Genomic DNA, 144,179 nt, shown 5'->3' on the forward strand with positions numbered 1-144,179 from the left:
AATATCCTTTGTTCAAATAAGAGAAACAAATTGTCCAGAAGGGGCTGTCTTCCAAAAACTGACCTGGTGTTTGCGCTACAAAAATGTATCTCAGAGGTAGAGAGGCCACAATGTGGAGATATGGACAAGGCTCCAAAAAGGGGTCTTTGAAACATGGACACAGCCAGGTGATAATAGCCACAAGTGATTTATTCTCAGTAACATAGTAAAATTTATACCAGTTATATCACAATGACAATATGTGGACATTGATTACAAAGATAGAAATGGGAGGATCCTCCATTCTGGAAGTTTTTCACCTTTCCAGGAAAAATCATAATTTAGCCCCATACCATTAACATAATCAGCATAAGTGGAAAACATCTTACTAAACCCAGGGTCATCTCCACTTGAAGAAGTAGATGTGTTCCTTTTCTAGCATGTACTGTCCTTTAATAAACTTTGTCCTTTTGCATAGTTGGATCTACTTGGTCTGCTCATGTGTTCCACTGTCTTGGTACCAGTAACCATTCTTTGTCACCTGGAACAATAACCATGGAACACATTCCTTGGGTGCTAAAATCTGGAAGGAAAATATACATCTACAGCAAGAAAAGCTAATGGAACAGGAGACTTTCTGAATTCAGTCAGCCTGGTGCGTTCTACGTATTACTACTACTTGTCTCTCACTGTCTTTGCTTTCCAGGTAATATATCTCTTTACGTGTACCTTATCCATCTCCTTTTTCCTTTCTGATCTCCATAATGCACTTCATCCCTCACTTAGCCCTGATATTCAAATGCTTAAAAAGAAACTCAGTCTCCAAAAGCAGGATGTTAAAGCAGATTTTTAAGATCTTGATAACAAGGATGGGGATGAGTAGACTGTGTGAGAAAGCCAGTCCAGAAGCAGACCCCATGAAACAAAACCAGCTTTTGAAAAGTTTCATAGCATTATGTAAAATGATTGTCAGAGATGAAGTTACTCTAAAGGCTCAGGCAAGAAGACACCAGGCCTCAGCCCTTCCCTCAGTAGGACTGTAATGTTCCTAGAGTAAGAAATGGCTCAGGAAGTACCATCTGCTAGGACCATGCCCTCAGTAGTTTATTTAGGGGTTTGATTTTGCATCTTTGTAGTCACATACACACTTAACCTATTATCTGTTAGTTTCACCATTACCTCATTTTACCTATCTGAAATCAACTTGAAAGGAAATATCCTGTTACCACATCAACACAATCACTTTTGCAGTAAACATCTTCTAAACACTGACTAATCTCTGGGCAGGTGTCTAAACAAAATCATAAAGAAGAAAGTAGCCACAGGGGAACAGACTTAATGGAAGACTATCTTCAAGTATTGACTCAGTTTACTCAATATGAACTCTCAGTTTACTCAGTATGAACTAACAACTGTGTCTTTTCCTCAGGGCAGAGCACCTATACACCTCTGACAATATGTTGTTAACATACGTCAACCCTCTGGTCCATATCTCTGAGGAAGGGTGGCATGCCCTTTGATCTCAGGCTTCACGGGGTGCACAGCTTCAGAGAATGGGGTTGTGGAATTTTTAACTCCAGGCAAGCCAACTCTGTGTGTGTCCCAGGGGGGCCCAGGTCCCTTAAGCCTCTGGAAGAATAGCAAGTCATTTTTAACTCACACTGAGTTCACTTTGTGTGCTTGATGTAGGATATATTTATTTCTAAATATTATCCTACATTTCTCTTTTCTGTTTTTTGACGAATATTATTCATATCTGTCATTAAAGCAAACACCTCCACGTAACGTTCATTTTCACTTTGGGCATGCTTCATTTTCTTACAAATTAAATATAAAATGAATCCAATAATTAAAAATAATGCTAATGATCCTACTGAACTTCCTATAAGTCCCTGTATTTTTGGAATAGGATTCAATTCCATCAGCTATGCCTTGTAAAATCTGATATCCATCTATTTTTTGTAACTTATTTTCAAAAGTGGAATATACCTCATGCTGTAAATTTACAATTTCCTTAGTCAAATTATCATGGTTTAACAAATACTTTTTAGCATTCTCCCAAGGAAATTTACTGTCATTATATTAACAGGGGTTATACAAAAAGTAGTTACATTCCAATCACATTTTAACTTCATTTGTTTCTTTAAGCTAACTAACTCATCCCCCAACATAAAAACAGCTTGTTCTAAATCAGCAACTTTATTATATAATTCAGTGTCAATTTGTTTTTGAGCAAATTCAGAGTCTTTATGCCCATCAGCCAAAAATTATGTGTTCTGATTCCTTGAGTTAAAGTCACCCCAGAGGTGGCAGCAGAAGCTGTCACTGCAATAATTCCTAGAATGGCAGCAATCAAAAGTCCAATAAATCTCTTGGTTCTTTTCAGGACTCAATCAGCCAGAAGTTGAAGGACTGTCAGGGCAGGAGATTCTTGCCATGGTCTGGTTAAATTCACTGGCATCCATACACCTGTCTTGGCTCTCAACAAATACAGCTGTTCCTTTTGAGGATCAAAACTTAGAGAACTATTAGTACAAGTAAACAGTTCACACTCAGGACAAAACAATTCTCATGTCTTTTCCTTCCATTTTATGTTGCCCTTAACCCACATCATGGACAGTAGATTCCATACCATAAGTATGGGGTGTGGTGGTTTGATGATAAAACAATCCACCAGTCCAACACTTCATAGGTTTTAGGGCTGCTGCTACTTTCCACAAATGATTTTGTTTAGGAAAGCCATAAATTCCAGGTGTGGGGGGTGCAAACACAACATCTGTTCAACTCATAGGTGTTATATTAATATTAATTTTATGTTTATTTATAGGATAGGTAGTCTCATCCCTTGGCAACTCAATGTTAATAGGTCTTTTATTATTGTCATGTAAAGGTGAAATGGGACTCCAGTCCATTATAGGATCTTTAGAAGTATTAGTTAAGAAAAATGTTTATCTCCCTTACATCAAGTCCAATGAACCCATTCCTTTTGTAAAGTAAAACTGTGCTCTTTACAAGAAGGAGCTTCCACATCTATAGGAGTAAAACCTGGAATAAAATGAGAGATGGAATTAGCACTTAGCATAAACATCTCACATTTGACATCATTCCCAGAAGCTGGCCGGTCATAATAACTTAGCCAGTACTGTACAGTCATATTTATACACTGATATTGTTGACCAAAACAAATAGGAGGGCCGTTGACCCCAGAAGTATAATTAACAAGCTTCATTCCCTCTTCTTCAGGTTTAAATAGTCCTTGGGTATCATAGGGTCCTGGGAGCCAGACCAATTCATTTGTAAATATGGGGACTGTGGGTTCTGTCCAACTAACTCCTCGCAGCAGCGGTGGATTAGGGACATAAGTCCAATAATGAAATTCCTTTCCTTGTACAGTTGACATAAGGAAAGCAAACATTGCTAAACAAAAATTCACAGGTGTTAACTTACGCTTTTGTTTGCGTAGGCTTGTCACAGTGGCTTTCCCCAGTTTCTGCCTTTGTTGCATTGTCACCATTTCTGGGTGCGCTGATGTCATCGTCTTGCACTTCCCATTCTTGTGGGTCAAGGTTAGGCTCTGGAATCTCATGGCTAATTTGTTCACTCAAAATTCCATCAGGTTTCTCTGCCATTGTTTCTTCATGGGTAACACTTCTGAGTTTAATATTTTTATCTGGAACCCAAAAGTTACGGTCTCTTGTGGAAATATAGCAAATCCCCTTCCCCATTTTACCACAGTGGCAGGGATCCACTGATTATTTATATTGTCCTTGTAATATACTGGTTGGTCAGTAAATGGTGGTGTGACCACACTTCAGTTCTTAGATGCTGGTGTTTCATTTTCATCATTCAAAATTAAGAAATTTAAAGTAAATAGAGCTAAAAATAATCTGTTTCTTGGGGAGGTATACTGTCCCTCCCCTTTCTGTCTTGTCAGCATATCTTTTAATGTTCTATTTTGTCTTTCGTTTATAGCCTGACCCTGGCTATTCTGAGGAATACCTGTTAGATGATTTATTTGATGGAGATTAAAAAATTCTTTGCATTTATTTGAAATATATGCTGATCCATTATCTGTTTTTATAGTTTCAGGTTTACCCATAATAGCAAATCATTCTAACACATGCATAATGATAGCATCTGCTTTTTCAGATGATAATGCTGTTGCCCATGAAAAATGAGAATAAGTATCCACAGTATGATGTATATATTTTGTTTTTCCAAATTCTGGAAATTGAGTCACATCCATTTGCCATAGTTGATTAGATTTCAATTCTCTACAATTAACTCCCTTGGGTAAAGGAGGTGTTACTAAAGGTTGGCAAGTGGGGCAAGAGTGGACTATGGCTCTGGCAGAGTGCCAAGTGATGCCATGTCTCTGTTTTAATGACCTTGCATTAGAATGATGAATATTATGTTCTTGTTGGGCAGTAAGTACTGACCCTATTAATTGATCTACCATATGATTACCTTCTGATAAAGGTCCGGGTAATCTTGTGTGGGCTCTAATATGTGTAATATAAATACCTTTCACTCGGGCTCTTACTAAATTTTGTAGTTTTTGAAACAACAAATTTAATTCTGAATTATTTTCAGTTAAAGTAACAATCTCAATATGTTGTACTACAATTGTACTAAATATTGAATCAGTAATTTATCCCTTTACCTGGATAATTACTTAATAGCATTACTATAGCAAATAACTCAGCTTTCTGGACAAATTGATAAGGAGACTGACCGTTTGTATTTCTTCTACATATTCTGCAATTCTTATCTTGTTAGCATCTGTATAAAAAGTGAGAGCATTATCTAAAATATGTTCTTTAATAATTTTTGGTAATATCCAGTTAGTTCTTTTATCTTTAGTATAATGGTTGTCTATAAGTCCTAAGTAATCAGAAAGAGCAATTGCCATTCAGTGTTGAAGATAAATAAATTATTAATTTGAGAATTAGTAAGAGGCACAAGTATTTTTTCAGGGTCTTTACCAATTAATTGTCTAAATCTTTGACGTCCTTTTAAAATTATTGCGGCCATTATATATATATATATAATGCTCTAAATATATATATATATATTTCCATTTTCTTAACTGTCTTATTAGGTAGAAAACACCATTCTATGAAATTATTTTCCTGTGTTAAAAGTCCAGTTGGGGAATGACTGGAAGGAAACACATATAAATAAAAATGACCAAATTCATCAATTCTATCTATTTGAGATTGCTGGATATGTTGTTCTATCCACTGTAATTCTTTTTCTGCCTCAGCAGTTAATACTCTAGGGCTTTTTAAATCAGTTGGCCCTTATAAAGTGGCAAACAAATTTTTTAGAGCATACGTGGGAATTCCCAAACTAGGTCTAATCCAATTTATATCTCCTGATAGTTTTTGAAAATCATTCAGAGTTTTTAAAGTATCTCTTTTAATAGTTACTTTTTGTGGAATTATTTTTTGCCTAGTTATTTTATATCCTAAATACTCCCAAGAATCTGTCTACTGTGTTTTGTCCTCAGAAATTACAAGCCCAAACTGCTAGCAATTTTCTTTTATAGCTTTAAACATCTGTTGTAGCTTTTCCTTATCAGGGTGTGCTATTAAGATGTCATCCATATAATGTAAGCATGTACCCTCTGGGAAAAGTGTTCTTACTATTTCTAAAATCTGATTTACAAAAAGTTGACCCAAGGTGGGGCTTATTCAACATGCCTTGAGGAAGGATCCCCCAATGGAAGCATCTTGCAGGTTTTTCTGAGTTCAAAGCAGGAATAGTAAAAGCAAATTTCTCAGCATCCTCAGGATGAAGAGGAATGGTAAAGAAACAGTCCTTTAAATCAATTATGATTATAAAATAAGTTTTAGGAATTAGAGATGGGTTAGGTATACCTGATTGTAAGGTTCCCATCGGAGAAATAACTGCATTACTTCGTCTTAAATCAGTCACCATTCTCCATTTTCCAGATTTCTTTTTTATTAAGAATACTGGTTTGTTCCAGCAGCTGTTACTGTGTGTAATATGGCCTGCTTTTAACTGTTTCTGAACAATATTATTAAGCACTTCTAATTTTTCATAAGGGAGCAGCCACTGTTCAACCCATATCAGTTTATCTGTTAACCATTTTAATGGCAGAGCCAAGAGCTGAACAGGAGCCTCTATATAAAACCCTCATGAAGAGCAGGCAAGCCTAGTCCAGTTTTGTCATTTCCTATTCTTACAATTTCAGGTTTTAAAGTAGGAGTGGGGTCAATGAGATTATACCCCATATTCATCATTATAGTCTTGGCTGGTTTGGAAATAGTTGGAATAGTAATCATGGCTACCCACTGTTGTAAAAGATCTCTGCCCCATATAATGCAATAGGAGCCACATAGGGGCGTAGTTGAGCTTTCTGACCCTCGGGGCCAGAGCAGTCTAAAGTATTAACACTTTGTTCAATATCAGTTAAGGTTCCCATACCAACAAATATAGCCTCAATTTTCTTTTTTGGCCAGCCCCTAGGGCACATGAAAGTAGCAATTATCAAAACATCAGCTCCTAAATCTGCTAGTCCAGTAATTGCCATTTTATCAGCAAAAGTTACTGTACATTGAGGTCTGGAGTCATTAAGGAAAGTATGCCAGAAAACCTGTTTTCCAGTGAGCCAAAGCCACCCTTCTGCTTTACGAGAGTGGCCTGTCCTTTATGATAAGGCATTATTAAAATTTTTGCGATTCTTTGACCAGATTTTAATTTTATATTCTGGGTAGAAGAAGCCATAAGCATAATTTCCCCTTGAAAATCAGAATTAATAACTCCAGGATGTATGTTTAAACCTTCCATTGTTAAACTGCTTCTAACTAAAATAAGCCCCACATAGTCTGGTGGAATATGGCCATAAATTTTAGTCTGAAGTTTCCTAGGCTTTTGTGCAGCAAAGATTTCTTCCTCAGATAGTATTGGTATGTCAAAAGCTGAACTTCCTTGAGTTGCATGAAAGAGATCCTGAACATGTAATTTCACAGGCTCTATTTCAATTAGTTGCTCTGATTCGCCTGTGCATGTGTTACCCCATTGTCCACTGGAAGCTTACCTTGAGTGCTCGTATTGTTCATTATCCAGCCCCAAGCTGGGCCCTGCACCCCGTTTTTTGGATCCTGTGATAGAAGAAATTCTACCTTGGGTGGCAAGAGTTTGCCATCTTTATCCTTAACAGATCTACACTCATTAGTCCAATGTTTGCCTTTTCCGCAGCCGTGGCATAGGCCAGGTGCTTGTAGCTTAATATCGTGAATTACAGTAGCTGGACCACTTTCATTTTTAGCTTTGTGACATTCAGAACTCAGATGCCCCATTTTTCCACAATTAAAACATTTTGCCTTCATTTGAGTCCCATTAAGTGTGTCCGCCAGGGCTGCAGCATTAAGCTTTGCCTGAAATGTTCCAGAGTCAATATCCCTACAAGTGCGGAGATATTGTTCATTGGAAACATTGTCCTGATTTCTGACAGGTGTCAGGGCCAACTTACAATCTGAATTGGCGTTCTCCAACGCTAATTGTAATAAAAGCATCTGTCTGGCCTGTTTTCCAGGAACAGACCTTTCAATAGCTGTCTGAAGTCTAGCTACAAATTCAGAATATGGTTCATTGTTTGCTTGCATGATTCTTGTAAAAAACTGTTTAACCCCATCTTTTTCCTCTAGTCTTTGCCAAGCTCTAATACAGACATCTTTAACCTGCATTAATAAGTCTTGTGTTAATTGCAGCTGTTGGTGAATGTCAGCCGCAGGGCCAGTACCCATTAAAGAGTTAACTGAAGTTCCCTGAGCTCGGTTTTGCAAAGTTGCCTCTTCCAGCCACCAACCCTTGAATTGTAAAACTTGACCAGGGCTCAAGATAGTACGAGCTAAAGTTTCCCAGTCAGCAGTAATAAAAATATGATTTGTGCAATGTGAATTTAAAATGCCAATCACAAAAGGAGAAGTAGGTCCGTAAGCATAAACGGCAATTTTCATTGTTCTTAAAAATTTTACTTCTGGGCAGTGCCTGTGGCTCAGTCAGTAAGGCACCGGCCCCATATACCGAGAGTGGCGGGTTCAAACCCGGCCCCGGCTGAACTGCAACCAAAAAATAGCTGGGCATTGTGGCAGGTGCCTGTAGTCTGAGCTACTTGGGAGGCTGAGGCAAGAGAATCACTTAAGCCCAGGAGTTGGAGGTTGCTGTGAGCTGTGTGATGCCATGGCACTCTACCGAGGGCCATAAAAGTGAGACTCTGTCTCTACAAAAAAAAAAAAATTTACTTCTATAGGAGCATGTTGAGCAGCTCCTGATTCACCATTCTCTCAAATTTCTCTGAAAACAGGATATGCTTGTATAACAGGCTCTTTGTTATTACCCAATTCTGAAATTTGAATTGAGTTCTCATTAGATATAGCCAATTCAGAAACATCTAAAGGAAAGTGATACTGTGTAGTGAAGCGAGTATCTGAGGGATTAGGCCACACAGGATAGATTCCTGGTGGAGCATTATGATGTAAGGGGCCTTCCCTCCAGACCATAGGACCTGCTGGTGCAGAAGGAGTTAGAGGCTTGTAAGGTGGAAGCACATCTTTACAAGAACCTGATTTAGAGCTTGCTCTAGAGGAGAGTATGTCAGCTCCCTTCTTTTCTAAGAAGGCAATTCTTTGATTTATTGTTTGAAAATGTTCAGCCATAACTTTTTTTTTTTTTAAATATGGAACGCTTCACAAATTTGTGTGTCATCCTTGCACAGGGGCCATGCTAATCTTCTCTGTGTCATTTCAATTTTAGTATATGTGCTGCCAAAGCGAGCACCCTAACTTTTTTAAGATTTCAAATTCAGACTCTTTTGAGCTGATTTATCAGCCATTTCCACTAATTCCGGACAGCTCTTCGCATCACTCTATAGACTAATTAAGTTACCCACATATTTCTTTGTAGGCTTATTAAGCTTGGGTTCAGAATGGGAATGTGGCATATCATATTCATGTTCTGATTCTCTGAGACTTTCTGCAGCCTGCTCTGGCTGATCTAACTGACCCAGCTTGGGCAAAGGAGGTGGGGTGGCAACTTGTCAGTGCCAATATCCTCAGTCTCAGAGGTTTGCTCAGAACATGTCTGAAGCAGTTCCAACGCGATATGAACAAGTTGATATGTTGCCTATATTTCCCTACTTATAAAATTGCCTTTTTGGTGGGCAGGATGCAGAGCCCAACCCACTTTCTTCCAGACTTTCAAATTAAGCTGGACTTTCCAGTCAGGTGTAAACCAGCAGCAATGCTTAACAACCACACGAAAAAGTTCCTTCGGGTTACTGGTTTTTATTGGAATTTTAGTGGTAGAAATCAGAGTTTTTAAAATGGCAATATACTGGTCCTCCAAAGAGGAAGAGAGCTGAAGACTCATTATTTCCTTCCATGTTTCTTGCTATGCTACAGACGTCCCATGTACTCTGCGTGGCAATTGCACTGTCCCAGTTACAGGGTTCTCCAGCTTACCTCAAATGGTTTCAGTGAAGATCTCTCCAAGGCATCCTGGCAGAGGTGGCCATCTTCCAGCCCGGCGTCCAGAAAGTCTTTCTGCTCCTTTGTGATCCCCTGATTCTGCCGACTATGCCAATATGTTGTGTGACTGGAGACGCAAATGAACAGCAGCTTTGCCGTGGGTGTAAACTCGCTCCTGTAATTATTAAGTCAAGAAACAGACTACACGGGATGAGATGGCTTATAGAGAAGTTCTTTAGGGGTTTGATTTTATACATGTAAAGTCTAAAGTTCTTTAGGGGTTTGATTTTATACATATATATGTGTATAGTCACATATACACTTAATCTATTATCTGTTAGTTTCACCATTACCTCATTTTACTTATCTGAATTCAACTTGAAAGGAAATATTCTGTTACCACATCAACACAATCACTTTTGCAGTAAACATCTTCTTCTAGACACTGACTAATCTCTGGGCAGGTGTCTAAACAAATTCATAAAGAAGAAAGTAGCCACAGGGGAACAGAGTTAATGGAAGAATATCTTCAAGCGTTCACTCAGTTTACTCAGTATGAAGTAATGACTGTGTCTTTTCCTCAGGGCAGAGCACCTATAGACCTCTGACAATATGTTGTTAACATATGTCAACTCTCGGGCCCGTATCTCTGAGGAAGGACAGCATGCCCTTTGATCTCAGGCTTCACGGGGTGCACAGCTTCAGAGAATGGGTTTATGGAATTTTTAACTCTAGGCAAGCCAACCCTGTGGGTGTCCCAGGGGGCCCAGGTCCCTTAAGCCTCTGGAAGATAGCAAGTCATTTTAAACTCACACTGAGTTCATTTTGTGTGCTTGATGTAGGATATGTTTATTTCCAAATATTATCCTACACATCTGCCACTGTGGACTTAAAATGAACCTGCCACTTTGTTTTTTTCTGCCTGCCTTATGCTGTGTTTCATTAGTTATGGGTGTTGAGATCAAGATTGTTGAGTTCTTATCACTACTCAATGTCATCAATTACTCCTCTGAATCTAAAGTGAAGAAAAAAAGTAGCCAACTTTATCCTTTAAAACACCAGCCTCTCTTTGTCAACTGCTTGACATTTTTCACTCCTTCCTCAGTGCTTTTAATTTACTCCTCACACCTCTTGAATTTTTGTTCCTAAGATAATATGACAAAACATGTATGCGTAACTACTGCCACACTTGACGAACAACATTTTTTTTCTTTCACAAATGTGAACTCTGGCTCAGCACTAGTAGTTGAGTGGTTAGGGCTTTGGCCACATGTACTGGGGCTGATGGGTTCGCATCCAGCCTGGGCCTGCTAAACAACAGTGACAACAACACTCATACCATGAAAATTTTCAGTTACATATATACATACATACATATCCTTCCAAGTGCTAGGAGGAGAAAATTCATGAGAAAATCTTCCTTTTCCTCCAATGTCACTTGATTCTTAGAAGAAACTATTAACAGTTTTTATTCTTCTGGATACTTCCTATGAATTTATTAATATACATATATGTTTTTTTTTTTTGTTCTTTGAGACAGAGTGCCATTTTTTTGCCCTTGGTAGAGTGCCGTGGTGTCATAGCTCATAGTAACCTCTAACCCTTGGGCTCAATCTATTCTCTTGTCTCATCCTCCTGAGTAACTGGGACAACAGGCACACACCACAACCCCTGGCTATTTTTAGAGATGGAGCCTTCTTGCTCAGGCTGGTCTTGAACCTGTGAGCTCAGGCAATCCACCCACCTTGGCCTCCCAGAGTGCTGCAATTACAGGCATGATCCACTGCTCTTGGCCTATAAATATACACATTTTTGTAAGAATAAATTATATCATTCTCTATTGTTCTTTTGTTGACTTTTCCAAGCTATAGTTAATTGATATCTATTTATATCCATTTCCAATCTGTACTGAGGCCTATTTCATCAATTCTCAGGCCTGTTCTCTATTGTAGCTCAACGATTCTTTTTTTTTTTTTTTTTTTTTGTAGAGACAGTCTCACTTTATGGCCCTTGGTAGAGTGCCGTGGCCTCACACAGCTCACAGCATCCTCCAAGCTCAATAATTCTTACTTTTAACTTAATGTCCCAACACAACTGTAATATATAAATTAAAAATTTTAGCTCACATGTAGGCACTTGTATTTGGGGACATGTTCTGATTTTAAACTGACTTCTACTTTGTCATCATTAAATTTTTCTCATTTACTGAGAAATTAGTAAATCAGTAAAATTTTAATGTTAAAATACTATCTTACAACTACATTGAGAGCTGTGGGTTTGGGAAGAGAAATCAAACCTGTAAACCACACATGCAGTTACAACAAATTTTATTGTATAAAATGCACAATTACCTAAAATTTAAAATACTCAAAACCACAAATGTTTATCTCATGCTCTGTAATGTAGAAATTATTTGGCAAAATACAAAAGAAAGTCAGGTACTATTACTTTTCCTACATAAATTTAAGTACACTTATAAATATTGGATGATCCCAGTGTAAAATGCCAATAAAAATAAGTAAAATACAACAAATGTGGCCAGGCATGGAGGCTCTCACTTGTAATTGTAGTACTCTGGGAGGCAGAGGCAGGAGAATTGCTTGAGCTCAGGAGTTTCAGACCAGCCAGATGAAGAATGAGACCCTGGCTTGGTGCCTACAGCTCATTGGTTAGGGTGCTGGCCACATATACCGAGCTGGCAGGTTCAAAGCCAGCCCAGGCCTGCCAAAAAACAACAACTACAACAAAGAAATAGTTGGGTGTTGTGGTGGGCACCTGTAGTTCCACCTACTCTGGGAGCTGAGGTAAAAGAATCATTTAAGCCCAAGAAGTTGAGGTTGCTGTGAGCTGTGACAGCATGGTACTCTACTGAGGGTGACACAGTGAGACTCTCAAAAAAAAAAAGAAGACCATGTTTCTATTAAAATAGAAAAACTACCCAAGGCTGGTGGTGCACCCCTGTAGTCTCTCAGCTGCTCAGGAGGCTGAGGCAAGAGGATTGCTCTAGCTCAACTGAGATTGCTATGTGGTATGATGGTGCTATGGCACTCTAGCCATGGTGACAGTGTGACATTTTATCTCAAAAGTATATATGCAACAAATGTCACACTAATGGCAAAACCTACATTAGATTTAATGTCCTACAATAAAATAAGATCAATCAAAATAAATGTAAGAAAGTTTAAAATTGGCAAAATAATAATTACCAGAATAATTTTTTCTGTTTTTTTTTTTTTTTTCTTTTTGGCCGGGGCTGGGTTTGAACCCACCATCTCTGGCATATGGGACCAGTGCCCTACCCCTTTGAGCCACAGACACTGCCCGAGAATAATTTTTTCTTTGTCTTAGTGACCAATATTAAAAGTATAGTGGGAATACATATTATCAAGAATCTCATACCTTGTATAAGATTTTATACAAAGAAAATGTAAAGTAAATGACAATAATTACATGATTTCATCATGGTTTCTTTTTTATTTTTATTTTTAGAGACAGGGTCTCACTTTGTTGCTCTCTGTAGAGTGCTATGGCATCACAGCTCACAGCAACTTCCAGCTCTTAGGTGATTCTCTTGCCTAAGCCTCTGGAGTAGCTGGAACTACAGGTGCCCACCAGACTGCCTGGCTATTTTTTGATTGTAGTTGTCCCAGGGTGGATTCAAACTCGCCACATCGGGCATATGGGGCCGGCACCCTACTCCTTTGAGCCTCAGGTGCCACCCTACGCCCGGCTATTTTTTTTTTTTTTTGTAGAGACAGAGTCTCACTTTATGGCCCTCAGTAGAGTGCCGTGGCTTCACACAGCTCACAGCAACCTCCAACTCCTGGGCTTAAGCGATTCTCTTGCCTCAGCCTCCCGAGTAGCTGGGACTACAGGTGCCCGCCACAACGCCCGGCTATTTTTTGGTTGCAGTTTGGCCGGGGCCGGGTTTGAACCCGCCACCCTCGGTATATGGGGCCGGCGCCTTACCGACTGAGCCACAGGCACCGCCCGCCCGGCTATTTTTTGGTTATAGTTATCGTTGTTTGGGAGGCCTGGGCTGGATTCGAACCCTCCAGCCCTGGTGTATGTGGCTGATGCCTTAGCAACTTGAGCTACAGGTGCCTAGCCTGTCATGGTTCCTTAAGACAGAAGAAATGTAAACATTTCTCCCTAGAAAGTGTTATCAAATATTAGTGGATAACAGTCCTCCATGTACTTATACTGGAAGACTGAAGAGCTCCATTTTTCTGAATTAAAGAATGAGGATAACAACATATATTCACTTTGCTGCTTCTTAGAATATCCAGAAGCAAATGAATAATGAAACCCTTAATTTTATGACTATCATAAAACATCAACTGTGTCACAGGAATATAAAATTTGTCAGTTATAGCCCTCAAGAAAACTCAGTTCAACTTTCTGATTATTTTGTTCAATTATTTTTTAAGATCTTTACCTGTCATTTTTTAAGTGTGTGTCCAAAATTGTGAAGTTTGTCATCTGAAATAGTATGAGAAATGTCAGGTCTTTGTCCTTACACCCAGAGCTCCATCCTCTGCTGAATAAGGTCAGGGATCCTTCAGCTCAAGTCTCATCTGATTTACTAATAGGCTGTGACTTCCCATCCAGGGATGGGGTGCCCATGTCCTTCCTAGGAGGAGTTGTGTGTTTCTCCACACAGGGCTGGATCCCTAGGATTAAGCAGTATAGGGGAACAGCTCTCAGCATAGAAGACAGAGGCCAGCTAGGTGGCCATGGCATAGGTCTGCTCTGCTGTCTTCACAGGCTCCTGCAGCCAAGTGAGCTCAGAGCACTGCTCCCAGATTAGGAGAAAATGTGTCTGCTGTGACCACAACAAGGCTATGTTTTGATTAATGGCCTCAGACATAGCATTGAGGGAGGTCACCATCTTTTTTGACAGCACAGCAGGTAATCTTTTGGGAACTGCAGTCTGGGTCATTTGGAACTAAAATCTGAGTTGTTTGGAACTACAATCTGGACCATGTGCTGTACCCAGTGTGGGCCATAGGGGACCTGTACCACAGGCAGCACAGGTCTTCTCCATGTCACCTCTGTGTACAATATCAGAGACTTTTGGTTTCTTTTCCAAAGTCAAGCTGTGCTCATCTTGTGGACAGTACTCTTCTGTGCAGAATCGTGTGAGTGAGGGCTCACCAGAACTGTTTCCAAGGTTGCTCAGTTGCTCATTCTGGAAACTTCTGATGCACCTTTAGGTGAATCTCAGTTGTATCTTCTACTTTCTGATGCCGACATTCTCTGCAAGGCTGATCCCCTCCTCGCCACCCCGTCTTTTCCCCCCACCATGTTCTCTGAGTGCAGGATGCTAAAATCCTCTCACCACTGGGAAACGCATTCTCTGCCAAAGCCCTGTATATGTTATATGTTTGTCTCTTTGGAGGGCAAAAAATCAAAATTCTACCTGCTGCTTTATCTTGGAAGCTGCCCATGGAAATAATTTTCCTTTTTCTGGAATTCTGCCATCTGAGCTGAAAATGGATTCTGTATATAAAATGAGTGAGTGAGTGCCTCTAAGTGAACACCATAGAAACCCTAGTCTACTCTGGATAATCAGGAGCTGCAATTGTCAAATGTCAATTCTTCTTTTTTTAGAGTCTACAACCTGAAAAGTCCTGGCTGCCAAAAATCTACAGTGTCCTTGCCAAGGAAAATCCTTCCCCTGCCCCCTGTCCCCTCTCACCTGGAAGAATCAAACCTTATCGATCTAGCGGTGCTATTTTTGGTTCTGACCTTATTTTTTTTTCTATTTAATTTCATTTTTCATGTGCATTGAGCCCTGATCCTCAAAAGCAAGATTAGAAGACTCCCCAGTCATGAATCGCAGAGCCCATGGTCTTATTTTGGGGGCATATTTGTGGGTTATTTTCTCAATTGAAACTGTTCAGCTATATCAAAATAAACAGGAAGAATACTCATGCAGGGGATTACTGCTCCATTTCTCAAAGCCCCTTGATGAATGAAACTCTACCAAAGACACATTGAATGTCCCTGACTCCCACCCTTCTTGTATCCTCCATGAAGAGTCCAAGGCTTCACCTTGCCTTTGGATGATTCTTACTGGAATAATAATAGTGTCTTACCGTTTCCTTCATATGATCGATTGTGTTTATCTGGGCCTTTTTCTGTAAAGCAGGTCTGTTGAAAAGGGTGCAGGTCATTGCAGCATTGCATACAGGGACAGAAGATATCTGGGTCTTCACCTCCCAATTTCTTGTAGAAGCTCAAGTGAAAAGTCCCCTGTCTTACACATCCAGATTCAGAGTGTGTGTGGTTCTGCTGGGTTTGTCTTTTGTAAGTACATGTGGTGATGTTTCCTTTCTACTACTCATCTAACCTAAATAAAAACTGTTTCTGGCTTGTCACCTGTAGCTCAAGCAGGAGTTTGAAACCAGCCTGAGAAAGAGTGAAACCTCATCTTTACTAAAAGTAAATTAGCTGGGTGTTCTGGTGGGTACCTGTACTCCACGCTACTCTGGAGGCTCAGGCATGAGGCTTGCTGGAAGCCAAGAGTTTGTAGTTGCTTGAGCTCTGATGGCACAGAAGTCTACCCAGGATGACAGAGTGAGACTGTTTCAAAATACACACACAGGAAGACCGGAAAGATTGCTCACATACATGTACATGTATCTTCTTCTCTCCTCTTCATAATCATTGTTGTCCTCCTCCACCTCCTCCCCTCCACCTCCTCCTCCTCCTTATCCTCCATTTCCTCTCCCTCCTCCTCCTTCACGAGTATTCACATCTGCACCAAACTATAACAGTGTGGACATTTTGTTTTAAGTGTTCTTATACTATTCCTTTTAGGAGGTAGAATTTTACATACAAGAACAAGCAACTTTCAAGTCTTGATATATATTCTTTAATTTTTCTTCAAGAGTTCATTGGGGGCGATGCTTGTGCCTCCGTGAGTAGGGCGTCCGCTCCATATACCAAGGATGGCGGGTTCAAACCCAGCTCCGGCCAAATTGCAACAAAAAAATAGCCGGGTGTTGTGGCTGGTGCCTGTACTCCCAGCTACTTGGGAGGCTGAGGCAAGAGAATCGCCTAAGCCCAGGAGTTGAAGGTTGCTGTGAGCTGTGTGACACCATGGCACTCTACCGAGGGCGATAAAAGTGTGACTCTTTCTATAAAAGAAAAAGAGTTCATTGGCCATTTATCCTCTGTATGAGCATGATCAAACTACTGACCATGAAAAGAGACAGAATTAGGGAGCATTCAATCCTTCAATCTGATGGCCTCAGAAAACACATCTAGTTTCTAATTTCTTTCTTCTAAACACCATTAAGATTGTATGCTTCTTTATGTGAGAAATGATAATTTGTACTTTTTTTACTCTAAAGTGATTTCAGAGGTCTTGCATGATGTTTTAAAATCTGTTTGTGTTTCTGCTATTCATCATCAGGGGTTCCTAACATATTTTATTTGAAAGTTATCTCCCTCACATCATACTAGCAAGCTCATGCCTGTCCACATATTCAAGAAGAGATCTGCCTTCGGTCTGATCTCACAAATTAGCCAACTATAAAGAAACCTGAGATGGGATTTAGGCACCTGGCAGAATCTCCCATCTTGATAAGGACTGGTCTCTCTCCCAACTTATGGACAGATAAAATACTGGAGGTAGATTTTCCCAAGGGCCCCATGCTGCTTCTAAGCTGGTTGGTCAGAAATGGACACTCATTGCCAGAAAAACAGTAAATAGGCCTGATGTTTGCTCTGTTGATGTTCTCTGGGTGCCACCACAACACTTGTCCTAACCACTTCCTTAACCTCTGGAAAATGTTGTTCTGATATGAATGCAATTTCATCTTTCTGCCAAATATGTATGTGGTCAGGCCTACAAATTGAGCATTCTGACACAAGGAAAAGTTTCTTAGGTCCCTAATCGAACTTTTGATAATATTCCAAAGATGTTGAGATAGAGCCATTTAAGACAATACCCTTTGAAGAGAATAAGTTATGAAATATGGGAGGCATCCAGACTCTTCAGCCTCCACACTAATGAATATGGACTTGGACCTAACCAGGCAACTCAAGTGACCACAAAAACACTAGACCCAATTCTGAGCATTGACTTGCTGCCTCTCATGACAAGCTTTTACCTGAATCCCACCGAAGCTTGGGTTGTCACCTAACCTCCTACATCCATACAACTTCCAGAATAGCCACTAAGAATAGTCTTGAGGAGATGGGTCAGGGGCATTGAATCTCCAGATTCAGAACAGCTGCACAATCTCTCCCTCCTGTGAAATATTTATCTGCTGCTCAGAGTCCTCACACATTAGGGGGCTCAGCCCATGTCCCAGTAAGTGAACTTTCTGGTCTCCTTCTCCTCTGAGGAGAGTGCTCAGAATTGAGACTGCCTATGCTGGAAAGTACACAGCCTTCACTCTCATATGACTTGGTTGACTGATGAACTGATGCTCTAAGGAGGACGGGAAACAGGGAACAGTCTGTGTCCAGTGACTCTCTGTTTGCCCAGCTGTGATGCCTGTGCAAGTATCGGTATGAGACAGTGAGAAAAACATAAGTCTCCATCCATTCAGAGTGGAAAACATGGTTATTAATACATAATCATGTACAGGCACAGTGAGATAGGGGAGAGAAGACTCCAAGCACCTCAAGATTGTGGGCCTTGCCCAGAAACAAACCTTTGGGCCACAGGAAAGCAGCAGGAGACTTTGGGACCACAGGAGGAGGACAAAAGCGGTGGAGAAGGGGCAAATGTTTGCGTTTGGTCTAAGGCCACAGCCATGATGCCTGTGAGCAGCAGCTACAGCAGTAGTGAGAGTGTGCAGACAGTGAAGGCTTCCTTGCCAGGTTTTTTAGACTTGGGCACTCAGTTGAGTTACCTTGGGAGACCTTGGGTGAGCAAGCCAGTGACTTTGAACAGAGTCCAAAGATTGGGACTGAGCTGCTGAGGCAGAGTGGAGGTTTCATTGTTCAGCTGCAGGCCATGTGCAACCACTGTAGGAAAGTTGCCTTGCAGGCTCAGCCCTCAGGGTCCTCTAGCAAGGCATTTCTGGTGCACCTGACAAATGGGCAGCTACTTCTGGAGCCATCCAAGCAACACACCCTTTGCTGGGATAGCCACTGTTTAGCCAAGGGACATGTTTTTTGTTGTTGTTTTTTAATATACATCTCTTCTGGTCAAGGTTTATTAAGCAGGCTGAGGAGAGATCTAGGCTCACAATTCTGCAGGGTTTGAGGACAAAGAAGTAATCAGAGGCTGTCAGTCTCCATCATATACAGCTATATTGTGATTAGCATATCATATCCCAGAAGATCACCTGTTGCTCAGGCAATATTCAGCAAGATATATATATATATACACATAGTTTTTCTTTCTTTCATTCATTTCTTTTTTTTTAGAGACAGAGTCTCACTTTGTCCCCCTCAGTAGAGAGCTGTGATGGAAGAAGATCCTTTAACCCAGGAGTTTAAGGTTGCTGTGAGCTATGACACCATGGCAAACCATCCAGGAACAACAGAGTGAGACTCTGTTAAATAAATGAAAACAAAAATAAAACCAAAATAAAATACCACTAGAATAACTTAAGTTGGTTCTTATAAGTAAAGACAAAAGCAGTGCAGGAAGTGTGTGTCTACAGGTAGATACGTTTTGCAAGCAGCACCCTGGTCTCTCTTGGGGCACCGTCTCACCCACCCTTGGACCTGAGGAGAGATAATGAATGCTCCACCTTGGCGCCTGTAGCTCAGTGGCTGGGGCTCCAGCCACATACACTGGAGCTGGCGGGTTCAACCCCAGCCCGGCCCTGCCAAACAACAATGACCATTGCAACAAAAAAATATCTGGGCATTGTGGTCGGTGCCTGTAGTCCCAGCTACTTGGAAGGTTGAGGCAGGAAAATTGCTGAGCCCAAGAGTTTCAGGTTGCCGTGAGCTGTGATGCCACAGCACTCTACAGAGGGTGAAAGAGAGGGACTCTGTCTCAAAAAAAAAAAAAAATACGAGAGTAGAATGTTTCCTTACTTTTGACAAAAAAAAAAAAGAAGTGTGATTCTGGCCAGTCACAGCTCTGAGGTTAGTAAACTCAGAGTCCTCATAGCTGCACTTCAGTGTGGCAGCAACCGGCCACTTACTGTTCTGAATAGAACTGTGCTCTATACTTAACACATAGAATAAATTTTATAGATACATAACCAAAGTAATTCACTAAGATCTTTTTATTGATCAATTATGAGAACAATAATATTTTTGGATATATTAGGTGAAATAAACAATAATAATCAATTTAGCCTATATCTTTATCTTTTCTTTTATGTGTCTAACTAGAAAATTTGAAAGGATAGCAAGAGCTCACATTTTATTTCTACTGACAGCTTGCCTTTGAAGACTGCCTGCATTTTCCAACCTCAGGCTGCCACCTCAAAATACCAGAGTCCATGAAATTCAAAAAAAAAGAAAAAAGTAAAACTTTAAAATAATTGTTGCTTGTCACAAGATGGTGCTGAAGAGCTCCTGCCCCTCCCAAAGCCAAAGCCAAAGCCAAAGCCAAAGTAAAGGCAATGAAGGCCAAAAAGCAGTGCCAAAAGGCAACTATAGACACACAAAAAAAATATTCGTACATCACCTACATTTTGGTGGCTGAAGACACTGTGGCTCCTCTGGAGGCAGCGCAAATATCCTAGGAAGAGCTCCCCCAGGAGAAACAAGCTTGACCACTGTGCCATCATCAAGTTCTCCCTCACCACTGAGTTCACCAGGAAGAAGAGAGAAGAAAACACCACATTTGTGTTCACTGTGGATGTCAAAGCCAACAAGCACCAGTTCAAACCAGTTCTGTGACATTGCTGTGGTCAAGGTCAACACCCTTACCAGGTCTGAAGGAGAGAAGAAGGCGTATGTGTCACTGGCTCCTGATTATGATGCTTTGGATGCTGCCCACAGAATTCAGATCATCTATATCAGGTGCAGCTGGATAGTTCTAAATATAGGGTAGACCTAAAGTTCATGTACAATTTATATAATAAACTATTTTAAATTAAAATTAAAAGTAAAATAGTAAATTTAAATAGTAAAGTTTTAAGTTTAAATAGGAAAATATTTTAAATTGCACACAAACTTTATGTCCACCCTGTATATAACTTTTCACCATAAAAAATACATATATAATTGTTAATATGTTGTTTCTATGAGTGGAAACCCTGTATTTACTGTGTGTGTATATATAAACACATACATATATGTAAATAATTACAATTGATAAATGGAGATAATTTATTTTCAGGATTAAATACAAAGACCCCTCAGGCAAAGCTGTAACTCAGAGAAAACACAAAGCTCTGTGTAAAAAGAGCTACACAGTTTGTTAGGTAAAGTCCACGTTGTAGCTGAGCCCTCCATCTGGGAGATGCACCATATACCCCTATGTTGTGCCAAAAAACAGTTAGTTGAGAGCTTGAATTCCTCCTGCATGAAGCCTCCTGCAATGCCAACCCCCTCACAGGAAACTAGAGGTAATTTCATCCTGCTCTAAACTGTCATGGCCTTTGCTTGTGACTCCCAATGTGGTTAATCTATTAGGTTACAAAGTTACTTATGTGCATAATGTATATTGAAAATCCCTTCAAAACAAACTCTAGGCCCGATGCCAGTGGCACAGTGGTTAGGGCCCTGGCCACATGCACTGAGGCTGGCAGGTTCAAACCTGGCCAGGGCCTGCTACACAACCACAACAATGACAACTGCAACAACAACTACAAGAAAAACAAACTCTAACTCCTATTGAAATAATAAGTGCCCAAGTCTAGCACAGAGTAAACACTCAGTAAATAGTTTTAGTCGAAATTTGTTAAACAGCTACTCTATAGCGAGCACAGTGTCCCTGGAATATAAAGATAAATAAAGACATGGTTCTTGCTCTTAATAAAAAAAAAAAAAAAAAAAAGAGGGCGGCGCCTGTGGCTCAGTGAGTAGGGCGCGGGTTCGAACCTGGCGCCGGCCAAACTGCAACAAAAAAATAGCTGGGCGTTGTGACTGGCGCCTGTTATCCCAGCTACCCGGGAGACTGAGGCAAGGGAATGGCTTAAGCCCAAGAGCTGAAAGTTGCTGTGAGCTATGATGCCATAGCACTCTACCGAGGGTGACAAAGTCACACTCTCTCAAAAAAAGAAGAAAGAAAGAAAAGGTAGGAAGAAAGGGGGGGAGGGGAGGAAGAGAGCGAGGGAGGGATAAAAAAAAAGAACTGCAGTCAAAAAACTGTTAGCATTCTGGCTCGGCACCTGTGGCTCAAGCGGCTAGGGCGCCATCCACATACACCTGAGCTGGCAGGTTTGAATCCAGCCCGGCCCACCAAACAAAGATGGCTGCAACAAAAAATAGCTGATGTTGTGGCGGGCGCCAGTAGACCCAGTGACTTGGGAGGCAGAGGCAGGAGAATCACTTGAGCCTAGGAGTTGGAGATTGCTGTGAGCTGTGATGTCACAGCACTCTACCCAGGGCTACAGCTTGAGGCTCTGTCTCAAAAGAAAAGAAAAAAACGGTTAGCATTCTGGCCACCTTCAGCCTCCGGTCTGACCGCATTCCTGTCACTCAAGGTAAGAGAGGTGGGGCCTGAGGTAACTCCAGGTATCCAATCAGCGATGCTCCAATATGAACTGTCCAATTAGATGCACAACCAGAAAAAAAGGAGGCGGCTCTGGGAATCCTGAGCAGCTCTCCTCGCTTAGGCTGGGAACTGATCTGGGGTCCCCTCTTCACTGTTGCATCTTCAGGACGATCCAGGTGTCTCTGCAGACGCCTCTGTCACTTATGACCTGCAGGTACTGGGAGATCAGTAGGGACGACACTGGGACATCCCTGAAGCTAGGAAATGGTTAGTATATGAGACTGGATGTTCTGAGAGGGGGAGGGGCGTGGTTGGAGCCAAAAGTGGATGTGGCGGGTTGAGCGATTTCACTTCAGTTTTAGAATCTTCATAAGGAGGTTTGCCATTGGCACCCTTTTGCCCTCAGACTCCTGTGGGCAAAAGGTGACATGGGGCGGGTAACTGGAACTCTATTCCTCTGGCCCCTTCCTGGCGCGTTTTCTTGGGCCATGTCCCAGAACTCTCTTTGAGCTTCTGTGTGCCTGCAGCACCCGGTGACAATGGAAGGTCTTTAGGGAAGAAATCCAACTTGCTGTGTGGGGCTTGTTCCTGGGAAGGGTTGTAGTCCGTGGGACCCCTAGTCCCTGCATTCTCCTGTGAAGTGTAAACTTAAGGCCGGGTGCGGTAGCGGTACAGAAAGTGGCTGGGTTGCCTGTCTTTGTAGTTAAATATGGAGATTAGGAACTTGATTTGTGAAAAGACTTTATTATCGGAAAGGCCAGTAATTCTGGAGAACTGCGAGAGTAATCTTTTAAATGTTGTTTTATCTGTATAACAAATTTTAATAATTTATACAGGGGATAATTTCAAAAGTATACTAAAAATGTATTACACTCATTTGATTAACAACATATGATAAATATAACAATTAAAAAACTAACCAGGAGAAATTGTTATAAAAAATCATTAAACATTAACTATTAACTTGTTTAAAAATCATTAAACATTAACATTAACTAGTAACTTGCCCTATAGTGACTCATTACTTCCTCAGTGTTTTTCAAGATCATCTTTATTTCCTATTTCTGGTTTGACCTGTTTGACTGACTTATTATGTTTTAAAGTGCATTATCAGTTCACAAATAGCTCAGAAAGGCTGTGTGAGGGTGTATATGTCTACCACATTCTCTACTTTTATTTATTTTATTTTCATGTCTATGAAATTGATTTCAAATGGAAATAATTGTTATGGTTAGTTAAACTGACATGGGAGCTGAATGTGGGTGTGCTGTTAATTTTTTTTTTTAATTTGTGAGACCGCGGGTACATATGAATGGTATACATTCTATTTTTTAACATATTAAGAAGCTTATAAGATATAAGAATAACTATTATGGTTCAGACTACGTAATGTTGGGCAATTATGACAATACCTTAGATAGGAAGTAGTAGATATTCTGAAAAATATTGTTCGTTGTTGTATTCATTGGACTATGTCTTTTATGCATTTATCTTGTTTTTTAATGCATTAGATAATATGAAGCAGTATATATTTTTTTAACATTTTTACATCTATTGATACCGAAATTTTGTCTTCAGTAGGTTCTTGGTCTCGGTGATTTAAAGAATCAGTGGTAAGACAGGATTTATTTATAGAAAAGAATAGGCTCAGCACCAAGGCAGGTTCGAATCCAGCCCAGGCCTGCCAAAAAACAATGAGGGCTGTAACCAAAAAATAGCCTGGCATTGTGGCGGGTGCCTGTAGTCCTAGTTATGTGGGAGGCAGAGGCAGGAGAATTGCTTGAGCCCAGGAGTTGGAGGTTGCTGTGAGCTGTGATGCCAGGGCACTATACCCAAGGCGACAGCTTGAGCCTCTGTCTCAAAAAAAAAAAAAAAAAAAAAGAAAGTGTTACACCAGAGAATTGAATCCCCAGTGACCATACGAGAGAGCCAGACACCGATGCAAATCACACCAGGGCGTTTATTCAAGCTCCAGGCAGGGCTGCCAATGTTCCCAGATGCAACTGGGGCCAAGAGCCCTGTGCTCGCTGCCAGACGGGGGGTTTTTATGCAGTGGTTAAGGGGTGAGGGGCGTGGGAAACAAAACGTGGCCTTTGGGTTGTTTATCTCTTATGCTGACACTAGAATTTAAGGCTGATAGGGTCCCGCCAATCTCAATGGCGGGGGTTGGGGCAGGTTCTGATGCACTCTGGGAGATAGGGATGGGTGTGGTTTACTAAGAAAGGAAACAAAGGATTTTCAGGTTGCTTTTAAAATGGAGGACAAAAGCCTGAAATGATAAAAAGCCCAGAAAGAAACAAAAAAGAATACAAAAACAGAGGCAGCACCTGTGGCTCAGTGAATAGGGTGCCAGTCCCATATATGGAGGATGGTGGGTTCGAGCCCTGCACCAGCCAAACTGCAAGAAAAAAATCACCTGGCATTCTGGTGGGCACCTGTAGTCCCACCTACTCAGGAGGCTGAGGCAAGAGAATCGCCTAAGCCCAAGAGCTGGAGGTTGCTGTGAGCTGTGACAGCCGAGAACTCTACCAAGGGTGACAAAATGAGACTTTATCTCTTAAAAAAAAAAAAGAATACAAAAATACCAGAAGGAAAAGTGCTCTCTCTCCCTAACTGTCTCTCTGTCTGTCTCTCTCAGGGCTTTTTGTCTAGGAGTATATATAGTCGCATGGGGCCCTCAGTAATTACATTTAGTGGGGGTTGGTAGTTACATTTAGCGTGTCTGGGACATCATATCTGGGACATGTCTGGGTCCTGTCTGGGTTGCAAATGAATGGCTACAATCCCCCGTTTCATTACCAGGCCTAGGAAACTTACGTGAAATTGACCAGGCCTTGAAAATGGGGGTTCCCTGTTCAGCCTAAGGGCTGGTGTCTCCCCAGCAGTCGTCTGGCCCCTCTGGCTACTGGAGTCTCCTGCAGGGCCCCCCTGCCTACCCTCCAGCCTGCTGGTTCCTCTGCGGCTGCCATCACATCAACACCGCCAAGGCGGAGGCAGCTGGTCCGCGCCCCCCAGCTCCACAAGCTGACTGGGACTCCACTTGTCCTGTATCACTATGATTGTGATTTAATAACAAACAATTAACGGCTGCTTGATTTTTTAGTATAGCTTCTTGTACTTGTTTTAATTCAATGCTCAGAACATTTATGGCTTTAGAAATTGTATTAAGGGAGGCCGAGTGCAGTGGCTCATGCCTGTAATCCTAGCACTTTGTGAGGCTGAGGTGGGTGGATTGCCTTGAGCTCACAGGTTCCAGACCAGCCTGAGCCAGAGTGAGACCCCCACCCCTACCCCCACCCTGCCTCTTAAAAAAAAAAAAATAGCCAGGCATTTTGGCAGGTGCCTGTAGTCCCACCTGTTTGGGAGGCTGAGGCAAGAGAATCACCTGAGCCCAAGAGTTTGAGGTTGCTGTGAGCTGTGACACCACGACACTCTACCAAGGGTGACACAGTGAGACTCTGTCAAAAAAAAAAAAAAAAAAAAAAAAGGAAAAAGAAATTATATTAAGGGCCTTGATGATGATACAGGCCAATCGGCTATTGTTGGTGTGACAAAAATGGCTAAAGTGATGTATTTAGCAGGGCTAAAAAGGTATAGTTGGCTATTATGGTTTTCTAGGAGATATTAAATATCTTAAGTTACTTTAGACCAGTGGGACTTAAAGCCTTGTACCTGCGGTAGAAAAGGGGTTTATCTTAGCAAACGAGATTTCCTTGTGTTTTAGCAGGGATATATGAAAAGATCTGGGTGCCATGTAATAAAAACTATTTTGGGGGTACCTATTGGCACAAGGTACAAAAGTGGTTACGTTACACTTAAATAAGGAATTACTAAGGTTAGTGTATCAGAATGGGCACCTTTGATACTTAATATATTTATGACTAGTAGTTACTGAGAGGTTTAAGACCGAAAGAAAGAAAGTTATTCTGAGGCATGAAAAGAAAGGAAAACAGAGTCCCAGTTCTGTGGGGAATGTGGTCTTTATTTCCATCTGGGTGCAGGTGGGGTGAAATTCCTAACCAGAAAAGAATTCCACTCCTGGGTTATAGCAGATCGGGATTTAAAGGGTTACTGGGGCGTGGATTGGCAAATTCATTATTTCCTGGGTGGGACATGCAATCCTTCCTGGATGGGTCAGTACATCCGATTCTATCAGTTACAATTTTCAATTGTATAGCAAATACATCTTTTTTCTTGACAGTAGTGGTTGTTTTTTAACTAAAAATATGTGAGTATGTGATAATCTATAATCTTGTGGATATGTGAGAAAAGTGTGACATTTCTGATAAGTTCTAGCAGGTGCACATCTCCATTAGTCATGAAGTAAATAACTGTTCTACATAAGTACTTCTAGTAAGACAGAAATCAGACATATGACATTTGGGGCTAAATTTTTATTTCATGGAATGGGACAGGGTTCTGGGGTGAGTACACAGCCGTGTATATAGTCTCAAGAGGAAGATGACTAAGGATTGTATTTACTCAATCATATCTTGGTGCTTCCTCCAGAGAGGCCATCTAGTTTTTATGGGCCTCAGCTACTTCTGGAGTGAGATATGGCTTGAGTGGATTGTAGTGGGGCTGGGCTTCTAGTCCTGCAAGTTTCATTGCTGTGGTGTCATCAGCAGAACATCTTCTGGACTAGTCTACTTTTCTTTCTCAGGCCCATCTTTCCAGGTTTTAGCTGTACTTGATTACCAGTATAAAAGGGATGTAAATTTTTTGTAGGGGTTTATAGGGGTCTGAGAAGAGAGAACTTGCTGCATTTATTGTACATACTTTTGTACTTTATGATTATATTCGGCTTGCCTTGAAACTATGATTATATTGGCTTGCCTTGAGACTGCCTGGAAGGGTTTCTTACAAACAATTTTTTTTTTTTTTGCAGTTTTTGGCGGGGGGCTGGGTTTGAACCCACCACCTCCAGCATGTGGGACCAGCACCCTACTCCTTTGAGCCACAGGCATTGCCCTCTTATAAACAATATTTTAAAGATTTAATTTGACCCTGCTTTATTCACAGTAATTGGAGGGGCAGTACCTGGTTTTAATGTGAATGGATCTCTTGGCTTAATTTGTCAATTTTTTTTAGCATACGATTTTTCTTTTTCTTTCTCTGATGATTGAGGTTTCCAGGCTATCTGCAATTTCTAGTGAATTTTCAAAAATGTTCTTACCTGCTATGTAACTTCTGACATAAAAGATGGACCATTATCACTTTGAAGGCTTTTGGGGAGCTCATACTGGGGGGTAATATTTTTCAGAAGGAGCTTTATTATTTCCGTAGTTTTCTTTGTTTGCATGGGAAAGGATTTTACTTATCTTGAAAAAGTATCCATTAAAACTAGCAAATATTTCAGACTTTTAGATGAGGGTATTTGAGTGAAATCTATCAGGTAGTTTTCAAATGGTATTACCTTCTGGTATTGTTCGAGTGGTATTTTAAATCTGTTGTCTGTTTTGGGATTGTTTCTTCTACAAAGCAAACTTACAACTTATGGTGGAAGGAACTCAGTTATGGTCCTTCTGCAGGAATGTATCATGTCATGAAGGCTTGATTACCTGAGGTGTTAGACTTCTGGGTAGCATGACCCATCCTTGGCTGCTGCTGAATCAACTATTTTTTTTATCATGGAGTTTTTCTGTTTTGTTTTTTATTTCTTTTCTTCCTAGGCGGGATTGAAATCAGATAGGCAGCATTAAGCTGGCCGTTACTGTCAGTCTTGCAGCTTGCCTTGCTACAGTGTCGCCCTCTGGTTTTCTGTTGGCACAGGATTAAGTCTTTTCTGGTGTCCTGGGCAGTGCATGACTGCCACCTTGTGGACAGCTTCTAATAGTTGTAAAACTTCTGAACTTTCATTTAATTTAATTTAATTAATTAATTTATTTATTTATTGCAGTTTTTGGCCGGAGCCAGATTTGAACCCACCACCCCCAGTATATGGGGCCAGTGCCCTACTCCTTGAGCCACAGGTGGCGCCCCTGAACTGTTTTGGTTTTTTTTTCTGTAGAGACAGAGTCTCACTTTATTACCCTCGGTAGAGTGCCGTGGCATCACACAGCTCACAGCAATCTCCATCTCCTGGGCTTAGGTGATTCTCTTGCCTCAGCCTCCCGAATAGCTGGGACTACAGATGCCCACCACAATGCCTGGCTATTTTTTTGTTGCAGTTTGGCCTGGGTCAGGTTTGAACCCACCACCCTCGATATATGGGACCGGTGCCCCACCCACTGAGCCACAGGTGCCGCCCCCTTGAATTGTTTTCAATATCTTTTTTTTCCTGTTGATTTTAATCTCCTTTTTTTTTAATATGGCATTTTGAGTATGAAGAATTAGAAAAGAAAATATGGAGTTCACATAAATGTTTAGTGTTTTCTTTTTGACAGTTCTAAAGTCCTGGGTAGAGCAATTAGTCCAGCTTTTGGGCATTTCTACTATCCTCTCTGCAGTCACTACTGTATAACTTGCCCTTCGTGTTTCTTTTTGAATATAACTGCTTCTGTCTATACACAAAGTCCAGTCTACCTCTTCAGAAGGATTGTCTGATGGGTCTTCTTGGCTAGAAAAAATTTGTGTCAATTAACTCTAGATAGTGATGCTCTTTTGGTTCTTGACTAAGTTCAGGAAGTAGAGTGGCTGGGTTCAGTCCAGCTATCACCTCTTACCGTTTTTAGTAATATAGCTTGGTATCTTCTCATCCTACCTGCAGTTAACTAGAAGTTCCTTTTTTGCTGAAGTAGGGACAAGAGACATGATAAGAGACATAAACTGGATGTGGTTGTCCCAATGTTGCAGGAAGATGAGGCCCAGTGAAGAGAAAGAGCACCCAAACACCATATTTAAGAGGAAAAAGGCTTTTACTCAGCTGGCAGAGAAAATGGCATAGAAGAATTCAAAATGGCCACACTCCCCACAGGCTTGGTCTTTCCCTTTTTATCTCCAGTCAAAAAGTTCCAACCCACTTTCAGATAAATGGTTCAGTGTTAATGTTGTGTTATTTAAGCATGCCTTTCTCATTGGTCAGTTTGAATCAAGCAGGAGAAGCTGTTCCAGCCCCTACAGAACTATAAGATTTCACAGAAGCAGAAATTTCCAGGTCTCAGGAAGTTAAGTTTACAAATTCCTAAGAGCTGAGTCACCATGGGAAGGACCCTGCAGTTGCATCCTAGGGGTCTCCTTGAGAAGACCTCTGTTCTCCTAGAACTCACCCTTCCCAGGTATCCTCTCTCACCAAGGTCAATTTTTCAGTTGTTTTTTTTTTTAAAGATCACAAGTTGCCACCTGATAGCTCTAAAGTCTAATTGTTTAGACAAATATGCAACTGGTCTGGGAATAGTGCCAATTTTTTCTATTATTACTCTGATGGTCAACCCCTGTCTTTCATGCACATATAGACAGAAAGGTTTTGTTAACTTAGGTAGGCTAAGAGCTGTGGCTTAAAGCAACTTTAAGTTTGTACAGGGCTTTGTCATACTCCTTAGTCTAATCCAGGGGTACATTTTCCTGTCTTTTCAAGACTTAATTTTAACAATTAAACCATAGTTAGAAATTCATGCCTGGCAGAATCTTGCCAAATCCAGAAATCCCCAAAGCTCTTTTCTAGTTTCAGGGATTAGAAAATGTAATAGTAACTTGTCTGTATTTTTGAATAGGCTGCATTGTCTGGGTTCTATCCGAAAACCAAGAAATTTCACTTTCTACAGACAGATGAGATTTTTGCTTTGATACTCAATAGCTTCATTCAGATAAATGGTTCAGTGTTAATGTTGTGTTGTTTAAGCATTCTGGAAAGTACTGAGCAGTGATAAATTAACAAATCATTTACCTGTTTTAAAGTGCTTTCTAAGTTCACCAATAGATAAGAAAGATTGTGTGGATATCTGTCTTTACCACAATGCCTGTAATCCTAGCACTCTGGAAAACCTAGCTTGTGGATTGCTTGAGTTCAGGAGTTCAAGACCAGCCTAAGCAAGAGCAAGACCCCATATGTAAATAATTGCCAGACATTGTTTGGAGCACCTGTAGTCCCAGCAACTTGGGAGGTTGAGGTAAGAGGATTGCTTGAACCCAAGAGTTTGAGATAACTGTAAGCTATGCTGCCAGGACACTCTACCCATGGTGACAAAGTGAGACTCTGTCTCAACAAAAAGGAAAAAGCAAACCAAATTCAAGAACCAATTGTATACAGATATACATTGACCTTATTTGGACTATCCAAGTGAAACTTTCCTGGTTTCATAATCAGAGAAGAACAGGCGGTTTGTTTGTTTTGGTTTTTATTTTTGGGGACAGAGTCTCACTTATTAACCCTCAGTAGAGTGTCATGGCATCATAGCTCACAGCAACCTTCAGCTCCTTGGGCTTAGGTGATTCTCTTACCTCAACCTCCCGAGTAGGTGGGACTACAGGCACCCAACACAACACATGGCTATTTTTTTGTTGTTGTTGCAGTTTGGCCAGGGCTGGGTTTGAACCCACCACTCTCAGTAGGTATATGGGGCTGGCACCTTACCCACTGAGCCACAGGTGCCTCCTAGAACTGGCAGTTTGTGATTGGTTAAGCCTAACTTGGTTCCTGCTAAGTTAATGTTAGGGTACACAAAATCTTCAAAAAATTGTAGCATGGGGGCAGTGCCTGTAGCTCAGTGGGCAGGGCACTGGCCACATACACCAAGGCTGGTGGGTATGAACTTGGCCCAGGCCAGCTAAACAACAATGACAACTGCAACCAAAAAATAGCCTGGCATTGTGGCTGGCGCCAGTAGTTCCAGCTACTTGGGGGGCTGAGGCAAGAGAATTGCTTGAGCCCAGGAGTTTGAGATTGCTGTGGGCTATGACGCCATGGCACTCTACCAAGTGTGACATAATAAGACTCTGACTCAAAAACAAAAAAAATCATTTATTGAGGAAGCGCCCCTTTCTTCTTAGATTCTCTTTCATATACCTTGCTTTGGAAAGTAAAAGTTGTCATCTTTGTTTACTGGTTCAGAAATCAGCTGGGATAAATCCAGTGTCTACAGTTCACTGCATGTTGACAAAATATTATCATGAAAGAGAAGTATTGGCATTCCTTTTCAACTTGTTAGAAACTCAGAAACTGAATCTTCATCCCATAACTTCTGAATAAAAATCTGCATTTTATCAAGACCTCCAGTTCTTTTGTGTACACGTTAAAACTTTAGGTGTACCACATAATTCACCATGACATTTTCATATAAAAAACATACACAACTTATACTGTAGGAAGTAAATAAGGCACAAAAATATACATGCTGGTAGCTTTTTATTTCTACTGTGTCAGCCAAAAAAATGTAATGTCTACACTGGTTTGTGGATGTTATACCATCCCCTTTCTTCAGTGTTCAGTAACACATGAGGGAATATATTTCTTCTATACTTATTAGGTAATTGCAGTCACTCATATAAGTCAGCAACAATTCTCTTCATTCATTTAACTAAAAGTGAAATTCAATCTCCCCTTGGTAAATATGATTGTTTTTCAGGAAATGTTGACATTTAAAGATGTGTCTATAGAATTCTCTGTAGATGAGTGGGCCTGCCTGGACCTGCTCAGCAGAATTTGTATCAGGATGTCATGCTAGAAACCTACAGCAACCTGGTCTTCCTGCGTGAGGATAACTTAAATACAGAGGTCCTGGTCTATACTAAGCAATTGATATTCTCTCTTTCTAGAATGTTTTTATTCAGTTTTTTTGTTGACTGTGTGAGTTTCAGGTTCTTGTTTCTAAGGAAAACTTAAGGATATCTTGGTATAGAAAAGAAAATATTGGAGATGTTTTATTTTGGCATTAATCTTACCCTTTTTGAGCTGATTTGTATCCTTCACTAGATTAATGATAATTTCAGAAATTTAGTAACATAGATTGCTACTCATACCTTTAAGTCTGATTTCTAGCACCAAATTTTATTTCAGTAGTATTTTTTTTTTTTTTTTTTTTTTTTGTAGAGACAGAGTCTCACTGTACCACCCTTGGGTAGAGTGCCGTGGCGTCACACGGCTCACAGCAACCTCTTAACTCTTGGGCTTACGCGATTCTCTTGCCTCAGCCTCCCGAGCAGCTGGGACTACAGGCGCCCGCCACAACGCCCGGCTATTTTTTGGTTGCAGTTTGGCCGGGGCTGGGTTTGAACCCGCCACCCTCGGCATATGGGGCTGGCGCCCTACTCACTGAGCCACAGGCGCCGCCCTATTTCAGTAGTATTATATAATGAAGTTAAGAACTCTCCAACTTTAAATACTTTTTTAAGATTCTGAAGCAGAGGTTTTCAACCTGTGGGTCGTGACCCACAGGAACTGTATTAAAGAGTCACAACATTAGGAAAGTTGAGCCACTGCTAAAGTTTCTGTAAGAAAGCTCTATTTGTGGATTATTATTTCAGGATCTTCTAAAATGTTCTTTTCTTTACTTTAGCCAGGTACTAGATTACCAATTGAAGAATACCACTTCCTTTTCTCCAATAAAACAGGGCTTGCTGTCTCTAAGCCAGACCTCATCACCTGTCTGGAGCAAAGCAAAGAACCCTGGAAGGTGAAGACACACCAGATAGTAGTCAAGCACATAGGTAGGTTGTACTGAATGAGGCAGATAACACTTGTCAGAGGTCTAAACTTAAAAAAGAAAACTACAGGGCAGCGCCTGTTGCTCTGTGAGTAGGGTGCCTGTGAGGGTGGCGGGTTCAAACCTGGCCCTGGCCAAACTGCAACAAAAAAATAGCTGGGCATTATGGTGGGTACCTATAGTCCCAGCTACTCGTAAGACTGAGGCAAGAGAATCGTCTAAGCCCAAGAGCTGGAGGTTGCTGTGAGATGGGATGCCACAGCACTCTACTGAGGACCACAAAGTGAGAATCTGTCTCTAAAAAAATAATAATAAAATAAAGAAAGAAAACTACACAATAGGGCAGCGCCTACACAATAGGGTGGGGTGCCGGCCCCATATACTGAGGGTGGCAGGTTCAAGCCTGGCCCTGGCCAGGCTGCAACAGAAAATGGCTGGGCCTTGTGGCAGGCACCTGTGGTCCCAGCTGCTCAGGAGGCTGAGGCAGGGGAGTCGCCTGGGCCTGGGAGCTGGAGGTTGCTGTGAGCTGTGATGCTACAGCCCTCTACCGAGGGCAACAAAGTGAGACTCTGTCTCAAAAAATAAATAAATAAATAAATAATTAAAGAAAAAGAAAGAAAACTACATAATAAAACATGGTTAAGGAAGCTCAGCTTAATTGGATTTCTGAGAAGCCTGGGTTTCATTCTCTTGTTCTTATGTAAGGGCATCTCTCTTCTTGTTTTCATTATTATTTTATTTTTATTTCCTTATTGACACAGAGTCTCACTTTCTTGCTTCACACTATAGTGCCATGGCATCAGCCTTGCACAGAGCAACCTCAAGCTACTGAGTTCAAGTGATTTTTCTGTCTCAGCCTCCCAAATATCCAGGACTACAGGTTTCTCCATATTGACAGGCTAATGGTTTTTCTATTTTTTAGTAGAGAGGGGGGAGTCTCACACTTTGTCAGGCTGGTCTCAAACTTGTGAACTGAAGCAGTCCTTCCACAGTGGCTTCCCAGAGTGCTAGGTTTACAGTTGTGAGTCACTATGCCTGTTCTTGGTTTTAATTTTCAGAAGGATTTTACTTTTCAATGATATTACTTCTAGGTTATAGTGAGAATAAAAGAACTTTCTTTGGCTTACACGTGACTGCAGAAGTCACTGCTCTTCCATTGCCTTTTTTTTTTTTTTTTGAGACAGAGCCTCAAGCTGTTACCTCCAAGCTGTTACCTCCAACTCCTGATCTCAAGCGATTCTCCTGCCTCTGCCTCCCAAGTAGCTGAAACTACAGGTGCCCACCACAATGTCCGGCTATTTTTTGGTTGCAGCTGTTATTGTTGTTTGGTGGGCCAGGCTGGATGTGGCTGGCATTTTAGCCGCTTAAGCCACAGGCGCCAAGCCTCTTCCATTGCTTTTAAGGGCATAAAATATCTTTGTATTTTTGAGTATCTCTGTGAAATTTTTTTTAATATTCTTTAGGCTGGGTGTGGTAGCTCACACCTGTAATCCTTGCACTCTGGGACCAATTGCTTGAACTCAGGAGTGTGAGACCAGGGTAAACAAGAGTGAGACCCAGTCTACTAAAAATAGAAAAATTAGCTAGACATTGTAATGGTTCCCTGTTGTCTCACCTACTTGGGGTTTGGGGGTGAGGCTGGAGAATGGCTTGAACCTAGGAGTTTGTGGTTGCTGTGAGTTAGGCTGATCCTATGACATTCTAGCCCAGGCAACAGAAAGAAACAGGAACTGAATAAAAGTTTGTTTTTCTTTAGCATAATATTCAAAATATGTGAGTGAAGGTGTGATATTAGTATTTGGTTCCGAGATCCCATGAACACCACAAATAGTTGTTGTATGTTTTCTGTTTTATACCTTTTTATTGCTATGAAGGTTTCAAATAAGATTCTGCAGAAATTATAGTCAGTAATTTTATCAGAACACTAAGAATCTCCCCAAATGTAAACAAATCTAATGTTATTTAACTTCAAATTTTTGTTTTATATGTACTGTGATAAATAATTTAATTTGTATGTGCTCTAATTTGTCAGCTTTAACATAGTTAAAAGTATCTAATCCCTACAATTTTTTTTTGTTTGTTTTTCTGAGACAAAATCATGTGCCATGGAATTAAAGCTCACAGCAACTATTGGGCTCAAGCAATCCTCTTGTCTCAGCCTCCTGAGTAGCTGAGAATATAGGCCCACTCAACTACATTTGGCTTGTTTTGCAATTTTTAGTAGAATTGGTGTCTCCCTTTTGCTTAGGCTTGTCTTGACCTCCTGAGCTCAAGCAGTCTACCTAGTTTGGCCTCCCTGAGTGTTAGGATTAGAGGTATAAGCCCATGCATCCGGCAGCTACATTTCGTAAATATACTATGTCATTCAGGGGTTTAGAGTATTCCTGGGGATATATTAATGTCTCTGTTATTACAAAATAAATCTTATTTCATAATTATCTCTGGCTTATGCTATGCTTATTCATACACGCATGTAGCATATCCTCTGTAAGTTGACCACTCAAGGGATTGTAATAAACTTGTCAATATACAGGAGTGAGTAGCATTGGGAACTAGGCCTACTGTACCAATACACACATCTGGTGCATGTCTGGTCTATGAAAATCAGGTCAGCATGAGGAGGTGGTCAATGTAGAGAGACTGCCAACTATGGAAGTTCTTGTGTGTGTGTGTGTACATATATATATGTATGTATATAAAAACACACACATACAAAGTGTAAGATCTGCAGACCTGTCTCCATGGTCATTAGTGTACATCTCCTTTCAGGTCTCTGGATGGGTAGAACCACTCCCAGATAATGGCTGGGACAAGGTGGAGATGCTCACATAGTCACTTCACAATTCTCAGTGGGACAAAGTTGACCAAGCCATTCTCCAGTCGGTAACCAAGACCAGGGTCCTCAAGCTTGCCAAGTGAATGAGTGTTTGCCTTCTCTAAATGAGCCTCCTTAAGGGCATTAGGAGAATTTCACAATCTCCTCCCTGGATTCTAAAACTCTCATAAAATCACTTTTTGCAAGATGGCATCTCACTGTATTACATGGGATGGTGTCAAACTGCTGGACTGAAGTGATCCTCTCACCTCAGCCTCTAAGTAGGTGAGATGACAGATGTAAGTCACTATGCTGGGATGTCATTAAAGCATTTTTCACCATAGATGGCTGTTAAATTTTTATTATCATGGGGGAATTCATGAACATGGCACTTCTATTCTACGTCTTGCTGATTTTTCTCTATATATGTTTTCATATTCGATCTTATTCTGTATTAAATTTTCTGTAATTTTAGATCTAAATATTAGGAACTATGTGTGTAACAAGTAATTTAGATAATGAGTAGGCATTCCACATTTATTAAAGGCTGACTTGAAACTTCCAATTTACTGAAGGCAAAAAGAAATCAGCAGAATTGTCATTACTTTCCTCAAGATATATATAAATTATATTTTAATATTTCAAAATGATTATTTTATATAGTATGACTTACTGTATTTTATAAAGTTCATATTTTTATTTTACTTACTTTTTTAATTGCTTCTAAATGGTGAATTAAACCTTTTTACTTTTTTGAAAATAGCAATATAATAATGACTTAATAAAACTTATCTTTACTGTTTTTAAATGTTTATTAACATTTTCTGACAAGTCCTTCATATTAATAAATAGTACATTTTCCATGAAATTTTATCGCCATATGCTGCATAAAATATCCGGTACACCTTCTCTCATTCAACAAAATGTTCACTAATATTAAGAAAAAAATACTTGCTTTGGATCCATCCACATTCACAGTGGAACATTGTAGTTATCTAGAAAAGAGAACTTTTGTTTGAGATGGAGCCTCACTCTGTTGCCTGGGCAAGAAGGCTGTAGCATCATCCCAGCTTAAAACAACTTCCAACCCCTGGGTTCAAGACATCCTCCTGCCTCAGCCTCCCGAATAGCTGGAATTACAGGGTCCCACTACAACTCCTGGCTATACTTTTCTTCTTTTAGTAAAGACAAGGTCCCATTGTTGCTTAGCCTGGGTCTCATTGTTGCTTAGCCTGGTCTCAAAGTTCTGTTGTCCAGCTATCCTCCTCTCAGCCTCCCAAAGGAGTAGGATTGCAGGTGTGAGCCACTTCACCCATCCATGTCTTGCCTTTTATGAATAATGCTGTGCTGGAAGTGAGAACATGAATCTTCCCTGTCCTGCAGTGCATATTTTGGATATATACCCAGATGTGAGATTGCTAGATCAAATAATAACTGTTCACTTTAGTTTTCTAAGAAAGCTTAATGCATTTTATTTTATTTTATTTAGTGAGATAGAATCTCACTTGTCACCCTCAGTAGAGTGCTGTAGCGTCACAGCTCACAGCAACCTTAAACTCTTGGGCTTAAGTGATTCTCTTGCCTCAGCCTCCCAAGTAGCTGGAACTACAGGCGTCTGCCACAATGCCCCACTATTTTTTTCTTGTAGTTGTCATTGTTGTTTTGGTAGGCCTGGGCTGGGTTCGAACCCACCAGCTCCAGTGTATATGGCTGGCGCTCTAGCCACTGAGCTACAGGCTCCAAGCCCCTTAATGCATTTTAATACTGCCTGCAACATTTTTACTCACCAACATTTCAAAAAGTTTCTAATTTGTCTATATCTTTGACAAACTTTTTTTTAGTTTCATTGCGAGTATGATGTAATATTTCATTCTGATTTTGCTTTGCATTTCTCCAACAATTAGTACTTTAGGCATCCTTTGAAATGCTTGTTGGCCATTTATATTTCTTTGAAAAGTGTCAGTGAGCTCTTGCAATCCACCTGGTTCTACCCCAAAGAGTGTTAGAATTAACAGACATTAGCCATGCTCCCCACCTCTTTTTAATTTTTTAAAGTAGGTCACCTTGTCTCAGTCTCCCAAATAGTTGGGTCTACAAGGGCCTGCCACAACACCTGGCTATTTTTATTTTTATTTTTTTATGAACATGTATATTTCAGGTGTACATGGCAGACACCCAGGGAAAGAGTATTTCTCAAAGAGGTGGCTTTGAATTCCAGCTTATATAGAATCTTCAACAGAGAACAGCAAATTTTCAGAGAAGTGACAAGACAAAAGAAAAACACTTTAAGTCTCCAGGGGTGGCAACTTGGGGGAAGGCAAATAACAGGCAGAAAGGTCCATAGAACCTCAGACAAAGCTCCAAGGGAGGACCAGTGCTGCCACTGTGATGCAAAGTCTGTCCTTTTGACTCTGTCCTCCTGTCAGATCACAGGTGCTCAAGAGCAGTCTTGTCATCATGTGATTCTACCTATACATGGTAGCTGGTTATGGGCACTGTCAACCTCTAACCAACAAAGACAAACTTCTAGCCTCCTTGGAATCTCAAGGGGGTCTTCTCTTGTGCTTTTCTATCTTATTCGACATGTTCACAAGTCTTTGCCTAATCTGACACGAGGATTAGAAAGAAAGTTAGTTCAATCAGTGTAACCTGGCTTATTGTACCCTCAATGAATCCCCAACAATAAAAATAAATAAATAAATAAAAAGAAATAAAAAAAAAAGAAAGTTAGTTCAAAGCCCATGACAACAATAGCAATTTTCTTTTAGGAAAGAATGATTACAACCACCCTAAGAACTTCAGAAAAAAAAAAAAAATCAAACTTTCAAACAAAAGGTGGGAATGTTTTCCCCTTTGGAAGAAATTTCAGCTCAGACAGACAGGCTCTGTCACAACCAGCTCCCTCAAGCCAGTAGGTTACAGCACTGGGGCAGCATCTTCTTGCCTATCAGTCTTTTAGAAGTAAAGCCTCTATTAAATCATAAATAGTTCACACAAGCCTGTGATTTAAGAGAACGTCTGATCTCAATAATTCAACCAGAACTCTCAAGATTCCGGGGAGAGATATTTTTTATTTTTTCTTATTAAATCATAGCTGTGCACATTAATGCAATCATGGGGTACAATGTTCTAGCTTTATATACCATTTGAAATATTTTCCTCAAACTAGTTAACATAGCCTTCACTGCATTTTCTTAATTATTGTATTCAGACATTTATACTCTACACTTAGTAAATTTAAAGTGTACCCTTGTAAAATGCACCGAAGGTGTGGTCTCACCAATTACCCTGCCTCTACACAGCTTCCCTCCTCCTCTCCCTTCCCTCTCTTCTTTCCCCTTTTTCTTGGGCTATAGTTGGGTTATAACTTTCATATGAAAGCTATAAATTGGTTTCATAGTAGGGCTGAGTACATTGGATACTTCCTTCCATTCTTTTTTTTTTTTTCTTTTCTTTTATAGAGACAGAGTCTCACTTTATTACCCTTGGTAGAGTGCTGTCGTGTCACAGCTCACAGCAACCTCCAACTCCTGGGCTTAGGTGATTCTCTTGCCTCAGCCTCCCAAGTAGTTGGGACTACAGATGCCTACCAGAAGTCCCAGCTATTTTTTTATCGCAGTTTGGCCAAGGCTGGGTTTGAACCCGCCACCCTCAGTATATGGGGTTGGTGCCATACCCACTGAGCCACAGGTGCTGCCCTTTTCTTCTATTCTTGAAATACTTTGCTAAGAAGAGTATGTTCCAGCTTCATCCATGCAAACATGAAAGAAGTAAAGTCTCCATCTTTTTTAAGGCTGCATAATATTCCATGGTGTACATATACCACAATTTATTACTCCATTCAGTGGACACTTGGGATTCTTCCATTACTTAGCAATGATGAATTGGGCTGCAATAAACATTCTGGTGCAAATATCTTTGTTACAAAATGATTTTGGTCTTCTGGATGTATACCTAGTAGAGGAATTAAAGAAGCGAATGGCAGGTCTATTTTTAGATCCCTAAGTGATCTCCAAACATCTTTCCCAAAGGAATATATTAGTTTGCATTCCCACCAGAAGTGCAGAAATGTTCCCTTTTATCCACATCACGCCAACATCTTTGGTTTTGGGATTTTGTGATGTGGGCTAATCTTACTGGGGTTAGATGATATCTCAAAGTGGTTTTGATTTGCATTTCTCTGATGATTAAGAATGATGAGAGGAGGCGGAGCATGATGGCGGACAGGACGGACATGTAGCCCACCTCTCCCAAGCCACCAGCTGAGAGGAAAGGTGGTCTGGACCTTCCCTGTGTGTGGATTATTGGAGTGGACAGACAGCTGGAGATGCACAGCGAACTGGCGGTTTGCCATATATGAGGAGTCATTTAAAATCACAGACTCTGTTGTAGAGATTCTTCCCTGCTCAGCCAGTGCCGGCCAGCGGGCCCCTCCCCTACAGAAGTCAGCAGCTTGTAAATGCTGACAAAATCCAATTGACAAATAATTAATCCTGAACTGAGGGAGGCTTCTGAAAGGAGAGCCACTCAAAACCACAGGGAGCTGGGCAAACTGTTGGACAATTGAAGGGAAGGGATCCTGCCCAGGAAACAGATATTTTGAACTACCAAAAACGGCAGGCACCTTTCCCCCAGGCGTTGGAGGGGGCTGGCAGTTCAGGCTGCGCAGCGAGCTGGCGGGCGCCCATCCAAATGAGAAACTCTGATCCATAAAACTCAGAATAAGTCCCCCAAGTGTTCCAACCACAGAAACTGGCTTGAAGCCTAGGACCCGGCTTTGGCTTCTGGAGCTGTGAAGCTACTGAAGCCACGGACCAGCTTTGGCTGCTGAAACTGCGGGAACCAGCTACAGGAGATAGAGCCAGGAGCCCACCAACGAAAGCGCTAACTCGGCACCGCTCCCCTTATGCCCAGTTGTAGTCGCCAGTTTGCAGGGGAAACTGGGAACAGAGTGGAGGGACTTAGGAAGCGTGGACACTGCACTGAATGGGAAAGTCGGTCGCAAGTGCTGTCTGGAAAAGAACAGCCGAGGTTGCACAATTCTTAGGTGACAATCTTTTCCGGAAACGCCAAAATGGCGATTGGCCATGGAAGGTGGTTACCATGGTAACGGTATAAACTGTAAATCAGGTATAAGTCTCGGAACCACTCACAGCGCCATCTGGTGTCCAGAAAGTATATTGCAGTATGAATATATTCCTATGAAAGTTGATGCCTACAGCAGACATATAGATATTTATAGGTATATTTCTACACACAAGAATATTTTTGTAGTTGGTGCCCTTTTTTTGTTTTTTTTTGTTTTGTTTTGTTTTTTTGGTTTTCGTGGGGGTTTTTTTTGTTTGTTTTGTTTTGTTTTTGTCTGTTTTCTCCTCACCATTTTCTTACAGAAGATTTCAATAATTTTTTATTATTACTTTTTATATAGATATGTTTTATTTCTATGTCTTCTAATTTTAATTTCTTCTTTCTTTCAATTTCACATTCGTTCTAACACCACTTTTTTCTCTCTTTTTTTCCTTTCTTTCAATTATTTTACGATTACACTATTTTTATTGCAGTTGTTCTTATATTGCTGTTGTCGTGGCTATTGCCTGTATGTCTATGTGTCTCCGTCTGTCTCTATATCTATGGGCCCATGTGCCTGGTAACCTTTGTATCTGTTTATTTGTTCATTTGGTCTCAATGAGCTTGGTGTTACAACCTACAACTCTGAGCTCCTAACACTCCCTTCCACTCTCACTCCATGATCTGGAGACCTGCCCCCCCAAGAGTCCAGATCCTTGGGTGAAATCTCGAGACGCGTAGACAGGAACTGGACTGCAGCTGGCCAGTGCTGACTCTGTAGCAAAGGAGCGAGAAGACGATGGTCGGCTGAGAGGGAATTACACTGGAGCAGTGGTGCCCCGAGGTGCAGAGCAACAGCCGTCTTCAGCAATAACAAGGCCCACCCCCAGATAACCCATAGCCTCTTCTCCTGTCTTCCTGGGCAACCAGATGAGGCTGAGCATCTTCTCAGATGGCAAGCACCATGGAACAGACCTGGGACTGAAACATAGGCCCCGTGAGTAAAGGGTTTTCCTGAGACAGTACCGACCTGGGTGGAACACGGGGACTAGAAAACACACCCGCAGAGCCGGGAAATTCCCAGGGTGGGGCTGATCCAGAGGACCGCTCTACTGAGCCTAAGACGCACCTGGCCCTTAGGGGATCACCAGGCTATAGACAAAGGAGACCAAGAGGCTACAGCCAACAACTGATTGTGCTGTGAATACAAACCCACAGGACTAAAGACAGGGCCTGAGGCACAGGATCTGGGAACTCAAATCAGCCTCTCCTCTGCAGAGGAATCTGGCAAGGTCAGAAACAAACTCCCACAGGGTTGTTCCCTTCACCCAGTAACATAAACTAAGGGTGGGGCTGGAACTGAGTGAACACCTCCAGCCTCCATCAAGTGCCCAAGGTTGACAGGCCACACCACCCCCTGCTGGATAAAGACAGAGAATAGCGGCCTAGTCGAGCAGACACAGACTATCCTGTGACTTAGGCAGGTGCAAACCCCTGGAGTATCTGCTTACTGCAGACAACTGACTGGATCACAGCCCTGTGGGGCTAGCAGTGACTGGGTATGACAGAGTTGCAAGGTGGGGAAGGAGGCATCAATCTTCCCAGACAAATCTACTTACTGATGGCTCTTCCTGACTCCATGCAGCACTGGAACAAGCCATTTTAGAGCAGTCACCAGACCCCTCTGATCTAGTTCCCAGGGACCACTTCAACTCTCCCACCAGAGGCAGCTGCTGACTGAGACAATTGACTTGGACCTTTTGAAATGAGTCACTCACCTAGGGACTATCCACGTGGTGCCCTGGGTGTGTGGTTGTAGGAAGGTTTGATTTTCCTTTTCCATTTGTTGCCTGTGGTGGGTGGGGTGACTTAATTGCTGGTATTTCTCCACAGCTGAGACTTCAACCCAGAGTAACTGTTTCACTAGGGTCACATAGAAACCAGCTGAAAACAAGACAGAACCACTTAGCCCCTCTACACCAAACAGGGCCCCAGTTTCTCAGGCCACAGCACTGTACGGGTCCTCAACAAAACACCAGAGGAAAATCAAAGGGAGTAAAACAATCATGGGGCAGAATCAGCGGAAAAACTCTGGTAACATGAATAACCAGAATAGATCAACCCCCCCAAGGAAAGATACAGCAGATGTAATTGAAGATCCCATTCACAAACAACTGGCTGAGATGTCAGAAATCGAATTCAGAATTTGGATGGCAAACAAGATTAACAAAATGGAATTAGGAATTCGTGGAGAAATTCAAAAGCTGTCTCAAGAATTTAATGAATTTAAAGACAAAACCACCAAAGACTTAGACACACTGAAACAAGAATTTGCAGCTCTCAAAGACATACAGTAGAATTCCTTAGCAACAGAATGGACTAAGCAGAAGAAAGGATCTCCAACATCGAAGATAAAGCCTTTGAATGCTCCCAAACTCTCAAAGAGGAAGAGAAATGGAGAGCAAAAATGAATCACTCACTCAGAGAGCTCTGGGATAACTCGAAGAAGGCAAATATCCGTCTCATAGGAATTCCTGAAACAGATGAAGTGGCCTCACTGAGTGCAGAGGCCCTTCTGCATGAAATTATGAAAGTCAACTTTCCAGACATGCCTAGAGAACTTGAAATTCAGATAGCAGATAGCTTCAGAACCCCAGCACGACTCAACCCCAATAAGACATCCCCCAAGCATATCATAATTAACTTCACTAAAGTTAATATGAAGGAGAAAATTCTCAAAGCGGCCAGGCGAAAGAAATCTATTACCTTCAAAGGGAAGAACATTAGAATGACTGCAGATCTCTCTGCTGAAATTTTTCAAGCCAGAAGAGGGTGGTCATCAACGTTTAATCTCCTCAAGCAAAATAACTTTCCACCCCGGATCTTGTACCCAGCTAAACTGAGTTTCATTTACGATGGAGAAATTAAATACTTTAATGACATACATATGCTAAAGAAATTTGCCATAACTGAACCAGCTCTTCAGGATATTCTCAGACCTATCCTCCATAATAACCAACCCAATCCTCTACTACAAAAGTAAACTCACTCAGAAACTTCTGATCAAACTCTAACTTCCACAATGGCAAAAGGATTAAAAATGCCCACTGGACTTTCAAAAAACTCAATACCCCAAATTTCACCAAACTTATCAATGCTCTCCATTAATGTGAATGGCTTAAACTGCCCTCTAAAGAGACATAGGTTAGCTGACTGGATACAAAAACTCAGGCCAGACATTTGTTGCATACAAGAGTCACATCTTAACTTAAAAGACAAATACAGACTCAGGGTGAAAGGATGGTCATCCATATTTCAGGCAAATGGTATCCAGAAAAAAGCAGGAGTTGCAATTTTATTTGTGGATACAATAGGCTTTAAACCAACAAAAGTAAGGAAGGACAAAAATGGTCACTTCATATTTGTTAAGGGTAAGATTCAATATGATGAGATTTCAATTATTAATATCTATGCACCCAACCAGAATGCACCTCAATTTATAAGAGAAACTCTAACAGACATGAGCAACTTGATTTCCTCCAACTCTATAATAGTCGGAGATTTTCACACTCCTTTGGCAGTGATGGATTGATCCTCCAACAAAAAGCTGAGTAAAGAAATTCTAGATTTAAATCTAACCATCCAGCATTTAGATTTAGCAGACATCTACAGAACACTTCATCCCAACAAAACTGAATACACATACTTCTCATCAGCCCATGGAACTTACTCCAGAATCAATCACATCTTAGGTCACAAGTCTAACCTCAGTAAATTTAAAGGAATAGAAATTATTCCATGCATCTTCTAGGACCATCATGGAATAAAACTTGAGATGAGTAACAACAGGAATCTGCATACACATACAAAAACATGGAAGTTAAATAACCTTATGTTGAATGATAGCTGGGTCAGAGATGAGATGAAGAAGGAAATTGCCAAATTTCTGGAACAAAACGACAATGAAGACACGAACTATCAGAACCTCTGGGACACCGCAAAGGCAGTTCTAACAGGGAAATTTATAGCACTGCAAGCCTTCCTCAGGAGAACGGAAAGACAGGAAGTAAGCAACCTAATGGGACATCTCAAGAGACTGGAAATGGAAGAACACTCTAACCCCAAGCCCAGTAGAAGAAAAGAAATAACCAAAATCAGAGCAGAACTAAATGAAACTGAAAATAAAAGAATAATACAACAGATCAATAAATCAAAAAGCTGGTTTATTGAAAAGGTCAACAAAATAGATAAACCTTTGGCCAACCTAATCAGGAAAAAAAAGAGTAAAATCTTTAATCTCATCAATCAGAAATAACAAAGATGAAATAACAACAGACTCCTCAGAAATCAAAAAAATCCTTAATGAATATTACAAGAAACTTTACTCTCAGAAATACGAAAATCTGAAGGAAATTGACCGTTAATTGGAAGCATGTCACCTTCCAAGACTTAACCAAAATCAAGTGGAAATGTTGAACAGGCCCATATCAAGTTCGGAAATAACATCAACCCTACAAAATTTCCCCAAAAAGAAAAGCCCGGGACCAGATGGTTTTATGTCAGAATTCTACCAAACCTTTAAAGAGGAATTAGTACCTATATTACTCAACCTGTTCCAAAAGGTAGAAAAAGAAGGAAGACTACCCAACACGTTCTATGAAGCAAACATCACCCTGATCCCCAAACCAGGAAAAGACCCAACAAGAAAAGAAAATTATAGACCAATATTACTAATGAATATAGATGCAAAAATATTCAATAAGATTCTAACAAACAGAATCCAGCAACATATCAAACAAATCATACATCATGACCAATTCGGTTTTATCCCAGGATCTCAAGGCTGGTTCAATATACGTAAATCTATAAATGTAATTCAGCACATAAACAAATTGAAAAACAAAGACCATATGATTCTCTCAATTGATGCAGAAAAAGCTTTTGAGAACATCCAACATTCCTTCATGATCAGAACACTTAAGAAAATCGGTATAGAAGGGACATTTCTTAAACTGATAGAGACCATCTACAGCAAACCCACAGCCAATATCATATTGAATGGAGTTAAATTGGAATCATTTCCACTCAGATCAGGAACCAGACAAGGCTGCCCATTGTCTCCATTGCTCTTCAACATTGTAATGGAAGTTTTAGCCACCGCAATTAGGGAAGAAAAGGCGATCAAGGGTATCCACATAGGGTCAGAAGAGATCAAACTTTTGCTCTTCGCAGATGATATGATTGTACATCTGGAAAATACTAGGGACTCTACTACAAAACTCTTAGAAGTGATCAAGGAATACAGCAGTGTCTCAGGTTACAAAATCAACATTCATAAATCGGTAGCCTTTATATATACCAAAAATAGTCAAGTTGAAAAAACAATTAAGGACTCTATCCCATTCACAGTAGTGCCAAAGAAGATGAAATACTTGGGAGTTTATCTAACAAAGGACGTGAAAGATCTATATAAAGAGAACTATGAAACTCTAAGACAAGAGATAGCTGAGAATGTTAACAAATGGAAAAATATACCATTCTCATGGTTGGGAAGAATCAACATTGTTAAAATGTCCATACTACCCAAAGCCATATATAATTTCAACGCAATCCCCATTAAAGCTCCACTGTCATACTTTAAAGATCTTGAAAAAACAATACTTCGTTTTATATGGAATCAGAAAAAACCTCGAATAGCCAAGACATTACTCAAAAGTAAAAACAAAGCAGGAGGAATCACGCTACCTGACCTCAGACTATACTACAAATCAATAGTGATCAAAACAGCATGGTACTGGCACAAAAATAGAGAAGTAGATGTCTGGAACAGAATAGAGAACCAAGAGATGAATCCAGCTAATTACCGTTACTTAATCTTTGACAAGCCAATTAAAAACATTCAGTGGGGAAAAGATTCCCTATTTAACAAATGGTGCTGGGTGAACTGGCTGGCAACCTGTAGAAGACTGAAACTGGACCCACACCTCTCACCATTAACTAAGATAGACTCTCACTGGATTAAAGATTTAAACCTAAGACATGAAACTATAAAAATACTAGAAGAGAGTGCAGGGAAAACCCTTGAAGAAATTGGGTTGGGCGAGTTTTTATGAGAAGGACCCCCCGGGCAATTGAAGCTGCTTCAAAAATACACTATTGGGACTTGATCAAACTAAAAAGCCTCTGCGCAGACAAGAACACAGTAAGTAAAGCAAGCAAACAGCCCTCAGAATGGGAAAAGATATTTGCAGGTTATGTCTCCGACAAAGGTTTAATAACCAGAATCCACAGAGAACTCAAATGCATTAGCAAGAATAGAACAAGGGATCCCATCGCAGGCTGGGCAAGGGACTTGAAGAGAAACTGCTATGAAGAAGACAGGCGCATGGCCTTCAGACATATGAAAAAATGCTCATCATCTTTAACCATCAGAGAAATGCAAATCAAAACTACTTTGAGATATCATCTAACACCAGTGAGACTAGCCTATACCACAAAATCCCAAGACCAGAGATGTTGGCGTGGATGTGGACAAAAGGGAACACTTTTGCCCTGCTGGTGGGAATGCAAATTAATACATTCCTTTTGGAAAGAGATATGGAGAACACTTAGAGATCTAAAAATAAATCTGCCATTCAATCCTGTAATCCCTCTACTGGGCATATACCCAGAAGACCAAAAATCACACCATAACAAAGATATTTGTACCAGAATGTTTATTGCAGCCCTATTCATAATTGCTAAGTCATGGAAAAAGCCCAAGTGCCCATCCATCCATGAATGGATTAATAAATTGTGGTATATGTACACCATGGAATATTATGCAGCCTTAAAAAAAGATGGAGACTTTACCTCTTTCATGTTTACATGGATGGAGCTGGAACATATTCTTCTTAGTAAAGTGTCTCAAGAATGGAAGAAAAAGTACCCAATGTACTCACCCTTATTATGAAACTAATGTAGGACCTTCACATGAAAGCTATAACCCAGTTACAACCTAAGAGTAGGGAGAAGGGGGAAAGGGAGGGGAGGGAGGGAGAGGTAGGTGGAGGGAGGGGTATTAATGGGATTACACCTGAGGTGCATCTTAAAAGGGTATATGTGAATCCTAGTAAATGTGGAATGTAAAGGTCTTAGCAAAATAACTAAGAAAATGTTATGAAAGCTATGTTAACTAGTGTGATGAAAATGTGTCAAACGATCTATGAACCAAGTGTATGGTGCCCCATGATCATATTAATGTACACAGCTATGATTTAATAAAAATAAAAAAAGGAAAAAAAAAAGAATGATGAGCATTTTTTTCATGTGTCTGTAGGCCACACCTCTCACCATTAACTAAGATAGACTCTCACTGGATTAAAGATTTAAACCTAAGACATGAAACTATAAAAATACTAGAAGAGAGTGCAGGGAAAACCCTTGAAGAAATTGGGTTGGGCGAGTTTTTATGAGAAGGACCCCCCGGGCAATTGAAGCTGCTTCAAAAATACACTATTGGGACTTGATCAAACTAAAAAGCCTCTGCGCAGACAAGAACACAGTAAGTAAAGCAAGCAAACAGCCCACACGCCCACACGTGTGCGTGTGTTCTTCAGAGAAGTTTCTCTTCAAGTCCCTTCCCCACCCTGAGATGGGATCACTTGTTCTTTTCTTGCTAATATGTTTGAGTTCTCTGTGGATTCTGGTTATTAAACCTTCGTCAGAGACATAACCTGAAAATATCTTCTCCCATTCTGAGGGCTGTCTGCTTGCTTTACTTACTGTGTTTTTCGCTGTGCAGAAGCGAAAGTAGTGTAGTGCACTACAGTACTGTAGTGGATCAGATGCCAGTAATGTATTTTTAGTGTGGCTTCGATTGCTCAGGGAGTCTTCCTCATAAAATATTCACCCAGGCTAATTTATTCCAGTGTTTTCCCTGCACTTTCATCTAGTATTTTTATAGTTTCATGTCTTAAGTTTAAATCTTTAATCCAGTGAGAGTCTACCTTAGTTAATGGTGAAAGGTGTGGGTCCAGTTTCAGTCTTTTACAGGTCGCCAGCCAGTTCACCCAGCACCATTCGTTAAGTAGGGAATCTTTTCCCCACTGAATGTTTTTAAGTGGCTTATCAAAGATCAAATAATGGTAAATAGCTGGGTTCAACTCTTGGTTCTCTATTATATTCTATACATATACCTCTCTGTTTTTGTGCCAGTACCATCCAGTTTTGATCACTATCGATTTATTGTATAATCTGAGGTCTGATAGCGTAATTCCTCTTGCTTTGTTTTTATTTCTGAATGTCTTGGCTATTCGAGGTTTTTTCTGATTCCATATAAAACAAAGTATTATTTTTTTCAGATCTTTAAAGTATGACAGTGGAGCTTTAATAAGGATTACATTGAAATTGTATATTGCTTTGGGTAGTATGGACATTTTAAGAATGTTGATTCTTCCCAGCCATGAGCATGGTGTGTTTTTCTATTTGTTAACATCTTCAGCTATTTCTTTTCTTAGAGTTTCATAGGTCTTTTTATAGAGATCTTTCAGGTTCTTTGTTAGGTAAACTCCCAAATAGTTCATCTTCTTTGGCAGTACTGTGAACGGAATAGAGTCCTTGACTGTTTTTTCTGCTTGACTATTGTTTGGTATATATAAAGGCTACAGATTTATGAGTGTTGATTTTGTAACCTGAGACACTCCTGTGTTCCTTGATCACTTCTAAGAGTTTTGTAGTAGAATCCCTGGTGTTTTCCATCATATCATCTGCAAAGAGTGAAAGTTTGATCTCTTCTGACCCTATATGGATACCCTTGATTGCCCTTTTTTGCCTAATTGCAATGGCTAAGACTTCCACTACAATTTTAAAAAGCAGTGGAGACAATGGGCAACCTTGCCTGGTTCCTGATCTGACTGGAAATGATTTCAGTTTAACTCCATTTAATACAATATTGGCTGTGGGTTTGTTGTAGATGGCCTTTATCAGTTGAAGAAATGTCCCTTCTATACGAATTTTCTTAAGTGTTCTGATCATGAATGGATGCTGAATATTATCAAAAGCTTTTTCTGCATCAATTGAGAGAATCATATGGTCTTTGTTTTTCTAATTTGTTTATGTGCTGAATTATATTTATAGATTTACATATATTGAACCAGTCTTGAGACCCTGGGATAAAACTGACTTGGTCATGATGTATAATTTGTTTGATGTGTTGCTGGATTCTGTTTGTTAGGATCTTGTTGAATATTTTTGCATCAATATTTATTAGTGATATTGGTCTATAATTTTCTTTTCTTGTTGGGTCTTTTCCTGGTTTCATGATGTTAGCTTCATAGAATGTGTTGGGTAGTATTTCTTCTTTTTCTATATTTTGGAAAAGGTTGAGTAATATAAGTACTAGTTCCTCTTTAAAGGTTTGGTAGAATTCTGATGTGAAGCTATCTGGTCCTGGGATTTTCTTTTTAGGGAGATTTTGTATAGTTGATGTTATTTTAGAACTTGATACAGGCCTGTTCAACATTTCCACTTGATTCTGGCTAAGTCTTAGAAGGTGGCGTGCTTCCATGTATTGGTCAGTTTCCTTCAGATTTTTGTATTTCTGAGAATAAAGTTTCTTGTAATGTTCATTAAGGATTTTTTTAATTTCTGAGGAGTCTGTTATTTCATCATTACCATTTCTGACTGATGAAATTAGAGATTTTACTCTTTTTTTCCTAGTTAGGTTAGCCAACGGTTTATCTATTTTATTGACCTTTTAAAAAAACCAATTTTTTGATTTATTGATCTGTTGTATAATTCTTTAGTTTTCAATTTCATTTAATTCTGCTCTAATTTTAGTTATTTCCTTTCTTCTGCTGGGTTTGGGGTTGGAATGTTCTTCCTTTTCCAGTTGCTTGAGATGTCCCATTAAGTTGTTAACTTCTTCTTTTTCTGTTCTCTTGAGGAAGGCTTCCGCCCATGATTATTTTACACCATTTGGCTAGATGAGCAGATAAAGTGAAGTTGGGTTGGGGGCTCATGGAGTAGGGATTAACCAGCCCTTTGCCTAAGAGCAGGGACTTAGTGTCTGTACCTTTTCCTCTAGAGCTTTGCAAAGGACCCATACAGTGCTATGGCCTGAGACACTGGGGACCTGCTTGGTGTGGTGGGACTAAGTGGTTCTGTCTTGTTTTCAGCTGGTCTCTATCCAATCCTAGTGAATCAGTAACTCTGGGTTGAATTCTCAGCTGTGGAGAAATACCAGCAACTAAGTCACCCTGCCCCCCACAGGCAACAACTGGAAAAGGAAAATCAAGCCTTCCCACAACCACACACCCATGGTACCATTTTGGATAGTCCTCGGGTGATTGGCCCAGGTCAAGAGTTCCAAATTGATTGTCTCACACAGTCTCAAGTGGGAAAGTTCAAAAGGTCTTGAGCAACTAGATAGCAGGGGTCTGCTGGTAGCTTGAGTATGACTAGCTCCAGTACTCTATGGAGTCAGAAAGATGAATTAGTCCAGGAAGGTTGATGCCTCCTTTCCCACTTTATACCTCTGTCACACCCAGTCACTGGTAACCCCACAGGGCTGTGACCCAGTTCCCTCCAATGAGCAGATTCTCTAGGGGTTTGCACCTGTCTCTCAGAGGGAAACCTATGTCTCCTCTGCCAGACCACAGCACTGTGCCACCAGCCAGCAGGGGGACCTGAAGCCTGAGAACCTCAGGTGCTTAATGAAAGCTGGGGCAATTTACTCAGTTCTAGCTCCGCTCCAGATTGATGTTGCTGCCACTTATATTCTCATAGAATTAGTGTTTCTGTCCCAGCTATATTCCCCTGTGGGCCAGGCTCTGTTTGAGTTCACAGAAACTGTGGCTCAGCCCCACTCTGTGCTGCTGCCACTGTGCCAATTCTCACAGAGTTGGCATCTCTGTCCCTGCTGCACTCTGTATTGAGGCAGAATGTGGTTAGAGCTCACACTGAGCTCTCAGTGTCTGTTTCTCCCTGGGCTCGTGCTATTACCCTGCATGCTTTCGTCTCAGCTATGTTCCCCTGAGGGCCAGGTGCTTCTTAAGCTCACTAAAGCAGTACTTCTGACTCAGCTCCGCCCTGGGAGTAAGCTGTCTCTGTGTGCACCGCACCCCATCCAGGAAGGTACTACCTCAGGCATACCCTTTACTCAGGGGACCTGTATTTCCATCCCAGATCTGTTCCACCAGTGGCTGCCACCAGTTGCCAAGATAGGCAGGGAGTGTCTTTCCAAAATATACCCAGGGGGTGTGAGCTCTATTGTTCCCATTGCTGCTTCTGCTGCTCTGTGCCACAAGGCACTGTTTCTCCCTCTCAGTCCACAGTCCTCTCTTTACCACTGTATCAGAGAATCAGCACAGACCTGCAACAGCCCATGCCTTGTCTGCACCTCTTGAGAAAACACCCCAGAATCTGGACTCCATGGGGGACAGACCTTCGGGTGAGAGTGGAGGGGAGTTCTGAGAGTTCAGGACTACAGGGTAGAGAATATATACTGTTTTATGCCTGGCAGGGGAGTGCCACTAGTGTTAGTGGGTCCTCTCTAGGGAAGAAGTTCAAGTTTTTAAAGGGCCTCTCCCATGGGATAAAATTGAAGGATAGCAGAACTTTGCTCGCTTGTTTGTAGAAAGTATACTGCAGGCCATTCTCATGGGGAAGGGGACTCCCATCCACTTGGTGATGGATTTTGTACCTATTATTTATTTCCTTGGGGTCGCAGCTCCCCTCAGCACAGCTGATGTGCGTTCTTCAACCTTCTCTCTTGGCTAAGCTCCAAACTATTAGTTTACTTGCTAAACTTCTGTCTTTTAACTCTCCTTTTGGATGGGAGCCTCTGTGGAAAGCTGGCTCCAGTCAGCCAGCTTGCCTCCACCCCCCTGGCTATTTTTAGAGATGGAGTCTCACTCTTTACTCAGATTGGTCTTGAACAGCTGAGCTCAAACAATCCCCCTGCCTTGGCCTCCCAGAGTGCTAGGATTACAGGCATGAGCCACCATGCCCAGCCTAGGGTTTTACTCTTTCTCTGGTTGATCTGAAGCACCTGTGCTCAAGTGATCCATTCACCTCAGTCTCCCAGACTTCTAGGCTTGCAAACATGACCTAATGCATCCAGGCTCTATGTTGTCTCTACAACTTCTGCTCAACTGCTGTGCTGCAAATTCTTACCTGGTTTTTAGAATTCTCCAAAATACTGTGTATACTGTTGTACTAATTTGCCACCTGAAGACCAACACGGACCCCACTGCAGGTATAAATCAGATGGTGATTTATTACACCTGTGCAGGTGGGTCGCTGCCCCGAAGGGCAAATGGCCCTGAAGAGAAAAGCAGGCTGTCTTTTATACCATTTTTTTTTTGCCATGTAAGCAAACAAAAACAAAAGCAGAATGTGGCAGTTAGCTCAGGGGTAGCTTGGGGCGGGGTTACAGTCAGGGGGGCTGGTTGGCTTGGGGGTTACATCCTGGCAGCTGACATGAGGACAAATTTGGCTTGGGAAATTTTGCTTGAGTAAGCTTTCCACCATTGTTTAGCCATTGCTAGGGGGTTGGGGTAAGTTCTACCATTGTTTTACCTGTGTCTAGGAGTTCTTTGAGAACTCAGGGAACTTCCTTGTTCTGAAACCTGTTCTCAGAATTAACCAGGGGGAACATGCCGGGGACTAAGGCTGAAATAGGCTAAAACAAACCTGGGTCTTTTAGGGGGCTGCTCTTTATCACAATACATGGAAAATTTATTTATTTTTCAGACAATTGGTGCCTTTGCACTGTATTGTCCTATCTTCCTAATATTCATGGCATAATTTTGCAGATAAAAGTGTAATGTACGTTTACTTGATTCTGGTAAAAATTCAGTGGCTAAAATTGTTATTGTTCACATTTCTTTCAGGTTTAATCATTCTACCCAAGATCATTTGCATTAGCTGGGCACAAATAATTTATTCCCAGAAATCATCCTGAGAAGATATCAAAGCTGTGGCCCTGAGAATTTAAACTTAACAAAAGACTGGGCAAGTGTGTATGAGTGTAAGCAGCAGAAGGTATATTTCATTGGACTTGACCAATGTTTAACAGCTACTCCTAGCAAAATCTTCCAATGCAGTAAATGCTTGAAAGTCTTCAGACAATTGTCAAATTTAAATACACAGAAGATGATATGTACTGTAGAGGAAACTTTTCACTGTAAAAAATATGGGAAAGCCTCTAACCAATGCTCATCTGTTACTAAATATAAGATAATTCATATTGAAGAACAACAGTACAAATGTAAAAAGGCAGCAAAGTCTTTGAATCTTGTTCAAGCCTGTCTAAGCATAAGAGACTTCATACTGTAGAGAAGCTCTGCATTTGTGAAAATTATGGCAAATGTCTTAGCCACCAATCAAAATATTGTAACCATAATACTATTAATACTGGAGGAAAACTCTACAACTATAAAGAATGTGACAAACTTAGCAACTCACACCTTTCTGAACATCAAAGAATTCATTTTGGAAAGAAACCCTACAAATGTCAAGAATGTGGTAAAGCCTTTAATTATAGTTCAACCCTTACTAACCATCAAAGAATTCATTCTGGAGAGTATCCCTATGAATGTAAACAATGTGGCAAAGTCTTTACCCATTACTCACACCTTTCTGTATATCAAAGAATTCATTCTGGAGAGAAACTCTACAAATGTCAAGAATGTGGCAAAGCCTTTACCCAGAACTCAACCCTTTCTGTACATCAAAGAATTCATTCTGGAGAGAAATCCTATAAATGTCAAGAATGTGGCAAAACCTTTAATTGTAGTTCAACCCTTACTAACCATCAAAGAATTCATTCTGGGGAGAAACCCTACAAATGCTAAGAATGTGGGAAAATGCAGGGCCCAGAGAACTCTGACCGCCTGAGATGGGCACAAGATTATCCACAGGTAATAATCAGTCCATGACAATGATGGCTTTCTGGACAGCAACTATTTGGCCCAATGTCAGCAGGGATGCCCAGTACAATGGGTAGTCTACCCTCTCTTCTCTACCTATGGAAAGCTGTGGGCCAAGGCTTTCTAATAATTGCTGCAGCTACATATTCAGTGCTTAATACTGCACTTTATCCTATGACTAAACAATCTGATTCTATATCAGGAGTGACAGGAGAGCTGGAACACAAATTCCTTCTGAAACCTGTCACATGCTGGAGTGGAGAAAGAGAGATGACTCATTTTTTTTTTTTTTTTATTTTTTTGAGACAAGTCTCAAGCTGTCACCCTGGGTAGAGTGCAATGGTGTCACTACTCACAGCAACCTCAAACTCTTGGGCTCAAGCAATCCCCTTGCCTCCGCCTCTCAAGTAGCTGGAACTACAGGCGACCACCACAATGCCTGGCTATATTTTAGTTATAGTTATCATTGTTGTTTGGTGGGCCTGGGCTGGATTTGAACCCACCAGCTCCAGTGTATGTGGCTGGCGCTTTAGCCGCTTGAGCTACACAGATGCCAAGCCTCATTGTTTTTTTTTTTAGATTCCTGATTTCTTTGTTCTCTTGCTGGGGAGAGACTTGTCTAAATTATATACTGAGATTCCCTTTTCTCCAGAAAACAATAGCCTTCAAATGAAGGTACTGCATGAACATTCCTGGTGTATGTCACTTCAGTATCTGGAGGATGAGGATGAATGGCCAGAGGAAAGAAATATTCAGGTAAACTTCTCTATCTAGAAGAGGATACCACTAGGAAGGCCTTCAGGACCACTCTGAGGTCTATGTAAAACCAGAAGTTTAAACACCACAGAAAAGTCTGTACCCTTTTAAACATGAAGCATTAATAGACACAGCCCCTTCCATTGACAAATTTATGAGATATGGGCCCATGAGGCCCTGCCCATTGTCATATAACACCCGTATTCTTTTCATTGAAAATCGTGGAACAGATGAATACTTACTGTCAAACACCTAAGGGTAGTAAATGAAGTAGTATTGGACACTCATCTGATGGTAACTAACCCTTATATTCTTTTCATTATTGTACCTTTAATAGACAATTACTTTGTGTTGTACACTGTGTCTCTCTGCCTGTATCCCAGGGGTACACGTTCCATTTTGAGTTTATTTTCTACTTGATGATAGGAAACTTGCACAAATAGGAGCTTAATGGAGGAGAGAAGAAATACTTGGCTTTCTCTGTCCTGTGGTTTCTCCTTGGCAGGTGCTAGGTTTTTGAAGTGAGCTGGAGCAGTGGTGGGTTCTGACTAGTTTCCACCAATTACGTTTCTTACACTATAAAGATGTCATGTTTTGCAGCAGTGATTTCTTTGTGTTGATATTTTCTCTTGGTTTTTACAAATTTGTGCTGTGAAATAATAAATGCTACGAATACAGATGAAAGTCAATCTATTAACTAAATACCAAATACTTTTTAATCTTTTCCTAATTATAAAGAAATTCATTTGAGATCTGATAATTAAGTTTGTGAATGTTCCACCGTGTACTCACAGTGGCCACACTGTACTGACAACTCAGCAGGGTTTCCTAATCTTGGTGCATCAGTGTTTCCCGGTTGTGTTCTCATTGACATGTGTTGGAGTCTTGCTGGGTGATGTTTATTTTAGTTCTTGTGTGTTTTTTGTTGTGTTGCAAGAATGTCAGAGCTTAAATGAAAGCAATGAACAAACTTTTGGAAATTTCTTGTTCAACTTAACAAGAGAAGAAGTGAAATCAGGAACAAGTTAGTCCAAGATTATGTTCTAAGGCCATAAAGAAAATGGCAGTTTACAAATGGATTGAACATTTTTCTGAGAGGAGAGAAAGCATCACTGATGAAGATTGGTTAGGGCAGCCAGTAATGAGTAGAACTAATGAAAACATTGCAAAAATTCATTAATAGGGCATGAAGAGCATAGCAGACTATGGAAATGTCGATAGGGAAAGAGGATAATCCTAACTGAAAATCCTGGCCACCACCTCCTGGGTAACTGTACCAGTTTACATGACATGGTGTGTGAGTGACTATTTAGGCAGTGAACAAAAACTGTATTGGAACACCCTCCTTATGCATCTGATAAGGCCCTCACTGACATTGTTTTTACCTGAAGATAGAGGAAATATTGAAAAAAAAAAAAAAGGCATTTTACTGACCTTCAGAATGTCAAGGTTAATACAACAACAGCTTTGATGGACATTCAAAGAAAAGAATTCCAAAATTGCTTTGAAGGGTAGACGAGGCACTACATCAGTACATAGCTTCCCCAGGGGAGTACTTTGAATGTTAGCCTAGTGATATTCAGGAATGAGGTAGGTAGCACGGTCTTGGTGACATAAAAAAGTTAAGTTATCTAGTTCTTTTTTTTTTTTGAGACGGAGTCTCATTATGTCATCCTCAGTAGAGTGGCGTGGCATCACAGCTTACAGCAACCTCAAACTCTTGGGCTTAAGTGATACTCTTGCCTCAGCCTCCCAAGTAACTGGGACTACAGGTACCCATTACAACACATGGCTATTTTTTCTTGCAGTTGTCATTGTTGTTTAGCTGGCCTGGTCTGGGTTCTAACCAGCCAGCCTCAATGCATGTGGCTGGTGCCGTAACCCCTGTGCTATAGGTGTCGAGCCATGTTATCTAGCTCTTCATGAGGAGAAAATCTTCCTCCAATGTCAATTGGTTCATAGGAGTAACTATTAACAGTTAATATTTTTTTAAATGATAAATTATATTATTCTCCATTGTTCTTTTATTTACTGTTTCCAAACTATAGTTAATTGACATCAGTTTCAGATCAGTACTGAAGCCTATATCACAAATTCTCAGGTCTGGTCTGTATTGTAGCTTAATCATTCTTACTGTTAAAGTTCTTGTCCCAACAAAACTGTAACATATAAATTAAAAATTTTATTTGAAAGCATGTTCTTATTGTAAACTGATTTCTAGTTTATCATCATTAAATTTTTCTTATTTACTATAATGATAAAATGCTGTCTTAAAGCTACAATGAGAGCTGTGTATTTGGGAAGCTCAAGGTGGGGATGAAGAAGTAACATATCAGACCTGTAAGTAACATATCAGACCATACATGCAGTTAAAATGAATTTTATTGGATTCAATGGACAATTATGTGAAATTTAAAATGCTCAAAAGCATTAATGTTTATCTCATGCTCGGTAATATGGAAATTATTTGGCAAAGTAATTCGAAAGGCAACTGCTATTATTTTCCTACATAAAAATTAAGAACCGTTATAAATATTGCATGATCCCAGTGTAAAATGCCAATAAAAAATATATAAAGTATAGCTGATATGGCCAGGCACAGTGGCTCATGCCTGTAATCCTAGCATTCTGGGAGCCTGAGGCAGGTGGATTAATTGAGCTCAGGAGCTCAAAATCAGCTAGAGCAAGAGTGAGACCTTGTCCCAGGTAAAAATGGAAAAACTACCCAAGGCTGGTGGTGCACCCCTCTAGTCCCAGCTACTCATTATTTTGAGGCAAGAGGATTGCTCTAGCTCAATCCTCCTGTTTGAGCTTCCTGAGAGTTATAATGCCATGACACTGTAGCCATGATGACAGAGTGAGATGCTATCTCCAAAAAATATATGTAAATATCACACAAATGGCAATACTTATATTATATTTAATATCCTACAATAAAATAAGATCAATAGAAATAAATTAAATAGAAGAAAGTTTAAAACTAGGCAAATAATATTAATCAGATAGAGAATTTTTTTTTCTTTTTGTTAGTGACCAATATTAAAAGTATGGAGGGAATACATAGTATCAATAAGTATTTAATATACCTTCTCTGAGATTTTATACAAAGAAAATTGTAACGTAAATGACAATAACAACATGATTTCACCATGGTTTCTTAAGACAGAAAAAATTAAACATTTCTCCTTAGAAAGTGCTATAAAATGTTACTGGATTTTACTGAGACTAGAACAGTGAAAATTTCCATCATTTTCTGAATTAAAGAATGAGGATAGCAAGATGTATTCCCTTTGCTGCTTATAATATACAGAAGCAAATGAATAATGAAACCCTCATATGTTTTTAATTATAAATTCTTTATAATTCTGGGGGCGGCGCCTGTGGCTCAGTGAGTAGGGCGCCGGCCCCATATGCCGAGGGTGGCGGGTTCAAACCCAGCCCCGGCCAAATTGCAACAACAACAACAAAAAAAAAAAAAAAAAAAATAGCCGGGTGCTGTGGCGGGCACCTGTAGTCCCAGCTACTTGGGAGGCTGAGGCAAGAGAATCGCTTAAGCCCAGGAGCTGGAGGTTGCTGTGAGCTGTGTGATGCCATGGCACTCTACTGAGGGCCATAAAGTGAGACTCTGTCTCTACAAAAAAAAAAAAATAAATAAAAAAAATAAAAAAAAAAAAATAAATTCTTTATAATTCTTAATTATAAAGAATGGCATGACTGTCATAAAACAGCCAAAAGACTTGAACTGTGTTACATGAATATAAAATTTGTCAGGCATCGTGGCCATCAAGCAAACTCAGAGTTCAACTTTTTGATTATATTATTCAAATCCTCTTACTAAGAACTCCACTGTCCTATCATTTTTTCAAGTGTGTGTCCAAAATTGTGAAGCTGGTCATCTGGAAAAGTGTGAGAAGAAGAAAGTCATTGACCTTGCACCCAGAGCTGCATCCTCTACTGAAGAAGGTCTGGAAGCCCCCAGCTCAAGTCTCATCTGATCCACTGACAGGCTGTGACCTCTTGTCCAAGGATGGGGTGTGCTCATGTCCTTCCTAGGAGGAGCTGTGTGTTTCTCCACCCAGGGCTGGATCCCCAAGATCAGACAGTGTAGGGATTTGTAAGACAAAATTTGTAAGACAAAATGGATGGCCATGGCATAGGTCTGCACTGCTCTGCTCACAGGCCCCTCCAGCCAGTTGATCTCAGAGAGCTGCTCCCAGGTTAGGAGAAAATGTATCTGCTATGACCATACTTAGGCTATGTCTTGATAAATTGGCTAATAGATAGCATTGAGGGAAGTCACCCATCTTTTTTGACAGTGCAGCGGTGATCTTTGGGTAACTGCAATCTGGGCCATTTGGAACTGAAATCTGGGACACTTGCTCTACCTAGTATGTGCCCTTAGGAGTCCCCTACCACAGGCATCGCAGGCCTTCTCCATGTCACCTCTGTGTATAATGTCAGAGACTTTTGTTTTCTTTTCTACAGTCAAGCTGTGCTCATCTTGGAGACAGTACTCTGTGCAGGAATCATGTGAGCGTGAGAGTCAAACAAAAGAGTTTCCAAGGTTATTCATTCTGGAATCTTCCCATGCACCTTCAGGTGAATCTCACTTGTCTCTCCTCTGCCTACCTGACCCCCTCATTCTCCAGAAGGCTCATTCCTCCAGTGCTATCTGAATGCAGGATGCTAAAATCTTCTCACCACTGAGAAATGCACTTCCTGCCAAAGCCCCATGCCACTTATCTGTTTGTTTTGGGCTCCAAAGAAGCAAAATTCTACCTGCTGCTTTATTTTGGAAGACGCTCATGGAAATGATTTTCTTTTCTCTGGAATTCCCCTATCTGAGCGGAAATCAGATCCTGTGGAGAAAATGAGTGTTTGAGTGAGCACCTCTAAGTGAACACGTTAGAAGCCCTAGGCTGTCCTGGATAATCAGGAGCTGTTGTTGTCAACAAAAGTTGATTCTATTTTTTTCAGAGTCCAGAATCCGAGAGGTCATGGCTGTCAAAAGAGCTCTCAGTTCCCTTGCCAGGAAATACTGTGTTAATCCCTTCCCTGTCACCTCTCACCTGGAAAAATCAAATCTTGTCTGGTCTAACAGTGCCGTTTTTGGCTTTGAGCTTACATTTTTAAAAATTCTCTTTTTCATGTGCATTGTGCTCTGATTCTGGTGCAAAAGCAAGATTAGAAGACTCACCTGTCATGAAGCCTTGAGCCCATAGTCTATCTCTGGGGCATATTTGTGGGTTATTTTCTCAACTAAAACTGTTCAGCTGTATGAAAGTAAACAAGAAGAATACTCATGCAGGGGATCACTACAGCATTCCTCAAAGCCCCTTGATGGCTATAAGCCATTTCCCATTTCAAATTTCAGAATGAAGCACTACCAAAGACACACACCCAGTATCCCCGACTCTCACCCTCCTTTCAGCCTCCATATGAAGAGTCCAATCCCTTACCTTGCCTTTGGATGTCTGTTTTACTGGAATAATAATAGTGTCTTACCAATTCCTTCATATGATTGTGTTTATCTGGGCCTTTTTTTGTAAAGCAGGTCTGTTGAAAAAGGGTCAGGTCAGTGGGGCGTTGCATACAGGGCAGAAGATACCTGGGGTTTCACCTCCCAATTTCAAGTTGAAGCTCAAGTAAAAAGTTGTCTCTCTTACATGTCCAGATTCAGAGTGTGTGTGGCTGTGCTGGATTGGTCTTGTATAAGCAAGTATGGTGGAGACATTTTGCCTTTCTAATACTCATAACCTCAATTAGAAAATACTTCTGGATGTGATTGCACTGGGGACTTAAAAACATAAAGGGGAGATTTTGTGTGAGGTCTTGTTATGGTGTTATAAAGCAGGGCATGAAAGCCACGAGACACAGGGAAAAAAATGCAATGGACTCATTTTCATTTGACTCCTGGCTCAGTTCTTCCATAGAAGTATTTAACACATAGGCCAGATTTCAAGATGCAGAATTAAGCAGTCTACACATATATATACATTGCATGTGAAGAAACTATTTAATGTTAAAAGTTGTCTACGTAGGCCAGGTATGGTGGTTCATGCCTGTAATTGTAGTATTCTGGGAGGCCGAAGTGGGTGGATTGATTGATTTCGTGAGTTAGAGAGCAGCCTGAGCGAAAGCAAGACCCTGTCTCTATTAAAAATATAAAAACTTAGGGAAGAGAATCACTTGAGTCTAAGAGTTGGACTTTGCTGTGAGCTGTGATGACATCACGGCACTCTACCCTCTGTCTCAAAAAAAAAAGTAAGTCTCCATAGATGCTATAATTTTCAAATGCTTGGAAATGATCAATATTAAATTAAATTGGATATGCACATATGTAGTAAAATACAGATAGCGTGAATAAGTAAAAATAAAATAAAATGTCCTTACCCATCAAAACTAACAAAGATGATTATATGAACTGACATTGCTTTGACTTGATTAGAACCAATGCTATCCAGAGTGACTGTTGATTCTAGAGGTAGCAAAAAGTCTAGTTCCCCAGAGGGAACTGTCTATACCTCACTTCTGTCATCCTAGGAGTTCTATTATGTTTTGTAGAATTTATTCAGCATCCACAATGTCAGCAGATAAATTCAGCTGGATCATTATCATCATTTACACACCTCTTGATAATTTTTTCTTGTATTTTTATTTTAAACGAATTGTGGATAAAAGTATTCACCATGAGTTTCCAGTCCCCTAATGACCTACTTACCTGTGTCTTGCCAAACAATGACAACAATAATAATAACAAAAATAAAACCAAATTTAAAATACAAACTGTCCTACCATGAACCTGTGGAAGCTGCCAGGGATTGATGCAGATTCACTGACCTCCCTACTTTCAACTTATAAGAAATGTGGAAGAAAGGTAAGGTGAAGATTAGGATCACTCAAGTGTTTGGAGGACCCTGTCCCACAACATGTGGGTTCATATAATGGGAAGAAACAAAATGTGCAACAAAAGAAGTCCTGGCAGCTTCTGACTCCAGGGCCTTATAGCAAAACTGAAAGAAGGAACAAAGGTAAAGGGTGACAGATCTCAAGGGTTAAAGCCCTGATTGGACATTAAAATTTCAACATCATCTCCCGTTTACTCTGTGTCTACAATCTTCTCCAAGCATAGGTGGAGGAACTATACTGAAGTACACAGAGAGCACAGTAGACATCAGAGTTCCTCACTCAGGGGTTCATGCTACACCTGGAGGATAATTTTTAGCAGGTGTGTCGGGGTATCTTGAAACTGTATATAGCAGAGTAACATTGAAGCCTAAGTGAATGTATATCTTGATTGTACAACAGAAACCGTAAAGAGCTACATACAGTTAGAAGGTGGATATCACATGAGGGTATGAGAAGCCTTGGAAAAGTTTGAAAGATCTTCAATGCCTTCTTCATTACGAAATATAATCCTTGACTATCTCCTTTTTTCTCACCCCACAAGTGAAACAGCGGGTTGAGACAAGTATAGATATTTAACATAGATTGTTCTTTAGTCAGGAATAGCAGAGGAAAAACATCCTAGTCCAGAAGATTCCCAAGAGAGCTCAACTGTGGCAACAGGAAACAGAAGGTCAATAGACTCTGTGGGTGTCTCTTACCCTGATTCTCTACTCATTTGATATTTATGGGCTCCCTGATTTGTTTTATTTCTGAGACCTTCCTGGAGGGGGGGATTATCTTAAAAACACAAGATAACCAAAAAGATTTCTCACATATACAGGCATGTATTTTGTTCTTCTGATTCTTCATTGTTTTCCTTTTCCTCTTCCTCCTCTCTTCCTTCCCTTTTCCCTTCTCCCTTCTTCTCCTCTTCCTCCTTCTCCTCCTTCTTCTTCTTCTTCACTATTATTTACTTTTCCACCAAAAGTATGCCAGTGTGGGTATTTTGGTTCAAGTGTTTTTTTTTTTTTTTTTTTTTTTTGCAGTTTTTGGCAGGAGCTGGGCTTGAATCCGCCACCTCTAGCATATGGAGCCAGTGCCCTACTCCTTTGAGCCACAGGGGCCATCCTGGTTCAAGTGTTCTTATCACACACTGTTTAAAAGGTAGAATTCTATATATAATAACAAGCAACTTTCAAGTCTTCATATATATTTCTTAATTGTTCTCCACAAGTTCATTGTCCATTTATACTCTGTGCAAGCATGTACAAACTAGTGATCATAAAAAAAGAAAGGATTAGGAAACATTCAATTTTCAGCACATGCAACATATCTGTGTTTGTGAGTATATACAGATATTGTAGACCCTGGGTAGATATGCTGTATTGAAAAATGCAAAGCTTTATTTATTATTATATAAATTCAATCTTTTTCTCCTGGTTATTTTGACCTACAAGGTGTTTTGTATAATATAATTACAGCTATTGTACCCATTGTTAGTTACTTTTTACATGGCATGTAGATTTTTTTTTCTTTTTTCTTTTAGCCTATTTAAGTCCTTAAAGCTGTAAGGAGTGTTTTGTAGACCTAATATTGTACAAACTAATTCATTTGAAATCTACTTAGCCATTTCATCTTTTTAGATGGATGAGTTTAACTCATTTATATTTAATGTAATTAAGTTGCTATTACTTTATTTCTTCTGGGTTTTTTTTTTTTGAGACAAAGTCTCATTACGTCACTCTCAGTAGAGTGCTGTGGCATCACAGCTCACAGCAACCTCAAACTCTGTTGGACTTAAGCGATTCTCTTGCCTCAGCCTCCCAAGTAGCTGGGACTATAGGCACCCTCCACAATGCCTGGCTGTTTTTTGGTTGTAGTTATCACTGTAGTTTGGTAGGCCCAAGCTGGATTCGAACCTGCCAGCTGTGGTGTATGTGGCTGGCACCTTAGTGGCTTGAGCTACAGGCGCCAAACCTTTTTTTTCTTTTTGAGACAGAGTCTCACTTTGTCACCCTCAGTAGAGTGCTGTGGCATCACAGTTCACAGCAACCTCAAACTCTTGGGCTTAAGTGATTCTCTTGCCTCAGCCTCCCAAGTAGCTGGGACTACAGGCACCCACCACAATACCCGGCTAGTTTTAGAAATGAGGTTTGTGAAAACATCTTAAAGATATAACAATATAATTCACTCTCATAACAAGCAAACTTCCATTGAATGCAAAACCCATAACTCTTTACATTTTCCATTTTGTTATTAACATGACAAATTATATTATATCGTCCATGTATTAATAGAGGCATTTCAGAAGTTCTAAAGTAACATGCTTGAATTAGATCATTAATATGTACCCCTACATTTATTAAATAATTGGTTATGTATGTTTTAGCTTATTGCATGCAAATAGTAGCATTCCATTCACTATTATTAACCTTTAACTGAAGGAGAATATAATTTATTTCCAATTTTTCATTTTAGATATCAATTTCACACCATCTATTACAATATCCATGTCTTGCTGTATTTAGAAATGCAAGGCTTTTCTTGCTTCTGAAAGGTGATTTACGGCCTTTCTCTTTTGTGTAAGGAGAGCACCAGTATATCAATAACATTAAAACAAATGTTTTTCTAGTATTAAGCCCCAATCCTTAATATTTTCTTTTTTTGTTTTTTTTTTTTTTGGGGGGGGGGGATTGTTTGTTTATTTGTTTGTTTTTTAGCAGGCCCAGGCCAAGTTCAAACCCACTAGCTCCAGTGCATGTGGCTGGTGTCCTAAACCACTGAGTTATAGGTGCCCAGCCTCTTAGTATTTTCTTATCAAAGATTTTCATGTGTTTTTGTAAAATGTTATTGCCCTAACTGTATACGAAAGATTTAAAATTTGTGCTTCTTATGGATGTACAGTTATCCTTGAAAATGACAGTTATGGGCTGGGTGTAGTGGCTCATGACTGTAGTCCTAGCACTTTGAAAGTGGAGTTGTGTGGATTGCACTGGGCTCAGGAATTCCAGAACAGCCTAACCAAGAGTGAGACATTGTCTCTGCTAAGAAAATAGAAAAATTAGCCGGTGTAGCTGGGTGTTAAAGTGCATGCTTATAGTTCTAGCTACTTGGGATGTTCAGGCAAAAGGATCTGCTGAGCTCAGAAGTTTATTGCTGTGAGCTATGATACCACAGCAGTCTATCCTGGGGTAACAGAATGAGACTCAGTCTCAAATAAAAAATAAAGAAAAAAAATGTTATCTAGATTACTTTAGTATTGTACTATCTTTTTTCAGAATCTTGTGGGTTAAATTTTCTTTTAATTTTATATTGTAATTTTAGATACTTTTTAAAAATAGGTCAATTTTGTTTTTAGTTTTTATATATGCAGGGTGTTTCAAAATATGACATACATACATACATAGTGAAAATGGAAAATTGTACCTAAATGTACCAGGCTACACAAAACATTATTACATAATTTACAAAATATTTCTCTGCGTTGATATAAAAATATTAAAAATATAAAATATGAGTTTTCATTCTATGCATATCTTTGGGACATTTTGTGTATTGTAATTTTGTATGACAATATTCAACTCAGTATACTTGAAGACATTGAGAAAAAATATATATTTATTGGTAATTTAGTTTTTTATTTTTTTGCTTACCTATATATTAATTATGTTTGGTTTATGAAGAGTACATTTTCCTTCAGTGCTAGGCAATGGTTATTTTTTGTCCTATAGGTGAATTTTTATGAAAACTGTCTTATTTATTAATATTATGTTTGTGTGAAACATTTGTGTGATGTAGATGTTTAAAAAGCCATGTAACTCTAATGAACTCTATTTTCTTAATTATTATTTTTGTAAAAAACACATGAAAGTGATAATTTTTGGTATTTTAATTATATAGTTTAGTTGTGTTAAGTATATTGACATTGTTATGCAATATATATCTCCAGAACATTTTTATCTTGCAAAACTGAATTTCAATACACATGAAACAACTCTACAATTTCTTTTATAAACACTACTCTATTTTTCTTTTGTTTCTACAAATGTAGATATTTTAGATATTTCATATAATTGGATTCAAATGAATCAGTCTTTTGGAGAGACTGCGTTTGTTCACTTATGTAATGTTAAGATTTATGTTAATTAGAGATATTGGAAAATTTCCTGATTTGTAACAGTTGAGTAATCTGCTATTTAATATCCTAAAATATATTTCTACTTTTGGTGTGTGTGTGAGACAGAGTCTCAAGACATTGCCCTGGGTAGAGGCTGTGGCGTCACAGCTCACAGCAACCTCCAACTCCTGGGCTCAAGCGATTCTCCTGCGTCAGCCTCCCAAGTAGCTGGGACTTACAGGCCACATGCCCCGCTATTTTGTTGTTGTTGTTGTTGCAGTTGTCATTGTTGTTTTAGCTGGCCTGGGTGGGGTTCAAACCTGCCAGCCTTGGTGTATGTGACCGGCGCCCTATCCACTGAGCTATGGGCACTGCCTTTCCATTCATTTTTAAGGTAGATTTGAAATCCTTTCACCTACAGACCTATGTGAATCATGTCAATAGATATATGTGTGCAAATAGCTCTTTATTTGATCATATACACAAGAGTTTTAGATCTGTACTAATTTTGTTTCATTATGTATTTTAAATGTGCGCAAAAGAAAAAATAATTATAGGCACTCTTTAATAAACTTGTATTATTATTAATATCCTTTACCTTTTGTGGCAATTTTGACTTAAAGTATATATTATGAAATAAGAGAGGTTTTGCCTGAAAATATATTGGGCCTTGGCTGGACACGGTGGCTTAATGCTAGCAGTCTGGCAGGCTGAGATGAGAGGATCTCTTGCACTCAGGACTTAGGGACCAGGCTGAGCAAGAACAACACCCCAACTCTATCGAAAATGGAAAAAGAAAATCCTGGGTGTCATTGTAGGCACCATTAGTTTCAGTTTCTCAGCAGGCTGATTCAGGAGAATTGCTTTTGCCCAGGAGTTTCAGGCTGCTATGAGCTAGGCTGATGCCATGGCACTGTAGCCTGGGCAACAGGGTGAGACTGTCTCAACATATAACCATGTAGATATATATGCATATCTACTGTTTTTTTGCAGTTTTTGGCCGGGGCCAGGTTTGAACCCACCACCTCCGGTATATGGGGCCGGTGCCTACTCCTTTGAGCCACAGGCGCCACCCTGCATACATATTATAATATCGCCTTTAGTTTAATATTCGCCACCCTACCTACTTATAATATCACCTTACTTTAATATTCCCTGTGCTCATTTGATTAGTATTTGCATCAGACATCTTTTCCTGTCATGCTATTTTTTATTCCATTTTTTGTCATTACATCATTACATTATATCATTACATATGAGTTTCATTTAGATGGTATGTAATTGGATCTTGATTTTTTTAGCTTTTAAATCCCTATCTTTATTCAATGTCAGACTTTTGAATGAGAAGTTGAGAATATAAATTTTTCCATAATTTTTTAAAAGAGAAGACTTATGTTGCCAATTTAGAAAATTTTTTTTTATTCTTACACATATTTCCCTCCACCCTCAACTTGCATTGAGACTGTCTCAAAAAAAAAAAAAAAGAAAAAAAGGATAAATTTCTTAGGTACTTTAGACATCTCTATTTTTTATGGTTTATTTCAGATTATTTAGTTTCTTTGGGTTATGTTGCCCTGATATTTTGCACATGTTGTAACCTATCTTTGATTTTTGAAGATTAGTACAGCCACCTTTCACCAACTTTATGATATGGCCTTATCCTATACGACTCTGACAAAATTGTATTAAAAACTGGAGGTACTGCATACACATTAGGGAAGTGTTTTGTCAGTGGAATTGTGCTTTCTCTGCACTTTCTCCTAAGAGCTTGTCATCACTTGCTAGACCTGAATCTGTCTATTGTATTGGGTGGAGTCTCTCTGCTGCTATAACAATATTTTATCTTTTGTTTCACTTGTGATCTGTCTTATAAACTACAGCACCATTTCTTTCAGCACCCTCATTCATGGGAGACAACATCCTTTCTTTGGAAAGGTCCTGAAAATAAGAAGAATTAACACTGGTGTCACTATTTTTTTGGAGGGAACAAAGCTGAAATTTATGTTTACTTAGATATGCACCATGCTGTCTTAAAATGGAGTAAAGTATATGGTGGGTAAATATTACAAATTTTTCCTCCTGTTCTATGTGGCTTATTATTATTATTATTATTGTTTTGAGCCAGAATCTCACTATGTCACCCTCAGTAGAGTGCATGTGGCCAGCACCCTAACCAGTGAGCTATGAGCACTGCCCCATTATTATTATTTTTATATTTATTTTTCTTTACATATATATTTATTGAGACAGTCCGTGTCACACTGGGCAGAATGCTGTACTATCATAGCTCACAGCAACCTCAGTCTCCTGGGCTTAGGATATCCTTTTGCCTCAGCATCCTGAGTTTTGTGACTACGGGTGTATGCCACCAGGCCTAAGTAATTATTTTTTTTTGTTTTTCAGGTTTTTTTTTTTAGAGACGGAGTCTCATTTTGTTGCCCTTGGTAGAGTGCCATGGTGCCACAGCTCACAGCAACCTCCAGCTCTTTGGCTTAGGTGATTCTCTTGCCTCAGCCTCCTGAGTAGCTGGGACTACATGCGCCCACCACAATGCCTGGCTATTTTTTGTTTTTGTTGTAGTTGTCATTGTTTTTTAGCAGGCCCAGGCCAGGTTTGAACCTGCCAGCCTCAGTGTATGTGGCTGGTGCCCTAACCACAGAGCTATGGGCACCGAGACTAATTATTCTTCTTTTAATAGAGACAGGGTCTCCCTCTTGCTCAGGCTGGGCCTGAATGTCTGTGCTCAACTGATCCACCTCCTCAGTCTCCCAGAGTGCCAGGATTACAAACATGAGTCACCACGCCTGGCCACCATGTACCTCTTCACCTTGTGCTCACCTGGTGTGCTGCAGATTCTTACCTAGTTTTTAGATTCACAAAAATTCAGTATGTTACATTTATTTTCTTTATTTATTTATTTTTGAGTCTCAAGCTATTGCCCTGTGTAGAGTGCTATGGTGTCATAGCTCACAGCAACCTCCAACTCTTGTACTCAAATGATCCTCTTGCTTCAGTTTTTCTGCTTTTAGTAGAGACAGGGTCTTGCTTTTGCTAAGACTGGTCTTGGACTCAGGAGCTCAGGCAATCCACTGCGTCGGCCTCACAGAGTGCTAAGATTACAAGCATGAGCCACCGCACCTGGCCCAGGCTGAACTTCTTTTTTTTTTTCAGTTTTTGGCCAGGGCTGGGTTTGAACCCGCCACCTCCGGCATATGAGGCTGGTGCCCTACTCGGTTAAGCCACAGGCACCGCCCGAGGCTGAACTTCTTAATTGTATATTATTTGATGACACTTCTTCCTAAATGTTATAATCAATACAGAGTATTTTGTTTGTTGGAATAATTCGTTTTATCTTTTATTAATAATTGACATTGTAGGGTGGTTCCCGTAGCTCAGTGGATAGGGCACCGGCCACATACACTGAGGGAGGTGGGTTTGAACCCGGCCCGGGCCTGCTAATCAGCAATAACAACTGCAGCCAAAATTAGCCGGGCTTTGTGGCAGGTGCCTGTAGTCCCAGCTGCTTGGGAGGCTGAGGTAAGAGAATTGCTTAAGCCCAAGAGTTTGAGGTTGCTGTGAGCTATGATGCCATGGCACTCTACGAAGGGCAACATAGTGAGACTCTCTCAAAAAAAAAATTTTTTTTATACACCCACATATCCGTATATATTAAAAATGTGTAATTTGAGTTGGGTGCAGTGGCTCATGCCTGTAATCCTAGCATTCTGGAAGACTAAGGTGGGTGGATTGCTTGAGCTCAGGAATTCAAAATAAGCTTGGGTAAGAGTGAGATCCAGTTTCTACTAAAAACAAAAATAGAGAAACTAGCTGGGTGTTGTGGTGGGCACCTGTAGTCTTGAGTACTTGAGAGGCTGAGGCAAGAGGATCACTTAAACCAAAGAGTTTGAGGTTTCTGTGACCTATGATGCCATGGCACTCTATTCAGGGCAACATAGTGAGACTCTGTCTGAACAAAACCCCCAAATGTATAACCTGGTAAGTTAGAAATGATTTGATAGATAGACATCTTGGAAAAGAACATCACCACGATCCACAATTCATCATCTCTTAAAGCAACAGTTCTCAACCTGCTGGTCATGACCCCTTATAACTATATTAAAGGATGACGGCATTAAGAAGGTTGAGAACCACTGTTAAAAAGTATTCTTCTTTTTCCCTTTTTTTTTTTTAAGCAGAGCTCACTCTTACCCAGACTAAAGTGCCATGGAATCAGGCTAGCTCACACCAACCTCAAACTTCTGGCCTCAAACAATCCTGCTGCCTCAGCCTCCAAAGTATGTGAAAGTAACGGTGTGCACCACAATCCACAGGTAATTTTTCTATGTTTAGTACAGATCGGCTTCACTCTCCTTCAAGCTTCTGTCTTGAACTGAAGAACTCATGCAATAGGCTTGGCACCTGTAGCTTAGCAGCTAGGGCGGCAGCCACATACACTGGTGCTGGCAGGTTCGAACCCAATCTGGGCCTGCCAAACAACAACAACAACAACAACGACAAAAATACCCCATGCCTGTAGTTCCAGCTACTTGGGAGGCTGAGGCAAGAGAATCGCTTAAGCTCAAGAGTTTGAGGTTGCTGTGAGCTGTGACACAATGTCATTCTACCAAGGGTGACAAGGTGACAAAAAAAAAATTCATTCTGGAGACCTAGAAATGTCACCACGGACACTCCCTGAATTGTTTGCCTTGAAAAGTTTTGTTGCTTTATTTCAGCTTCAATTTTTCATTAACTGTAAAATGTAATTTGTCAGCAGAACATAAAGAATAAAGAAATTTCCCTGAAGAGGCAAGACAGGAGTAGAGTTCAGAAAGGGGAGTTAAATATCTAGTCACATATTAATTCATAAAAAGAAAATCACTTTTGCTTTCTTTTTTTAGTAAGTTTGTAAGGTTCTGAAATCTATTGTTTGGTGGTGATTTCAAATTGAAACTCAGAGCTTACCTTTGCAACGATACCATAAAGAAGAAAGAGACAAAGTATGGATTGCTTTATAGCTGCATAGAAATGAATACATTTCTTTTTCTTTTTTTTTTTTTAAGAGACAGAGTCCCACTTTTTTGCCCTCGGTAGAGAGCTGTGGCATCACAGCTCACAGCAACCTCCAACTCCTGGGCTTAGGTGATTCTCTTGCCTCAGCCTCCCAAGTAGCTGGGAGTACAAGCACCCACCACAATGCCCGGCTATTTTTTGTTGCAGTTTGGCTAGGGCTGGGTTCAAACCCGCCACCCTCGGTATATGGGGCTGTCACCCTACCCACTGAGCCACAGGCGCTGTCCCCAAAATGAATACATTTCCACAAAAAAGTGTGGTAGATCAATTGGTGAATTGTAAATATTCACAAAACATCAGTTCCTCTCTTACACAGAGTGGAAAATCTCTAACAGTTAACACTCTGTTCTGTTTTCTGTCTTCTGGAGAGTGAAGCTTAATGTTAAATGCTATGGAAGGGGACTTGCAAAATTCCAGAAATGTTCTCAGATGATTATTTTTTTCATGGAATTAATAATTAAGTGACATCATTGTTGTCTGACAAAACAGATAATTTTTTTTTTTTTTTTTTTTTGTAGTTTTTGGCCGGGGCTAGGTTTGAACCTGCCACCTCCGGCATATGGGACCGGCGCCCTACTCCTTGAACCACAGGCGCCACCCAGAACAGATAATTTTGCTTTTCATGTTGACATAAGTAATGTAAGTGCATTATAATTTTCTTCTATTATATAAACATCAACACTGAGTTTGCAGTATTTTGCTGGATTTTTTAAACATTTAAGATTTTCTCATCCAAGAGTAAATGAATAACCTTGACGGAAACCAAAAGTCTTAGTCAAAGGACTAAGCCAATGTCAATCTTGGTTCTGGAAACGGTGGTCACTGAAGACTTACAATGTCTCCCTTGCAGGGTCACAGCCTCTTCCCACCAGCCATGGGAGGAGCCCTTTGTACTGAGAGGAGCTGAAGAGCCCTGGACAGCTGGGGACCCAAAGGCAGATGTGGTTGATGGCAGTGACGGGTGATGCGATGCCCTTCCTGAAGGTTTAGGTGGTTTGTTGGGACTGTTTGTAGACATTATTCAATAGAAGAAATTTGAAATCATATCTTACTGTCCAACAAAATTAACTTGTAATTATTGTAAGGAAGTATTGCTTGGGGAAAGCACCAAGTATAAGATCTGCAAGCCTCACACTCAATGGCTTCCTTTCATAAAGAAGAGCAAGCAAGTTTTGCAAAATATGGGAAGTGAGGGCAGAATAGAAGGTGGAAAAATAATCTGCTAGATCAGAAAATGTTTCACCTTAAAGTCTGCCTGTTCATAGTAGGAATATAGATATCGACGTCAGAATAGGCCAAATTTCAGGTGCTGGGTAAAGGAGAGAAACTTAAGAGAAATTTGATGAAAGAATATTTTGTTTGGACTGCTGAAGACAGAACTGTTCAGTTAATTATTTATGAACAAAAAATAGGAATTTGCAGAGTTTGTGCCTGGCCTTGTCATAGGTAAAATGAGGATTATCATCCAACTTATAATGGGAAGGTTTGATTTTTGCAGTGAGTTGCTCTTGAGAACCCAGAGGATGAGGAATTTTTTTTTCTTTTCTTTTCTTTTTTTTTTTTTTTTTTTGAGACAGTCTCATTATGTCACCCTTGGTAGAGTACTGTGGCATCACAGCTCACAGCAATCTCAAACTCTTGGGCTTAAGTGATTCTCTTGCCTCAGCCTCCCAAGTAGTTGGGACTACAAGGGGCCTGCCACAATGCCCAGCCATTTTTTTTTTTTTTTTTGCAGTTTTTGTCTGGGGTGGGGTTTGAACCTGTCACCTCCGGCATATGGGGCCGGTGCCCTACTCCTTTGAACCACAGGCACCGCCCAACACCCAGCTATTTTTCTGTTGCAGTTATCACTGTTGGTTAGCTGGCCTGGGCTAGGTTGGAACCCACAAGCCTTGGTATATGTATGTATGTGGATGGCACAGTAACCACTGTGCTACGGGCCCTGAACCCTTTTTTCTTTTTTTTTAGACAGACTCTTACTCTGTTTCCCTGAGTAGAGTGCTTGACATCATAGCGCACAGCAGCTTCAAACTCTTGGGCACAAATGATCCTCTTGACTTAGATTCCCAATTAAGTGGGAATATAGGTACCCACCACAACGCATGGCTACTTTTAAAAATAGAAATAGGGTCTCTATTTTTAAAAGTAGCCATGCGTTGTGGTGGGTACCTATATTCCCACTTAATTGAGAATCTAGAAATAGGGTCTCGGGCAGTGCCTGTGGCTCAAAGGGGTAGGGTGTCAGCTCCATATGCCGGAGATGGTGGGTTCAAACCCAGCCCCGGCCCAAAAAAAAAAAAAACTGCAAAAAAAAAGAAAGAAATAGGGTCTCCCTCTTGGTCAGGTAGGTCTCAAACTCCAGAGCTCAAGTAATCCACCCCTCTTAGCCTCCAATAGTGCTAGGATTATAGGATTTAGTCACAAGGGCTGGCTAGGATGTGGAATTTCTTTAATCACAGCTACTTACCAGGATGAATTGTACACCCTATCATCTCCCACCACATTCCCTTGCCCTATACATGTCTTTCGTGTAGCTTTTTATGAGTAGTCTACTTTATATAAAATTGGTGAACACTCATATGAATGGCAAAACATAACTATAGTCCAGAAAGTAGAAGAGAAGAGGAGAGGGAGAGGAGGGGAGGGGGGATGTGGAAGAAGGGAGGGTATTTGGGGGACCTCACCTAATGTGCATGATGCAATGGTATATTTCAAAACTATTAAGAGATGAGTATAATTGTGATGGATGTGTTACTTAGTTCAATGTAAGCATTTCACATTGTATATCAAAGCAGTACCATGAACCCCATAAATGCATCCCTATGTACAAAGTTATGATTTAATAAAAAAAAATAATAAATTCAAAAAAAGAATACTCGCCAGTTAGAATTTTCGTGTTCTCTGTAGGAAACATATAATTAAGAATAATTTAATCATCCGCACTTTTGTACAAAAGACAAACACAACAATGGCCCAGGATGAAGGAGGGAAGAGGAAGGGGAGAGGACAAGTGGGGGAGGCCAGGTGGAGGGAGGGTAATTGGTGGGCCCTCACCTACGGTGCATATGCAAGGGTACATGTCAAATCTATTAAGAGTAGAGTATAAATATCTTTTTTTTTTTTTTTGGTGGTTTCCAGAGCAATTTATTCATTAAAATCTGTTCAATATGCCATCAACAATTTTCCCATGTGTATTGTGCTGATAAATAGACACTGAGAGGATTTAACAAGTTCATCATTTAATAAGTCTGAATGCATTTTCACCACATGGTATTGTACACGGTCATCTGTTGAAACAGATTTCTTTTTAACAGATCTTAGTTTAAAAAAGTCATAGATACTGTGAATTCTGTATAAATTGGTGGATAGTAAGTTAGTTCCTTTGTTTTGACTTACAAGCCTCAACTTCACCACAGAATAAAGAAAGTAGGCCAAAGAAAGCATAATCGGTCACTAGTATAGAACAATTTTGTTCTATAATTTGAAGCTTTCTGAACGGATGAGTTCAGGCCTGATGAAAAAAGATTACTTAATGAATAGACTATAATGGAAATTGTACAAAATGTTATTAACTTTAATCATTAATAGCTTAAACAGCACTGTATTACTAACTACTATTCAAAATCAAAAACCAGTTTTTGAATCCTCAAGAAGGCAGCATATGTACACAACCATGCCACCTTGTACTCCGGGGTGTGTCAATACATATTTCAACAGAAACTTTGGCTTTAGGAAAGAGTCACAAACATTTAAAAGAATGGCTTTAATCGTCATTTTAAATATATGGTAGGGGAAGTGTGCTTTAATTAAATATGCATCATACCAGTGATGCTGGCAAAGTTGAAAGTTTTTCCTAATGTTGATAGCCATAAAAACTAGTTTGTACATGGCAAGACAATGAAAAGAAAAAGCAATCCCTTTGAAACAAAATTTTAAAATAAAAAATGTTCACAGTGGTTTGTATCAACACTATGTATTTTGTGACAAGAACATGTACAGATTCAGAGCACCCTAGGGCTCTCTTAATAGCCTAAAGAAAACAAGCATTTACATTATTATGGGTTTGTACTGAATTAAAAAATGATCAATTGTACACTTACCCCTTAGACAGGATAAACTGTCCTGGGGTGTACAGCTTTAACACCATCATTAAAATTGTTTGCAAAAGGAAAAGGGAATTAAAAACCAAAACATTTCTTTTTTTTTTTTGGAGTGGGGAGTCTTTCATTTGCTGTTACAACCAGCAAATGGAATTTGCTACATCAAAAATAGAAGGAAGGGCCCCCCACAAACAGATTTATCTGAGCAAGCTGACCAGTACACATTACAGTCTTTAAAATGAAGGTTATATACTACATGTTACAAGTCCCAACTAGGCAGTGTCAAAATTGACATCTATTTCTTTGCTTGCTTTGTGATCAGACCCCTTGGAGGTGTTACAGGTCTCGTGGCATTTGGCTTCTTTTTCTGCCAGCTTTAAAATCTGAAAAGAACACATTAATGTTTTGTCCACACTCATCATGGCACCTGCATTGTCAAACTTTCCACAATAATTGGGTGCAGAAAACAGAGGGACCAACTGTCTCTTTCCAAAAAATTTATATCCATCTTCAACCACCTGATGGGCTCTACAAAGAAGATCCAAATCATGCTAATGGAGAAATTTTGCAACCACTTCTGCACCAAATGTGAAAGACACTTCTTTGTCATTTTCACCCCAGCCTATAACATCTTTATCGGGGTCAGACCACAAAAGATCACAAAGAAGACCTTGATCTGGTACATGGGTTGGTCACATAATTCGCCGAATCTGCTCCATAGATTAAAGATCTGGTGATAAACCTCCATGACAGCAGAATATTTTCTCATCCACCATGGCTCTATTGATAAACAGTTAAAGCAGTCTGTGAAAGTTTTCCATAGTTTAATGTTGGATCTTCTTTTACGTTCATCATAAAATCCATAAATTGTATTGATGCTGGCACATTCATGGTTCCCTCTGAGAAGAAAAAAATTCTCAGGATATTTAATTTTGTAGGCCAGTAAGAGGCAGAAAGTCTCCAACGACTGCTTCCCCCTGTCCACATAGTCCCCAAGAAACAGGTGGTTGCTTTCTGGCGGGAAACCACCATACTCAAAAACTGGAAGCAAATCATAGCATTGTCCATGGATATCGCCATATGTTTTGAGTGGTACTTCAAGTTGTAATAGGATAGGCTGACTGAGAAAGATTTCACGAGACTTTAAGCATAGTCCTCTGATTTCTTTCTCTTGTAGCTGGACATTCTTACCAGGTTTGGACCCTCTCACTTCCAGCAGCCGTTGGATGATACTGTCCATGTTGAGTTTATCTATATCCGCCATTGCCTTCCCACTGCCCACCCTCCCTCAGCGGCGCCGCTTGGGACTCAGGCCTCCTTTCCCGTGCGCGCGCCACCAGCAGAGGCGGTGGGGGTGGCGGTGGCAGCAGCGCGGCGGGTCCCCCGCAGCCGCCCCGCTCCCTGCTTCCTTCCTCCTTCTTTCCCAACTGGAACCACAAGAAGGACCGGAGTAGGATATAAATATCTTAACACAGTAATTAAGTAAATCAGGTGAGGGCTATGTTAACCGGTTTGATGTAAGCGTTCCAAATTGTATTAAAAATCAGCACATTGTACCCCATAAATGCGTTAATGTACACAGTGATTTATGATTTAATTACAAAATTTTGAGAAAAAATAAAATAAAATTAGTGAATGTCAGTATGTGGTTTACTGACTTCTGTGAGTACTTGTATCAAATTATTAAACTTATGAAGAGGGTTATGGGAGTCCCTTTTTTATTGTTGGGGATTCCTTGAGAGTACAAAGAATCAGGTTAAAATGATTGCATGTGTTAGGTTCTAAGTCCCTCTTATAATTCACATCACACAGTTGTACAGCAAAGCTGTCTCAATATATGAAGCTGCAAAGGTCTATCTGCCTATTTTCAATCTCCTCTTGAGCAGCTGTAAGTACACGGTTCCCTCTGTACTGTTCCAATAGTTCAATAGTGTTCCAATAGTTGCCCCTACAGTCACCAGACACAGGAAAAATGGGAAATTATAGCTGTATGGTGTACCTTTATTTACAAAATAGTTATTACAAAATTTCACAAAACATTTATAAAGTGTTCTCTTTGGCTTGGCTATCTCTTTGTAAAATTTAATAATGAATATTTTATAAAAGTACATTTAGCTGGGCGGCACCTGTGGTTCAGTGGGTAGGGTGCTGGCCCCATATACCAAGGTTGGCGGGGTTGAACACAGCCCTGGCCAGCTAAAACATCAGTGGCAACTGCAACAAAAATAGCCCGGTGTTGTGGCGGGTGCCTGTAGTCCCAGCTACTCGGGAGGCTGAGGCAAGAGAATTGCCTAAGCCCAAGAGCTGGAGGTTGCTGTGAGCTGTGATGCCACAGCACTATACTGAGGGCGACAAAGTGAGACTCTGTCTCTTAAAAAAATAAAAGTACATTTAGCTACAGTTTTCTACTGAGCTTTCTACAGTACTTTTTCTAAGAAAAGTACATTTAGCTACAGTTTTCTACTTTTTATGGTGACTATAGGGGTGACTTTGGGGACAACCTGTAGATCTCTACAAAAATACCTGATATCATTAGACCTGCAACTGATCCAGAGACTATGAGGCTAGAAACTCAACCTGGAATCACATATATGCATTGAGTACACCTGAGAATTTCCACTTTTCAATTTTTTTTCTCCCTTATTCCCATGAAGGTACACAGGGCACTAGCTGCATCCACACTTGTGCAAGACCCAGATCTGCAGTTTCCAATTTTCAATCCTGTTGTGACTCAGACACTACTTCCTTCTCTAGCCTCTAGCAACTTTAAAGGGTCAGCAGACAATGCTGTGTTTCATGATTGTGGCAGGTGGTCTTCCTCAGACAAAGAGGATTTGTGTTATTTAAAAAGTACTGGGCAAACATAAATAAATAATACAAATAAAAGTGTTGAGTAGAAGGGACGCTGTGCTGTGTTTTCTCTAGCTGAATGCTGCAATAGGCTAGGAAAAGTAACACTAGCAATACATGAAATTGTGAAAGACACCACTTCATAGATCCACTTCAAACCTGCAAAATCTTAGGCAAACCCAAGGTTTATTAATTCTGAAAAGCCAAACTCAACATACAAGCGATCGTGGAAGGAAAAGAAGTTTATTCAAGAGCAACATGAGGAGATGGCTGACTAAGGTTGCAAAGATCACTTCAAGTTCCTCAGCTGATGAAAAGGTGGTGAAAGTGGAAAGGAGCTTGGAAAACTATGTATAGGGGCTTTCCATGTGTGGGTCACACATGGAATGGTTTTTTTGCCATCTGTTAGTCTGGCTGACATCAGCTAGACCACAACAGAAACAGAGGTTAATTGCTCAGCATTTTCCTTCATGGGGAGTTCTTCAATCTTTGTTCTAGAGTTAATAGCTAAAAACTCAGTCTTAAAATTCTTAAACAAGGTCATATATAGCCATTGTAAAGAAAAAGTGATTATTGGCTTCAAAATAGAGCAATTGCTGCTCTTGCAGATCACATACTTAGAGGGGACCAGAATACCAAATGACTTGTGTGCATATGAAAGCCTAAGAGGTGGGCTCAGTGACCGTAGCACAGTGGTTACAGCATGAGCCACATACACTGAGGTAGGCAAGTTCGAGCCCAGCCCCAGCCAGCTGAGGCAACAATAACAGCTGCAACAACAACAAAAAAAAAGCCAGACATTGTGGCAGATGCCTCGTAGTCCCAGCTACTTGAGAGGCTGAGGCAAGAGAGTCACTTAAACCCAAGAGTTTGATGTTGCTGTGAGCAGTGACGCCATGGCACTCTACCCAGGGTGACAGCTTGAAATTCTGTCTCAAAAAAACAAGAAAAGAAAAGAAAGAAAAAGCCTGAGAGGTGATGCCAGGTTAAGCTCAGGCTTCCAATTAGGATTCTATGGCCAGTTTGAATCAATGCCATCATCTGTGATTCTGCCTTCCCACAGATTGTATTAGTCTGAGTTGTGCCAGTCACCTGGTTTTAATTACTGTCATGTGATGCTAAGTTTAGATGAGCATTAAGTATGATAGTTTTCAGACATGTTTATGAAAGTTGAGTCTTTTTTCCCAAGGGAGGTCACAGGGACTGCCCTGCTTGTGGTCCATGGGGACAGGACAACACCACTCATATTCTCATTGCCGTAACCAAAATTTCTGGCAGGAGAGGGCACCTGAGGGCAAGAAATAGGAAACTCACATTTTGACCTTTTTATGGAATCTCTTTGTTCCTGACTGTCTCTTGTGATAAAAAATTGGAAAGGGTAGATATTTTTCTGTGCTTCAAGGTTTCTCTGCCTGTGGATGTGATGGTAGAAGGTGAAGGTGTTGTGCTGATGCTTCTAAGGTCATATTTTGAAGATGCAGGTGGAATATATTCAGGTAATCTCACCTGAGAAGGAAATCAAGGGCAGACAGGGAAAGAGAAAGAAATTGTTGTTTTCGGGTAAATGTATCCCAAGACCAGGGCTGTGATCACTTTTCTCTTGAAATGTCATGTGTATAGAAGTTGGAAACCTTTACATTTCTACTTCCTTTTTCTGTTTTGAGACAGATTCTCACTTTGTCACCCTCTGTAGAATGCTGTGATGTCATAGCTCACAGCAACCTCCAACTCTTGGGCTCAAGTTATTCTCTTGCCTCAGTCCCCCAAGTAGCTGGGACTACAGGCGCCTGCCACAATGCCTGGCTATTTTTAGAGATAGGTTGGTCTTGAACCTGTGAGCTTGGGCAATCCACCTGCCTCAGCATTCTAGAGTGCTAGGATTACAAGCGTAAGCCACTGAGCCCAGCCCAGCCCCATACATCACTACTTCTGATGTTCCTGCCTAGGAGCATACTTTTCCCCCTTTTCTTATACTAATGAAGAGGTTCTGAAAAATCCTTCTTCCCTACCTATACAGCAGAGTCTTCTCTCCATTCTCTCCAACCAGGCTTCATATACGCCATGAAAAATTCTCATCTTAAATTTACGTTTTTAAAAAATTATGTTCTATAATTCTGCAAATGTTCCTTTGTGCCTATTTTTAAAGTAAATATATGGATCTCCACGTTACCCAGTGTAGATGAAGTTGGGTCTTTGGATATTAGCAAAGAAGGGGAATATATACTTTTCCAGGTTCCATCTGTAGGCTAAAATATTTTGTATGCAATGCAAGAAATAAGTCCCACTGTATTCTTTATGTAAATAGTCAGTTTTCCACATTGTTTCTTAAAGAAACTCTTTTCTCCATTGTGTGTTCATGACCACCCTATGGAAGATCATGTGATCATATACTTAAGAATTTATTTGTGGTCACCCTCTTTGTTTTCCATCATCTTCTTATCTGTCTTTGTCCCAATACCACATAGCTTTTATTTCTGTAGCTTTGTAATACATTTTGAAATCTGGAAGTATGTTGTGTCTTTATTGTTTTTTCCTTTGAGGCAGAGTCTTTGTTACACCAACTACGGTGTAGTGGCATCATGATAACTCACTGCGATGTGAAATTCATGGGATCAAGTAATCCTTCTGCCTCAGCTTCCAGTGTAGCTGTGACTACAGATATGTACCCCATGTCTGTAGTTCCCCCCTCCCTTTTGTTTTTGTAGAGATGAAATCTTGCTCAGGCCTATATTGAACTCCTGACTTCACGTGATCCTTTCACTTCTCCCTGGCAGAAGGCTAGGATTACATGAGCGAACCAGCCCTGCCCCCAGCTCTTTGTTCTTTTTAAATAGCATTTGGCTTGTCATAGATTCTAAACAAAGTTTACACATTTTTAATATTTTGGAGCAAATGTACTATTGGGATTTTGATAAAGGTTGCACTGAATTTCTTCTTTCATCTTAACGAAATGAAATGATCTAATCTTTGACCTAGAATTTTTTCAAGAGTGTGTTTAATTTCCATTTTTTTTAATTTCCCTTTATTTCTCTTTTTCTTTCTTCTCTTTTTATGTTTGTTCAGACAGAGTCTCACTATATGGACCTCAGAATAGTGCTGTGGCATTAGAGCTCAGAGAAACCTCAAACTCTTGGGCTGAAGTGATACACTTGCCTCAGCCTTCCAAGTAGCTGAGACTATAGGTGCTGGTCATAATTCCTGGCTGTTTTTTAGACAGAAGGTCCCCTTTTGCTCAGGCTGGTCTGGAACTCTCCTGAGCTCAAGTAATCCACCTGCTTCACTCTCCCAGAGGGCTAGAATGAGAGGCATGAGCCACCAGCTCTGGCTATTTTTCTGCTTTTTATTTCTGGATTCATTTCTTTTTGGACATAAGAGATATACTGTATGGTTTTATATATTGTATGTTTTTAGTCATTTTAAAATTTTTTGGATTTGTTATTTGTGTGATTGAAAATATTGTATATTTTGGTATTTTATTTTTATTTATTTATTTATTTTTGAGACAGAGCCTCACTTTGTTGACCTATATAGAGTGGGAGGAAGTCATTATGGCTCACAGCAACCTCAAACTCCTGGGCTGAATTGTTCCTCTGGACTTAGCCTCCAAAGTGGCTGGACTCTGAGTACCTGCTAAGACACCTGTCTCGTTTTTCTATTTTTAGTAGAGATGGGCTCTTGCTCTTTCTCAAGCTCATCTCAAACTCCTGATCTTAACCAATCCACCTGCCTCATCCTCCCAGAGTGCTAGGGTTACATACTTGAGCCACATGGCCAGCTTCTTTGGACTAGGGAGTTCTGCACATGTTTGTTAGTTCTAAGTAATACACAACATTCAAGCTGTCTGTTTTCTTTTATTTTCTTTTTTTAGACAGATTTTTACTTTGTCACTCTTGATAGAGTGCCATAGCGTCATAGCTCATAACAACCTCAAACTCTTGGGCTCAAGCAATTGTCCTGCTTCAGCCTCCCTAGTAGCTGGGACTACTGGTGCCTTACACTCACCACAATGCCTGGCTAGTTTTTTTTTGTTGTTGTTGTTATTTAGCAGGTCTAGGCCGGGTTGGAACCCACACCCCCCAGAGCATGTGGCTGGTGGAGCTACGGACACCCAGCCAGGTTGTCTGGTTTTTTTTTTGTTTGTTTGTTTTGAGACAGAGTTTCACTATGTTGTCCTCACAGAATGCCATGGTGTCACAGCTCACAGCAACCTCAAATTCTTGGGCTCAAGCGATTCTCTTGCCTCAGCCTCCCAAGTAGCTGGGATTACAGGTACCTACCACAATGCCTGGCTATTTTTTGTTGCAGTTGTCTTTGTTGGTTAGCTGGCCTGAGCCAGGTTCAAACCCCACCACTCCCGGTGTATGTGGCTGGCACCGTAACTATTGTGCAAGGGGCGCCAAGACTGTCTATTTTCCTATTAATTTTTTTCCTAATTGTTCAATTGATTATCAAAGTGGTGTCTTACATAAGGGCATATGGCACCTCCTGGATGAGGGACACAACTACAAGAGGGACTTTCCCTAACAAATGCAGTCATTGTAACCTAATTGTTTGTACCCTCATATTAATCTGAGATTTAAAAAAAGAGAAAAAACGTGAGGTTTTAAAGTAAACAACAACCATGTTGCTGTGTGTTTCTTCCTTCATTTCTGCCATGATTAATGTTGTCTGGAATCAATGATGTTATAAATGCATGTATTTGTTTTACAAGATGTACAATCTAATATACCTAAATGATGTTTGTGAGCATATATAAATATTGTAGATTCTGGGTAGAGGTAAATTCTGGTAGATTTTATCACTACATTTTCTCCTGGCTATTTAGACCTAAAGTGTATGTTGTCTCATATAATTATATTTACTCCACCTACTTTTAGTTACTATTTGCATGGCACATAGGTTTTTTGTCTTTTTACTTTTAGCCTATTTGAGTCCTTAAAGCTATAAGGAGTCTTCTGTAGACATAATATTGTACAAACTCATTTACTTTAAGTCTGTTCAGCCATATTATCTTTTAATTTAATTTAAATTAATTTAATTTATTTATTTTGAGACAGAGCCTTAAGCTGTCACCCTGGGTAGAGTGATGTGGCATCACAGCTCACACACAGCAACCTCCAACTCCTGGGCTCAAGTGATTCTCCTGCCTCCGCCTCCCAAGTAGCTGGGACTACAGGTGCCTGTCACAATGCCCAGCTATTTTTTGGTTGCAGCAGTCATTATTGTTTGGCGGGCCCGGGCTGGATTCAAACCTGCCAGCTCAGGTGTATGTGGCTGGCTCCTTAGCTGCTTGAGCCACAGGTGCTGAGCCCATATTATCTTTTTAGATTAAGGAGTTTAAGTCATTTATATTTAATGTAATTGAGTTACTATTACTTTATTTCTTCTAGGTATGTTATCCCTCATTTCTTATCTTGCTATGCTCATTTTTGTTTTATTTATTTATTTATTTTTATTTATTTATTTTGAGACAGAGTCTCACTATGTCACCCTTGGTAGAGTGCTGTAGCATCACAGCTCACAGCAACTTCAAACTCTTGGGCTTAAGTGACTCTCTTGCCTCAGTCTCCCAAGTAGCTCAGACTACACGCCTGCCATAACTCCTGGCTATTTTGTGGTTGTAGTTGTCATTGTTGTCTGGCAGTCATGGGCTAGATTTGAACCCACCAGCTCCGGTGTATGTGGCTGGCGCTCCAGCTGCTGAACTATAGGCACCAAGCCTCATTTTTGTTTTATTGATGTTTGTAATTAAGGAGTTTGATTTCTTTCTTAGTTTTCTTCACATAAATTATATACATATTTTCTTTCTGAACACCTTGGAAAAATGGAAATTATAAAAATGTTCTTAAAGAAATAACAGTATAATTCAGTCTCATATCAAGCTAACTTTAATTGGATGCAAAAACATAACTCTTATATTTTTCATTTTGTTTTTAATGTGAGAAATTATATCATTTTATATTATACATGTATTAATAGAGACATTTCAGAAGTTCTAAAATAATATGCTTGAAGGTATATGTTTTATAAAAGCTGAATTAGAAAATTAGTATGCACTCCACATTTATCAAAATTGGTTGGTTTTGTATGTTTTAGTTGATTACATGCATTTCTATCTACTGTTATCAACTTTTTTATTTTTTTGAGACAGAGCCTCAAGCTGTCACCCTGGGTAGAGTGCTATGACATCACAGCTCACAGCAACCTCCAAATCCTGGGTTTAAGTGAGTCTCCTGCCTCTGCCTCCCAAGTAGCTGGGACTACAGGTGCCTTCCACAACACCTGGCTATTTTTTTGGTTGCAGCCATCATTGTTGTTTGGTGGGCCTGGGCTGAATTCGAACCCTTCAGCTCAGGTGTATGTGGCTGGCTCCTTAGTTGCTTGAGCCACAGGTGCCGGACCTCTTCTGTTATCAACTTTTAACTGAATGAAATTTAATTTACTTCAAATTGTTCATTTCATATACCAATTTCACACCATATATTACAGTATCCATGTCTTGCTGTATTTATAAGTGTAAGGTGTTTTTTTTTGCTTCTGAAAGCTAAATTACAGCCTTTCTCTTTTGCGAAAGGATAGCACCAATATATCAATCACATTAAAACGATGTTTTCATACTGTTAAGCCCCAATCCTTAAAATTTTCTGATCAGAGCTTTTTTAGCAATAATTTTAATGTGTTTTTGAAAATGTTATTGCCCTAACTGTATACTAAAGATCCAAACTTTGTGCTGCTCAGGGATGTCTAGTTATCCTTGAAAATGGCACTTATGGGCTGGGTGTGGTAGTGACTGATTGTAATCCTAGCAGAGAGTTTGGCATTAGAATAGGGAAGAGAACACTCTAAATGCCCCTCAAAGTATAGATAATAAAGTTTCCAAAAATATTTGTGCAAGATTGTCTCTGTCATTGTTACGAGAAATGTCATTCTTACCTAAATGACATGATTATATTTTCCTAACAATCTGTGAATTAGAGCAGTGCATCTTCTAGAAGTTAAAGTAGGAGCCCTGTGATGTGCTGGGCCCACACCCAGGTGCTAAGTCCTGCCCAGGTGCAAGCCCAGCCCAACCTTTACCTGTCACTTCTCCTGGTTCTACATCACTGGTTACCCATTTCAGCCCCAGGGTCTCTTTTCCTTGGTGCAGGTCAGAGGAAGAGGAAAAGAATCTGGTTGTGAGATTTTAGCTCAGTGAGTAAACTGAGTATAATATTTATTATTAGTAAACAAATTAATATTTGTTCAGTGGTGATTTCTGAAAGATAGATAGGTACCCACCAAGCAGAGCATAAAGTGCGTTTCTCCTGAGAGACCCTTTTTACACTCAGCACCCTGCTTTCTCTTGGGGCACAGTGTCTCCCCCACTTGGACCTGAGGAGAGATAATGATAGGCAGTAGAATGTTCTTTTTTTTTGCAGTTTTTTTGGCCAGGGCTGGGTTTGAACCCACCACCTCCAGCATATGGGGCCAGCACCCTACTCCTTTAGCCACAGGTGCCACCCTGTTCCCTTACTTCTAACAACAAAAAAGTGTGCTTCAGGTCAGTGACATCCCTGAGATTAGTACAGTTAGAGCCTTCATAGCTGAATTTCTTTTTTTTTTTTTTTTCTTTTTTTTTTTTATTGTTGGGGATTCATTGAGGGTACAATAAGCCAGTTACACTGATTGCAATTGTTAGGTAAAGTCCCTCTTGCAATCATGTCTTGCCCCCATAAAGTGTGACACACACTAAGGCCCCACCGTCCTCCCTCCATCCCTCTTTCTGCTTCCCCCCCCATAAACTTAATTGTCATTAATTGTCCTCATATCAAGATTGAGTACATAGGATTCATGCTTCTCCATTTTTGTGATGCTTTACTAAGAATAATGTCTTCCACTTCCATCCAGGTTAATACGAAGGATGTTTCAATGTGGCGGCAACTGGATACATGTTGATCTCAGTAGAGCTTGCTCTACACTTAACACATAGAATGAATTTTAATTTTTTTTCTTTTTAACAGTTTCACTATGTCACCCTCAGTAGAGTGCTATAGCGTCACAGCTCACAGGAACCTCAAACTCTTGGGCTTAAGCGATTCTCTTGCCTCAACCTCCCAAATAGCTGGGACTACAGGCACCCCGCCACAATGCCTGGCTATTTTTTGGTTGCAATTGTCATTGCTATTTAGCAGGCCTGGGCTGGGCTCGAATCTGCCAGCCTTGGTATATGTGGCTGGTGCCCTACTCACTGAGCTATGGGTGCTGAGCCTAGAGTGAATTTTAAATATACATAATGTAAGGAATTCATTAGTATCTTTTTATTGATCAGTTATGAAAATAATATTTAGGGTAAATAAACAATGACAATCAATTTAACCTATTTTTTTTTTTTTTTGAGATGAAGTGTCACTTTGTTGCCCTTGGTAGAGTGCCATGGTACCATAGTTCATAGCCACCTCAAAATCTTGGGTTCAAGCAATTCTCTTGCCTCAGCCTCCCAGTACCTGGGACTACAAGTGCCTGCCACAATGCCTGGTTATTTTTAGAGACAGGGTCAAACTCTGGCTTATGCTGGTCTTGAACTCCTTAGCTCAGGCAATCCACCAGCCTCAGCCTTCCAGAGTGCTAGGATTACAGGTGTGAGTTACCACACCTGGCCTTAACCTATTTTTTTTTTCTTTTCCTTTTTTTTTTTTTTTTTTGAGACAGAGCCTCAAGCTGCACCCTGGGTAGAGTGCCGTGACATCACAGCTTACAGCAACCTCCAACTCCTGGGCTCAAGAGATTCTCCTACCTCTGCCTCCCAGCTAGCTGGGAGTACAGGCTCCTGCCACAACGCCAGGATATTTTTTGGTTGCAGCCGTCATTGTTGTTTGGCGGGCCTGGGCTGGATGCGAACCTGCCAGCTCAGGTGTATGCTGCTGGAGCCTTAGCCGCTTGAGCCACAAGCACCGAGCCAACCTATTTCTTTATCTTTTCTTTTATGTGGCCACTAGACAATTTGAAGCGACACGTGTGGCTCTCATTTTATTTTTATTGGACATGTTGACTTAGAGGACTGCCTCCCGTTTCAAAGCTTAGGCTGCCTTCTTTAAATAATTATTGCTTTTCACAAGGCGGCACTAAAGACTTTGTCTTTTTTTTTTTATTTCTTGAGACAAAGTCTTACTTTGTTGCTCTTGGTAGAGTGCTGTGGTGTCACAGCTCACAGCAACCTACAGTTCTTGGGCTTAGGCTATTTTCCTGCCTCAACCTCCTGAGTAGCTGACTACAAACACCTGCCATAATGCCCGGCTTTTTTTTTGTTGCAGTTTGGCTGGGACCAGGTTCGAACCTACCACTCTCAGTATCCATATACCCTACTCACTGAGCCACAGGCACCGCCCCGCACTGAAGGCTTTGAAGAAAGCTCCTGCCCCATCCCAAAACCAAAGCCAAAGCAAAGGTAATGAAGGCCTAGAAGCCTTGCTAAAAGGCAACCACAGCCACATAAAAAAGAATATCCATACCTCACCCATATTTTGGCAGCCGAGGCCACTGTGACTCCTCTGGAGGCATCCCAAATATCCCAGGAAGAATCCTCAGGAGAAACAAACTTGGCTACATTGCCGTCATCAAGTTCTCCCTGACCACTGAATCTGACATGAGGGAGATAGATGAAAACAACAGACTTGTGTTCTTTGTGGACGTCAAAGCCAACAAACACCAGGCCAAACAGGCTGTGAAGAAGCTCTATGACATTGCTATGGCCAAGGTCAACACCCGGATCAGGCCTGATGGAGAAAAGAAGACACATGTTCCACTGGCTACTGATTATGATGCTTTGGATGTTATCCACAAAATTGGGATCATCTAAACCAAATCCAGAGGGGTAGTTTAAATACAGGGTGGACTAGTGGAGCCGCACGAAGGAATCAGCCAGGACGCCGATTCAAAGTACAAGCTTGCAAGAGGTGAGGCTCATCAAAGGTGCAGGAGAGCCTGGAGCAACCTCTGCAGTGACTATTTATTGAAACAATACACAACAGATGTGGGGAGTGCCCAGTAATGATGTACAAGGGCTACATGCTTAAGGATCAAGTGCTCTTTCCTCACCTGCTCTTTCCCCACAACCCCCATAATGAAGCACCATACAATGTTCAAGGTTTAACATCTGCTTACTAATGAGCGACCGATCTTATCCTATTCCAGAACACTAAGTCCCTTGGGGGCTTGCCCCCAAGCTATAAGACATCTCCAGGCTTGCCAGGAGACTGTCCCACTCTCATTGTTTCCTTCAATGTGTTAAGAACCGGTGACTAGGGGCGGTGCCTGTGGCTCAAGGAGTAGGGTGCCGGTCCCATATGCCGGAGGTGGCAGGTTCAAACCCAGCCCCGGCCAAAAAAAAAAAAAAAAAAAAAAAAAGAACCGGTGACTGTCTTTGCAAGCATAATATCCATTCCTCTACAGTGGACATAAAGTTTGTGTGCAGTATAAACAGTAAACTATTTAAATTTAAATAGTGAAGTTTTAAATGTAAAAAACTTTTTTTTCTTTTTTTATTGTTTGGGATTTTCTGAGGGTACAAAGAATTAGGTTACACTGATTACATTTGTTAAAGCCCCTCTTATAATAATGTCCCACCCCCAAAAGGTGTGCCATACAGCGAAATCCCCATTTCACTCCATCCTCCCCTCAGCCCACTTGCTGATTCCTCTACCCACTCCCCCTTGTATTAGCTCATCTGCTGCCTCATATTAGAATAGAGTACATTGGATTCTTGCTTCTCCATTCTTGAGATGCTTTACTAAGAAGGTTGTGTTCCAATTCCATCCAAGTTAATACAAAAGATGTAAAGTCTCCATTTATTTTTTTAGGCGCTAAATAGTTTTCCATGGTATACATATACCACAGTTTATTAATCCATTCCTGGGTTGGCGGGCATTTAGGCTGTTTCTACATTTTGGTGATTGTAAATTGAACTGCAATAAATAGTCCAGTGCAAATGTCCTTGTGATAAAAGGATATTTTTTCTTCTGGGTAGATGCCCAGTAATGGGATTGCAGGATCTTTGGGAGGTCTGATTTGGGTTCTTTGAGGATTCTCTACACTTCCTTCCAAAAAAGGTTTAATTAGTTTGCAGTCCTACCAGCAGTGTAAAAGCATTCCCTTCTCTCCACATCCACACCAGCATCTGCAGCTTTGGGACTTTGTGATGTGGGCCTTTCTCACTGGCTTAGGTGATATCTCAGGGTAGTTTTGGTATGCATTTCTCTGATGATTGGGGACGATGAGCATTTTTTCATATGTTTGTTAGCCATTCATCTGTCTTCTTTAGAGAAGGTTCTATTTATCTCTTTTGCCCATTAATATATCAGATTGTTGAGTCTTTCTTTGTTGATTAATTTGAGTTCTCTGTAGATCCTAGTTATCAAATTTTTGTCCTATTCATAATATGCAAATATCTTTTCCCATTCTGAATGTTGTCTATTTGCTTTGGTTGTTGTTTCCTTAGCTGTACAGAAGCTTTTCAGTTTAATTACGCCCCATTTGTTTATTTTTGTTGTTGCAATCATCATGGAAGTCTTCTTTATAAAATCTTTCCCCAGGCCAATATCTTCAAGTGTTTTCTCCAGACTTTCTTTGAGAACTTTTATTGTTTTATGCCTTAGATTTAAATCTTTTATCCATCTTGAATCAACTTTTGTATGAGGTAAGAGGTGCGGGTCCAGTCTCAGCCTTTTACATGTGATTATCCAGTTCTCCCAGAACCATATATTGAATAGGGATTCTTTTCCCCAGCATATGTTCTTGTTTGGTTTATTAAAGATTAGATGGCTATAAGATGTTAGTTTCATCTCATGGTTTTCTGTTTGGTTCCAGATATCAATGTCTCTATTTTTGTGCCAATATCATCGTGTTTTGATCACTCTGGCCTTGCAGTATAGCCAAAAGTCTGATAGGAAGATACCCCCGGTTTTTGTTTGTTTGTTTGTTTGTTTAATAAGAATTGTGTTGGCTATATGGGGTTTCTTCTGGTTCCATACAAAAAAAAAAAAAAAAAGATTTTTTTTTTTCCAAATCTTGGAATTATGATGATGGTATTTTAATGAGGATTGCATTCACTCTGTAGATAGCTTTAAGTAGTATAGACATTTTGACAATGTTGATTCTTCCCAGCCATGAGCATGGTATGTTCTTCCATATATTAATATCTTCTGCTATTTCTTTTCTTAGGGTTTCATAATTTTCTTTGTAGAGGTCCTTTATCTCTTTTGTTATGTATATTCCTAGGTATTTCATTTTCTTTTTAAGCTACTATAAAGGGAATTGTGTCCTTGATTACCTTCTTATCTTTGTGTACTGAAACATTCCTTTATTTTTTTATCACTTCCAGGAGGCTTGTGGTTGAGTCTTTGGGGGTTCTCTAAGTGTAAGATCATATCATCAGCAAAGAGCAAGAGTTTGACCTCTTCTTTATCTACTTGGATGCCCTTTATTTCCTTCTCTTGCTTGATTATATTGGCTAGAACTTCCAGTACTATGTTGAATAGTAGTGGCAATAGAGGACAACCTTATCTGTTTCCAGTTCTAAGTGGAAAAGCTTTCAGTTTTACTCCATTCAGTATAATATTAGCTGTTGGTTTGTCATAGATGGCTTTGATTAGATTCAGAAATGTGCCACCTGTGCCTAAATTCTTTAGTGTTTTAATTAGAAAAGGATGCTGAATTTTATCAAATGCTTTTCTGCATCTATTGAGAGGATCATATGGTCTTTCTTTCTTCTTCAGTTGATATGGTGAATTATCTTTATGGACTTGTGTATGTTAAACCAGTGCTGCATTCCTGGGATGAAGCCTACTTGATCATAATAAATGATTTTTTTAATGTGTTGCTGTCATCTATTGGCTAGGATTATTTTGAAAATTTTTGCTTCTATATTCATTAGTGAAATTGGTCTGAAGTTCTCCTTTTTAGTTGGGTCTTTTCCTGATTTTGGTATCAGGGTTATATTTGCTTTGAAGAACGTGTTGGGAAAGATATTTCCTTCTCTATTTTTGGAATAATTTCTGCAGTATGAATACAAGCTTTTCTTTGAAGTTTTGATAGAATTCTGGTGCAATGTCATCTGGGGACCAGGGCATATTTTTGTTGGGAGATATTTTATTGTTTTTTTGATCTCAGTACTGGAAATTGGTCTGTTCAAGAGATCTATCTTCTCTCGATTTAATCTCTGGAAAGGTTGTGATTCTAGGTATTGGTCCATTTCCTCCACATTATCAAATTTCTGGGCATAGAGTTTCTTGTAGTGCTCAGAGATGATTCTCTCTCTCTCTCTCTCTCTCTTACACGTGCGCGTGCTCTCTTTTTTGAGACAGAGTTTCACTATGTCGCCCTCTGTAGAGTGCTGTGCTGTCATAGCTCACAGCAACCTCAAACTCTTGGGCTCAAGCAGTTCTCTTGCCTCAGCCTCCCAAGTAGCTGGGACTATAGGTGCCCACCACAAGGCCTGGCTATTTTTTTCCATAGTTGTTGTTTAGCTGGCCCGGGCTGGGTTTGAACCCACTAGCTTTGGTGTATGTGGCTGGTGCTTTAACCACTGTGTTATGGACTCCCAGAGATGATCTCTTGTATCTCTGTGGCATCTGTTATTTCCTCTTTATCATTTCTGTTTTAAATTATTAGAGATTTTACTTTTCTGTTTCTAGTCAATCTGGCCAAAAGTTTATCAATTTTATTTATTTTTTTTTTTAAAAACCAACATTTTGTTTTGTGAATTTTCTGAATGATTCTTTTGTTTTCAATTTCATTAATCTCTGATTTATTTTGGTTATTTCCTTTCTGTGGGTTTAGAATTAGATTGTTCTTCTTTTTCTAATTCCATAAGCTGGTTCATGATGTGAACCTCTTCCTGTTTTTCAAATGTAGGCATATAATGCAATAAATTTCTCCCTTAATACTCAATGCTTACGTCTTGAAGTGGCCTCAGCCTGAGCAAAGCCAAATAGACAGGGGTCCTTGCTCTTGATAACAACATGTTACAATATGTCTCTGGGACACCAGGTTGCCCTGTGGTTTTTCCTAGGAGACAAAGAGCACAGCCAGCAGCCTCTATGGTCCTTATTCCACACTTAATTGCCTTCAGTGATTGCCTGATTGTTTCCTCAGTGTTCAAACCCTGTCGGGTTGGAATCTTAAAGCTCACAAGAATCCTTCAGGGGCAAGACTCACATTAGCCCCTGACTCTAGTTCCCAGGGGATGTGGGAATCCCTCAGCCTGTCCCAAGAGTGGAGTTCTGATCTCAGCAGGAAGAATTATGATGGCCATGCTTTATGCCCCTGCTAAGACCTTCCCATGACCTTCCCATTGTGGCAACCCCCTGGCTGCTGAGACCTTCTCAGTATGGCAGCCTCACCAACCACAAAATGTATGACAAATCCTCTCCAACCAGCATTCAAATCTGGTTGCTGTACACTGTTTGAGTCTGCCCACTCTTCCAAGGTTTCTACTGAAGGTGCAGCTTCCCCCAACAACTGAAAACTCTGGAAAGGTTTCCTCCCAACCTGAACCTGTGAGGTAGGGCAGCCGATCCCTGCCAGATGCAATCACTTGCCTAATTCATCAAATTTCCACCACTTCGGATCATACACTGCATCCAGCTCACCACCTCCTTGCTGTGCTCTTTGTGGTAAGTTTCCTGCACCAGGTATGGCTGGGTTCTCTCTTTTCCCCAGTCGTTCTAGTAGAGCTCAGCCGAACAATCCTTCTGGTCCACCATTTTGGGAGAAAGGCCAATAAATTATTTTAAATTGCACATGAAATTTTTGTCCACCCTATATTTAACTTTTTACTGCAACAAGTATATATATAATTATTAATATGTTGTTTCCATGAGTGGAAATATTTATTTACTGTGTATGTATATATACACACGCACATATGTACATATAATTAAAATTAAAATTAAGAAAAGGATATCACTAGCCAGGCATTGTGGCAGGTACCTGTAGTCCCAGCTCCTTGGGAGCCTGAAGCAAGAGAATCGCTTAAGCCCAAGAGTCACAGGTTGCCATGAGCTGTGATGCCATGGCACTCTACCAAGGATGAAAGAGTGAGACTCTGTCTTAATAATAATAATAATAATAATGCACAGTGCCTGTGTCTCAGTGGGTAGAGCACTGGCCCCATATACCGAGGGTGGTGGGTTCAAGTCCAGCCCTGGCCAAACTGCAACGAAAAAAATAGCCAGGAATTGTGGTGGGCACTTGTAGTCCCAGCTACTCAGGAGGCTGAGGCAAGAGAATAGCCTAAGCCCAGGAGTTGGAGGTTGCTGTGAGCAGTGTGATGCCATGACACTCTACCAAGGGCAATAAATATGAGACTCTGTCTCTACAAAAAATAAATAAATAAATAAATAAATAATAATAATAAATAAAAGGATATCACTTAAATTCTGGGCTAAATACAAATATCCCTCAGGCAGAGCTGCATGACAGGTAAGGCACAAAGTCTTGTGTAAAAAGAGCTACAGAGTTTGTTAGGTAGTCTACATTGTAGGCTCAGCGCACATAGCACAGTCGTTACAGTGCCAGCCACATCCACCGAGGCTGGTAGGTTTGAACTTGGCCCAGGCCAGCTAAACAATGACAACTGCAACAACAAAAAAAACATAGCCAGGCATTGTGGCAGGCACCTGTAGTCCCAGCTACTTGGGAGGCTGAGGCAATAGAGTCACTTAAGCCCAAGAGTTTGAGGTTGCTGTGAGCTGTGACTCCACGACACTCTACCAAGGGTGACATAGTGAGACTGTGTCTCAAAAAAAAAAATAAATAGTTGAGCCCTTCACCCAGGAGGTGCACCATGTACCCCTACATTGTGCCTGTTAGTTTGGAGCTTAAATACCACCTCCTTCATGAAGCCTTCTGCAATGCCAACCCTCTCATTGGAGACTAGATGTAATTTCACCCTTCTCTGAACTGTCATAGCCTTTGCTAGTATGTGGTTCATCTGTCTGTCAGGTTAGTAAGTTACATGTTTTCACCTAGACATCATGATGTATATTGAAAACTCCCTCAAGGGTGGCACCTGTGGCTCAGTGAGTAGGGTGCTGGGCCCCATATACAGAGGGTGGTGGGTTTGAACCCAGCCCTGACCAAACTGAAAAAACAATAATAAGAAGAAAAGAAAAAAAAAATGCCTTCAAAGCAGAGTCCAACTTCTATTTAAATAACAGGTGCCCAAGCTTATCACAGACTAAACACTCAGTAAATCGATTTTCATTCCTATATTTGTTTGTTTGTTTTTGTTGTTGTTGCAGTTGTCATTGTTGTTTAGCTGGCCTGGGCCAGGTTCGAACACGACAGCTTTGGTGTATGTAGCCAGCACCCTACCCATATTTTTATTCCTTTAGTCAAAATTTGTTAAACAGGTACTCTATGGTAAGCACATTGGCCCTGGAATATCAATGTAAATAAAGTCATGGTCTCTGGTCTTAATCAAAAAAAAGGAAAAGAAAAACATAAAAAGTACTGTGGTGAAGAAACTATTAGCACTCTGACCTCATTCAGCCTCTTGTCAGATGGTATTCCTGTCACTCAGAGAGATGGGACCTGAGGCCCTATCCAATCAGGGACGCTCCAATGTGAACTGTCTGATCAGATGCACAGCCAGAAAGAAGGAGGCAGGCTCTGGGGATTCAGAGCGTGTTTGTCTCTTGCTGGGCACTGAGCTGGGGTCACCTCTTCACCTGTTGCACCTCCTGGAGAATCCAGGTGTTTCTGCAGCAGCCTCTGACACCTTGTGACCTGCAGGGGGATCTGTAGCGAGGATGCCAGGACATCCCAGAAACTGAGAAATGGTGAGTACAAGAAACTGGGTGTCCTGAGAGGAGGAGGGGTGTGGTTGGAGCCAGAAGTGTCTGTGGGGGGACTGGGCAATTTCACTTGGTTTTAGAGTCTTCAGACCGAAGTTTGCACCCCTTGAGTCTCAGACCCCTCTGGGCATAAGGTGGAGTGGAACAGGAAGCTGGGACTCTGTTGCTGCCGCCCTTCCTGGAGACATTACTTGGACCACAGTCTAGAGTTCTCTTTGAGCAACTGTGTGCCTGCAGTGGCCTGCATCTCTCCTTGGTAACAACGGAAGTGTCCTCAGGGAAGAATCCAACTGGGTGTGTAGGGCTTGTTCATGGGAGGGGCTGTAGACTGTGGGGCTTCTAGTCCCTCCATTCCCTCTCCTAATAAATATAGGGCCTGATCTGGTGGCTCAAGTTGTTGATAAAGGGAAGCTTGGTTTCCTGTCATTGTAATTAAGCATGCAGACTGGGAGTTGATTCATGAAAAGGCTTTATTATTCCAAAAGCTAATAATTTCAGAGAGCAGCAAGAGTAATTAAAAAAAAAATTTTTTTTTTTTTTTTTTTTGAGACAGAGTCAACCTCAAACACTTGGGCTTAAGAAATTCTCTTGCTTCAGCCTCCCAAATAGCTGGGACTATAGGTGCCTGCCACAATGCCAGGCTATTTTTTTTGTTGTTGTTGTAGTTGTTATTGTTGTTTAGCAGGCCCGGGCTGGGTTCAAACCCACCAGCCCCAGTGTATGTGGCTGGCGCCCTACCCACTGAGCTCTAGGCGCTCAGCCAATGTAACATATTTTAATAACTTATATAAGGGATAATTTAAAAAGTATACCAAAAATATATTATACTTACGTAATTAACAACATGTAGGCAATTTAAATACACATAATTAAAAAACTAATCAAAGAAAATCATCATCAAAAAAATCATCAAACACGTTATTAACTTGTTCTATAGTGTCTCATTACTTCCTGGGGTTTTTTTTCAAGATTTTTATCTTTATTTCCTACTTCTGGTTTGGTTTGTTTGACTGACTTACTGTTCCTATGTTTTATTTTTATTTTATTTTTTTTTTAATTTTTAATTTTTTTTTTTTTTTTAAGACAGTCTCACTATGTCACCCTTGGTAAAGTGCCGTATTGTCACAGCTCACAGCAGCCTCAAACTCTTGGGCTTAAGCGATTCTCTTGCCTCAGCCTCCTAAGTAGGTGGGACCACAAGCACCCATCACAGTGCCTGGCTATTTTTTTTGTTGTAGTTGTCACTGTTGTTTGGCAGGCCCGGGCCAGGTTCGAACCTGCCAGCCCTGGTGTATGTGACCAGCGCCCTAGCTGCTGAGCTACAGGCGCCAAGCCATCAACAGTAACATGAATTAAAAGTTTTATTGCACTTGTAGGCACTTGTATTTGAAGACATGTTCTGATTTTAACTGCTTTCTCATTAATCATCATTAAATTGTTTTAATTTACTGGAATGTTAAAATGCTATCTTACAACTACAGTGAGAGTTGTGGGTTTGGAAAGTTTAAGGTGGGGATGAAGAAGAAGTGAAGAGAAATCAAACCTGTAACCCACACATGCATTTACAACAAATTTTATTGTATAAAATGCACAATTACCTAAAATTTAAAATACTCAAAATCATTAATGTTTACCTCATGCTCTGTAATAAGGAAATTATTTTGAAAAGTACAAAAGAAAGCCAAGTTCTATTATTTTTCTACATAAAAATGAAGTACACTTATAAATATTACTCAGCGTATTATACACTTATAAATGAACTCAGTGTAAAATGCCAGTAAAAATATGTAAATAAGCAGGTGCAGGGGCTCATGCCTGTAATCCTAGCATTCTGGGAGGCCACGGTGGATGTATTGCTTGAGTTTAGGAGTTGAAGACTAGCCTGAGCAAGACTGAGACCCTGTCTCTACTAAAAATGAAAAACTGAGGCAAAAGGATTGCTTGAGTGCAAGAGTTTGAGGTTGTTGTAAGCTTTGATGCCATGGTACTCTACTTAGGGCGAAAAAGTAAGACTCTGTCTCAAGAAAAAGAAAAAAGTAAATAAAATACAAATGTGGCCAAGCAGAGAGGCTCTCACCTGTAATTCTGGCACTCTGAAAGGGAGAGGCAGGAGGATTACTTGAGCTCTGGAGTTACAGACCAGCCAGGGGAAGAAGGAAACCCTGTCTCTACTGAAAATAGAACAATTACCCAAGGCTGGGTGTGCTCCTCTGTAGTCTCAGCTACTCATAAGACTGATTGCTTTAGCTCAACCAATTGCTATGATGACGCCATGGTACTCTAGCCAGGCTGACAGAGTGAGACTCTATCTCAAAGGTATTTATACAACAAATGTCATATGAATGGAAATACCTACATTAGATTTAATATTCTGGAATAAAATAAGAGAAATTAAAATAAATTAAATGTACAAAAGTTTAAAATTAGGCAAATAATATTAACCAGATAGAGAATATTTTTTTCTTAGTGACCAATATTAATAGTATAGAGAGAATACATATTATCAGTATGCATTTAGTATATCTTGTCTGAGATTTTATAACAAGAAAACATGAAGTAAATGATAATAACAACATGATTTCACCATGGTTTCTTTTCCTATTTTTGGAGACAGAGCCTCAAGCTGTCACCTTGGGTAGAATGCCATGGCATCACAGCTCACAGCAACCTCCAACTCTTAGGGTTAAGCGATTCTCTTGCCTCAGCCTCCCAAGTAGCTGGGACTACAGGCGTCCACCAGAACATTGGCTATTTTTTGCTTGTAGTTGTCATTGTTGTTTAGTAGACCCAGGCTGGATTCGAACCCACTAGCTCTGGTGTATGTGGCTGGTGCTTTAGCCGCTTGACCTACATGGTTTCTTAAGACAGAAAAAATGAAAACATCTCTGCCCTAGAAAGTGCTATCAAAGGTTAGTGGATAACAGTCCTCCATGTACTGAGACTAGAAGAGTGAAAATCTCCATCATTTTCTGAATTAGAGAACAAGCTTAACAAGATATATTTATTTGCTGCTTATAATATACAGAAGCAAATGAATAATGAAACCCTCATACGTTTTTAATTATGAAGAATAACATGACTATCATAAAACAACCAAAAGACATAAACAGTGTTACATGAATATAAAATTTGTCAGTCATCGTAGCCCTCAGGGAAACTCCATTCATCTTTCTGATTATTTTGTTCAATTTCTTTTTTTTTTGTTTTGAGACAGAGTCTCAAGCTGTCACCCTAGGTAGAGTGTTGTGGCATCACAACTCACAGCAATCTCCAACTCCTGGGCTCAAGGGAGTCTCTTGCCTCTGTCTCCCAAGTAGCTGGGACTACAGGCGCCCGCCAAAACGCCTGGCTATTTTTTGGTTGCAGCCGTCAGTTGTTTGGCAGTCCCAGGCTGGATTTGAACACACCACCTCAGGTGTATGTGGCTCGTGCCTTAGCTATTTGAGCCACAGGCACCAAGCCTGTTCAATTTCTTTTTTAAGAGCTTTACCCGTCCTGTCATTTTTTAAATGTGTGTCCAAAATTGTGAAGCTTGTCATCTGGAATAATATTAGAAATGTCAGGTCTTTTTTTTTTTTTTTTTTTTTTTTTAGGATGGAGTCTTACTATGTCACCCTTGGAAGAGTGCCGTGGCATCACAGCTCACAGCAACCACAAATCCTTGGGCTTAAGCAATTCTCTTGCCTCAGCATCCCAAGTAGCTGGGACTATACGTGCCCGCCACAACACCCGGCTATTTTTTTGTTGTAGTTGTCATCATTGTTGTTTGGCAGGCCTGGGCAGGGTTCAAACCTACCAGCCCTGGTGGATGTGGCTGGTGCCCTAGCCACTGAGCTACAGGTGCCAAGCCAATGGCAGGTCTTTGATGTTGGACCAGAGTTCCAGCCTCTGTTGAACAGGGTCAGGGATCCCCAGCTCAAGAATGATCTGATTGGGCAGCGCCTGTGGCTCAGTTGGTAAGGCGCCGGCCCCATATACCGAGGGTGGCAGGTTCAAACCCAGCCCCAGCTGAACTGCAACCAAAAAGTAGCTGGGCGTTGTGGCGGGCGCCTGTAGTCCCAGCTACTCTGGAGACTGAGGCAAGAGACTCGCTTAAGCCCAGGAGTTGGAGGTTGCTGTGAGCTGTGTGAGGCCATGGCACTCTACCGAGGGCCATAAAGTGAGACTCTGTCTCTACCAAAAAAAAAAAAAAACTTTTGGGCGGCGCCTGTGGCTCAGTGAGTAGGGCGCCGGTCCCATATGCCGGGGGTGGCAGGTTCAAACCCAGCCCCGGCCAAAAACCACAAAAAAAAAAAAAAAAAAGAATGATCTGATTTACTGACAAACTATAACTTCCTATCCAAAGAGGGGTGTGCCCATGTCCTTCCTAGGAGGAGCTGTGTGTTTCTCCACCCAGGGCTGGATCCCTAGGATTAGGCAGTGTAGGGGAACAGCCCTCAGGAGAGAAGACAGGTCAGCTAGGTGGCCATGGCATAGGTCTGCACTGCTGTGCTCACAGGCCTCTGCAGCCAGGTGAGCTCAGAGAGCTGCTCCCAGATTAGGAGAAAATATGTCTGCTATGACCACAACTAGGCTATGTTTTGATTAATGGCCTCAGACATAGCACTGAGGGAGGTCACCAGTCTTTTTGACAGCACAGCAGGTGATCTTTTGGAAACTGCAATCTGGGCCAGTTGGTACTGAAATCTGAGTGACTCGGAAGTGCAATCTGGGCCACTTACTGTACCCAGTGTGGGCACATAGGGGACCCCTACCACAGGCATCACAGGCCTTCTGCATGTCACCTCCGTGTACAAAATCAGGGAGTTTTGGTTTCTTTCCCAAAGTCAAGTATTTGTGGACAGTACTCTGTGCAGGAATCATGAGAGTGAGAGACTTACCAGAAGTGTTTCCAAGGTTGCTCAGTTGCTCATTCTGGAACCTTCCCATACACCTTCAGGTGAATCTCACTTGTCTCTTCTCATCCTCCCTAACCCTGTCATTCTCCTCAAGGCCAATCCCACCCCCACAATGCTCTCTGAGTGCAGGATACTAAAATCCTCTCACCACTGGGAAACCCACTTTCTGCCAAAGCCTTGTAAATGTTATATGTGTTTCTGTTTTGAGAGCAAAAAAGCAAAATTCTACCTGCTGCTTTATCTTAGAAGCTGCCCATGAAAATTCTTTTCTTTTTTCTGGAATTCTGAAAAAAGAAATCTGAGCTGAAATCAGATTCTGTGGATAAAAAAAAGCGTTTGACTGAGTGCCTTTAAATGTACACCTTTGAAGTCCTAGTCTGTCCTGGATAATCAAGAGCTACAGTTGTCAAAATGTTCATTCTTTGTTTTCCAGAGCCCTGAATCTGAGAGGTGCTGGCTGTCAAAGAGCTACCAGTTCTCTTGCCAGGGAATACTGTGTTAATCCCTCCCCTGTCACCTCTCAGATGGAAGAATCAAATTTTATCTGGTCTAGTAGCGCTGTTTGGGGGCTTGACTTTACTCTTTTTGTTTTTGTTTTTGAGACAGTGTTTTACTATGTCACCCTCAGTAGAGTGCTGTGACATCACAGCTCACAGCAACCTCAAACTCTTGGGCTTGAAGTAGTTGGGACTACAAGCACCTGCCACAATGCCCAGCTATTTTTTTGTTGTAGTTGTCATTGTTTAGCAGGCCCAGGCCAGGTTTGAACCCGCCAGGCCTGGTATATGTGGCCGGCGTTCTAATCACTGAGCTGTGGGTGCCAAGACAACTTTTTCTTTTTAATTCTCTTTTTCATGTGTATTGGGCTTTTATCCTGGTGCAAAATCAAGATTAGAAGAGTCCCCTGTCATGAAGTACAGAGCTCATAGTCTATCTCTAGGGCATATTTGTGGGTTATTTCCTCAACTGAAACTGTTCAGCTGTATCAAAGTAAATAGGAAGAATACTCAACCAGGGGCTTATTGCTGCGTTCCTCAAAGCCCCTTGAAGAATAAAACACTACCAAAGACACACACTCAGTATCCCTGACTCTCAGCCTCCATATGAAGAGCCCAAGACTTCACCTTGCCTTTGGATGTGGTTCTTACTGTAATAACAGTGTCTTACCGATTCCTTCATATGATGAATTGTTTATCTGGGTCTTTTTCTGTAATGCAGGTCAGCGGAGAAGGGGGCTGGTCAGTGGGGCATTGCATAAAGGGGCAGAAGATATCTGGGTCTTCACCTCCCAATTTCATGTAGAAGCTCAAGTGAAAAGTCCCCTCTCTTACATGTCCAGATTCAGAGTGTGTGTGGTTCTGCTGGATTGGTCTTTTGTAAATAGGTGTGGTGAAGATACATTTCCTTTGTACTACTCATATAACCTAAATAAAAACTGTTTCTGGGGGCAGCACCTGTGGCTCAGTGGGTACCCAGCCCTGGCCAAAGAAAAAAAGAGCCAGGCACTGTGGTGGGTGCCTGTAATCCCAGCTACTTGGGAGGCTGAGGCAAGAGAATCTCCTAAGCCCAGGAATTGGAGGTTGCTGTGAGCTATGACGCTAGGGCACTCTACCCAGAGCAATAAAATGAGACTCTGTCTCAAAAAAAACCCAAAACAACAACAACAAAAAATTGTTTCTAGTTGTGATTGCACTGAGGACCTAAAAACATAAAGGGGAGATTTTATGTGGGGTCTTGTTACAGTGTTATATAGCAGGATATGAAATGCTAGAGATACAGAGGAAAAAATACATTGGACCCATTTCCATCTGACTCCTGGCTTAATTGTCCCATAGATGTATTTAAGACCTTGCTCAGACTTGAAGTTGCAGACTTAAGCAGTCTCTCTATTGACACATGTATATACATTGCATATGGAGAAAACATTTAATCTTAAAAACTATCTATATAGTCTCAGTGTCTGTAGCTCAGGTGGCTAGGGCCCCAGCAGGTTTGAATCCAGCCCGGGCCAAAAAATAGCTGGGCATTGCGGCAGGTGCCTGTAGTCCTAGCTACTTGGGAGGGTGAGGCAAGAGAATCGCTTGAGCCCAGGAGTTTGAGGTTGCTGTGAGCTGTGACGCCACAGCACACTACTCAGGGTGACAACTTGAGACTCTGTCTCAAATGATAATAATAATAATGGTACTAAAATAAAATAAAAAATAAATAAATAAAATAAAACCTGTCTTACTATGAACCTTTGCAAGCTGCCAGTGATTGATGCAGACTCACTGACCTCCCTATTTTCAAATTAGAAGAAATGTGAAAGAATGGTAAGGTGAAGGTCAGGAGGTGCCCACTTAAGTGTTTGGGGGACTCTGACCTACAATAGGAGGATGCTACAAGGAACTCCTGCCCTCTTCCAACACCAGGCTCCTATAACAAGACTGTCAAAAGGAACAAAGGCAAAGGTGAGACATCTGAAGGGTTGAAGCCATCACTGGACTTTAAAATTTCAGTGTCTCCATTCACTCTGTATCTATAGCCTTCTCCAAGCATAGATAAGGGAACTAAATGGAAGTACACAGGGAGCGCGGTAGATGTCAGAGTTCCTCACTCGGGCCCACACTACACCTAGAGGATCATTTTGGGCAGGTGTAGGGGGGTGTACTGAAACAGTGGCCGGTAGAATAACAATGAAGCCCAAGTGAAAGCATATCTTGATTTTACATAGAAAACCTGAAGAGCTGCCTGGAGTTGGAAGGTGGATATCACACGAGGCTCAAAGAAGCCTTGGAAAAGTTTGCAAGATCTTCAGTGCCTTCTTCACTCCAAAATATAAGCAAAGACTGTCTCTTTGTTTCTAATACCACAAGTGAAACAGAAAGTTGAGACAAGCCGGAGACTTAACATAGATTATTTTTCATGCAGGAAGAACTTCAGAGACAGATTTTACTGCAGAAAATTCCCAGGAGGCATCACTTGTCCCAAAAGCAAACTGAAGGACTTTAGGGGTGTTACTTTTCCTTGTTCCTATTTATGTGATCTTTATAAGGTCCCTGATTTATTTTATTTCTGTGGACTTCCTGGGCAGGTTTTTTGTTTGTTTGTTTGTTTGTTTGTTTTTGAGACTGAGTCTCAAGCTGTTGCCCTGGATAGGCTGCTGTGGAGTCATAGATCCCAGCAACCTCCAACTCGGGCTCAAGTGATTCTCTTGCCTCAGTTTTTCTATTTTTAGTAGAGACGGGGTCTTGCTTTTGGTCAGGATCAACCAGGCATGGTGTCTCACTCCTGGGAGGCCGAGGCAGGTGGATTGATTGAGCTCATAAGTTTCAGACCAGCTCTGAGCAAGAGTGAGAGCCTGTCCTTATTAAAAAAAAGAAAAAAAAAATAGAAAAAACAAGGTAAGAGGATTCCTTGAACCCAAGAGTTTAAGGTTGCTGTGAGCTATGATGACGCTATGGCAGTCTACCAGGGCAACAGCTTGAGACTTTTTTACACAGGCTGACCAGAAAGATTTCTCCTACACATACATGCATCTTCTTCTTCTCTTTCTTGATTCTAGCCAGTCACATCTCTGAGGTTCCTAGAGTCAGAGCCCTTACAGCTGCACTTCAATGGGGCAGCAACTGGCCATTTGCTGTTCTGAATAGAGCTGTGCTCTGAACGTAATACACAGAATGAATTTTACAGATAAATAACAGAGTAATTCATTAATATATTTTGATTGCTCAATTATGAAAACACTAATATTTTGGACATATTAGGTTAAATAAACAATAGCAATTGACTTAACCTATTTCTTTTTCTTTTACGTGGCTACTAGAAAATTTGAAAAGACCTGTGGCTCACATTTTATTTCTATTGGATAGGCTTCCTTAGAGGACTGCCTCCATTTTTCAACCTCAGGCTGCCTCCTCAAAAGACCAGAGTCCAAGAAAAAAAAATTTTGTTTTTCGAGACAAGAATCTCATTATGTTGCCTTCAGTAGAGTGTCATGCCATTATAGCTCACAGCAATTTCAAACTCTTGGGCTTAAGCGATTCTCTTGCCTCAGCTTCCCAAGTAGCTGGGACTACAAGCACCCACCACAACATCCAGCTACTTTTTGGTTGTAGTTGTCATTGTTGTTTGGCAGGCGCAGGCTGGACTCAAACCCGCCAGCTCCAGTGTATATGGCTGGTGCCCTAGTCGCTGAGCTACAGGTGCTGAGCCTCCATGAAAATGTTTTTTAAAATCTCAAACTTTGACCACCCGAGGTGCAGCGTGCTGCAAAGCTGTTTGTGGGGCTCTAGGGAAACGTGACTATTTGCCCTTGGCCGCCTGCCCCTGGTGGCCTGCCCATGTTGAGTCCTGCACAGAGATGGCAGATGATCTGGGAGACGAGCAGCCGGTTGGAGCAGCCAGCAGCCCAGCATCAGATGATGGAGGAGAAGACACAGGAGTTATGCAGCAGGAGACAGTTCCAGTTCCTACACTGTCAAAGAAAACCAATAAGCCTAAAGATTATTTCTTGATAGAACCAAGGGAAACAAAAGAGGATACCACCAAGACCAGGGTAAGGAGAAAGAGGAAAATTACTGGTGTTCTTGCAAAATCAGAGCCAAAACCAGAGACACCTGCAGACCTACAGAAGCTGATGGAGGACTATTATAGCAGCAATCGTTCAGTGATTGAATTAGAAGAACTGAGCCTGCCAGAGTCCTGTTTCCTCAAAGCCAATGATTTGACTCACAGTCTTTCATCTAAAGAAATCTGTCTTATGTGGGTAAAACTTCAGAAAAACCACAGTGAGAAGAAATCGATCCTGATGCTGATCATCTACAGCTCTGCTGTCCAAGCCCTGGAGCTCATTAGGTCAATGACAGCATTCAGAGGAGACAGCAAAGTTATGAAATTACTTGCAAAACACATAAAGGTCCAGGAGCAGGTAAAATTGCTGGAGAAGCATATGGTGCATCTGGGTGTAGGAACTCCAGGGAGAGTTAAAGAACTTATTAAACAAGGTGCCCTTAATTTGAACCCCTTGAAGCTTCTCGTTTTTGACTGGAACTGGAGAGATCAGAAATTGAGGAGAATGGTGGACATTCCCGGATAAGAAAGGAAGTGTTTGAACTTGTGGAAATGGGAGTGCTCAGTGCAAATCAGAATCTTTGAAGCTGGCCCTGTTCTAAGTACTACTGAAGATTGCAGTTTCACAGTAGAATTTGCATCATATTTAGTGAGTCTGACACATTGCAAGCACTCACTGAATGTCAGTTTTTAGCTTATGTTAACTTCATCAGCAAATGCACCACTGGAAATATTTGATAGAAATTCTTTAACAGAAGTTAATTTGTCCATTTGCCAACACCCTGTATAATAAAGTATCACTGGCTTCTGTGAAAAAAAAAATATATCAAACTTTAGGGTGGTGCCTGTTGCACAGTGGGTAGGGTGCTGGCCACATACACCAAGGCTGGTGGGTTCGAACCCTGCCCGGGCCAGCTAAAATAACAATGGTAACTGCAACAAAAAAATAGCCAGGAGATGTGGCAGAAGCCTGTAGTCCCAGCCACTTGAGAGGCTGAGGCAAGAGATCCACTTAAGCCGGAGAGTTTGAGGTTGCTGTGAGCTGTGATGCCACAGCACTCTATTCAGGGTGACAGCTTGAGACTGTCTCAAAACAAAAAAAGAAAATCTCAAACTTTAAAATAATTGTTACTTTTCACAAGATAACACCAAAGGTGAAGAAGGAAGCTCCTGCCCCTCCCAAAGTGAAAGCGAAAACAAAGGCATTGAAGGCCAAGAAGGAAGTGCTAAAAGGCAACAACGGACACACAAAAAAGAATATTCCTACATCACCCACTTTTTGGTGGCCAAAGACACTGTGGCTCCTCCAGAGGCAGCTCAAATATCTCAGGAAGAGCCCAGATATCCCAGGAGAAACAATCTTGACCACTGTGCCATCAGGCAGTTCTTCCTGACTGATGAGTCTGCCATTAAGAAGAGAGAAGAAAACAACACACGTGTGTTCACTGTGGATGTGAAAGCCAACAAGCACCAAATCAAACAGGCTATGAAGAAGCTCTGTGACATTGCTGTGGCCAAGGTCAACACCCTGACCAGGCCTGATAGAGAGAAGAAGGCGTTCCACTGGCTCCTCATGATGCTTTGAATGTTGCCCATAAACTAGGATTATCTAAGCCAAGTCCAGCTGGCTAATTCTAAATACAGGATGGACTTAAAGTTTGTTCGCAATTTAAATAGTGAACTATTTTAAATTTAAATTTAAACAGTAAACTATTTTAATTTCAAATAGTGACGTTTTACAGTTAAATAGTAAATTATTTTAAATTGTTCATGAACTTTATGTCCACCCTGTATATAAATTTTCACTGTGAAAAAATATATATAATTGTTAATATGTTGTTTTCATGAGTAGAAAACATATAAACACATATGTATGTATATGTAATTAAGATTTATAAATGGATATAATTCATATTCTGAATTAAATACAAATATCCCTCAACCATTCCAGAGAAGGCGCAAAGCCCTCTGTAAAAAAGAGCTACAGAGTTAGTCAGGTAAAGTCCACGTTGTAGCTGAGCCCTTCACCCAGGAGGTGCACTATGTACTCCTATGTTGTGCCTAGTAGTTGGGAGCTCAAATACCACCTCCTGGATGAAGCCTCCTGCAATGCCGACCCCCCTCACTGGGAGAACAGAGATAAAAGTTCACCATTCTCTGAACTGCCATAGCCTTTGCTTATAACTCCCAATGTCCTTCATCTGCCAGGTTAGTACCCTGTTTCCCCGAAAATAAGACAGTGTCTTATTTTAAGGTGTGCTCCCAAAGATGCGCTAGGTCTTATTTTCAGGGGACGTCTTATCTTTCCTGTGGGTAGGTCTTATTTTTGGAGGATGTCTTATTTTCGGGAAAGGGGGGTGAGTTACTTAAGCGCATGTTTTTACTTAGACATCATGATGTATATTGAAAACGCCTTCCAAGCCGAGTCTAACTCCTACAGACTAAAAGCTCAGTAAATAGATTTTCATTTCTTTAGTTGTAATTTGTTAAACAGATATTTTATGGCAAGCACAGTGGCCCTGAAATATCGATATGAATAAAGACATGGTCCCTTCCCTCAATCAAAAAAGGAAAAGAAAAAAACAAAAAGAGATTAAGTCAAGAAACTGTTAGCATTCTGGCCTCTTTCAGCATCTTTTCCGACGGCATTCCTGTCACTCAAGGTCAGAGAGGTGGGGCTTGAGGCCCTATCCAATCAGGGATGCTCTAATACAAACAGTCCAATCAGATGCACAGCCAGTATGAAGGAGGCGGCTCCGGGGAGCCAAGCTGAGTGGGTCTCTTGCGCAGGGCTGGCAACTGGGGTCTCCTCTTCAACTGTTGCATCTCCTGGAGGATCCTGGTGTGTCTGCAACCGCCTCTGTCACCCTATGACCTGCAGGTACTAGAAGATCGGTAGGGAGGACGCCGGGACATCCCTGAAACTGGGAAATGGTGAGCTTAGGAGACTGGGTGTTCAGAGAGGGGGAGGGGCGTGGTTGGAGCCAGACTGGCTATGGCGGGACCGGGCAATTTCACTTCAGTTTTACAGTCTCCAGAGGAAGTTTGCCACTGGCACCCCTTGGCCCTCAGACCCCTGTGGGTAAAAGGTGTCATGGGGCAGGCATTTGGGACTCTGTTTCTCCAGCCCCTTCCTGGAGTGGCTTTTGGATCATGGCCCAGGGCCCTCTTTGAGCAGCTGTGCCAGGAGCGCCCAGAGTCCTTCCCACGTGGTGACAATGGAAGGATCCTCAGGGAGGAATCCCAGCTGGGTGTGTGGGGCTGCTTCATGGGAGGGGCTGTAGTCCCTGGGCCCCCAGTCCCTCCATTCCCCTTTTAAAGTTAAATTTAGGGCCAGGCGCGGTGGCTGCCCTGTTTCAGAACCGAAAGTGGCTGGTTGCCTGTCTTTGTAGTTAAACACTGAGACCGGGAGATGATTTGTAAAAAGGCTTTGTTATCGGAAAGGCTAGTAATTCTCGCTAGAACAGCGAGAGTAATTTTTTAAATGTTGTTTTGTCTATGTAACAGATTTTAATAATTTATTTAGAGGGTAATTTCAAAAGCATACTCAAAATGTATCACAGTCGTTTGATTAACAACATGTGGGTAAGTTCAAATATAACAATTAAAAACTAATCAAAGAAAATCATTTAAAAAATCATTAAACACGGTATTAACTTGTTCTACAGTGCCTCATTACTTCCCCCCACCTTTTTTTTTTTTCAAGATTATTGACTTTCTCTATTTCTGGTTTGGCCTGTTTGACTTACTGTTCCTATGTTTTCAAGTGCATTCTCAGTTCACAAATAGCTAAAAGTTCGGGGTTGTCAGTGTCTACACATTCTCTCTTTTTATTTATTTTATTTTTATATCTATGAAATTGATTTCAAATGGAAATAATTGTTATGGTTAGTTAAATTGATATGAGGGCTGTGCTGTTTAATGTCTGAAATTTGTAAGACTGCAGGTACACATGAATAGTATACACTGTATTTTATAATTTATTAAGAAGCCTGTAATATATAAGAATAAGTATAAAGATTTGGACTTAGGTAATGTTGGGATTTATAACAATACTTTAGATAGGAAATGTTGGATATTCTGAAAAATCTTGTTCTTTGTTACATAAAATCATGTTCCTTGGAGCATGTCTTTTGTACATGTTAACTTGTTTTTAATGAGTTGGGAAGTATTAGAAGAATTGAAGCAATATATATTTTTTAACGTTTTTACATCTATCAGTGTGTTCTAATAATAAATAATGGCTGCTTGATTTTTTAGTATAGTTTCTCAAGCTTGTTTTGATTCAATGCTCAGAGCCTTTATGGCTTGAGAAGTTGTATTAAGGGCCTTGTCACAGGCCAATGGACTAATTTTCAGTTTGAGTCCAATAGCTAGTGTTGGTATGACAGTGTTGTACAAAGGTAGTTAAGTTACTTTTAAGTAAGGCATTATTAAGGTTAGTGTATCAAAATGGGCACCTTTTAAACTTAATGTATTTGTGACTAGTAGTTAGCAGTTTTGAGTTGTATAGTAAATATATCTTTTTTCTTGACAGTAGTGGTTGTTTTTTAACTATAAATATCTAAATATGTGATAATCTTGTGGGTATATCAGAAAAGTGTAAAATTTCTTGTAAGTACTGGTGGGGTGCACATCTCCATTAGGCATGAAGTAAATACTTGTTCTACATAAGTGCTTCTAGTAAGACAGATATCAGACATATTTATGACATTTGGGGCTAAATTAAGCCTGTACATTTTTATTTTATCAAAATGGGACAAGATTCTGGGGTGAGCACACAGCTGTGTATAATCTCAAGAGGAAGCTGACTGGGGATTGCATTTCTTCACTCTTAAGGTAGTGTTTCCTCCAGGAGAGGCCATCTGGTTTTTGTGGGCCTCAGCTGCTTCTGGAGTGAGATAACGGCTTGAGTGGAGTGTGGTGGGCCCAGTCTTCTAGCCCTGCGAGTTTCACTGCTGTGGTGTCCTCAGCAGAACATCTTCTGGACTAGTCTACTTTTCTTTCAGCTATTTTTCTCAGGCCCATCTTTCCGGGCTTTGAGCTGGACTTGGTACCAGGATAAAAGGGTTGTATATTTTCTATAGAGGTTTATTGGGATCTGGGAAGAGAAAACTTGTGAATAGAGATAGCATGTGCTGCATTTGTTGTACATACTTCTGTTCTTTAAGATTTAATTTGGTTTTCCCTGATGTGTGAATTGAGACTGCCTGGAAGGGTTTCTTTTCTTTTTCTTTTTTTTTTTTTTTTTTGAGACAGAGTCTCACTATGTGCCCTCGGTAGAGTGTCTTGGTGTCACAACTCACAGCAACCTCAAACTCTTGGGCTTAAGTGATTCTCTTACCTCATCCTCCCAAGTAGTTGGGACTACAGGCACCCACCATAACACCTGGCTATTTTGTCATTGTTATTTAGCTGTCCGGGGCCAGGTTCGAACCCACCAGCCTAGCCGTATGTGGCCAATGCCATAACCACTGTACTACAGGCACAGAGCCCTGGAAGGGTTTCTTATAAATAAATTTGTGAGAATTTAATTTGAGTCTGCTTCTAGGGCAGCGGTTCTCAACCTGTGGGTCGTGACCCCTTTGGGGGTCGAACGACCCTTTCATAGGGATTGCCTAAGACCATCAGAAAACACATATTTCAGTTATGAAGTAGCAACACCTGAATTAGCAATGAAAATAATAATTTTGTGTTTGGGGTCACCACAACATGAGGAACTTGTATTAAAGGGTCGCGGCATTAGGAAGGTTGAGAACCACTGTTCTAGGGACTTCTTTTATTCACGGTAACTGGAGGGGCAATACCTGGTTCTACTGTAAATGGACCTCTGGGCATAGTTTGGCAATTTTTTTTTATCATGCGATTTATTATTTTTATTTTCCCGACGATCCAGGTCTCAAGGCTATGTGCAATTTCTAGTGAATTTTCAAAAAATTGCTTACCTGCTGTGTAACTTCTAGCCTAAAAGACGGACCATTATTACTTTGAAGGCTTCTGGGGAGCTCATAATGGGGTATGTTTTTCAGAAGGATATTTATTATTTCTGTAGTTTTCTTTGTTTGCATGGGAAAGGGTTTTACTTATCTTGAAAAAGTATCCATTAATACTAGTAAATATTTCAGACTTTTGGATGAGGGTATTTGAGTGAAACTTATCAGCTAGTTTTCAAAAGGCATTATCTATAGTTGGAGTAGTCTTTTAGATCAGTTGTCTGTTTGGGGGTTGTTTCTTGTACAAACCAAACACTGAGTATTTTTTTTTAACTCTCTGGGTGAGTCGCCTGTCTCTAACTTATGGTGGAAGAAACTCAGTGAGGGCTTTTTTTCAGTAGTGTGTCATGTCATAAAGTCATTTAATTACCTGAGGTGTTAGAGTTCTGGGTGGTATGATTCTTCTCGGGCTGTTCATGAGTCAACTATTTTTTTATTATGGAATTTTTCTTCTTTATTTTTTATTTCTTATAGGTGATATTGAAATCAGATAGATTTGGAGGTGGCATTAAGGGGTCTGTTACTGTCAGTCTTGTAGCTTGCTTTGCCTCTGGTTTTCTGTTGGCACAGGATTAAGTCTTTTCTGGAATCCTGGCAGTGTATATCTGCCCCCTTGCAGCGAAGCAAGGCAGCTTCTAATAGTTGGAAAACTCTGAATGGTTTTTAATATCTTTTTTTTTGGTGCTGCTAGTAATCTCCATTTTTTTTAATCTGGCATTTTTAGTATGAAGAATTAGATAAGAAAATTTGGGGTCCACATAAATGTTTAGTGTTTTTCTTTTTGACAGTTCTAATGTCCTGGTTAGAGCAGTTAGTTCAGCTTTTGGACTGAAGTCCCTGGTGGAACTATACACGGAGTCCAGTCTACCTCTGACAGGGTTGTCTGACAGGTCTGATTGGCAGTAAAAGACTTTGCTCGGTTATCCCTGGACATTGATGTTCATTTGGTTCTTTTTTTTTTTTGAGACAGAGCCTCAAGCTGTCACCCTGGGTAGATTTCCGTGGCATCACAGCAACCTCCAACTCCTGGCCTCAAGCGATTCTCCTGCCTCCACCTCCCACAACGCCCGGCTATTTTTTGGGTTGCAGCCGTCATTGTTGTTTGGTGGGCCTGGGCTGGATTCGAACCTGCCAGCTCAGGTGTAAGTGGCTTGTGCCTTAGCCGCTTGAGCCATAGGCGCCAAGCCCATTTGGTTCTTGATTAAGGTTAGGAAGTAGAGTGGTTGTGTTCAGTCCAGCTATTACTTCTAACCATATTTCAGAGTTATTAAGTAATATAGCTTGATATCTTCTCCTCCTACCTGCAGTTAACTAGAAGTTTCTTTTTTGCTGAAGTAGGGATAAGACATGATGAGGGACATAAACTTTAGTCAGTTGTCCCAAGGTGAATTTTTCAATTTCTTTTAAAAGATCACAAGTTACCACCCGGTAGCTGTAAAGTCTAATTGTTTAGACAAATATATGACTGGTCTGGGAATAGTGCCAATTTTTTGTATCAGTACACTGAGGCCAAACCCCTGTCTTTTGTGCACATAAAAACAGAAGGGTTTTGTTAACTTAAGCTGGCCAAGAGCAGAGGCCCTAGAGATACTACTTAGCTGAAGTTTCAATAGGGATTTCTCACACTCCTCAGTCTAATCCAGGGATGCTTTATCCTGTCTTTTCAAGACCTTATACAGTTGTTTAACAATTAAGCCATAGTTAGAAATCCATAACTGGCAGGAACTTGACATTTCCAGAAATCCCTGAAGCTGTTTTCTAGTTGCAGGAGTTGTAAAATGTGATATTAACTTATCTTTCTTTTTTAATAGGCTGTATTGTCTGGGTTGTATTGGAAAACCAAGAAATTTCACTTTCTACAAACAGATTTGAGCTTTTTATTTTGATAGCCAATAGCCCCATTCATCTACATGGTTAGTGTGTTAATGTTGGGTTGTTTAGGCATTCCTGAAAGATCTGAACACTAACAAATCATTTACCTGTTTTAAAGGCATACTAAGTTCACCAATAGCTAAGAAAGACTGTAGGGGTGTCTGTCTCTACCACAATGCCTATAATCCTAGCACTATGGAAAACCTAGGTGGGTGGATTGCTTGAGTTCAAGAACAGCCTAAGAGCAAGACCCCATCTGTAAAACATAGCCAAGCATTGTTTGGGGTACCAATAGTCCCAGCTACTTGGGAGGCTGAAGCAAGAGAATGGCTTCAGCCCAAGAATTTGAGGTTACTGTGAACTATGCTTCCAGGACACTCTACCCAGAGTGACAACGTGAGACTCTCTCTCATGAAAAAAAAAAGCAACCCAAATTAAAGAACTGATTGAGCACAGTTGTTAGACATTGACCTTATTTGGACTATCCATGTGAAACTTTCCTGGTTTCATAATCAGAAAAGAATTGGCAGTTTGTGATTGGTTAAGCCTAAGTTGGTTTCTGCTAATTTGGACTATCCATGTGAAACTTTCCTGGTTTCATAATCAGAAAAGAATTGGCAGTTTGTGATTGGTTAAGCCTAAGTTGGTTCCTGCTAAGTTGATGTTGGGGTACAGAAAATAATTCTTGTGGCGGTGCCTGTGGCTCAGTGAGTAGGGCGCCGGCCCCATATGCCGAGGGTAGTGGTTTCAAACCCAGCCCCGGCAAAACTGCAACAAAAAAATAGCCAGGCATTGTGGCAGGCACCTGTAGTCCCAGCTGCTTGGGAGGCTGAGGAAAGAGAATAGGGTAAGCCCAAGAGTTAGAGGTTGCTGTGAGCCGTGTGAAGTCATGGCACTCTACCCAAGGGCGGTACAGTGAAACTCTACAAAAAAAAAAAAAATTGTAGCTTTGACATGCTAAGTGCCTTTGAAATTAGGAAAGCTTTTCAGCAGTCTCAGAGGGGACACAGCTGCAGTTGCCACCACATCAGGAATTTCTGGCTCTTTTCTCTTTGCCTTAAATTCGGGTGTCTTTTAATGTTTCTGGAACAAAACTTGGTTACTTTCTATACGCAGAAATACTCTTTGACGTTCTGGTGGCTGGTGGAATGCTGGCCCCAGGTGGTACAGTGACATGATGCATACAGATGTCTGTGTGTTTGCAGCACAAGAAGACATAAAGAGCAGGCAAACATTTGCTTAGGTTATTAACAAGTTCATCAGGCACTACAAATACCTGGAGAAAGGTTTTGAGGATGAAGTGAAAAAGCTGCTGCCGTTTTTAAAGGTTTTTTCAGAGTTCGAGAGAAATAAGCTGGCTATGTTGACTGGTGTTCTTCTGGCGAATGGAACACTTAACGCATCCATTCTTAATGGCCGTTATAATGAGAATTTGGTTAAAAAGAAGGGATTTCAGCAGCTTTTGCTGTAAAGCTCTTCAAATCATGGATAAATGAAAAAGGTATCAATGCAGTAGCTGCAAGTCTTCGGAAAGTCAGCGTGGAGAACAGACTGTTGGAACTCTTCCCTGCCAGTAAGCAAAGCATCGAACACTTCACAAAGTGTTTCACAGAGGCAGGCTTGAAAGAGCTGTCAGAGTATGTTTGGAATCAGCAAACCATAGGAGTTCGGGAGGAGCTCCAGAAGGAACTTCAAGAACAGATGTCCTGTGGTGATCCATTTAAGGATATAATTTTATGTCAAGGAGGTGATAAAAACATCCCAGAACAGGTTGTCATTGGAATAGTTTGGTCCAGAGTAATGAGCATTGTGGAATGGAACAAAAAAGAGGAGCTTGTAGCAGAGTAAACCATCAAGCCCTTGAAGCAATACAGCCCTCCACTTGCTGTCTTTAGTACTCAAGGTCACTCTGAGCTAACTCTGTTACTGAAGATTTAGGAGTATTGCTATGACAACATTCATTTCATGAAAGCCTTCCAGAAAATAGTGGTGCTTTTTTATAAAGCTAAAGTCCTGAGTGAAGAGCCGATTCTAAGGTGGTATAATGATTCACATGTTGCAAAAGGGAAAAGTGTCTTCCTTGAGCAAATGAAGAAGTTTGTAGAGTGGCTCAAAAATGCTGAAGAGTCTGAGTCTGCAGCTGAAGAAGGTGACTGAATTTTGAAACTACAGCCTCAGTAAAGCAAACAGGAGTTGTAGATACAATGTCATGTCTCATGTGTCCTGTTCTTACATTTTTCTACCTCCCTATATCCAGCATGATATAAGGGCTTTCATGGCAAATTTTATTTTAACTGTTTCTATGGTTACTGGAGATGTTGGGTTTAGTTTCTAGCTTTAAGTAGCTACAGGAGCTATAGATTTGAATCTAATGTTGCATAAGTCTACCTCCTGTATTTTCTACTATAATAATGTAATTTAAGGCCTTCCACAATGAACAGTTCACTTTGTTCCCTGGATTTTCTATAAACAGTTTTCAAGATATGATTTGGCTAAAAATAATTTGTTATAAAAATTCTGTTTGCAAATTAAACTAAAATAATCCAAAAAAAAAAGGGGGGGGGCCTCGGCGCCTGTAGCTCAAACAGCTAAGGTGCCAGCCACATACACCAGAGGTGGCGGGTTCGAATCCAGCCTGAGCCTGCCAAACAACAATGACAACTACAACCAAAAAATAGTTGGGTGTTGTGGCGGGCACCTGTAGCTATAGGTGCTACAGGTAGGTGCTCCCAGCTACTTGGGAGACTGAGGCAAGAGAATCGCTTGAGCCCAAGAGTTTGAGGTTGCTGTGAGCTGTGATGCCATGGCACTCTATCCAGGGCGACAGCTTGAGGCTCTGTCTCAAAAAAAAAAAAAAACAGTAAGCTTTTCAGAGTAAGCCTGAGCATCAAGGCCCTTATAACCTAGTCTTGCTCTCCTCACCACTAAAGTAGGGATGGACTCTCTAACACTTGCTTATGTGTTGCGGGAAGATGAGACCTAATGGAGAGAACAAATACCCAAATACTGTATTTAAGAGAAAAAAGGCTTCATTCATACGGCAAATCTAAAAATCTCAAAATGTCCGTGCTCCCGACTGGCTTGATCTTTCCTTTTTTTATCTTCAGTCAAAAAGTTCCAACTGGCCAGGCAGGGTGGCTCACGCCTATAATTCTGGCACTCCTAGAGGCTGAGGTGGGTGGATTGCTTGACCTGATGAGTTTGAGACCAGCCTGAGCAAAAGCGAGACCCTATATATACTAAAAATAGAAAAACTCAGGCAAGAGGATTGCTTGAGCCCAAGAATTGGAGGTTGCTGTGAGCTATGATGCCATAGCACTCTACCCAGGGCAACAGCTTGAGACTCTAACTAAAAAAAAGAAGAAGTTTTAACCCATGGATACCTTTCTTGTTTGTCAGTTTGAATCAAGCTGGAGAAGGTGCTCCAGCCCCCACAAAACTACCAGACTTCGTAGAAGCAGAAATTTCAAAGTCCCAGGAAGTCCACAGATTCATAAGAGCTGAGTCACCATGAGGAGGACCAGGCAGGTGTATTGTTAAACTTCTTCCCCAAATAAAAACAGTTGCCTTCTATTGTTCTCCTGTAACCTCCTTATCTGCTGCAGATAGAGTATTCAGCCACTCTTATGGAGTGTTTTTTTTTCCTCTCAGGTTCATTCAGATTCTTAAAATAATCATTTACAAGATCATTTCTTTCTACCTGATTTATTCATTCTCATCATTTTTAGTCCTTCAAGAAAATGGTCTACATTCACATGTCTTTCTTCTTTTAAAAAGTATTTAAGCTTCTTGGGCAGCGCCTGTGGCTCAAAGGAGTAGAGCGCCGGCCGGCCCCATATACTGGAGGTGGCAGGTTCAAGCCCAGCCCTGGCCAAAAACTGCAAAAAGAAAAAAAAGTATTTAAGCTTCTTTACCCCAGTGGCTGGTTGAGGTAATCCCTCTGGGATTACCCGACATGGGGTACACCAATACATTTGTATGCCTTTTCTCTTATTAATGTGTCATTTGTGAGTTGGTATTCAGGGGACCTTCAAAGAATTAAGGGGAAGGATTTCCCTTGGTCTCTGTATTAGTGAGAATGTTACTGGAGGAAGAGGGTCTGGACACCTGTCACTGTCAGCCAATATGCACAGACAGTGAATAGGTTCGTCAAACTTTATTTGTCAGAAGGCCAGCAATTCTGGTGAACAATGAGAGTACCCTCTCCAAGACTGTTCTGTTCTTTCATTTCCAGAATCACAATTTTATACGTAATGGTTTACAGAAAGTTCACATTAACTCTTACTTTAAAAAATAGACAGCATAGGCTCGGCGCCCATAGCTCAGTGGTTATGGTTCCAGCCACATCCACTGAGGCTGGTGGGTTCGAGTCCAGCCCGGGCCTACTAAACAACGATGACAACTGCAACCAAAAAATAGCTGGGCATTGTGGCAGGCGCCTGTAGTCCCAGCTACTCGGAGGGCTAAGGCAAGAGAATCGTTTAAGCCCGAGAGTTTGAGGTTGCGGTGAGCTGTGATGCCATGGCACTCTTCCAAGGGTGACATAGTGAGATTGTCTCAAAAAAAAAGTGGGGGGAGTTTATTTGCTTGAAGATAGAGTAACTGCTGCTGTTGCAGAATCAGATACTTGGAGTGGGCATGATGTGAAATAACTTTATGCATATTAATTAATGAGAGGTGATGCTTAGCTGAGAGTTTCTCAGCCCAGACTTCCCAGTAGGATTCCATAGCCATAGGAATGGCTAGGATGGTAGGATTCCATAGCCATAGCCAAACTATGAAGAAGTACCATCATCTGTGATTCTGCCTTTCTACAGATTCTATCAGTCTGGGTGTGTCATCCATGTGGTTTTAATTAAGTGCCCCCATGTGCTGCTAAAGTTAGGCCACTATCAAGTATGAGGGTTTCCTTATACACTTAAGCCAGTAGAGGGTTTTTTGTTTGTTTTTCTTTCCGGAAAGAGGACACAGGGCCCATAATCTCATTTCCATAGCAGAAATTGCTGGCAGGGAAGGACACTGGAGGCCAAGAAATAAGAAACATGAGGGAATATATCTCATCTGTACTTATTAGGTAATTCTAGTCACTCGTGTAAGTCAGCAAGAGTTCTCTTCACTCATTTATCTAAAAGTGTAATTCAATCTCCTTTGGCTTCTTGGTAAATATGTTTGTTTTTTAGAGACTATTTACATTTAAGGATGTTTGTTTTTCAGGAAATGTTGACATTCAAGGATGTGTCTATAGAATTCTCTGTGGATGAGTGGGCCTGCCTGGACTCTGCTCAGCAGACTTTGTATCAGGATGTCATGTTTGAGAACTACAGAAACCTGGTCTTCCTAGGTGAGGATAACTGAAATACACAGTTCCTGGTCTACCCTAAATATTTCATATTCTTTCTTTGTACAAAATTTATGGAGTTTCTTCTTTGACTACTTCAGTATCAGGTTCTTGTTTCTAAGAAAAACTTAAGGATATCTTGGTATAGAAAAGAAAATATTGAAGATGTTTTATTTTGTCATTAATCTTACCCTTTTTTGAGCTAATTTATATCCTTCACTAAATTAGTGGTAATCTCAGAAATTTAGTGGCATAGATTGTTACTCATATCTTTAAGTCTGTTATCTAGCACCAAATTTTATTTTGGTAGTACTTGGTAGTGGAGTTAAGAATCCTCCAACATTAAATACTACTTGTTAAAAATTCTAAAGTTTCCTTAAGGAACCTCTATTTGGGGATTATTTTAGGATCTTCTAAAATGTTCTTTTCTCTACTTTTTTTTTTTTTTTTGTAGAGACAGATCATCACTTTATGGCCCTCAGTAGAATGCTGTGGCATCACACAGCTCACAGCAACCTCCAGCTTCTGGGCTTAAGTGATTCTCTTACCTCGGCCTCCCAAGTAGCTGGGACTACAGGTGCCTGCCACAATGCCCGGCTATTTTTTGTTGTTGTTGCAGTTTGGCTGGGGCCAGGTTTGAACCCGCCACCCTTGGTATATGGGGCCAGCACCTTACTGACTGAGCCACAGGCACTGCCCCTTTTCTCTACTTTAGAAAGGTACTAGATTGCTAATTGGAGAATCTTAGCAAGCGTCATTTTTTTTTTTTCTAATCAAACAGGGCTTACTGTCTCTAAGCCATACCTCATCAACTCTCTAGAGCAAAGCAAAGAACCCTGGAAGGTGAAGACACAGGAGACAGCAGGCAAGCACCCAGGTAGGTTAGAGGGAATACAGCAGGTAACACAGGTCAGAGGTCCAAAGTTGAAGGAGGAAACCAGACAATGCAATGTGATTAGGGAAACTCAGCTTAATTGGAAATGAGTTCTGGGAAACCTGGGTCTCTTTCTCTTTTTCTTACATAAGGGCATCTCTGTTCTTGTTTTTATTTTTGTTGTTGTTGTTGTTTTTATTTCCTTATTGATAAAGACTCTCACTCTCTTGCCTCACGCTAGAGTTCCATGGAATCGGCCTTGCCCAGAGCAACCTCAAGCTACTACGTTCAAGTGATTTTTCTGTCTCAGCTTCCCAAATAGCCAGGACTGTAGGTTTTTCCTCATTCTTGGCCAACGGATTTTCTATTTTTTAGTAGAGAGGAGGTCTCACATTTACTTAGGCTTGTTTTGAACTTCTGAGCTGCAGCAATCCTCCCAACTTGGCTTCCCAGAGTGCTAGGTTTACAGTTGTGAGCCATTGTGGCCATCTTGGTTTTAATTTCCAGAAGGACTTACTTTTCAGTGATAGTCCTTCTAGGTTAAAGTGAGAATGAAAGAACTTTGTATGGCTTACATGTGACTGCTCTTTTATTGCTTCTATGGACATAAAATATGTGTGTATTTTTGAGTATCTCTGAAATTTTTTTTTAAATATTCTTTAGGCTGAGTGTGGTGGGTCACACCTGTAATCCTCACACTCTGGGACCCAAGGTGGGACAATTGCCTGAGCTCATGAGTGTGAGACCAGCCTAAACAAGAGTGTCGCCCTGTCTCTCCTATAAAAATAAAATTAACTAGGTATTGTAGTGGTTTCCTGTTTTCCCACCAACTGGAGGTAGGGTGAGTGAGGCTAGAGGATTGCTTGAGCCCAGGAGTCTGAGGTTATTGTGAGTTAGGCTGATCCTATGAGCAACTTTTATTTGGAAAGGCCCTGAAATCCGAAGGATTAACACTGGGGTCACTATTTTTCTTTTGGCAACCATGATGACATTTATAAGTTTACTTGGATATCTTTCCATTCAATTTGGCTCCTTTTATTAATATTATCTACTTTTTTCTTTTTCTTTTATATTTTATATATATATGCACACAGAGATATTTACTTATTTATTTATTTATTTGGGGGTGGGGGCTGAGTTTCTGTTACCCTGCGTAGAGTGTTGTGTTGATATTGCTCATAGCATCCTCATTATTCTGGGCTGAAGATATCTTCTTGCCTCAGTTTCATGCATTGCTGGGAAAAAAAAGGCATGTGCCACCATGCCTGATCAGCTTTTCTATTTGTGATAGAGATGGGGTCCACTCTTGCTGAGGTTGATCTGGCACACCTGTGTTCAAGTGATCCCTTTACCTCAGTCTCTCAGAGTTCTAGGATTACAAACATGAGTGAAGGCCCATCCTCTGTGTTATTTCTACCACTTCCCCTCATCTGCTGAGCTGCAAATTTTTACCTGCTTTTTAGAATTCCCCAAAATGCACTGTATACATACATGTCTTTAAGATAATTAGTGCCTGTATACTATATTATGCCATCTTCCTAATGTTTTTGGCATGATTTTACAAATAAAATTTTTAATGTATATTTACTCAATTCTGATAAAAAGTGGCTAAAATTGCTGTTGTCCAAATTTCTTTCAGGTTTAGCTAATCATTCTACCCGAGACCATTTGCAAGATGTGAGCACGAATAATTTATTCCCAGAGATGATCCTGAAAAGATATCAAAGCTGTGGCCCTGAGAATTTAAACTTAACAAAAGACTGGGCAAGCGTGTCTGAGTGTAAGAAGCAGAAAGTATATGATAGTGGACTTGACCAATGTTTAACAGCTACCCATGGCAAAATCTTCCAATGTAGTAAATATTTGAAAGCCTTCAGAGAAACATCAAATCTAAATAACATAAAGATTATGTATACCGTACAGAAAACTTTTAAATGTAAAAAGTATGGGAAAACCTCTAACCTATACTCACATGTTACAGAACCTAAGATAATTCATGTTAGAGAAAAACAGTACAAATGTAATAAAGGTAGCAAAGCCTTCAAATCTTTCTTAACCCTGTCTAAGCCTAAGACACTTCATACTGTAGAGAAACTCTACAAGTGTGAAAATTATAACAAATGTCTTAGCCACATGGCAAAATATTATAACCATAAGAGTATTGCTACTGGAGGAAAACCTTACAACTATAAACAGTGGACCAAACTTGCCAACCAGTACTCACATCTTTCTGGACATAAAATAATTCATTCTGGAGAAAACCCCTACAAATGTCAAGAATGTGGCAAAGCCTTTAATTATTACTCAGTCCTTTCTAGGCATCAAAGAATTCACTCTGGAGATAAACCCTACAAATGTCAACAATGTGGCAAAGCCTTTCAGCAGTACTCACACCTTTCTGTACATCAAAGAATTCATTCTGGAGAGAAACCCTACGAATGTCAACAATGTGGCAAAGCTTTTAACCAGTACCTTTCTAGACATCAAAGAATTCATTCTAAAGAGAAACGCTATAAATGTCAAGAATGTGGTAAAGCTTTTAAACAGTACTCACACCTTGTTGTACATAAAAGAATTCACTCTGGAGAGAAACCCTACAAATGTGAAGAATGTGGCAAAGCCTTTAACCAGTACTCAACCCTTTCTAAACATAAAAGAATTCATTCTGGAGATAAACTCTACAAATGTCCAGAATGTAGAAAGGGCTTTAACAATTCTTTAACTCTTTCTAAACTTCAAAGAATTCATTCTGAAGTGAAACCCTACAAATGTCAACAATGTGGCAGAGCCTTCAAATGGTACTCAACCTTTTGTGTACATCAAAGAATTCACTCAAGAGAGAAACCCTACGAATGTCAAGTATGTGGCACAGCCTTTAACCATAGTTCAACCCTTACTAAACATCAAAGAATTCATTCTGGAGAAAAACCCTACAAATGTCAAGAATGTGGGAAAGCCTTCAACCGGTACTCACACCTTTCTGTACACCAAAGAATTCATTCTGGAGAGAAACCCTACAAATGTGAAGAATGTGGCAAAGCCTTTAAACAGTCCTCACACCTTTTTGTACATAGAAGAATTCACTCTGGAGAGAAACCATATAAATGTCAAGAATGTGGCAAAGCCTTTAACCAGTACTCAACCCTTTCTAAACATCAAAGAATTCATTCTGGAGAGAAACCATACAAATGTCAAGAATGTGGCAAAGCCTTTAAACAGTCCTCACACCTTTTTGTACATAGAAGAATTCACTCTGGAGAGAAACCATACAAATGTCAGGAATGTGGCAAAGCCTTTAGCCAGTGCTCAACCTTTACGAAACATCAAAAAATTCATTTGAAGAGAAACCCTACACATGCAAAGAATGTGGAAAAGGCTTTTACAGTTCTTTAGCCCTTTCTAGACATCAAAGAAGTCAATCTGAAGAGAAACTACAAATGTCAATAATGTGGGGAACAATGCCTTTCACTAGTACTCAACCCTTTCTGTATCAAAGAATTCACTCTGGAGAACAACCCTACAAATGTGCAAAATGTGGCAAAGCCTTTAACCAGTACTCCACTCTTTCTGTACATCAGAAAATTCATTCTGGAGAAAAACTTTATAAATGTGAAGAATATGGCAAAGCCTTTAACTAGTACTCAACCCTTTCTGTACATCAAAGAATTCATTCCAGAGAGAAACCTTACAAATATTAACAATGTGGCAAAGCCTTTTATCACTGTGTGCACCTTTCTAGACATTTATTTAACTGCAGTTTAACCATTTCTGTACATCAAAGAAATCGTTCTGGAGAGAAACCCTACAAATGTCAAGAATGTGGGAAAGCCTTTAACAGGTACTCATGCCTTTATGTACATAAAATAATTCATTCTGGACTTGGTGCCTGTGGCTCAAGTGGCTAAGGCACCAACCACATACACCTGAGCTGGCAGGTTCAAATCCAGCCTGGGCCCACCAAATAACAATGACAGCTGCAACCAAAAAATAGCAGGGCATTGTGGTTGGCGCCTGTAGTCCCAGCTACTTTGAGGTGGAGGCAGGAGCATCGCTTGAGCCCAGGATTAGGAGGTTGCTGTGAGATGTCACTCTACCCAGGGCTACAGCTTGAGGCTCTGTCTCAAAAAAAAAAAAAAAAGAATTCATTCTGGAGAGAAACCCTACAAATGTGAAGAATGTGGCAAAGAATCTAACCAGTGCCTAACTCCTTCTAGACATAAAAGGATTCATTGTAGAGAGAAACCCTACAGAAGTGAGGAATGTGGCAAAGGCTTTAACTGGTCCTGAACCCTTAGAAAACATAAGAGAAATCAGCAGAGAAAAATGGTAACAATATGAAGATGTGGCAAAGCCTTATGCCTGTAGTCAAGAGTTTTCTGTACACAATAAAATTCATGTTGAAGAGAAACTGTACAGATGTGGAGAATTTGACAGTGTTTAACTTGTGCTCAAACCATTCTATAAATGAAAAATTTATCACAGAGAAATCCCCTACAAATGTGAAGTATCAAATCCTATAACCAGAACTCACACATTTCAGTACTTAACAGAATTCATAGAGAATTTCTATATATATGAAGAGTGTGACACTGGGCCGGCTAAAACAACAATGCCAACTGCAACAAAAAAATAGCCAGGCATTGTGGTGGGCGCCTGTAGTCCCAGCTACTCAGGAGGCTGAGACAGGAGGATTGTTTGAATTTGGGAGTTCTGGGCTGTAGTGTGCTATGCCAATCGAGTGTCTGCACTAATTTCAGCATCAGTATGCTGACCTCCTGGGAGTGGGGAGCCACCAGGTTGCCTAAAGAGGGGTGAACCAGCCCAGGTCGGAAATGGAGCAGGTCAAAGCTCCCGTGCTGATCAGTAGTGGGATCGCACCTGTGACTATCCACAGCAGAGTGTCAACAGCCAAGAGTCCAAAATGGCCAGGCTTCCTGTCTCACTCAGTCTTGTCCTTTTTATCTCCAGTCAAAAAGTTACAGCCCACAGGTATCTTTCTCACTGGTCAGTTTGAATCAAGCTGGAGAAGCAGGCTTGGCTTTTACAGAACCACAGGCCTTCACAGAATTGGGAGCAAAGATTAGTTTCCAGGTCCCAGGAAGTTAAGTTTCCATAATTTTTTTTTTTTTTTTTTTGGCAATTTCTGGCCAGGGCTGGATTTGAACCTGCCACCTCTGGCGTATGGGGCCGGCACCCTACTCCTTTGAGCCACAGGCACTACCCCCAGTTTCCACAAATTCTTAAGAGTTGAGTCACCACAGCTATGTTCTTGCACCCTCCTTGAGAAGACCTTTGTTCTATTAGACCTTACTTGTTCTCAATATCCTCTCTCATTCCCCTCTTTGAGACTTCATATACATTTCAACTTGGGGTCTCACTATCAGCTTGCTCCTGTAGGAGCCAGTAGTGTTTCATATAAAGCATGCATGGTGCTGTTTTGTTTTTAATTGATATTTGTCCCAATTATTCAGCGTATACCCCTGACTACTAATGGGAGGAGATAGGGAATAATTAATCAAACTCTAGTGATGGCTAGTACTACTCCCAGTAAGGTTTTAAACAACAACCAGTCTTTCCACAGGTTTTGAGGGCTTTACCCATTCTAAGTCTTCAATATGTATCCTATGGATTTTACTTGGTTATTAATTTGCAAAACTAACTCCAGGGGTTACACTGACCCACGAAGCAATCTGTCTCCACTACTTTTTTTAGAGCACAGTGTTTTTTTTTTGTTGTTGTTGTTGCCATCTTCTATCTCAGATGCCTTCTATCATACATTTTCACCTTTAACATTCAAACTCACACATCTACTGCAGCACCTCTGCATGGAGCTGCAGGCATTAAACTTCAGAGTCACCTGGCTGGGTTTTCCTATTTCCCCGGTCTAGACCAGCATTCAGATTTCAGGGACTGTGACTCCTCTCAGGTCCTCTACCCTGGCCTTAATTGTACTGTGGTGGGGGCTCTGTGGGGCTGTAATATACATATGGGTTTTCACCTTTCTTTGTGTCACATATTGAGCATTGTGTCTGATTATGAGTGCAAGCTCCCTTCTGGGTGCCTTTGCATTCATAAAAGCTATAAAAGAGTCATCTTTTGTCCTATCTTAATGGTGTGTGTGCACAGATCCCATTTTTTCTCCCCCTTCAAAGTCCAACTAAGACAAGTCCTATGAGGAATTTTCTTAGACTTCAGCTGCTACAGAAGGATATGTTGACTGTATCAAGAGTTACCTTGCAGGGATTGGCCAGATCTGTTTTTGCTTCCCCCAGGCTAGAGCTCTCTTCAGCCCGCTGTGATGGATCCAGGTGAGGATCCCTTCAATCTTCACTACTGTGGGTGTGGTTAGGATGATGGTGTAGGGTCCATTCCACCTTGGTTTGAGGGAAATTGCTTCTGATCCTTGACCCAAACTTGGTCCCCTGGAGAGAAAGGGTATATAGACATAAAAGACTAAATGGAACACAGTTAATTACCCAAGTGGAGATCTTCTTTGCTACTCTTCCTAGGGCTTATAACTGTCTGTTCAATTCAGTCTCTCCCAGTTTTTATAGAAGTCCCTGTTAAATTGCAGAGGATTGGTGGAGGCCTGTTATACATTATTTCATAAAGGGAGCATCCTTTTTAAAAGAGGTACACTTAATATTGAACAAGACCAGTGGCAAGGTCTGTACCCAATTAAACTTTGCTTCCTGACAGAGTTTACCAATTTCTGTCTTTATGGCTTTCTTCATGTACTTTACCTTGCCTGAGCTTTGAAGCCTGTATGCCACATATAGTTTCCAGGCAATATGCAAGGCTTTAGCTGTTATTTGCACTATCTCTGTTATGGAGGCTGGTCCATTATCAGATTCAATCTGGAGTGGAAACCTAAACCATGGGATGATTTCTCTGGGCAGCACTTTCACTACTTCCAAACTGTTGGGGAAGGCTTCCACCTATCCAGAGTATGTGCAGAGTAAAACTGGTGAGTACCGGTTTCCTCCACAACTGGACAACTCAATATAGTCCATTTGTACATCTTCAAAAGAGGTTTCCCTGTAGGGCTGAATTTCAGATGGCAGGGATGGTTCCTGTTTAGCATTGTGTTGGTTGATGTCACACAATGCTGGCTGACTGTCTTGGCAAGGGTGGCCAAGAGGGGAATGTATAAGTATCTCCCCAGAACCTTCTTAATTTAAGAAGCTTCCTAAAGGTTCTAGTGAAGCCAACAGGCAACATTTGTTGAACCTTTTGTGGCTTCATACAATGGTTTGTCCAGTCTGTAGGTTTCTGTTGTCCAAAGTACATGGCCTCATACATATGACTTCACTCTCTGATTATTTGCAAAAAAGTACAGTAAGAATAAATATTAGAATTAATATAACCAACCATGAATTTTTACACAGTAAGTATTGACAATTGGTGAGGTATGAGTTGGTGAACCAATGGTGCCCTTTGGTGTTCATAAGAGTGACCACTGCATATGATACCCAGACTCTTAAGTTTTGTTCCAAAGTCAACTTCTCAGCCTCTTGCAACAGTATGGCAGTGTCAGCAAGTGTTCTTAGGCACAGGGACCTTCCTTTTGAAACCCCATCAAATTGCATAGAGAGATAAGCAACTGGTCTTGCCTAGGATCCTACATTCCGGGTGAGCACTCCCCCACCTATTCCAGTTCTGGTACATACAGTTCAAAAGGCTTGGTTTGCTAGGACTGCCTGCAGTTCTTCCTTTAGCTTTTTGAAGGCTTTCGTTTGGTTGGATTTCTACTCTATTGGTCCTTTCTCACCCCTTTGTGGCTTCATACAATGGTTTGGCCAGTCTGTATGGTTTTTTTTGTGTGTGTGTGTCAGATTTTGTTATCATTTATTTGTGAAGAGTCTGTATGTTTCCACAGTCTTTCACAGAAACAAGCTTTCATCTGGCATCTACATGACTTCAGCCACCTTTTATATGTTTGTGGCTTTCTGGCTTTTCACACTGACAGAGATGAAGTCAAGATTGGGTCCAAGATAAGAGAATAAAACCACTTAGCAGTTACCTACAAATATCTACAAGTTTTGATTTTGAGGCCAAGGTTCACGTGATGAGAACATTAGTATTCTTATTTATAGTCTTAGCACAACTCTTAAGATAATACTTAGTTTTAAGGGTCCCTACAGAACTCATCCAAAGTTCTGGGTAATTCAAGTGAATATTCTTGAACATCAGTTGGATGTGGGGCCACTTGTGAGCTCATGTTGCAGCTATACCACTTACTGGAAAATGCTTATTCAGGTTCTAATTTCTCCTGAGGTATCCATATAGACATAGCAGACAGTGTTTAATACGGCACAAATTTTTCTAGTGTAGCCAATAGGCAACATTTGTTGAACCTTAAGCCTTCAGAGAAAATATAACTACTGCATACAATTTTAGATTCTTTGGCCAGTCTTTTAGACCTGTTTAACAGATAAGTTTAGTTAAACAGCTACATCTCATTTTATGAGCTGGCATTGCTGAAATCTAATATAGGTGGGTCAGTTTCTTCTTTTTGAACCATTTCTCTCTCTCTAATTTCTCACTTTAAGAAAAATAAATAGCAGAACTAATTTAATTGCCGAAATAAACTTCATTCTCAGTATACTGGGTCTGATTATTTGCATAAAGTGCAGTAAGAATAAATATTAGCCATCTAGGCTTTTCTTCCTTTTAAAATTGGCTTTGCTGGAATCTTTTGTAAGGAATCTCAGGTAAGACTTGAAAGCCTCTCAGGAACCCAGGTTTCATCTATGTCATTAGATACCTGTATGCATTGGGTAAATTCCTCTCCTCTTGAGTTCCCAAAGCAAATTGTGATTCTCAGACTTGTAATAGTCACATTCTTTACCAACTGTAGATCAGGAAATGTTATTGATGATGTTAAAGACTGAAAAGCCAGTCTTTCCAATGGGATTATTTATTGGCCATATAAAGTCGATCTTAATTTCTTAGTGCAGTCAGAACACCTCTGAAAATGCTATTCCAGTCAAAGCCTTGGTAAAATTACCAGTGTCTTTTACTGTGTCTTATAGAACAAAACAGATTCTTATTGAACTTTTGCAAATAACTGTATTGTCAGAAATTAAGAATATTTACAAATCATTTTCAAATTCCGGAGAAATCAGGGGCGGCGCCTGTGGTTCAAAGGAGTAGGGCACCATCCCCATATGCTAGAGGTGGCAAGTTCAAACCCAGCTCCGCCCCTCCCACACAAAAATTACAGAGAAATCAAGGAGAGAGAAAAATAAATGTTTTAAATTTTGCTCATAAGTACATACAGTGCTGAAAACTCCAAATAGCTCAAAAGACAGAAAATGGTTTCCTTGACTTTTGGAAAACAGAACACAGAAATAATCAGCAATGTTTCAAACAAAAAGCCATAACAAATAAGCTCAGTTCCATGTAATGGATTTCTGTTCTGTCTGAAGTTAGGTTAGCATTACTCATGCACATTTGTACTTTAATTTAATTAAAGTCCTGAAAGTTTGCTTTTAGCCCAATGGTATTTAATTTCTAAAGTCATCAGAAATTTGAATTTGAGAGAACCTGCCAGCCTTTTCTACTATTTTCCCTGAAGGACACACTTTGGACTTAGCCAGTTACAAAAGCACTTTCTGAGATGAATTAAAATTATCACTGACAACATACAATAAGACCAATATTATGTAATATTAGTGTTGCAGAAAGACAAGGCCCAGTGAGAGAAAGTGCACCCAAACACCATGTTTATAAGAGGAAGGGCATTATTCTCCAGCTGGGAGTTTATGGCATAGAAGAATGGATGCACTCCCCAACTGGCTAGGTCTTTCCCTTTTTTAATTAATTAATTTATTTATTTTTTTTTATATATATTTTTTTGTAGAGACAGAGTTTCACTTTATTGCCCTCGGTAGAGTGCCGTGGTGTCACACAGCTCACAGCAACCTCCAACTCCTGGGCTTAGGCGATTCTCCTGCCTCAGCCTCCCGAGTAGCTGGGACTACAGGTGCCCGCCACAATGCCCGGCTATTTTTTTGTTGCAGTTTGGCCGGGGCCGGGTATGAACCCGCCACCCTCGGTATATGGGGCCGGCGCCCTGCTCACTGAGCCACAGGTGCCGCCCAGGTCTTTCCCTTTTTATCAGCAGTCAAAAAGTTTCAACCTTCAGGTACCTTACTCATTGGCCAGTTTGAATCAAGTGGGAAATGCTATTCCAGCCCCTACAGAACTACAGGATTTCACAGAAGTGGCAATTTCCAAGTTCCAGGAAGTTAAGTTTGCAAATTCCCAAGAGATGAGTCACCATGAAGAGAACCCTACAAATGTATCTTGTGGTCTCTTTGAGAAGACCTGTTCTCCAAACCACCATTTCGTATTTGACAATATTTCTTATGCAGTTTTAATAAACCAAATAAGCCTAATATGTCTTTCTCAGACTTTCAGTGGTCTTAATATTTCAAAAAGACCAAATTTAGAATTTTGATTTTGGAAGGTTTTTCAAACATCAAAGACTTGAAACATTTCTTCAAACAGGATTACAAGCCAAAATATTCTAAAGGCAATACATAGTCAACTGGATCACATGCAAATGCAAAATATCTCTTTTATGAGCCTTATTCAACATATATAGCTCCTCGTGTTCCCTCTTTTTGTTAGAGATGTTCCTAGTGACTCATTAACAGGCTAAGGCTATGCTAGACCTACATAACAAATCAATTTTATGTGTCAGGCATTTAGTCTTTAATCAAGTGACAATGTATCTGAAGCTATTTTGTTTTTTCATTAACTCCTAGTCTTTTAGATCAAGACTAGCTGTTTCAATCAATCGTCAGGTAAAAAATCTTTTTTTTTTGAGACAGAGTCTCACTATATTGCCCTTGGTAGAGTTCTGTGGTGTCACAGCTCACAGCAACTTCAAACTCTCAGGCTTAAGTGATTCTCTTGCCTCAGGCTCCCAAGAACCTGGGACTATGTGAGCCCACCACAACTCCTGGCTATTTTTTTTTTTTTTTGTGGTTGCAGTTATCATTGTTGTATGGCAGGGCCCCGGCTGGGTTCAAACCCTCCAGCTCCAGTGTATGTGGCTGGTGCCCTAGCCTCTGAGCTACAGGGCCCAAGCCAGAAATCACTTTTGTCTTTTTTTTTTTGTAGTGAGTTCTGAAGTTTCTAAAATATACTATTGTTCCAGGATGATTTCAAACGGAAACTCAGAGCTTAGCTTTGCAATGATACCATGAAGAAGAAAAAGACAAAGTATGTATTGCTTTATGATGCATAAAATGAATACATTTCCACAAGAAAGTGTGGTAGATGAACTGGTGAATTGTAAATGTTCACAAAACATCAGTTCCTCTCTTACACAGAGTGGAGAGTCTAACAGTTAACACTGTGTTCTTTTTTCTGTCATCTGGAGGTCAGAAGTGTTAAATACTATGGAAGGGGACTTGAAAACTTCCATAAATGTTGTCAGATGATTGGTTATTAAATGATTTTTTCAAGTAATTAATAGGTAAGTGACATCATCATTGTCTGACAAAATAGACAATTTTGCTTTTCATGTTGACATTGTAATGTAAATGCATTATAATTGTCTTCTATCATAAAAATATCAACAGTGAGTTTATAGTATTTTGCTGGTTTTTTTTTTTACTCTCACCCAAGAGTAAATGAATCACCTTGACTGGGAACCAAAGGTCTGAGTCCAGGGACTAAGCCAATGCCAATCTTGGTTCTCAAAAAGGTTGTCATTGAGGGCCCAGGCAGTCTCTCCTGCCGGTTCCCAGCCTCTTCCCTGGGAGGAGCCCCTTATACTGAGAGGAGCTGCAGAGCCCTGGACAGTTGGGGACCCACTGGCAGGTAGGGTTGATGGAAGTGAGGGGTGATGAGTTGACCTTCCTGAGGGTGTAACTGGCTTGTTCTGGGGTTGTTTCTAGACATTGTCCAAAGGAATTTATTTGACATTACTGCTTATTGTCCAAAAAAATAAATTTATAATTTTTGGAAGAAAGTCTTTGTTGGGGAAAGCATCAAGTATAAGATTTGCAAGCACGATACAAGGGCTTTCATTCATAGAAAAGAGCAAATAAGTTTAGAAGAAAGTGCAAGATGAGGGTGGAGAAATAATCTGCTGCCTCAGAAAATCTTTCACCTTGAAGTCAGCCTGTTCATAGGAGGGTCATAAAGAAGGATTAGATGTTGAAGTCACAATTGGACAAAGTTCAGTTGCCTTGGGGAAGGAGAGGACTTAAGAAAAATTTGACAATAAAATATTTTGTTCTGACTGCTGAAGACAGAACTGTTCCATTAATTGTTTATGAGCAATGAATAGGAATTTCCAGAGTCTATTCATGGCCTTGTCATAGGTAAAATGAGGATTATCACTTAACTCATAAAGGAAAGGGTTGAGTTTTGCAGTGAGATGTTCTTGAGAACACAGAGGATGGGGAAATTCATTTTGTTGTTGTTTGAGACAGACTCTAGCTCTGTTGCCCTGAGTAGAGTACTGTGCCATCATAGCTCACAGCAACCTCAAACTCTTAGGCTTAAGTGATCCTCTTGCCTCATCCTCCAAATTAGGTGGCACTACAGGTACCCACCACAATACATGGCTATTTTTTTTATTTTTAATTTTCAGTAGAGATGGGATGTGGCGCTTGCTCATGCTGGTCTCAAACTCTTGAGCTCGGCAATCCACCTGCCTCAGCTTCCCAAAGTGCTAGGATTACAAACTTTAGCCACCATAACTGGCTAGGATGTGGAATTTCTTTACAGTTAGTTACCAAGATGAATTACACAGCTCATCATCTCCCACCCCATTCCTTTGCTCTATACCTGTCTTCCATCTGGCTTTTTATGAGTGGTCTACTTTATATGAAATTGGTGAGTGTAAGTAATGTAGCTTGCTGAGTTCAATGAGTAGTTGTATCAAATTATTAAACTTCTGTTGGGGGAAGGGGTGGTGCCTGTGGCTCAGTGGGTAGGGCGCCTGCCCCATATACCAAGCGTGGTGGGTTTGAACCCCGCCCTGGCCAAACTGCAACAAAAAAATATCCAGGCGTTAATGGTAGCACCTGTAGTCCCAGCTACTTGGGAGGCTGAGGCAAGAGAATAGCCTAAGCCCAAGAGCTGGAGGTTGCAGTGAGCTATAACACCTGGCACTGTATCAAGGGTGATAAAGTGAGACTCTGTTTCTAAAAATAAATAAATAGGCTCGCCACCTGTATCTCAAGTGGCTAAGGTGCCAGCCACATACACCAGAGCTGGCAGGTTTAAATCCAGCCCGGGATTTAAACAACAATGACAACTGCAACCCAAAAAACAGCTGTGGAATTTTATGGGCAACAGCTTGAGGCTCTGTCTAAAAAAGAAAAAATAAAATAAAATAAATAATAAATAAACTTCTAGGGGGGTTATGGGAGCCCCTGAGTTATAGACAGTTGCTCAAAATTATAGAAGGACGTGTGGGGCTTGCCACTGTCATCAGCAGTGTGAGCAGTGTGGTGGGACTGAGAGCTGAACTTTCAGGATCCATGTTAAATCTGGGTGGTTCAAAATTGAATTTTGCAGATACTGGTGTTATTGGAATATTGGTTGATGTTCAGGAAACTTCATGCATTTTCTGTCACAAGCGTTGTTACAGAAAGACATTTCAGAAGCCCTGGCTGGAATGAGATAGTAACTGTCCCAGAAAGGGAGGGTGTGTTCTCCTGCACACAGGCTTTCCCACCAGAAATTTTTCAGTGATTCCACTTGGCATCATAGTTCACAGAAAACTCAAAGATTTAGAGGAGAGAAGTTCTGAGGTCAGGTTCCTTCTCTCCATTTCACTGCCACCATGTGATACCCACTCTTTCGTGCACATGCATACTAGAGAGTCATGTGCTCATAAACCTCCCAGGCAAGGCTCCACCCTCTGGATCCCAGTCCTGTGCATCCATACTTTTAGAGTGTCTCAGCAAGACCCCAAAAACCGGGCCCAGATGACTCCTGGCTTATCCTCACCCCCAGTATCAGCAACCTGGCCCTTCATCACCCAAGCTTCTCACCTACCCAGTGATAACCTGATTTTAATTCTTGGAACAGAAATAAGCCAGAGCATGTCCTAGCCTGAGCTATTATCTCTAACATTGGAACAACAAAGAATTGACTGAGGCAAAGATAGAAATCAATGGACATTTATTAAAACAAAGGTTGTAGGCTCGGTGCCCATAAGCAAAAAAAAGACAAAGGTTGTAAATATTCCTGGAAAATAAACACAAATCATAGGTGCATCTTTGATTGTTCTTTTTTTTTTTATTGTGTTAAGATATTTATATTCTACATTTACTAAGTTTCACATGTACCCTTGTAAGATGCACCATAGGTGTAATCCCACCAATCTCCCTCCCTCTGCCCATCCTCCTCCCTCCCTCCCTTCCCTCTCCTCCTTCCCCATGTTCTTAGGTTATAACTGGGTTATAGATTTCTTTCTTTTTTTTTTTTTTTTGTAGAGACAGAGTCTCACTTTATGGCCCTGCGTAGAGTGCCGTGGCCTCACACAGCTCACAGCAACCTCCAATTCCTGGGCTTAAGCGATTCTCTTGCCTCAGCCTCCCGAGTAGCTGGGACTACAGGCGCCCGCCACAACGCCCGGCTATTTTTTTTTTTTTTTGGTTGCAGTTCAGCCGGGGCCGGGTTTGAACCCACCACCCTCGGCATATGGGGCCGGCGCCCTACTCACTGAGCCACAGGTGCCGCCCAGTTATAGCTTTCATGTGAAAGCCATAAATTAGTTTCATAGTAGTGATGAGTACATTGGATACTTTTTCTTTCGTTCTTGAGATACTTTACTGAGAAGAATATGCTCCAGCTCCATCAATGTAAACATGAAAGAGGTAAAGTCTCCATCTTTTTTTTTTTATTCTGTTTTTTTTTTGTTTTGTTTTGTTTTGTTTTGTTTTTGTAGAGACAGAGTCTCACTTTATGGCCCTCGGTAGAGTGCCGAGGCCTCACACAGCCAACAGCAACCTCCAACTCCTGGGCCTCAGCGATTCTCCTGCCTCAGCCTCCTGAGCAGCTGGGACCACAGGCGTCCACCACAGCGCCCGGCTACCTTCCTGTTGCAGTTTGGCCGGGGCCAGGCCCGAACCTGCCACCCTCGGTATATGGGGTCGGCGCCCCTCCAACTGAACCACAGGCACTGCCCCGTCTCCATCTTTCTTTAAGACTGCATAATATTCCGTGGTGTGCATATACCACAATTTATTAATCCATTCATGGATTGATGGGCACCTGGGCTTTTTCCATGACTTAGCAATTATGAATTGGGCTGCAATAAACATTCTGGTACAAATATCTTTGTTATAATGTGATTTTTGGTCTTCTGGATATAAACCTAGTAGAGGAATTATAGGATTGAATAGCAGGTCTATTTTTAGATCTCTAACTGTTCTCCAAACATCTTTCCAAAAGGAATGTATTAATTTGTATTCCCACCAGCAGTATAGAAGTGTTCCCTTTTCTCCATATCCAACATCTCTGGTCTTGGGATTTTGTGATATGGGCTAATCTTACTGGAGTTAGATGATATCTAAAAGTAGTTTTGATTTGCATTTCTCTGATGATTAAGGATGATGAGCATTTTTTCATATATCTATAGCCCATTAGCCTGTCTTCTTCAGAGAAGTTTCTCTTCAAGTCCCTTACCCACCCTGTGATGGGATCACTTGTTCTTTTCTTGCTTATATGTTTGAGCTCTCTATGGATTCTGGTTATTAAACCTTTGTCAGACACATAACCTGCAAATATCTTCTCCCATTCTGAGGGCAGTTTGCTTGCTTTACTTACTGTGTTCTTGGCTGTGCAGAAGCTTTTTAGTTTGATCAGGTACCAGTAGTGTATTATTGAAGCTGCTTCAGTTGCCTGGGGGTTCCTCCTCATAAAATACTCACCGAGACCGATTTCTTCAAGAGATTTCCCTGCATTCTCTTCTAGTATTTTTATAGTTTCATGTCTTAAATTTAAATCTTTAATCCAGTGAGAGTCTATCTTAGTTAATGATGAAAGGTGTGGGTCCAGTTTCAGTCCTCTATAGGTTTCCAGCCAGTTCACCCAGCACCATTTGTTAAATAGGGAATCTTTTCCCCACTGAATGTTTTTAATTGGCTTATGAAAGATCAAATAATGGTAAGTAGCTGGGTTTATCTCTTGGTTCTCTGTTCTGTTCCATACATCTACCTCTCTGTTTTTGTGCCAGTACCATGCTGTTTTGATCACTATCGATTTATAGTATAGTCTGAGGTCCGGTAGTGTGAGTCCTCCCACTTTGTTTTTATTTCTGAGTAAAGTCTTGGCTATTCGAGGTTTTTTCTGATTCCATATAAAATGAAGTATTATTCGTTCAAGATCTTTAAAGTATGACAGTGGAACTTTAATAGGGATTGCACTAAAATTGTATATTGCTTTGGGTAATATGGACTTTTTAACAATGTTGATTCTTCCCAGCCATGGGCACGGTATGTTTTTCAATTTGTTAATATTTTCAGCTATTTCTTTTCTTAGAGTTTCATAGTTCTCCTTACAGAGATCTTTCACTTCCTTTGTTAGATAAATTCCCAAATATTTCATCTTCTTTGGCACTACTGTGAATGGAATAGAGTCCTTAAGTCCTTAACTGTTTTTTCAGCTTGACTATTGTTGGTATATATAAAAGCTACTGATTTCTGAACGTTGATTTTGTAACCTGAGAAGCTGCTGTATTCCTTGATCACTTGTAAGAGTTTTGTAGTAGAATCCCTGGTGTTTTCCAGATATACAATCATATCATCTGCAAAGAGCGAAAGTTTGATCTCTTCTGACCCTTTATAGATACCCTTGATCACGTTTTCTTCCCTAATCATGATGGCTAAAACTTCCATTACAAAGTTAAAAAGCAGTGGAGACGATGGGCAGCATTGTCTGATTCCTGATCGAAGTGGAAATGATTTCAATTTAACTCCATTCAATACGATACTGGCTGTAGGTTTGCTGTAGATGGCCTCCATCAGTTTAAGAAATGTCCCTACTATACCAATTTTCTTAAGTGTTCTGATCATGAAGGGATGCTGGATATTATCAAAAGCTTTTTCTGCATCAATTGAGAGAATCATATGGTCTTTGGTTTTTAATTTGTTTATGTGCTGAATTATATTTATAGATTTACATATATTGAACCAGTCTTGAGACCCTGGGATAAAACCCACTTGATCATGATGTATGATTTGTTTGATGTGTTGCTGAATTCTGTTTGTTAGGATCTTGTTGAATATTTTTGCATGTATAGTCATTAGTGATATTGGTCTATAAGTTTCTTTTCTTGTTGGATCTTTTCCTGGTTTGGGGATCAGAGTGATGTTTGCTTCATAGGACGTGTTCGGTAGTCTTCCTTCTTTCTCTATACTTTAGAACCCATTGAGTAATATAGGTACTAGTTCCTCTTTAAAGGTTTGGTAGAATTCTGACGTGAAGACATCTGGTCCCAGACTTTTCTTTTAAGGGAGATTTTGAATGGTTGATGCTATTTCAGAACTTGATATAGGCCTGTTCAACATTTCCACTTGATTCTGGATAAGTCTTGGAAGGTGACGTGCTTCCAAGTATTGGTCAATTTCCTTCAGATTTTCATATTTTTGAGAATAAAGTCTCTTGTAATATTCATTATGGATTTTTTGAATTTCTGAGGAGTCTGTTGTTATTTCATCTTTGTCATTTCTGATTGATGAAATTAGAGATTTTACTCTTTTTTTCCTGGTTAGGTTAGCCAAAGGTTTATCTATTTTATTGACCTTTCAAAAAACCAACTTTTTGATTTATTGATCTGTTGTATAATTCTTTTATTTTCAATTTCATTTAATTCTGCTCTAATTTTGGTTATTTCTTTTCTTCTACTTGGTTTGGGGTTGGAATGTTCTTCCTTTTCTAGTTGCTTGAGATGTTCCATTAAGTTGTTAACTTCATCTCTTTCCATTCTTTTGAGGAAGGCTTGTAGTGCTATAAATTTCCCTGTTAGGACTGCCTTTGCGGTATTCCAGAGGTTCTGATAATTCATGTCTTCATTGTCATTTTGTTCCAAAAATTTGGCAGTTTTCTTCTTAATCTCATCTCTGACCCAGCTATCATTCAGCGTAAGGTTATTTAACTTCCACGTTTTTGTGTGAGTATGCAGATTCCTGTTGTTACTCAGTGTAACTTTTATTCCATTGTGGTCTGAGAAGATGCAAGGAATAATTTCTATTCCTTTAAATTTACTGAGGTTAAACTTATGACCTAAGATGTGATCAATTTTCTTGTATGTTCCATGGGCTGATAAGAAGTATGTGTATTCAGTTTCTTTGTGATGAAATGTTCTATAAATATCTGCTAAATCCAAATGTTGGATGGTTAGGTTTAAATCTAAAATTTCTTTGCTCAGCTTCTTAATGGAGGATCTATCCAACACTGCCAAAGGAGTGTTGAAATCTCTGACTATTATGGACCTAAAGAAAATCAACTTGCTCGTGTCTGTTAGAGTTTCTTTTTTAAATTGAGGCACATTCTGGTTGGGTGCACAAATATTAATAATTAAAATCTCATCATATTGAGTATTACCCTTAACAAATATGAAGTGACCATTCTTATCCTTCCTTACTTTTGTTGTTTTAAAGCCTATTGTATGAACACCTGCTTTTTTTCTGATTACCATTTGCCTGAAATATGGACCACCATCCTTTCACCCTAAGTTTATATTCATCTTTTAAGGTGAGATGTGATTCTTGTATGTGGCAAATATCTGGCCTGAGTTTTTGTATCCAGTCAGCCAATCTGCGCCTCTTTAGAGAACAGTTTAATCCGTTCACATGAATGGAGAATATTGATAAGTCTGGTAAAATTTTGGGTATTGAGTTTTTTGAAAGTCCAGTGGACATTTTTAATCCTTTCGCCACTGTGGAAGTTGGAATTTGATTAAAAGTTTCTGAGTGACTTTACTTTTGTGGTAGAGGATTGGGCTGGTCATTATGGAGGATAGGTCTGAGAATATCCTGAAGCGCTCATTTGGTTATTGCAAATTTCTTCAACATGTGAATGTCATTAAAGTATTTAATGTCTCCATCATAAATGAAACTCAATTTAGCTGGATACAGGATCCAGGGTTGAAAGTTATTTTGATTTAGGAGATTGAAAGTCAATGACCACCCTCTTCTGGCTTAAAAAGTTTCAGCAGAGAGATCTGCAGTGAATCTAATATTCTTCCCTTTGTAGGTAATGGTTTTCTTACATTTGGCTCCCTCTTATTAACTGTAGTGAAGTTAATTATGATATGCCTGATGGATGTCTTATTCAGGTTAAGTCATGCTGGGGTTCTGATACTGTCTGCTATCTGAATTTCAGAATCTCTTGGCATGCCTGGAAAATTCTCTTTCATAATTTCATGGAGAAGGGCCTCTTTGTCTTGTGAAGCCACTTCATTGCTTTCAGGGATTCCAGTGAGGAGGATATTAGCCTTCTTTGAATTATCCCAGAGCTCTCTGAGAGAATGATCCATTTTTGCTCTCCATTTCTCTTCCCCCTTTGAGAGTTTGGGAGCATTCAAAGGCTTTGTCTTAATGTCAGAAATACTTTCTTCTGCTTGCTCCACTCTGTTACTGAGAGATTCTGCTGTATTTTTCAGATCTTTGAGGACTGCAAATTCTTGCTTCAGTGTGTCAAAATCTTTGGTGGTTTTATCTTTAAATTCGTTGAATTCTTGAGACAACTTTTGAATTGCTCCTCGAATTTCTAATTCCAAATTTTCCTCCATTCTATTAATCTTGTTTGCATTCCAAATTCTTAATTCGATTTATGACATCTCAGCTAGCTATTTATGTATGGGACATTTAGTTACATATTTCATATCTTTCTTGGGGGTGGTTGATCTACTCTGGTTATTCATGTTACCAGAGTGGTTCCGCTGATTCCGTCCATGATTATTTTACACCGTTTGATTTTTCCCCTGGAGCCTTGCCAAGGACCCGTACAGTGCTACGGCCTGAGAAACTGGGGACCTGTTTGGTGTGGTGGGGCTAAGTGGCTCTGTCTTGTTTTCAGCTGGTCTCTGTCTGACCCTAGTGAAACAGATACTCTGGGTTGAAGACTCAGCTGTGGAGAAATACCAGCAATGAAGTCACCCTGCCCCCCTCAAGTAACAATTGGAAATTGAAAATCAAACTTTCCTACAACCACACACCCAGGGCACCACTTGGATAGTCCTCGGGCAATTGGCTCAGTTCAAATTATCCAAATCAATTGTTTTAGTCAGCACCTGTCTCAGGTGGGAGAGTTTAAAAGGTCTCTGGCAACTAGATCACAGGGGTCTGCTGACAACTCAAATATGACTTACTCCAGTGCTCCATGAAATCAGGAGGACCCACCCAGCAAATAGATTAGTCTTGGAAGGTTGATGCCTCCTTCCCCACCTTGCCCCACTGTCACACCCAGTCATTAATAACCCCACAGGGCTGTGACCCAGTTGCCTCCAATGAACAGATTCTCCAGTGGTTTGCACCTGCCTGAATCACAAGGAGATCTATATCTGCTCAGCCAGGCTGCTGCCCCCTGCCACTATCCAGCAGGGGGAGGTGAAGTCTGACAACCTCCGGAGGCTGGGGCTGTTCACTCAGTTCCAGCCCCACCCCTGATTGATGTTACTGATAGAACAGAACAACACTGTGGGAATTTGTTTCTGTCCCTGCTAAATTCCCCTGCAGAAGAGAAGCTGTTTTGAGTTCCCAGAACCTGTGCATCAGGCCCTGTCTGTGCTGCTGTAGTTTGTATTCGCAGCACTGTCAGTTCCAGCCTCTGCCTCCCCTCCTTTGTTTATGCTGATGATATCCTGGGGACCAGGTGCATCTTAGGCTCAGTAAAGCGGTCCTCTCGGTCAGCCCCATCCTGGGAATCTCCTGGCTCTACGCATGCATTTTCTAGTCCCGCACTCTTCCACCGGTGGTTGCCACCTGAGAAGATGCCTGGCCTCCTCTCATTGCCCAGAGAGACAGGGGGTGTGATTCCAGAATATCCGGGGCTGAGCCCTATTGTTGCCAAAAATGGCTGCTGCTCTGCACCTCGGGGCACCACCGCTCTGGCATGGTTCCTCTCATCCAACCATCCTCTCCTCACTCCCGTGCCGCAGAATCAGCACTGACCAGCTGCAGTCCAGGCCCTGTCCACACCCCTTGAGAAATCACCCAAGAATCTGGACTCCTGGGGAACAGGCCTCTGGACCTCAGAGTGAGAGTGAAGGGGAGTGCTGGGAGCTCAGAATTGCAGGTAGAGAATATATACAGTTTTACACAGTTTTATGCCTGGCAGGAGAGCGCCATCACACCGTAGTAGGAGAAGGAGGTCCAGTTTTTAGAGGGTCTCTCCCATGGAGTATAATGGGAGAACATTTGAACTCTGCTAATTTGTTTATGGGGTACTCTGAGCCATTCTCATGGGAGAGGGAACTCCCATCCACTTGGTGATGGATTTTGTACCTTTTGTTTGTATCCTTCAGGTCGCAGCTCACCTCAGCAGGGTTGATGTATGTTCTTCAAACTTTTCTCTTGGTGCAGCTCTAATCCACCATGTTACTTGCTAAATTTCTGTCCTTTAACTCTCCTTCTGGATGGGAGCCTCTGTGGAAAGGTGGCTTCAGTCTGCCATCTTGTCCCCACCCCCCTCTTTGATTGTTCTTAAGGGGAATTTGGAAAATTCCCCTTAAACATGACAAGGCATACAGAGGGAAAAAGAATTACAGCTATTGTTGCAGGAAGATGAGGCCCAACAGAGAGAAAGAACAATCAAACACCATGTTTATAAGAGGAAAGTCTTTATTTACTGGCTGGGAACTTATGGCATAAAATAATTCCAAATGGCTGTGCTGTCTGACTGGCGTGGTCTTTCCCTTTTTATCTCTAGTCAACCTACAGAGGTGATTAGCATAGGGAACTAGGCCTCCTGTATAGATACACACATGTGGTGTATGTCTGGTCTATGAAAAATCAGGTAAACTCGAGGAGATGGTCAATGTAGTGAGACTCTAGTGTGTGTATTTAAGAACACTTATATATATACGCTCACAAATAGTTTCATAAACACATACACACACACAAAATTCCAAAATCTGCAGGCCTGTCTCCATGGTTATGAGTGTGCATCTTCCTCCAGGTCTCTGGATGGCTAGGACCACTCCCAGATCATGGTTGGGAGAAGTTGGAGATGACCACACAGTCACTTCAGAATTCTCAGTGCAACCAAGTTGAGCAGTCCATTCTCTAGTCAATAACCAAGACCCCAGTGGTCCTCTAGTTTGCCAAGTAAATGAGGGTCTGCCTTCTCTAAATGACCCCTTAAGAGCATTAAGAGACTTCACAACCCTTCCTTGGATCCTAAAGCTCTCATAAAATCACATTTTGTGAGATGGGGTCTCACCGTATTGCCTAGGCTAGAGTCAAACTCTGGGACTGAAGTGATCCTTTAAATAAGTAAGAAGAGGAGGCACCTGTTGCTTAGTGAGTAGGGTGCAAGCCCCATATACTGAGGGTGGCAAGTTCAAACCCAGCCCCAGCCAAACTGCAACAGCAACAACAACAAAAAATAGCTGTGTGATGTGGTGGGCGCCTGCAGTCCCAGCTACTCGGGAGGCTGAGGAAAGACAATCGCCTACGCCCAAGAGCTAGAGGTTGTTGTGAGCTGTGATGCCACAGCACTCTACTGAAGGCAACAAAGTGAGACTCTGTCTCAAAATAAATAAATAAGGTGGCACCTGTGGCTCGAAGGAGTGGGATACCAGCCCCATATACCAGAGGTGGTGGGTTCAAACCCAGCCCCAGCCAAAAACTGCATAAATAAATAAATACATAAGAAAGGCTCAGCACCTGTGGCTCAAGCGGCTAAGGTGCCAGCCACATACACCTGAGCTGGCGGGTTCGAATCCAGCCTGGGCCTGCCAAACAACAATAACAGCTGCAACCAAAAAATAGCCAGGCATTGTTGTCAGCGCCTGTAGTCCCAGCTACTTGGGAGGCGGAGGCAGGAGAATTGTTTAAGCCTAAGACTTTGAGGTTGCTGTGAGCTGTGACATCAGAGCACTCTACCGAGGGGGACATAGTGAAACTCTGTCTCAAAAATAAATAAATCGTACATTTTCCATGAAATTTTGTTGCCATATTTTGCATAAAATATTAAGTATACCTGCTCTTATTAAATAAAATGTTAACTAATATTAAGAGAAAATACCTGTTTTGGATTGGTCCACAGTCATAGTGGAACAGTGTAATTATCTAGAGAAGAGAATTTTTGTTTGAGAGGGAGCCACACTCTGTTACCTGGGCTAAGAATGTTGTAGCACAATGGTTCTCAACCTGTGGGTTGCAACCACTTTTTTCCATTTGTAACAACGTGAAAATTAGGAAGGTTGAAAACCACTGCTGTAGCATCATTCCAGCTTCGAATGACTTCCAACATCTGGGTTTCAAGAGATCCTCCTGCCTCAACCTCTCAAGGAGCTGGAGCAACAGGTGCCCACCACAACTCCTGGCTGTATCTTTCTTCTTTTAGTAGAGATGGGCTCTCACTGTTGCTCAGGCTGGTGTCAAACTTCTGAACTCAAGCAGTCCTCTCACCTTAACCTCTCAAAATGGTAGGACTTCAGCTGTGAGCCACTCCAGGTGACCTAGAAATTTAAAAAAATGGTATAGTAATGTTGTATACAGATTTTAATATCTAATTTTTTTTCTTGTTTTGCAATTCCATGTTAGTGTGTATCTATCAGGGTAGGTTTTAAACCTCAATTTATTTTGTGTTTGGTTTCACCTGTGTATTACAATTTTAGATGAAACCTCTACTCTTTTATATACTTTAATATGTGTTTCAATTGAAAAATGAATCAGGTATATGTCCACTAGTAAAGATAGCTGTGTGTTTTTTCTGTAAATATTGCCCCAAGTTTGTTTATGGCTTATCTTGTGTGTGTGTGTGGGGGGGGTGTGTATATTTATTTATTTATTTATTTTGCAGTTTTTGGCCAGGGCTGGGCTTGAACCCACTCCCTCTGGGATATGGGGCCAGTGCCCTACTCCTTTGAGTCACAGGCACAACCCCATGGATTTTTTTTTTTTTTTGAGACAGAGTCTCACTTATTAACCCTCAATAGAGTGCTGTGGTGTCACAGCTCACAGCAACCTCCAACTCCTGGGCTTAAGCAATTCTCTTGCCTCAGCCTCCCAAGTAACTGGGACAACAGGTGCCTGCCACAACGCCAGATATTTTTTTGTTGCAGTTTGGCTGGGACCAGGTTTGAACCTGCCACCCTCAGTATATGGGGCAAACACTCTACCCACTGAGCCACAGGCACCACTCAGAACCAGTTGTTTTAAGAAGGGGAAATTAAATAGGCGTGTGTGTGCAGATAAAGGTCATGGAAAAATGGCTGTATGTGGTGGTTCATGCCTGCAATCCTAGTACTCTAAGAGGCTATGATAAGAGAATTACATGAGTTCTTCTGTTCAAGACACAAGCTTCAGTGAGAGTGAAACCTAAGCTCTACTAAAAATAGAAAAATTACCTCTGGGTTGTTGTGCACTCCTCTAGTTTCACATACTTTCCAGGCTGAAAAGGAAGATTGTTTCAGCCCAGAAGTTTGTGGTTCCTGTGAGCTAGGCTGTTGCCATAGCACTCTAGTCTGCTTAAGAGTGAGGCTCTGCCTCAAAAAAGAGAAAAAGAAAACTTTGAGAGATGATGAATTGTGGATTGAGGGGATGTTCTTTTCCCAGGTGTTTAAATATCAATTCATTTCTAACTTATCAGGTTATAAATTTTGGGGTTTTTTAAAAACAAGGTTTCACTCTATTGTCCTGAGTAGAGTGCCCTGGCATCATAACTCACAGCAACCTAAAATCCTTGGGCTTAGGCAATCCTCCTGCTTCAGCCTCCCAAGTTTCTGAGACTACAGATGCCCACCACAATGCCCAGCTGGTTTTTCTTTTCTTTCTTTTTTTTTTTTTTTGTGGAGACTAGGTCTCACTCTTTCTCAAACTTGTTTTGAATTTTTGAGCTCAAGCAATCCACCCAGTTAAGTCCCCCAAAATGCTAGGATACAGGCATACGCCACTAGACCCAATCCAAATTATGCAATTTATTTATTTATTTATTTATTTATTTATTTATTTATTGAGACAGAATCTCATTCTGGCATCCTGAGTAGAGTGCCGTGGCATCATAGCTAAAAGCAACCTGAAGCCCTTGCGCTCCAGTGATCATCTTGCCTCAGTTTTTCTGTTTTTAGTGAAGATGATGTTTTGCTCTTGCTCAGGCTGTTCTTGAATTCCTGAGCTCAAGCAATCCACCTACCTTGGCTTCCCAGAGTGCTATGATTACAGCCATGAGCCACTATGCCCAGTGAAATATTATACAATTTAAATGTATGCAGTTGATTGTTTGTCAATTATAACACAATAAAAATGTAGGAAAAGGCTGGGCTCAGTGGCTCACAACTGTAATCCTAGCACTCTAGGAGACTGAGGTGGGTGGATTGCAAGATCCTGTCTCTAAAAAATAGCCGGGGCTTGGCGCCCATGGCACAGTGGTTATGGCACCAGCCACA

General features: G+C 40.7%; 3 protein-coding genes, 1 non-coding gene and 2 pseudogenes across 16 annotated transcripts; 4 read left to right on the forward strand and 2 right to left on the reverse strand.

Annotated features, from left to right (window-relative positions):
• Positions 1–8,680: 8,680 nt before the first annotated feature.
• On the reverse strand, positions 8,681–8,787 carry LOC128573153 (U6 spliceosomal RNA). Its single transcript, XR_008376323.1, has one exon. It is a non-coding gene; the product is annotated as a U6 spliceosomal RNA (small nuclear RNA).
• A 12,922-nt stretch (positions 8,788–21,709) lies between these two features.
• Positions 21,710–74,679, forward strand: LOC128572667 (uncharacterized). 11 transcript variants are annotated; one of them, XR_008376223.1, is made up of 9 exons: positions 21,710–22,335; positions 31,572–31,697; positions 32,557–32,656; positions 53,406–55,199; positions 59,067–59,798; positions 63,134–63,251; positions 68,100–68,256; positions 70,401–70,535; positions 72,125–74,679. XR_008376223.1 is itself a non-coding variant. In XM_053572693.1 (9 exons), exons 4-9 carry the CDS (start codon positions 54,381–54,383, stop codon positions 72,179–72,181), a joined length of 633 nt encoding a protein of 210 aa, XP_053428668.1. In that variant the 5' UTR covers positions 21,710–22,335; positions 31,572–31,697; positions 32,557–32,656; positions 53,406–54,380; the 3' UTR covers positions 72,182–74,679. The 11 variants fall into 11 exon arrangements, 2 of the variants coding, with proteins under 2 accessions (XP_053428668.1, XP_053428669.1); XM_053572693.1 differs by lacking the exons at positions 63,134–63,251; positions 68,100–68,256 and having other exon boundaries at positions 53,406–54,434; positions 55,023–55,199; positions 59,067–59,162; positions 59,685–59,798; XR_008376224.1 differs by having other exon boundaries at positions 68,100–70,535; positions 71,793–74,679.
• A 589-nt stretch (positions 74,680–75,268) lies between these two features.
• On the reverse strand, positions 75,269–77,148 carry LOC128572664 (serine/threonine-protein phosphatase alpha-2 isoform-like; annotated as a pseudogene). Its single transcript, XR_008376220.1, has one exon. The product of XR_008376220.1 is annotated as a serine/threonine-protein phosphatase alpha-2 isoform-like (transcript).
• Positions 77,149–104,296: 27,148 nt separating this feature from the next.
• On the forward strand, positions 104,297–105,031 carry LOC128572665 (protein CMSS1-like). The gene has a single exon (XM_053572692.1). It carries the CDS (start codon positions 104,297–104,299, stop codon positions 105,029–105,031), a length of 735 nt encoding a protein of 244 aa, XP_053428667.1.
• A 2,234-nt stretch (positions 105,032–107,265) lies between these two features.
• On the forward strand, positions 107,266–129,674 carry LOC128572663 (zinc finger protein 726-like). 2 transcript variants are annotated; one of them, XM_053572690.1, is made up of 4 exons: positions 107,266–107,439; positions 117,585–117,711; positions 118,490–118,585; positions 120,222–129,673. In XM_053572690.1, the coding sequence occupies exons 1-4, from the start codon at positions 107,437–107,439 to the stop codon at positions 121,973–121,975; spliced, it is 1,980 nt and encodes a 659-aa protein (XP_053428665.1). In that variant the 5' UTR covers positions 107,266–107,436; the 3' UTR covers positions 121,976–129,673. The 2 variants fall into 2 exon arrangements, with proteins under 2 accessions (XP_053428665.1, XP_053428666.1); XM_053572691.1 differs by having other exon boundaries at positions 107,269–107,386; positions 120,222–129,674.
• Positions 113,448–114,604, forward strand: LOC128572670 (eIF5-mimic protein 2-like; annotated as a pseudogene).
• Positions 129,675–144,179: the final 14,505 nt, after the last annotated feature.

The sequence above is a fragment of the Nycticebus coucang genome, chromosome 20 (genome assembly GCF_027406575.1).
Source record: "Nycticebus coucang isolate mNycCou1 chromosome 20, mNycCou1.pri, whole genome shotgun sequence".
Taxonomy (NCBI): Eukaryota; Metazoa; Chordata; class Mammalia; order Primates; family Lorisidae; genus Nycticebus; species Nycticebus coucang.

Excerpts from the sequence above, each read along its gene's own strand:
- LOC128572667 (XM_053572693.1), top strand. The coding sequence starts at position 54,381 with ATGCAGGGCCCAGAGAACTCTGACCGCCTGAGATGGGCACAAGATTAT. Across the intron at positions 59,163-59,684 it reads TGCATCCTCTACTGAAGAAG|TCAAGCTGTGCTCATCTTGG; the intron begins GTCTGGAAGCCC and ends TCTTTTCTACAG. Across the intron at positions 59,799-70,400 it reads ATCTTCCCATGCACCTTCAG|AGCTCACTCTTACCCAGACT; the intron begins GTGAATCTCACT and ends TTTTTTAAGCAG.
- LOC128572665 (XM_053572692.1), top strand. The coding sequence starts at position 104,297 with ATGGCAGATGATCTGGGAGACGAGCAGCCGGTTGGAGCAGCCAGCAGC.
- LOC128572663 (XM_053572690.1), top strand. Across the intron at positions 117,712-118,489 it reads CAGAAACCTGGTCTTCCTAG|GGCTTACTGTCTCTAAGCCA; the intron begins GTGAGGATAACT and ends CTAATCAAACAG. Across the intron at positions 118,586-120,221 it reads GACAGCAGGCAAGCACCCAG|GTTTAGCTAATCATTCTACC; the intron begins GTAGGTTAGAGG and ends AATTTCTTTCAG.